The 144,179-nt window shown below is 36.8% G+C and overlaps 1 protein-coding gene across 1 annotated transcript; it reads left to right on the top strand.

Moving 5' to 3' along the window:
• Positions 1 to 7,534: 7,534 nt before the first annotated feature.
• Positions 7,535 to 94,445, top strand: Rab2a (RAB2A, member RAS oncogene family). The gene is made up of 8 exons (XM_027932824.3): positions 7,535 to 7,855; positions 38,803 to 38,874; positions 49,507 to 49,574; positions 60,169 to 60,251; positions 60,663 to 60,755; positions 69,411 to 69,522; positions 91,063 to 91,131; positions 93,119 to 94,445. Exons 1-8 carry the CDS (start codon positions 7,810 to 7,812, stop codon positions 93,212 to 93,214), a joined length of 639 nt encoding a protein of 212 aa, XP_027788625.1. The 5' UTR covers positions 7,535 to 7,809; the 3' UTR covers positions 93,215 to 94,445.
• Positions 94,446 to 144,179: the final 49,734 nt, after the last annotated feature.

Consider the following 144,179-nt stretch of genomic DNA (forward strand, 5'->3'; position numbering starts at 1 on the left):
AGAAATTCCTTCAAGTGAGATTTCCTTAAAGAGAGGTAGAAGATCAGTAATGATTCCTGGCACAAACCAGACCTAAACTTGATTTTTAAATGTGAGTCCTTAAATATAATTTCACTTTTTAAAGAACATACTTATTCTTTTAATAACGACTTTTTTTGTTGTTACTTTGAGATGAGGTCTCATAATACTATGCAGGCTGCTCTTGAATTCCTGAGCACAAGTGATCTCCCGCCTTAGCTTGCAAAAAACACTTACTTTGAAAAAATAAGTTTGGAAAAATATACTCCTGTTTTCTTTAGGTTAGAAGCAAGAATACATTCCAATTCTCATTCCAATTCCAAATTTTCCATACCAAAGGATTTCTACCAGTCAACACAAGACATAGAACACATTAAAGATAAATGGAGGGTTAGGGGTGTAGCTCAGTGGAATAATACATGCTTACTAGGACCCTAGGTTCAATTTCCAACACACACACACACACACACACATAACTGGAGAGTAGGGTTTGAAATACTTGCAAGGTCTGGTCTCTGTTGCCAAAAACAAATCAACAATTCAGATTATAAATATTACTGATGTTATATGGTTCTATAGTAGTCAGCCTTTTAATACACTTGGATACATGTGTAGAGAATCTTCGTTATGGTTTGGATTTGAGGTGTCTCCTGATAGATCATGTGAGAGGCAATGCAGGAATTCAGAATTGAAATGATTAGATTATGAGAGTGGTGACCTAATCAGTGGATTAATCATTTGATGAATTAATAATTTGCATGGATTACTGGGTGGTAACTGCACGCAGGTGGTGGGATATGGCTGGAGAAAGTAGGTCACTGGCAGGGTTGGGGGAGAGGTGGCATGCCCTTGGGGATTATATTTTGTCCCTGGCTCCTCAATCTCTTGCTCTGCTTCCTGGCTGCCATGAGCTGAGCAGCTTTCCTCCTGGATGCCCTTTCACCATGATGTTCTGCATCATCCTGGGCCTAGAGCAATAGAGTTGGTTAACTATGGACTGAACCTCTGAAAACATAAGCCTAAATAAACTTTCCCCCAAGTTGTTCTTTATAGGCATTTTAGTCAAAGCAACAAACAAACAAACAAACAACAACAACAAAAAACTAGCACAATCATACACCTACAGTTTAGTACATAGATTTCTCCTAGTAATAAAGTACTTTTCAGAGTGTCTTCAAATTTCTCTCCAGTATTTATATTATGTAAACAACCAGAATTATTATCTTTATTGAACAGATAATGAAAAATTTGGAGAAGAATTTCTCAAGGTCACCTAGTGACGTGGAAAAGACATTAATTTAGGCTTCCTGGAATCCAATGTTGGGCCTTTCTCCAGAGCACTTCTCAATTGAAAATACAAGGCAAATCTTAAGGACTTATCAAAAAATAATTAACACTATTCCAGTTCTTAACTCACTTTAAAGTTTTTAAATAAGATATTCATTCAAAATATTTATATAGCTGTATTTTAAAGCACTATTTTATAAAGTGAACTTTAAAAAAAATTTTTTAGTTGTCAATGGACTTTTACTTATATGTGGTGCTGAGAATCGAACCCAGTGCTTCACACATGCTAGGCAAGCACTTTACCACTAAGCTACAATCACAGCCCAAATGAGCTTATTTTTATCCAGTATTAATTAGTCCTCTGATACACATATCTATGTTGGTCCCTTCTTTACTATGGTCAACTCACTGATAAAGAGAGTATCCTACATATTAAAGAAAGATTCTTCTCTCATCTGCACATACTCATTGGTTAAGTAAGTATTGGGGAATTGAACCCAGGCCTCACATGTATCAGGCAAGTGCTATCCCACTGGACTATGTCTCTAGTCCTTTTATTTTTTATGGTTTCTTATTATTATTGTTTTTTGTACTGGAGATTGAACTCAGGGGCACTCAACCACTGAGCCACGTTCCCAAACCTATATTGTATTTTATTTAGAGACAGAGTCTTACTGAGTTGCTTAGAACCTCACCATTGCTGAGGCTGGCTTTGAACTCACAATCCTCCTGCCTCAGCCTCCTCAACTGGGGGATTACAGGTGTGTGTCACTGCGCCCAGCTACTCCTTTTATTTTATTTTGATATAGGGTCAAACTAAGTTGCCTAGGCTAGTCTGGAACTTATGATCCTTCTGCCTCAACCTCCCAAGTAAACTGGGATTATAGGTATGCACCACTGTGCCTGAAAGAAAGTGAGTTTGATAGCATTAATTTTTGATTGTTCAAGTAAATTTTTGAAGGAAGAGCAGAATAGAATAGAAGGGGCAGATATAGGTCTTGAAAAGAGAAGTCAAAACAGGGACCACTAAGAATGTTGCTCAATTACAATAAAAATGGTGGGTCAGGCAGAGGAGAAAAACAAAGGGCAATGAAGAGTACTGATGCATTTGAAAGGACCTGTTAAAGCAATAACTATAAAAGTTTAAAAACTATAAAAACTGAGCCTTGAAGGCTCAGCTCAATTGACTCTCCCTTTGTAAAATCTACTCTCATTTCCCAGAACAAAATCCCTCTCTCTAAAATAATATAGTACTTCTGCTGTAGCCTTCATCAGGCCAAAGCTTCTCATGACTTAGCAGAAAGGGACTCTCATCTCCTGTAAGACCGGTCAATGTTGGGGTCATTTAACTCCTACAGTTCTTATTGACTAGTTGGAATAGAGGAAAAGGAATGAGTGAAGGCAAGGGACAATGACTTCAGTGTTTGTTATCTACTGTGTGTCTGATGTTGTGCTAAACACACAATATATATAATCTCATGGGAAAACTAAGCCTTGGAGAATTCAGTAATTTATCCAAGATCACTCAACAGATAAGGTGAAAATCAGGATTTGATTCTAATTCTTCTTCCAAAATTTTGTACTGAGCTTAATAAGTGTTTGCTGGAAAAACAGTCTGTCATGGTATTTAGAAATGACTGAAAGAAGGCATTTCACAGTAGTTCTTAATTATTTCTAGGTCATGATTCTCTGATGATTCTCTCCCATAAAATTGCACATATGCAAATACATACATCATTTTGCAAACCATTTTAGAAGGGCTGGCTACAAAACCATGGAAGCCAAGGTAAGAAATTCAAAATTGCAGTCTTCCAAATCTTTCTACTACCTCAACCCTCCCTTCTCTTTTTCACAATCTGAGAGTAATCAAACACAGAGGAAGTGAAAACATGCAAGTTTAGTTGGGAGCAGAAAATGTTCAATTATAATATAGTATTATACTTTGAAATGTCACAGAGAACACTGAAAACTATAGTCTTAACAATCTTTAAATTTCACAGTATAACCTTCTGACCATATGACCGAAGACTGAGATGAGATTATTGGAATTAACACACAGTGAAAATAGCTCAAAATCAAATAGAACGAAAAATTCTGAGTATACTACCATTTAAGAAAAAAGGAGTTTTCTGGGGATATAGTTTGGTTGGTTGAGTGCTTGTACCACACGCACAAGACCTTGGGTTCAAACTCTAGCACTAAAAAATTTAAAAAACCTGTGTGTGGGGGGGAGTATTTATGTCACTTTATTGAGGGAATTTTTCTGGAAAATGAGTTTGGATTTTATGGGCTAAATAAAATGTTTTAAATGATATTTATGTGGTTTTATTTATATCTTGTATTGTTTCTAAGATTTAAAAATGTTTATATGGTGAGAGAAAATATCACAAAATATCATGACCTACCTGTGGGGGAAAAGAGACTTAAAATATAGCCAGAAATGAAGCTTATTTTAAAACATGAATTTACAAAATGTTTAGATCCTTCCTCCCTCAAAGCTTTATGTTGTTGGTTTTTGTTTTTGTTTTTGTGGTCCGGGGGATCAAAGGAAGGACCGTACACATGCTAGGGAAGTGCTTTATCACCGAGCTACACCCCCTAGCCCATCCATTATCTTATTTGATACTAAACTGACTTTGTGAGGCAGTTATAATCCATATTTTCCAGGTAAGAAAACAGGTTAAGGGAAAAATTTGAAAATCAAGTCCTTACTCTTTTCATTCTTTGCAGCAAATGACTATTACAGTTCTTAAATACAAATACATAATGCATTTCAGTTCTATGTGGTAATAACATACATTTGATGCACTGACATTTTCATGAGGGAAGCATTATTACCTCCTTTACAGATGGCTTTAGATCTGGAGGTTGGATAGACAGAAAACTAAAGAACTTCAGACATGGAATAGCACTTTTAAGTAATAAACTTTAGCACCACATCGAAGTGCTTAGAGGTCAATGATTTGTCACAATCACCCAGTCAGTGGTAAGGCCAATGCCAGAAGCCAGGTTTCCTGAGTTCTTTTCTTTACATTGAATATCTATTTCTATGATATTTGTTATATACTGTGTTGGTTAACTTTTCTTTTTTCTTCTTCTTTTTTTTTTGTACCAGGGATTGAACCCAGGGGCGCTTAACCACCAAGCCACATCCCCAGTCCTTTTTTATATTTTATTAGAGACAGGTTCTCACTGAGTTGCTGAGGTTGGCTTTGAACTCATGATCTTCCTGCCTCAGCCTCCCGAGCTGCTGGGATTACAGAGAGGCATGCACAGCTGGTCGACTTTTCATCACTGTTATAAGTACCTGAGAAAAACAAATTAGGAAAGATTTATTTTGGCTCATGGTTTCTCAGGTTTCCAACCATGGTCATTTAGCTCCATTGCTTTGGGCCTGAGGTGAGGCAGAACATCTTGGTACAAGGACATGGTACAGCAAAGCTGTTCACTTCATAGTACCGGGAAGCAGAGAGAGGGGAAGGAGCCAATGAATAGATACAGTTCCGAAGGGCACATCCAAAGTGACCACTTCTTCCAACCATGCCCATCAGCCTCTAGTTTCTACCATCTTCCAGTCCATTCGGGACTGATGAAAGGATTAATATCAAAGGATTAATCCACTGATAAGAACAGAGTCTTCACAATCCAATCACTTCCCTGAAACGACACCTCTGAACATTGTTTCAGACCAAGTCTTCAACAGATGAATCTTTGAGGGAATACTTGATATCCAAATAATAATATATAATCTATTTTGACTTTCTTTCCCTTCACACTTTCCCTTGTGGCTACTAGGTAAAATTCCATATATGTATTAAGGAGGCAAGGCTAGATTAATGGCCTGGTATAAGGGACTTCTCCAGCAAGACATCTCTTTGAACAACAGGGGAATGTTCTTGGTTCTTAAAGATGGTAGGCTTACGTAACATCCTGGGAGTTGTCCTATTAAGCCTGTGGTGGTAAAGGCCATTCCTCTGAGAATAAGAACTTGGGTATTTTATCCATCATACAGGGAAAACCTGGGTGAAGCCACTCAAGAAAGGACAAAACAGCCTATGGAACCTGAAGTCTTGGACACAGACCTCCTCTGCTCCAATCTAAAGACAAGTGAACTTGATTATGCAATTTTAGGTTAACTTTTCATGTCAAATTCTTGTGTCCTGCCTGGCTATTTTGCAGTCTGAGGCAGAAGGAATTAAGTTGAGGCCAGCCTGGATACCTTAGGAAGACTCTGTCTCAAATTAAAAAAAAAAAAAAAAAAATTGAAAAAGGGTTGGAGATGCTACTCAGTGGTAGAACACTTGTTTGGCATACAGGAGGCCCTGGGTTCAATCCACAATCCCACAAATAAAAAAATACATATTACTATGTTCTATCACTAAATCTTTAGTCAATTTCCTTCCAAATATTCCAGAAAAACCTTGTGAGTTCACACTTGGCAAGCCATCCAACCATTCAGGAACCAACCACAGCCAGCCCAACACAGTGGTGTCAGTAGTAATCACTGAGATCAGTAAGGAGAGATCCCTAGTGGGAAAAGAGTATATTAGGCAACAAGAACCAGGGCCACTGAATCACAGTCACTTCTCTCCCATCAATGATTCTCTTTCCATTGCCAACAGCAAATGTTAGTAAATTAGCTTCTTTATGAAACTTCAGATGTTAGCAAATTAATTTCTTTAAGCAACTTGAAATTTCCTAAATGGATCCATGAATCTTTGTTCTTCACGCTCAAACTTTGGTTGCTTTCCCTAGACTTTTGTCCATTTGATAAACTCTTATTTAGCATTCATATTTCTGAATGAATGATTCATAATTCAAATACAATCTACTCTAGGTAATCTTTGCTGGTAACCTTTTTTGTCACCTAACCCAAACCTGCCTTCCCTCCAACCCTCCCAACCCTTTTCCCCATTTTGGCTGTGTTGGGGATCTAAGGGCCTTGGGCATGCTAGGCAATGGCTCTACCACTAAGCTACGCCCTTAGTCCCCAAACCTGGGCTTCTTAAAATGTGTGTCTTCAATTGCTATGCCTAGGAGTGCATGAAACAGTATGCATTGGTACATTAGTTGAATGAATGTCATTTTGCTTTTTCCTTTAACAGTTTTCAGTAGATAATTCACGAACCCTGCAAAAAGATTCAAACTGCACAAAAAATTCAGTGAAAAGTATAATTTCCTCCCCTTCTCATCTCTTCCCTTAGTCCCCATTTCCCCCCCAAATTTATTATGCACATATGGGTATTTAAGTGTATTCCTGTTATTCTTTTATACATGGTAAACAAAAATTGGGCTGAGATGCAGCTCAGGGTAAGAGTGCTTGCCTAGCTTTCCTGAGTAAAGAAGCCCTGGGTTCAATATTCAGCACTGCAAAACAAAAACACCCATATTCATATAAAATAACATATACGTTATATGCACATGTACATAAACTCTGTGTGTGTGTGTGTGTGTGTGTGTGTATGCTTTAAAATGTTAGGTGCTGCGGGGGTGGGGAGCTCCCCAGCACATGCAAGGCCCTGGGTTCAATCCTCAGCATCACATAAAAATAAATAAAATGAAGGTATTGTGTCCAAATACAACTAAAAAATAAATATTAAAAAAATGTTAGGCACGTCTTATATATTTATACACAAGAGTTGCTTTGTATTCACGGAAGATAAATCAGGTTTATTTTTAAAAATTGAGACAGTGTAGTATTTCATGGAAAGGATGTACAACTTACTTCCATCTCTGGTTTATAGTTTCCAATTTACAAAAAAACTACTTTCATTACTATTCTCAAGGCCCACAAACAGAAATATCATCGCCCCTCACCCCACTGTCAGTGGCTCCCACATTATCAAATATCTTTTCACCATCTCAGGGCAGGGTCCTGAACCCAACCGAACGTCACCCCTGCCTTCCCACAAAGTGCCCGCGCCTCACCGAAGGGCAGAAGGCTAGTCGCTCGCGCCCGGATTACGACGGAGCCGAACAACCCCCACCCCCTTCGCGGCTCCGGCCCGAGCGTCTCCCGGCCGCCGTAGTAGCCAGCTCAAACGTGCCAGAACAGGCGCCCGCCTCTCCCCGTTCAGGGTCGCAGGGGACCCGACGCAAGGGGCGCGGCTGGCTCGGCGCGGGGCGGGACTCCGGCGGGGCTAGGCGGGGCTCCGGCCGGCGGGGCTCCGGCCGGCGGGGCGCGGCCGGCGTGCAGAGCTCCTCCCCTTTCCTCCGGCGGCGCTGGCGGCTGCAGCACTTCCGGGTCGGCGCGGAGGCGGGGCGGAGGCACCGAGGCGGCTGTTATTGTTCGGCTGGGCTCAGCCGGGCGCTGTCTCACTCGGCTTTGCGGGTGTCAGTTTGTACCGCTTCCTCTCGGCCCCTCACTCCCAGCGGCTGACGGCCACGGCGGCGACAGCGGGCGGGGCCTGGCGTTTCGAGGCAGCGGCGCCGGGGTGAGGGGCGCGGAGGAGGAGCAGTAGCAGGAGGAGGAGCCGTGTGCCCTGGCACCGAGCGGCCGCGGCCATGGCGTACGCCTATCTCTTCAAGTACATCATCATCGGCGACACAGGTGAGGGCTTCGGGCGCGGCCCAGCAGCTGTCTGCGGCCCTTGGGCCGGGACCGAGGGGCAAACGGCGCCTTGCGGCGTCGCGGGCGCAGACTCCACCCGGCACCTCCCTCCCGGCCGCGCCGCTCCATTTCCGCAGTGCTGGAGCTGGTGACGTGGGCACTGGAGCGGCCGCGGCCTGGTCTGGCCAGGCCCGGTCCGCGGCCCCCGCCCGGCCAGCCCTGCAGCCGAAAGCCGCGGCGGCCGTTTGCGATGCCGGGTCGGGAGACTGTGTGACAGCAGTGCCGCCCGGCACCGAGCCGCCAGGGCCCGTCTCAAATCACTGCACTCCGTCTCTAGGGCCTCCTTTCTTGGGTCTCTTCGCGGCCCCAGAGAAATAGGGAGGCAAAAGAGAGCAGAAGGTGATGTGACCCTAGTCTTGATTTTTCTGATTAGTCCCACCTTCTCCGACATGCACGCACCCGCCCAGGCCTGAACAAGGCTTGCTCCCTTGGTGTAGAACAGCCAGCTGAATGGAGGAGAAACCCTTTTTTAAAAAAAAAAAAAATTATTATTTTTAATACCCTCAACTCCGAAGTCAATAAGTTACATCACGTGAATAGACGAGTGGGTAATCCCTTTCGGGGTCATTAAAGCACCGAAGAGTTCTGGCTACTTTTGCCACGTGTAAACTGGTTTTTTTTTTTTTTTTTTGACTTGATAGTAATGCAAGGCCAATCACTGCTCTGGGTGTGTGCGTATGTGTGTGTATGTTGGGGACGCTATTTCAGTCGTGTCAAGTCCTGGGTCATAACTGCTAATTTTCGGGTGACCTCATGTCCATTAGAAGCAGAAGAAAAGTCAATTATTTTCAATTAAAATAACATCCTAGTATATTTCACAAATATATCAGCAAACTTGTAAAATATTTTTAATACCTGCGATTATGGCATTACTTTGAATCTAATAATAAACATAAGACTGTTCAGGTGTTATAACTATTAATATACCAGAGTCTGATTTCAGTGGTTACTCTTGCACAACTTTGGACCCTTTGCACAACTTTGGAAATGTAAGCAGCAACTTGTAGTTGCGCTAATGATGTAGCAGGTTCTATAAGTAACTATGGAAGCATGTTGTTTGCTGCCTTAGAAGAAAGTTAATGTGCTTTTTTTCAGCATTTTTGGGTGGGAGGGTTGCATGTGAATGGAAACTGAAGGCTTTCTATGTAAAATCCTGGGTAAAAGCAGTGTTTTCAAAATGTTTGGTAACAAAATGGTGTGGTATATTTGGAAAGAAAGGAGGGTTCTAAAACCATTTAGATTATTTAAAAAAAAATGAGATTGGGAAGGTGTCAGATTAACTATAAGATGAGTAGGTTTGAGAAATGGAAGAGTAACAGATTATTTTAGCAGTAGCAAACAGGCAAGTTTAGACTTTGCAGATTACCTTTCAACTTTTTTTTTAATTTAATTTAATTTTTTGTGGTAGTGGTACTGGAGATCCAACTCAAAAGGACCTCCTCCATATGAGGCAAGTGCCCTACCACTCAACCACAGCCACAGCATTTCAGCTTTTTTTTATTGAGGACCTACTATGGGTAAATAAAGGATTGTGCAGGGAGAAGTGTGGCTATAATATTAACAAGTTGGTACTCCACCCTCATGAAATATGTACTTGTCCAAAAATTCCCTATGCAGTTCAAAGGGAAGGCATACCTTTCTCCGCATTGCTGCTGTTAGGCACTGAATATTGGATACTTGACTCTGTAAAGTAGCATTTTCTCCCCACTGTCATTCCACCAGTACAGTTCACTTGTCAGTTTAATCTTTCTGAAATGTGTCAGTTGTCAGGAGGCAACTTCTTTGTTCCCTCATGGTTTTTCAGTTTGAGCTTCAATAAATTCCATATTTTAGTTCCTATTTATTTTTCTAGCTTTCTTTCTCTGTGTTTCCCACCTTGCCAGTAGAGCCAGTGACTGGTTTCTGGGATTTTCCCCAGGCCCTGCTGCTCCCTCTTCTTGGAGTACCTTCTTGTCACAGATTTTTCTTGAGAAAATCTGTCAGTCCTCCTCAGTCTTATCCAGGTCTTCTGTAAGGCCTGCAGAGTCAGCATTTATTGAGCTCTTACTATATGCCAAGATTTTCCTGATGTCCGGACTGGAAGTGACTGCCACTTTTCTGCATTTTTATTTCTTGTTTTGTATCATTCTTCTGATGTTAATCCCAGTCTGTTTTGTTTTATGGGTAATTGTCTAGGCATCTCTATTTGATTATGTATTTTTTAAAATTTTTATTTCTTTTTCTTTTCTTTTTTTTAGTAGTCGTGTTTGAATAGCATGCCTTTATTTTATTTATTTCTGTATGGTGCTAAGGATCAAACCCAGTGCTTCACACATGCTAGGCAAGCACTCTGCCACTGAGGTATAGCTTCAGCCCTCGAATATGTACTTCTTGAGGGTAAAAAAGTGTTTTGTATGACTTTTGTTTCAGGGAAGAGCTAGTATTAAGTAGGCCTAATATATTTAATTAAATTAATAAAGAAGAAGCCAAAAAGTCCACTATATTCCTATTAGTATACATTAATAACTCTACAGAATTTTTTTAGTCGAGTCTACCACTTTCTTGCTTACTGACTTTGACCCAAATCCTTTACCATTTCCTTAATGCAAATTATACCCATAGTTGTAATGTGACCCTCCCCACCAAAAGATGACATTAAATCAATAGTTTGAATTCCATCTTGATTTTTTAAAAAGTCATAGTGTGAAAAACATGCAACTTAGAATGAAGGAAATCACTAATTTTCCTGTCTTTCACTTTCCCTAATCTTGAAAATAGTCATTCTTAGCTTTTCCTCCTCTTAGTCCTATGTGTTATGAAAGGATAAGTGCTTTGATTTCTCAAAAGAAAGAAATCATGCACATTTTTCCTTTTTAGGATTCCCTCTTTTAAGGAAGATGCTGTTAACACTTCTATATTATGATACTGTTGAATTGTTTTTTTACAGTAAGACCAAATGCAGCTAAATGTAGCTTTTATTTTCATAGGTAATGTCTTGTTTCTGAAAAATCATTTAGGAAAATATGTCATTTAAATCTAGATATAAAGTGGAAAGTGCAAGCCTGGCCTAATATTATAAGCAGATAATTATCAAGAGAAAAATTATAATAAACCCATAATTTGTTGCTCCTAAAATTCTGGCATCTGTCTACCATTTTAATCTCATCACTAACCAGGCACCTCAGCCAAGCACTCAGTCAGGAACCAGGTTGTATCCTTTTATCTGAAATGCCCCTTCTTGTCCCACCTGGGGGTGAAGGGGGGATATTATGTCAGAACCTTGTCACCTGGCCAATTCCTATTCAAACTGTTCTTTTTTATTATTATTATTATTAGTCAATGTTTTTTAAAGATAGAAGTTTCAAACTCCATTTCTTTTCCTTCTTTTTTTTTTTTTTTTTGGTAGTGCTGGGGATTGAACCCAAGGCCTTATGCATGCCAGACAAGCACTTTACCAACTGAGCTATATCCCCAGCCGCAGCAAACTTCATTTCTTTCTGTTGAATTATATTTTCTTTTTTTCTCTACTCCTTCTTCCTACTCCCACTTGCATTTTAAATAACCCTTTTGTTAGGACAGCTTTTGATTTTGTCTTAAATATAAAGGCATGCCTTTTAGTGAATTTTCTTTTCTTTTTTTTTAATAAATTTGCCTGCCATCAGGGGAGTTGCTGCAAGGCATAACTGCAGAGGTGATGTCTGAGCTGAAATTAGAATGATGTGTGTGAATTTGCCTTATGGGCAAGAGGGAATGTTTGTATCTCAGGGAAAGTACATGTTTGCAGCTCAAGAGAGTAACCTGGGTTAAAGATTTGGGTGCTTATCACAAAATGAAATCATTATTGTCTGAGAGTTCATGATCTGAACTATTGAAATTGGGAGGTTTTGTAGGGAAGCAAAAAAATCTCATAAAAAGCAAATAGTTATTAGCGAGCTTCCACTCACTGATAGTTAACCCCCAACTTTCTTCCCTGCATATTTCCATCCTCTTCCTTTAGCATCAGGACTTGTTGATTATAACATGATTCAAGTAGTTAAAGTGAAATTACATATCATACAAAAAAATGAAAACTGTTGTTTATTTGATGAAAATTATTTGGGAGATTTGGTATACAGGCAAAACCATTGACACACAGGAATCTGACAGAGTTGCCCTGCTAGAATGAAGTACCTTGTGGTCATTCATAGTGAATATTGACAGAGGAGAAAGTGTAATTGTGATGGGAGCATTATCAGGAAAGGAGATTAAGAAGGAGGAATCAAAAGAGAGAGAGAGACAGGACACAGTCATGGACTTCACAGAGGAGTCAGATCCCAGAAAAGCAGATAACCAATGTCAAATGCAGAAGCCAGGGATTGTTGGTTAAAATGTTAGGAAGGCAAGAGTGCTTTGCCACACTGTTAGATTTAAGAAGTGAATGAGAAGCCAGGCATAATGGTGCATGCCTGTAGCCCCAGTGGTTTGGGAAGCTGACGCAGACAGATCATGAGTTCAGAGCCAGCTTTGGCAACTTTGCAGGACCCTGTCTCAAAATAAAAAGGGGCTGGGGATGTGGCTCAGTGGTCACACACCCCTGAGTTCAAGCCCTGGTATCAAAAAAATGTGTGTGTGTGTGTGTGTGTGTGTGTAGAAGAAGAAGTAGATGAGAGAGAGAAAGCAAGTAATAAAAATGTAAGGTATAGTTTCATTTATGTTTTTTTAAAAACTGGATTTTTATTTATACCATGTAAATATGCAGAAAACATCTCATACACATTTAACAGTTACAGTGACTTCTGGGGAGGAGAATAGAATTGTATGTTTATACTGGGAAAGTTGGTATTGGTGAAATGGGGCTTTCTATATTGTGGGATTCCTCACAATTTTTTTTTTTTTTTTTTTGTTTAAGTTTTAAGCCATATCACATATGGTACTGGTACTTTTTTTTTTTTTTTTTTTTTTTTTTAATAAAGGGAGCATTGGGAAGTTAAAACTAGAACCATAGTATGAGCTATTTCATTGAATATGAAGTGTGAAAGGGAAGGAAGGAGTGAAATGTTTAGACAGATAATATCCATCTTCCTTGTCTAATGTTCATGTCCTTTTTGTCCCATTCCAGTCCCTCTTTACCATGAAATTAATCTTCTCTTGTATCTCTCCCAGTGTTCCCTCCCCTCCATGTTATCTCTAGATCTCCTCCTCTTAATAGTAGCCAGTAATTTTGCTGTTTTCTTTGAACAGACCCAAATTTTACCATCTCAGCTCTTTTCTCCTCTCCTGGCCCAGCTTTTTATTCTTTGCTCATCCTGTTTCTGCAAGGCTGTGTCCTTTGCTACAAAGATTACAGCCACATGTGAGCCTCCCTTGCCTGCTCCCTAACTTGTAGTTTTCTACATGAAACTTTTCGCATAATTTCATCAGTTCTGTTTATTTGCAAGTTTTAAAATACTCTATAGAGTTTAGCTGTTTTTCTCCGTGTGTAAGTAATAGATGTCTGGCAAAAAAAAAAAAAAGATTCCCTCTGCTACTGTACACAGGTAATTACCCTCTTTTAATTCCTGTGGTGTTTCTCAACTTTGGTCTTCTCAGATATTACATTTTAGTAGCTCTACAGTAAATACTAGCTATATTTTTTAAAATGTATTGTTTTTAGTAGGAGTACTACAACATTCCTCTATTGGTCAATCATAGTCCTTTTTTTGCCTATTTTTTCTAAAATGAATTCTTCTTTTCTTACTGTTAAACTTTCTCCTTTCAAACTTTTTCCTTTCTGGAATTTCATTTTAGTAATCCCTAAAGTATAACCATCACATTAGCTTTTCACAGTGTCTTGGTAGTATATTCTCATAAGGAATACTTCACACATTTTATAGTTCCTATTTCACGTTAAAGGCTTATTATCTTTTTTTTTTTTTTTTTAAATTAACCTTTATTGGGGCTGAGATTGTGGCTCAGTGGTAGAGCATTCACCTAGCACATGCGAGGCCCTGGGTTCGATCCTCAGCACCAAATAAAAATAAATATATAAAATAAAGGTATCATGTCCAACTATAACTAAAAAATAAATATTTAAAAAATGAAATAAATTAACCTTTATTTATCTCTTTTTGTTGTTGTTTTTTAATATTTATTTTTAATGTGGTGCTAAGGATTTATTTTTAATGTGGTGCAAGTGCAGTGGTAGCTCTGGAGTTGAGCTACAATTCGAGCTGAGGCTTGTTATCTTTTAACCCTTCTGTACATCTTTAAGATTACTATTTTACAGATGAAGAAACTGAGGATGTTTGGAACCAAGTATTTTTGGTAAGAAAAAATAGAACAAAGTGTGCCATGCCCTTGAATACAGGGTGGCTTCACTCTATTCCCCTTTTAGCTTCCCTCCTGCCACCTCTTAGTTTTTTATTTTCATAGCTGTGATGAAGCTTTAGGTTTCTTCAGTTCTCGTTTCAAAATGTTTTCAGGTATTGATGACAGTTACTGTGTTTATGGCCAAAACTGAGGAAGAGAGGAAGAAAAATGAATATTGATGGCTACATGTTGCAGCCAACTCCTTCAAGACAGGATAGTGTCTGGCACAGAGCTTGTGCTTCAGTGAATGATGAATTTGTGTGTTAGGTAGGCTCTGCTGAGAAGACTGCATTCTTTGACTAGTTTATTCCTACTTGTTTCTAAAAGGATTTAAGGGCATGTGTATAAAAATTTATAATTTTTTAAATGACAATGGTAGGAAAAGGTATGTTTTATAGTGCTACCATAACAAACTACCAGCAAATTAGGGGTTCAAACAATACAAATTTAACTTGGGATTGATTCTGTAGTTCAGAAATCCAGTATGTTTCACCAAGCTAAAATCAAGGTTTCAGCAAGGTTGGATTTCCTTTCTGGAGAGTTGTTACTCATTCAGATTGGCAGAATTTGATTCCATGTTGTTATAGAGCTGCCATTCATCTTTCCTTGCTAGCTATCATCTGATGGCTTTTGCATTTAGAGCTTATGGAAATATCTGCATTTTTTGGTCAGTGGCCCCCTTTTCCACCTTCAAAGGCAGCCACAGTGAGCCATATCTTTCTGTGTTGAATCCTTATGATTCGTCTTGGGTCATCTCAGCTCTCTAATCTAGGAAATGTTCTTCACTTTTAGGGACTTGTGATTAGATTGGGCTTACCTGGATAATCTCTCCGTCTCAAGCTCTAATTCTAATCACATCTGCAATTTTCACCTTATAGTGTAATGTTTTCATAGGTTCCAGTAATGCAGGTGTGGACATCTTTTGGAGGGCCTTATTCAGCCTACAATAGAGGCCAAAGAGCAAATGAGATAGTATGGTTAATCAAAAGGGACATTAATTACTACCTGAAGTGTATAATACAAAGTTGCACGCACCTCTTTGAAGTGGACACTATGTTTAATGCTAAGCAGTGCAAAGAGACAATCCTAATCATTTACCCTACTTACAGTCTCCATTTTTTAAAAGTATGTACGTGCATATACTTAACTCCTGATATTAGTTTTATAGGGCATATTCTCTGATGATGTAACTCATTAAATTTGAATAGTAATGTTAGTGAAGTCTCATACTTTTTACATGAGGAAAAGGAGACTAATAGTTTTATCATGCTGCTAGTAACTGACCAAGCTGGAATTTGAACTCATCTCTTTCTGACCCCAAAGTCCATGATCTCTTCCATATCATACATACTTCTTGATTCCCACAAATTTTATATCAGACCTCTTCCGGTGGCCTTCTAATTGTTTGGTCTGCTCAATTGCTATGGAGGTACATAGTCCGTAAATTCCCTTTACTTAGACAGATAAGACCTCTACTCATTCAAAACTGAGCAGAACTACCTTGTAAAAAACTAAGCTCTTTATCAGCTATGTGACATGGGCAACTTTCCTGCGTCTGGTGTCTTCATCTATAAAATAGGACTGAATAAATGAGATTAGATGTGTAATAGTGAGTTAAATAATAAATGGTTAATATTTCATATTTACTTTTTATCCTGCTTCCTTGAATGTTTCTGTAATTTCCCCATATGCATTTGAAAACCTAACCCAAATTTGACCAATGCTATAATGTCTGAATAATGCTGATCAAAGCAAAAATAATTTATTTTTCCTCTTTGTGTACTCTAATGTGTTGATCACACACGCACATGCACACACCCCTCTGCTTATCTTCCTCATTTGTGGCCTTCTGGTACTTGAAGGAGTCTGCTATCCTTGACTCTTCTGTTTCTTTTCTAGTTGATTCTGGTATTTTTTTATACCTGCCCTATTCCTTAGTATCTAGATGTTTTATGGAAGGCTATTTACATTAGTGAGATAGTTTATCAAGATTCATTTTATCCCAGGTTTATATATTTATAACAACTCTGCTTAGTTTAATGGATCTGACCATCTAAAGCCATAGTGATTTATAAAGATTGACAATTTTGTCCTAGGATCTATTTGTTGCAAGGAACAGAAACCCACTAGCTCAGAAAAGAAATGTAATAAGAATTTAAAGAAGGTTTATATGAATCCAAGAAAAACTGTGTGTTAGCTTCTGTCACTGTGACAAATACTAGAGAAAGTCAACTTAAAGGAAGAAAGATATATTTTGGCTTACATTTTCAGAGGTTTCTGTCCACGGTCATCCGATTACACTGTCTGGGCATGTGGTGACGCAGTACATCATGAAATCACGTGGAGGAGCAAAGCTTGCTTTTTTTACTGTGGCCTGGAAACAGAGAAGGAGAAAGCATGCGGGCAGAAGGGACCAGAAGTAAGATATACCCTTCCAGGGCAGCTCCCAGGGACCTACTTCCTTAAACTAGGCCCACCTCCTACAGTTTTCACCACCTCCCAGTAATCCATTCAATTATGAATCCATCAATGGGTTAATCAGTTGATGAGATCAGATCCCTCGTAATTCAGTCACTTCCCCCAGAGCCGCACCACTGAGGACCAGTCCTTCAGTACATGAGCCTTTCAGGGACAGTCGGAATCCAAACTGCAATACTGTGTAAACACATCTTAGGCATCTGAACACTCTGAAATCTTTGTTTTTCACTTATGGCTTCTCTCTCAATCCTTGATATAATTTAGAAATGTGTGTTTGAGGTTTTTTTAAATATATTTATGTTTTACCAATCTTTCCATTACTGAATGCTGACTTTATTTTACGTAGATCAGAGAATATAGACTGTAAGTATTGATCCTTCAGTTTTATTTTATTTTGTTTTGATTTGTGTGGCATGCTGGGAATTGAACTCATGCCTTCCAGCTTGCTAGGTAAGCACTCTATCACTGTGTTACATCCCCAACCAATTTGTTCAGTATTTAAAACTAATTTTGTAGCTGAGTATTTGGTCAGTTTTTGAACATGTTCTATATATGCTTCAAAAGTATATTGTTTGGTGACTTCAGGTTCATTAGATTAGCTAATACATGTCTATTAGGATAGCTGTTGGTATGGATCATATCTTCTATGTAGTCATTTGTCTCCTTTTTTTTTTTTTTTTTGAGTTTTGGGGAGAGATGGTAAAATTCTCCATTAAATCACTTGGCCTTTGTGCTGAGATCAAATATAAAAATCCAGTTGGGTGTGGTGGCACATGCCTATAATTTCAGCAGCTCAGGAGGTTGAGGCAAGAGGATTGCAAGTTCAAAGTCAGCCTCAGCAAAAGCAAGGCAGTAAGCAACTCAGTGAGATCCTGTCTCTAAATAAAATACAAAATAGGGCTGGGGATGTGGCTTGGTGGTTAGTTCAATCCCTGTACCTCCCCCCACCAAAAAAAAAACAAAAAAGTCTAAAAATCCATTCTGAAAGAGTATTTCTTGTAGTTCTATCAGATTGGTCCCCTCCCATGAATTTGGGGGCTAATTTATAAGGTAGGTATAGAATCTGCAAACCCTCCATCTTATTCAATTATTCCTTTGTCATTGTTTCCCTCAACTTTTACTTAATGTGATATTAATTTTGAATATTATCTGAATGTGGTGTGTGCTTCTTTTTCTTACTTTTTTGATTAATTTTAGAAAATAAACATTACTGCTATAGTTGAGACCACTTATATACTCTTCACCTCTCTTTCCTACAGGTAATCTCCTGAATTTAATGTTTATTATTCCTGTGTAAGTTTTCCGATAGTTGCTATATATATGTGTGTGTCTGTAACAATATATAGTATCTTTTGTATTTTTTTTCCGAATCCATATTAACAGGATATTACTTTACTTTCTCTGAAACTTTTCTGTTCAGCAGTATTTTGAGAGTTTATGTATTAATGCAGTTTGCTCTGTTTCATTGATATTAATTGCTTGATTGGTTTAATTACCACCACCCCCAGTACTGGGGATTGAACCCAGGTTTTGGCATGCCAATTAAGCACTCTACCACTGAGTTATATCTCCAGCTATGATTGGTTTAATTTTAATTTTGTTCTGTTTGCTATATCACAGTTTTCCCTATCCCTTTACTTATAGTACTTTAGGGTAGTTTGCTTTTGTTATAAAAGAAAATACTACGTAGATTCTTCTTGTGCTGCCTTTTTGAGATGTGTGTTATAGTTCTAGAAATATACCTTACATTGGAATTGTGAGTAGAAGATATGTACATCTTCAGCTTTACCAACTGATCTGTCTTTCCAAAGTACTTATCAGTTGACTTTCATTCTATGTCATTTTTGTTTTGTTTTGTTTTTAGAGCCTATGGCTTTCTTTGTAACTCATTGTTTTTTTTTTTTTTTTTTAAATTCAGTCTGAGGTTCTGTGTTGTAAAGGGAGAATTTAATGCTAATATTATAGTAATTATTAAATATAGATTTATTTCTACTATCAGGTACCACCCTGGTTCAGTCAGATGAGTAGGGATCAAGGCATAGATCACAGGTATGCCCACTCACCATGGGCTTTTGATTAGAGATAGGTGTATGTCCCACACAAGAAGCAATATGGTAGTCACATTTCCCATGATGTATAATGTCACCTCTTCTAAGACATAGTAGAAAATAATCTAATGGATTTTGGAATCAAACAATTAATTCCTAAGTTTTCTGTTCGAAAATTGGTATAGTACCTGTCCAGTGTACCCCTATCACCAAAACACAAGGTCCCATTTCCCCCACTAACTTTGTAGCTGTCTTTGAAATTCAAATGACAATTATTGGTTTTCGTCATTTATTTATGGTTGATATGTCAATGTAAGTAGTTTATTCATGGTTGCTCTGCTGCCCCCAGTATTATTAAAATTGATAGATGACTCTCCCTTTTACATTTATCCATTCTTAGCAATAACTGCTATGCATCTAAAAGTCAAATAATATATTATTCTAAGTCCTCTATGGTTATTTTAGCTTAGATAGCACTCTTATAAATTTTCCAATAGTCTAGTATTTGTAATTAGAGCATTTTGATTAGTGTGGTAGTTCTGCTGCTTGCTTATTTCTTTGGTCAAGTTCAAATCTCTTCATCTTTAGTGTTGCCATCTAGAAAAGCCAATAGTGCTACCTGGCTTATCTACTTTACAGGATTTTTGTGAGCTTGAATGTAAATAATATGTACAGTTGCCTTATAAGCTGCAAAGTGCTGTATTAATAATATCTTAGAGATAATTTTTTTCTGTTGAACTTCCTAAAATTAAGTTAGGAGGGTGAGTCTTGCCTATGGAAAAAGCTGTTCTGTTGACTTTAAACCATAATTGCTTGATTTGAAGGAAATAGGATTATGTGGAAACTACAAAATGGCAGCTCTTTGATGCCGATGTCCTCATGAACGACTTAAGATTTAAAAGACTGTCAAAATGGAGGTACTATTTTTTTTTGTTACTAGTCTTCAAGAATGATATGACCAGTAGTCATCTTCTACGTTGATTTCTTCTATGCCCACTCTTGTTGTTTTTGTGATACCACTTCATTGATTTCTCTTAATTTTGGAGAGAGTCAGCTTTGTAGATTACAGAAGTTTTGGGTATAAATGAACCTATTGATCATTGCTTTTTTATTTTTGATGGTATTGGGAATTGAGCTACATCCCCAGCTCTTTTTTATTTTGTTTTGACACTGGGTCTCACTAAGTAGCCAAGGCTGACCTTAAACTTGTGAACATCCTGCCTCAGTATCCTGAGTAGCTGAGACTACAGGTGTGCATTATTGATCCTGACTGATCAGTGCTTATCTTTTTGGATAAAGCTTTATTTAGTGTTAAGAGTATACATGACCCCCAGCCCCCCCCCCCAAAAAAAAAGAGTATACATGTCCCAGATCACTTGTGCTCAAAACGTAACTTGATACAAAAATTAATAAACAGCAAAATGAGTTACCCATTACAAATTGAAACAGTAGTCATATGCCTGTTGAGTTGATTTACTGTTCCTACAAGTAAAGGTATTTGCTAACATTTTTTTTTTTTTTTCAGGATAATCTTTGTCATTAGGTATAGAAATTCTATTGGTTTCATAGCTCAATATGCTTTTTTTAATATTTATTTTTTAGTCATAGGTGAACACCGTACCTTATGGTGCTGAGAATCAAATCCATGCATGCCAGGCGAGCACTCTACCTCTGAGCCAAAACCCCAGCCCCTGAATGGACTTTTAACTGATTGAAAAACTGTATCCATAAAGGGCTGTCCAAGTACCTAAGCTTGAGGGTACATGCTCCTACATGGTTATGGTTTGTTTGGTTTTTGTTTTTTTACATTTAACATTGGCAACATTTTAGATAAAATTCATAATGGTTGAAAAAGCTAGTGTGTAATGTGAATTATAACAATCTAAAATGACCTTGGTAACTAGAGTGATTGGCTATACTTAGTAAAATGAAATTAAATAAAAATTAAGTTAAAGCCCTGTATTTACTTTAAAAGTAGCTACTATATCCAAGCAAGATTGAAATCTCCTGGTTAGATAATAGCACATGTTTAAAAACTTTTAAGTTTTATGTGACTTGATTTGTATGATTCAGACTAGTAGTAAAGCCAATAAATGAATAAATGTGATGCTAGGTCAATAAAAGTATAATGTACCAATAAGGCAGATAATAGTTCTGCTCTGTCAGACCTGATTGCAAGTCAGTTATGGAAAACCTCATTTTGGAGACTTCTATAAACTCGAGTCTGTGCTTAGGAAACCAAGGATATTGTGACACCTCTACCAATTATAATGTTTTGTTCTGTTTTTGTGGTTCTAGGGATTGGATCCAGGGGTACTCTACCATTTAGCTACCTCTCCGGACTTACTTTTTTTTTTATCATTAATTTTGTCACAGGGTCTTGCTAAGTTGTTCACATTGGCCTCAAACTTGTGACCCTCTTGCATCCTGCCTCACACTCCCATATAGCTGGGATTGCAGGAATGTACTGCCATACCTGGTTCAACCATGACATTTTAGGAACATAAGAATCACTGAAACACTTTAAGAGAGAATTATAATGACTTTTAATATTGGGTGACTGTCATAGAAGAGGACTTAGACTTCTTGGCTTTTCTTGAGCAGAACCAAGACCATTAGTAGAAGATAAATGGATATGGGCTCTATATGAAATGGAAAGAGTTTGTTAAATGGTAAGTTGGTTTCTACTGGAGCTGTTCAGGCAGGGGTTTGGCAGTCATGCCCAAATGGCAGAAACTTGAGGTTGGCTTTTTTTTCCTTTTAAAAGTAATTTAAGATACTTTGGTAGGTAGCAGTCCTTGTGTTAGAGTTATTGAAATGAACAAGACTATCTTACCTTAAAGGGGAGACCAATTTGCTACAGTAATTACAAACAAATATAATGGGCATATGTGCAAAGTACTTACGGGAACATGGAGAGGATTTTTTTTTCTAACTGGAGTGAATGACTCATAACAGACTTAGATTTTCAGTAAAAACACTGAGAGAGCACCTTTTGTATGCTGAATACTATTGTGTGGCATGGATGTATGTGTGTTCTCAAAGTAATCCTAATAGTTGTTAAATCCAATTTATAAATGAAACATTGAGACTTGCTATACCTTGTTTTATAATTCCCCACCTAATAGTCCTGTAGAATTAGTTTGTGTTCTTGCCTCTCTGTGTATTAGTTATGTGAGAAATGAACTGAGCTCTTCACAGTTATTTTATTACCAGGAATGTTACACAAAGTATGGTGGTATTTTTGTCAGAGTATAAGAAAGTTAGGGGGACATGGATATAAAACTAAAGAAATCTTGGGACAGTACTGTGAAGAGTATTGTGTAACATAGGTTAAGGGGTTGGTTTTGTCCTCCATACAACTTCAAAGAGGAGTCTTATTCACCATTTTCTAATTGGGGTACATTTATACCCTTTACTAAGACTTTGTACAGCAATTAATGAGCCTCTTTTACCATTTAAACTTCTCCCCCTACCCTTCCTCCTCCACCTTTTCTCTTATCCTTTCTGGCTTTTAGTTTCTTTTATTGATAAATTTCCAGGCAAAATTAAGAAGTCATGTTGGATTTAAGTGTGAATATGTGAATTTTCACCCCTCATTTTATTAAAAAGTAACTATGTTTTTGAGTAAAAAAGGGAAATTAAAATATACTTGATAGTGCATTAGTTTACTTTTGGACTTCCTTGTAATTTTCTTAGCAGACCAGTAATTAATAATATAACCATTTAGGGTCATATAGAAGTGTTGCTGGCTATTTAAATAACAGAGGTGGTTGGATGGGGTCAACAAAATTATTGTTTGCATAGTGTTGGTGTTAAAATAGGGGGTTTTGTTTCATTTTTTGAGATATTGGAGATTGAACCCAGAGGTGCTTTACTACTAAGCTACATCCCCTGCCTTTTATATTTTGTTTTGAGACAGGTCTTGCTTAGTTGTTGAAGTTGACCTTGAATTTGTGATCCTCCTACCTCAGCCTCCCAAGTACAAAAATAGGTCTTTGAAAAACTTGCATCTTTCAAAGGTCCCTCTTTGTACTTTACATATGTAAGCACAGTAAACAGTAGTTTATGTATCCTTCCAGAAACTTTCTATGCATCTGTAAGCCTGAGAGAATATTATATATACAGACATGCATGCTTCTGTCTGTCTGAGCCAGTCCCACCAATAGATACAATTAGTACCTTTTCACACCTTTATTTTTTTCACTTTAGGATAAGTCTTGGGTATCCTTCCATATCACCACATATAAATCTAACTAATAGCTGAATTGTAATTAATTTAATCTGTTCCTGACTCTGTTAGTCTGGATCTGTGGTAGCCAAACCAATTCTGGTTAACTTAAACAGAAGATTTTTTTTTGAAGATTGACTGGTTTACAAAATTGGTAGAAAGGCAATAGAATTAAACTTGAAAATGGGCAAAACCAAGGAAGACAAGACATAGTCACATTCCTAGTGTCGTCATATCCTGCTTAAGATGATGCTTGGTGTATCCTGCTGAACTCTATTGGACTCTCTCTACTATAGCCACCATGAATTATCTCATGATTGACTGATATTGCAACATTCCCTCCTCAAGATTCCAAGTTCTGAACAGGAGTATCTGATTGGCTAAAATTAAATGTCTCTGCCCTAGCTGCCAGGGAACTCAAAGAAAAGTACTTGGGTGCTAGATTGCCAGAAACAACAAATGTCCACCTACACCTGTTGAAGAATATTGTTATAAAGGGTACTATGAGCATTCTTCTACATTTGTGTGAGAAGTCAAATTTCCAGTTGGTATTTACATTTCCTTTTGATAGACACTGCCAGATAACCTTCCATTAAGAATATAGATTTAAGGGGCTGGGGTTGTGGCTTAGAGGTAGAGCGCCCACCTACCATGCGTGAGGCACTAGGTTCGATCCTCAACACCACATAAAAATAAAATGAAGATATTCTGTCCACCTATAACTAAAATATAAATATTTAAAAAAGAATATAGATTTAAGAAGAATTTTAATTTTAGCTTGGCATGTACTTAAATTCAACAGTCTAACCTCAGCATTGATTATGTGTATAACTGATGGATTACTCTGTTAATTTAGCAGTTTCATTTTATAGTTTCATTGTTATTGTTAACATCACTCCTTTGACTTTTATTAATCTGTCAATTGCATAAAATAGTTCTTATTGCTTACAGCCTTTAATTTTAATACAGACCATTCATATCATAACATACAACTTAAAGATCATGTATAATAGATTTATCACATAATTATTTATTTTATACTTTTACATCTAAATTCCTTCATTCCTTAGCATCATGAAAAAGTATTCTCTCCAAACTACTATAGTGAAATGTATTTCTAGGATGCTATAGTTCTTACAGTGTTTGTCTCTGAAAGGTTTGGAAAAGTGATGAAATTAAAATATGCTAAGATACCTGACTTATTTAGATGACCTAACCAGAACATTATTATTTGGGATAAAGTCAACATCATGGAAATATTCTTTTTATAAACCTTCCTTCATTAAATTTTTGCCCTGTAATTTCTCTTTGAATATTCTTTTTTTTTTCCTTTTAGTATTGCTACTGTCACCTGGAAAGTGAGCTGTGACTTTTTTTTAAAATTAGAAATATTGATTGCAAATAATAATATGTATTTTAGAAATAACAAATTTAGTTATAATCCACTAAATTGATTTCATGACTTAACTGGTTATGTTTACTATTTTAAAAACATGCTGGAGGACCTCAGTGATCCTGACAAACTGATATTCTCAAATTTTGAGAGAGGTCCAGTGGTATAACGGAAAAATATGATTTAGAATTTAAAAGGTCGAGTCTGAATTTTAACTCTACCTTTTTTATTTATATTAAATTGTCAACAAATTGTTCAATTAGCTTTTTTTCTTTGATTGCTTGTCTTTGTAAACATTAATGAAAAGAGAATAGAAATACTTTAGATTTCTCACAGTTGATTTATTTTACCATGTATATATCATGGATGAGATTTTTCATTGAATATGAATTCGATTATTGCCAGATTTGTTTTCTGTAAGCCATAGAATAAGGTATATTTTACATTGCAACCCAGAGTTCAGATATGTGTACAAAGTTAAATATATATATTTATACTATAAATAAATATAAGTATATATTTATATTTCTAAATAGTACTTCTAACCTTGTGGGGTAAAGTCAAATACTTGCATTTTGTCATAGTCCTTTTTAAGTACTAGTTATAATCTACTAAGTTGATTTCATGACTTAACTGGTTACCTGTTAACTGTTTTAAAAACATGCTGAAGGACCTCACTGATTCCAACAAACTGACATTCTCAGATTTTGAGAGGTAGATGTAGTTCAGTTTCTTTGTCCTGATTCTACTATTAAAAATAGTGGGAGACAACCCCATGAGTTGGGAGGAACAAAAAGAACAGGGATGCTATTTTGGCCATATTTTGTTATCTTACTTTCTCTTAGCTTCAATATCTCTAGAAGTTACTCTCTGAGAAAATTAGTAAATGATCCTTTTTATTTTCTAATTGTTAAAGATTTACGTTATTAAACTTTGTGTTTATACAAATATTGCACTTAAAGATAAACCAGGTCTTCCAACAACTCTACTTCAACTTTACAAACTAAAATTGACTTTTCTTTTTTTTAAATATTTTTATTAGTTGTTGATGGATCTTTATTTATTTATATGTGGTGCCGAGAATCGAACTCAGTGCCTCACACATGCTAGGCAAGAGCTCTACGACTGAGCCACAACCCCAGCCACTAAAATTGACTTTTCTTATTGATAGATGTATTAATTATACCAGATTTAACAGAGTCAAACTAGAAGACAGTAACTACCCAGAATTTTGAACATGCAAGCTTAATATAAAGAATCTATTAATATAAATCTATTAATATAATTAATATAAAGGGATTAGAGTAATGGGTAGAATTGGCTAAAGGTTGGAGAGAACTCTAAAGAATATAGTAATAACAGATGGTGGAGGGACTGGCTACTATCTCTGAGACAGGCATAGCATGGAAGAAAGGAATCCAGGCATCCAGACTTCATTGAGGGGGCATGGCTGTGTCCACTAGGTGGCACAGAAGTTTACTGAGGGACTGAGATGGGCTCAGATGAGCTTCCACCTGCATTCTAGGGGAAATGGTGCTGTGCCTGGAAACTCCAGCAGAGGCAGCTGAGGGAGTGATGGGGACAATTGGCCATAGAGAGGTGCCAAGTGCTGCTGCCTTCTGCTGGATCTCAATTGGCCTCCTTCAAGGGATGTTCCAATCTCACTAGCAAGATAGTGAGAATGGATTTGGATCTCTGAAGCAGTCAATTGAGAAATGGCACACTGATATACTCACGAGAACTAACCTCGTCAAATGAAAATTACACTTAAAGGACAGATGATATCAGAGATGCAATTCTAATTTAGCACAGTCATATTTTCTTTCTATAGCATATTATTCAACCTGAAAGATCTATTGAATCAAATGTTTTTTGAGAAGTTGATTTTTTTTTTTTTTTTAATGTAGACTAGAGCTGGGTGTGGTGGCACATGCCTGTTATCGCAGTGGCTTAGGAGACTGAGGCAGGAGGATCATAAGTTCAAAGTGATCCTCTGCAACTAAATGAGTCCCTAAGCAACTTAGTGAGACCCTAACTCAAAATAAAAATGGGATGGGGATGTGGCTTAATGGTTGAGTGCCCTTGTGTTCAGTCCTGGTACACATACTCATATATATATATACATACACTAGAATTGTTATATAGAAAAGAAAAGTCTAGATTTTGTGGTATCTTTGGTGAACATGAGCTACATTACTTTAATATTCACTGACTATTTGCTTTCTAAGCCAGTCATCTTTACAAAGTAGTTTTTTAACTATGGAAAAAATGAAATGTCACTGTTGCTAAGGAAGGAAGCTAGGTGTATAAACTGACAATAAAAGTACATGTGTAAGTGCTTAATGAAGTATGAATAGAGTGATATGACTTTAGTAGATAAAGTGTTAGTCTACATACAAAAAATGCAGGCTTGTTATCACTTTATTCTTTTTATGCTCGCTCTCATTTCTCACAATAGTTGACAAATAAGGTAGGTGATTTGTTTACCATTCTACACACAAATGGGGCCTAGAGAGCTGAAACAGCTTTTTCTGTCAATGGTCATACACGTGATTCAAATCTATCCATTAAATATTTGTCATCTCTTAAGTTGGTGGTATACTTTGAAGTACAGAAGGTAAAACCAAATGTAAAACACGGACTAGATACTCCGGTGAAGGATTTTTGGGAAGTTAAGATATGTCCTTATCCTTAAGGATTAAAATCTGACAGTGCTGATAGAATATGAAAAGGGTTCTAAGTGAGGAACTGGAGAAAAAAACCAAAACCTTGCCATTTCATGTGGTTGGGAATGCCTTTCCTCCTTAGAAAGCTATAGAGTAAGATGGCATTTGAGTTAGTTCTTGGAAAATGGATAGGATATGGGAATGTGGCTCAATGGTAGAGTGTGCAACAAGCTCAAGACACTAGGTTCGATCCTTAGCACCAAAAATCAAAAACAAAAGTAAAAAATGAGACAGAGAAGAGAAAAACAGAGAGTAAACAAGTACAGATGGTTAAAAAATAAAATAGGAAAAAACAGACACTGGTCAGACAGTTATTGGAAATAAGGCTGGAAAGATGAATCCACTAAACATGTTGTAGGTATATGTTGTTATAGGTTAAGGTAGAGTTTGAATTTCATTCTTTAGATGGTATAATGCATTGACTAGAATTATGCTTAATGATTGGCATACATTCTGAGTAATGTATCACTAGGCAATGTTATGTGGACATTGTAAAGTACTTCACAAACCTAGATGGTACAGCCAGTTGCTCCTAGGGTGCAAACCTGTAGGAAGTTCTAACACAATGCTAAGCATTTTATGTCACTAAACATATCTAACCAGAAAAAGTGCAGTAAAAGTATGATATAAAAAAATAAATGGTACTTGTAGGACTGGGTGTGGTCTAGGTAAGTGGTGAGTAAATGTAAACGCTTAGGACATTACATTATTGTACACTTTATAAACACTCTACATTTCGTCTATCAATCTACAAATAAATATAGATTTGTTAAAAAAATCTTCAATGATATATTAATCTTAGCTTACTGTTTTACTTTATAAACTTTAATTTCTTAAACCCTTTAAACTTTTTTGGTAACAACACTTGTCTTAAAACACCAAAACATTGTACAGCTGTGTAGAAAATATTTTTCTTTATCCTTACTCCATAAGCTTTCTTCTATATAAATGTAAGACATTATATTTGTTAAAATATAAGACACATGCATATATATCAGTCTATGCTTTCACATGGTCTGAATTGTTAGTATTTCTATCTTTCACCTCTACCTCTTGTCCCACTGGGAGTTCTTTAGGGGCAATAACAGCCATAGAGCAGTCATATCCTTTGATTAAAAATTATTTCTTCTGAAATTCTTTCTGAAGGGCCTGTCTAAGGCTATTTTACATTAGCTTTTTTAAAAATAAATAGAACAAGTTTACTCTAAAATAGTGATTAAAAAGTATAGCAAATACATAAACTAGTAACATAACTGTTGAATGTTATGTACTATACATTGAAGTTTGTTTATACCATCATTATCACAAATCACATTAAGTGATTGATTCATTGCACTGTGCCATTTTTTTATGGTAGCTGTGGTGTTATGACAGCTACAGTGTCACAATAGGAATTTTTTTAACTGTTATAATTTTATGGGACCATCATCCTATATGCAGTCCGTCACTGATTGACACATCATTATATGGTACATGACTGTATATTCATATTGTAATATAGCAGCAGAGATAGATATTGACAGTAACCCATCCTTTCTCATATATTCCTCATCTACAGTCAAATGTAAGATAGATTAGAAAGATGGAGTATAGTTATGATAGTGGACAAGATGAGAGGTAGTTATGGTAGTGAAAATGAAAACCAGGATACAGGTAAGAATTGGAATTAACACTGAAGGATGTTATAGAGTGTGAAAAAGAATTAAAGATAAAGGTAAATTGTTTTAATCAGCTTTTTTGCTGCTGTGACTAAAAGATCTGACCAGAACAATTGTAGAGGAGGAAAAGTTTATTTAGGATCTCACAGATTCAGAGGTTTCGATCTATAGACAGCCATAGAGTACTTCACAAATCTAGATGGTGACAGCTGGCTCTGTTCTTCAGGGCTCGAAGTGAGACAGAACATCATGGCAGAGTGTAGCAGAGGAATGCAGCTCACAGAGCAAGAGATACTTGCCAGATACAAAATATATACCCCAAAGGGACTCCCCCAACATTCACCTCCTCCAGCCATACTCTCCCCATCAAGGGATTAATTTACTGATTGGGTTAAGGCTCTCATAACCCAGTCATTTCTCCTCTGAACCTTGCATTGTCTCACACATGAGCTTTTGGAGGACACCTCAAATCCAAACCATAACAGTAATTTTTAGATACTTTTCTAAAGAGTATAAACCTCAAATACAGGCTTTTTTCATTTATTTTTTAATAAAATAATGCATACACATCATAATGAAACAGTATGAAAGGACTGAAGATTAGATATGGAGATAAAACATGACATCATAACAAAGAACAATAAGTCAGGAGAAATACAAAGGTTAAAACTTTGAGGAAATCAACTCCCCAAGTGTAGGCTGCACATGGTAACTTCATTCCAAAGAGTATTGCATGGGATGGGGGTTGTTCCTTATAGTAGAGAAACTTGATATACTACCTCAGCCAAGTGATGAAGGTAAACTTCAGTGATCAGTCAGTTGATGTCTGTACCCTTGTATGATGTGATAAAATGGCACTCTATTCCTGTGGTCTTCCTCCCAAACACCCACAACCCCATGAATAAAAAAATAAAACAAATGCCAGCACAGGATTATGCTACAGAATACAAAGGAGTACTCTTTAAAACTGTCATAGTCATCAAGGACAAGGAAAGTCTAAGAAACTGCACATGTAAGAGGAACCTAAGGAAACATGACAACCAAATATAATATGGTATCCTGGGTAGGATTTTGAAGATAAAAGCTAAGGAAAAGAAAATTGGAACTTTGAATAATTAAAGGCAAAACAATTCCATAGAGTATAGGAGATGAAACAAGCTATCAGGTCTTCTCCCATGATTGTATTTCCATTGTGGATTCTCAGTAAAGAGTTGCTGAATACATAGTGTTCTTGCAGCTGTGTATAAACCTACTTTTTAGGTCAGTTTTCTCCTTCAGGGAGGCCTGATTATTCATATGTTGGACAGGGTACAGGTCTAGATTTAAATTCCTAGAGTCCTTGCCATACCCAGAGTGAGCAAGTAATCACAGAAAAGTGTCAGTGTTGCTTCTTCTCCAGCTTTGACAGTAAATATTATGTTTTATCACTGAAACCAGACAATTAGTTATTTTCTATACTCAGCCAGAAAAATCTTCATATTTACAAATTAGAAGAACACCTAACTCATTTTGTGAAAGGGAGTATATATTATTGGAAGTTTCCTAGTGAATATAGCAGTTGAGTTACATATTAAAGAGGAGTAGCCATTAGCTAAGTGGACAACTCCTCTCTGGGTATTGGAGAAAAAACATTAAATATGTGCAAAGGCCCATTGTATAAGAAATATTAGTATAAGGGAACATGGATTTTTCAACTGAGGTTATCTGCTTTACTTTGATCACATCCAGAAAAGTGTTTTAATATTGGGGGTATTTTAATACTATAAAGAAAGAGAAATAGTAGATGATATGCATCAGGGAGAGGAGGGTCAGTTTTCCATATCATCTTATTTCCTTTTTTTTTTTTTTTTTTTTTTTTTTTTAAAGATAGAGTGAGAGAGGGAGGGAGAGAGAGAGAGAGAGAGAGAGAGAATTTTTTTTTAATATTTATTTTTTAGTTTTCGGCGGACACAACATCTTTGTTTGTATGTGGTGCTGAGGATCGAACCCGGGCCACACGCATGCCAGGCGAGCGCGCTACCGCTTGAGCCACATCCCCAGCCCCTTATTTCCTTTTTTAATTGATTCTGTAGCAGCTCATCCAGCCTTATCAGCATACTTGTTTCTATACTTTCAAGTTCCTAGGGGAAAGAGTCTTAGATTCTTCAAGCTACCTTTCCCTTCACATTGGAAAGTGTCTTGGGAGTTTTCTTTATTTAGTTCCTAAAACATAATACACATACATATTCTGGGTTTGTTTTTGCTTCGTACGTGGCAGGAGAGAGGGTACTAAGGTCAAACCCAGGGTCTTGCACATGCCGGACAAGTATAGTTACATCCCCAGCCCATCACATTCAATATCTTTTGAATAACTATCTTTTCCCTTCCCTTCCAGCTTTCACTGACAGGTTTCTCAAGTAAATAAAGGCTCCGTATCCCTGTTTCCTTTTCCTTCCATCACTCACTATTTTTTGTATTTGTGTCATGTTACTGATTGTAGAAGGAATTATTATGGACAGAATCATCAGGACTGGAACACCAACAGTGTAAAAGTTTTTAAGGAGACAGAAGTAAATGTAAGATGACTATTAGTGTATTGGTTTCCTAGGGATATTGAAACAAATTATCACAAATCTAGTGTTAACATTACAATTTGTTCTCTTACTATGCTGGAATCCAAAAGTCTGAAATTAGGTCACCAGGGCTTGCTCTCTCTGAAGACTCCAGGGAGAATCCTTTCCAGCTTCCAGTGGTTTCAGAGGTCCTTGTTGGGCAGCATAACTCTAATGTACGTCTCTTTCTTCACATGGCTTTCTTCCATATCTCCATCTCTTTACTCTAAGGATTCCTGTCATTGTTAGGCTCCACTTAAATCCAGGATAAGTTTATCCTGAGATCCTTAATTATTTTTGCAAATATTCTTTTTTTCAGATAAGATCACATTACAGATTCTGGGGTTAAGATTTTGACATATCTCTTCTGGGAGCATATTATTCAACTGACTACAATCAGCCATCAGAGCAGTAGATAGTTAAAATAAATGAAGGCAAGTGCTCATTTAAAAGTGTGAGGATGATATTATGTTCAACTAACAGCATGAAGTCAAATCTGATGTTGTTCTTTTTAAAAGGAAAGCAGGAGTTATGGATATTCAATTAAATTTTAAAAATATATACTTAAAATTTTTTGACACTGGGTCAGGTGAGTTTGGTTAGAGATTTTGCTTTTTTTAGCTATGTTCAGCTTGAATTCTCACTTTAATATTTATTAAATTTTTAAATTTTCAAACTACTTTCACATTTTATCATTTGAACCTTACATTCTTTGATATAGAAATTCTGTTATCTTTTTCTTGGTTTATAGGTGTGGTAATGGAGCTGAGTTTCTATAACTAATTTGACTGAGGTCACAGGTTATGAAATAATCTAAATAGGTTTAAGCCCTGACATAGCAACTATAAAGTCTGTCTTTGTAACCTATCATGCTGAGTGTGTTAATTTTCTATTTTCAAAGGTTAGACTTTGTTTTTTCATGTTTCTCTCTTTAATATTAGCACAAAGAAGAATAAATTTGTTTGCAAAATAAACTCTAATATTTAAATTATATTTACCACATCTCTTTATTATCTGTGTTTTAAGTTTTCTCAATTCTTTGGTATGAATTTAAAACTGAGAGTTCTTCAGTGGATTATTGTAAATCCCTGAGATAGGTTGTTCCTTCACAGTATTTTTGTTTCCCTTCCCTCCTCTCTTTTTTTCTTCCTTCCCTCTTTTATCAGGATGAATGGTGTATAAATTTTTTCTTAAGCAGTTAGCAATTAGCCCTCATACTTTTCACATATTTTACATGAAAGCTGTTTGGCTTCAGTTTGTAGAAATAAGGCCATCACTTTGACTTTTAGGAATCTTGAAATTGATGGAAGTTATTTTAGGACAAGGAAAATAAATTTTATTAGAATACTTAGCATTTACTCCAGTGTTCTTGTGGGGAAGGATTTGTTGCCTAAAAAATCACTGGTGAGCTTACTGCTTAGATCTTTGGATCCCACCAAAGACCGACTAAATCTCTGGAGTGGGCTTTAGGAATCTGGATTTTTAATATGCACTGCATATAATTGTTAGACACTCACTTGATATTTAGGTACTCAGCCAACTCTCTGTGGAGAGACAGCGACTGAATAAAAGGAAATAAAAGGAAAAGTAAAGGTGACTTCATGGTAGAAACTTTAACCTCCCACTGTTATTAGCTTATTAATTGAAGAGAGGAAATGACATCCATGATACCCACACAAGACCTTAAAACTTGTTTTTTACACAACTGGGGTTTTTTATGTAAATTTTTTTATTTGTATATGACGGCAGAATGCATTATAGTTCTTAATACATTTATAGAACACAATTTTTCATATCTCTGGTGTATACATAGTATATTCACACCAATTCGTGTCTTCATACATGTACTTTGGATAGTAATGATCATCACATTCCACCATCATTAATTACCCCATGCCCCCTCCCTTCCCCTCCAACTCCTCTATCCTATCTAGAGTTCGTCTATTCCTCCCATGCTCCCGCTCCCTATCCCATTAAACAAATATTTTATGAATACTTGCAGAAGGGATCATTCTGGGTACTTTGGAGGATGAAAAATAAGATACAGATCTTGCCTTCAAGAAGCTTTGTTTATAAATTAGATAAAAACAGGCTTTTGGATATGCTTGGTGTCACACACAACTGTAATCCCAGCTACTTAGAATGGAAGCCTGAGGCAGGAGGATCACAAGTTTGAGGCCAACCTTAGCCAGGGAAGTTAGTGTGTTTTAAGTATGGGAAACTTGAGCATATGTATTCTGAGGAAAAGATATGTATGTATTCTGAGGAAAGGATTTGATAAAGAGGTAAATAATAAAGATGCAAGAAAATGTTGATAGATTTTACAAACTGGCAGAAAGGGATGAAATCTAGTTTTGAATAGTAAAGGGATACATCTGAAGGATGTACGGAAAGGATAGATTACCTGGGCATCTAGAGAAAGCTTGGGGTAAAGAAGTGAAAAGTTAAAAAAAAAAAATCCATGTTGGATTTTTCTTTTTCATTTAAATGGGATAATAATACAAGTAAATTTTTAGGTAGTTCTTTCTACGTGTTCTAAGTGCTGCATATGTTAACTGATTTAATTCTTAGAACTTTGTGATATATTGTTCTTAATCTCCTTTTAAGAATGATACAGGGGCTGGGATTGTAGCTCAGTGGTAGAGCACTCGTGGCCTCCATGTTAGTTACTGGGTTTGATCCTCAGCTCCACATAAATAAATAAAATAAAGGTATTCTGTCCATTTTTACAACTAAATGTATTTAAAAAAAAAAAAAAGAATGATACAGTCAGTAAATGGATGGAACTGGAGAATATCATGCTATGTGAAATAAGTCAGTCCCCAAAAACCAAAGGCTGATTGTTCTCTTGTTCTGTAATCCAAAAACAAGGGAGAGTTAAGAGAGGGAGAATAGGAGTTCACTGAATTAGACAAAGGAAAATGAAGGGAAGGGAGAGAGGAGAGCAATAGGAAGGACAAAGACTTAATCCAACATAACTTTTCTATCCCTGTATTTGAATACAGGACCAGGGTAACTCCTCATCATGTAAAACTACAAGAATAGGATCCTAGGGGCTGGGGATGTGGCTCAAGCGGTAGCGCGCTCGCCTGGCATGCGTGCGGCCCGGGTTCGATCTTCAGCACCACATACAAACAAAGATGTTGTGTCAGCCGAGAACTAAAAAATAAATATTAAAAAATTCTCTCTCTCTCTCTCCCCCACTCTTTCTTTAAAAAAAAAAAAAAAAAGGATAGGATCCTAATTAGAATAAGTTATGCTCCATGTATGCATAATATGCCAAAATACATTCTACTATTGTGTATATCTAAAAATAAAAATTAAATTAAATTTTTAAAAAAAGAAGAAGAATGATACAACCGGTCAGCAGTGGTGTATTCCTATAACCCCAGCACCTTAGGAACCTGAGGCAGGAGGATTACAACTTCAAGGTCAGCCTCAGTAACTTAGCAGGACTCCCTCAAAATAAAAAATAAAAGGATCTGGGAATATAGTTCAGTAGTAAAGCCCTCCTGGGTTCAATCCCCAGTACCAAAAAGAAAAAGAAGCACAACAAAGGCCTACTAGTTTATCCAAGGTCACCCAGGTAGTGCTTCTTAACTAGTACTGTACTGATGGTTCCATCAGAATCTCTGGAGGGATGAGTCCTGAGCATCAGTTTGAGGTTTTTCTGGTGAAGACTCAGAACTAGAAAGTGATTTGCAATGGGAACTACTTCACATGAATTGCTAGGGGAAGGCATCTATGATGGTGAAAAGCCAATCGTGGAAATCTGTCTGCAGGGAGAGGGTGTACAAAAGCCTTGAATGTTCTGGGTATAGAACGTGATATGAGCCAACACTCCCATCACATGCCAAATTTAGTCTTAATCAGAGATCCAAGCATAAATATTTTTTAAAAGGAAGAAAAAGAAAACTAGGATAGTTGCTTTTTCTTTAATTTTTCATTCTGTGTAGAAAAAATGACTAGCAGAAATGCAAAAATAACCATTTAAAAGAGATTACTAGGGCTGGAGATGAAGCTAAGTGGTTGAGTATTTGTTTAGCATATGCAGACCCTACATTCCCAGCATTAGAAAAATGAATGAATGAGTGACAAAAGGAATTCTTTCTGGGAGGTTTTTGTAAAGATTTAAATCCAGACTTTTTCTTCAATTTAAAAAGAAAGAGTTTTGAAATTTGTCAACCTTAACTGAAAACATTTTGTTCTCTTCTTGATTCTGTATGCCTTGCCTTTTTGCCAATTCTTCTCATCCTTTAATTTTTTTATGCTGACAAGTCTTAAATTTTTGTCTGTATCCTGAACACCCTTCCTGAAATGAAGATTCGTAACCAGTTGTCTACTCACATTTGCACTTGGATGTCTAATTGATTATAGCACTGAGAATTAAGATGAGAGAAGGGTATTCATAAAGATATTTCAGAGAGAATCCATGAGATAGATTGGTGAACCTTTTGAGGGAGATAATGAAGAGGAGGAATTAAGATGATTCTGCATTTCCTGTTAGTATGATACATTAGCACCCAATTCTGGAAATTAGGAAATATGGAGAACTTGCATTTTGTTCTGTTGTCTTGGATAAGTTGAACCTAGTATTGGTTGGGAAGAACCAGTAGAAAGGATGGTAGGGAAAAGAATGAATTAGGTTTGGAAAGTGTGTGTTTCAGGCCTGAAGGAATTAAAGTGGAAATGTTCTGTAATAAGTTGGAAATAACTGGAATAACATTAAGATGGTGGCAGTAGAGCTGAGGTTGTGGCTCAGTGGTAGAGCACTTGCCTAGCATATGTGAGGTTCAATTCTCAGCACCCCATATAAACAAATAAATAAAGGCCCATTGACAGCTAAAAAAATATTTTTAAAAAAGATGGTGGCAGTGGAGATGGATTTAATTTATAAAAGTAGATTGAGGCTTCAGGACTAGATTGTTCCTCTTAGTCTAAAAAGGGTGGGGTAGAGTGAGAGGTGTAAACAAAGGTGAAGTATAGAAAACCCTCAGTATTTAATACAAGATTGCATAAAAGAAGAGAATTAGTTGTTACAGAATAAAGACATTCAAGGAGATAATTATAGCCTAACAAAGCCAGAGGAGCTCATTCTCAAGGAGGCTTTAGATTGATAAATTTCATAGATTTGGTTATGGGTACAAGTAGTAGATCCTATTTATGGGTCAGATGTGTTGAAGACTAAGAAAAAATGCTGGCTATTTGACTTAGCAATTTGGAAGGGCATTGGTGAGTGTGACCATACACCCCTGTTTGTTAACAAGTTTACACAGAAATAATAAATACTGAATAAAGTAAGCTATCTCTGTAACCAACCCTATTAAATAGTCTATAGATTTGTAAATAAGAACATTTGAGAATCACTATAATGACACTGTATAAATATTCTCTATATTGAAAAATAAATGATTGTCTAAGGAAGGAATATGGAGTCTTGAAAGTGTAGAAGCAACGAATATTTTCTATATTTAACCGGCACTTAGAGTAAAAGTGGACTTATTAGAGTGGTATGTATTTTATTGTAAAGTAGGAAAAGTTTTTCAGAAAGGTTTTTCTGTCACTTGAGGTCCCTCCATAAAACCTGTGATTTCTAAGTACAATTTTTTATACCATATGGAAAAATTAAGATTATTTCCTATAGTCGTAGATTTTATGCATAGAACAAATTCCTTTTGTATACTTGGTAACAGTCTTTTAACTTAGAAAAATTGGTCTTCAATCCTGTACCTGAAGACTATTGAAAAGAGTTAAAAATCAGATAAAATGATGAGTTTGACTTTGGACTTTTTGTAATATAAGAAAGAGAAGACAACTCTCTCAAACAAGGTCACATGTTTGAAAATTCCAATATTTTTTCAGTTAACTAGAATACTAAAATATTCATAAAACTTAACAGTCATAATTTACAGAAGGTGTCTTTGATTTGTTGCTGGATATTTTGGCAATCTTAATAGTGTTTGACATTAAAAGCAGTCATTGAGCAAAATTATGAAATGCCTTCACTGTACCATAGGGTAAAGGCAACAAATGACAAGATATTCTCAGTCCCTTTTCTCATTGAATTCATAATCTAGAAGAAGTTGAACAGTCTAGTTTAAGTGACACTTCTTCAGAAATACCTTCTCGATCTATTTAGTTTAAGTCTTTTTCACTACTCTTCCTAATGTCACCTTATTCTTTCTTTCAAGTTGCAATCATTATAATTATTTCAGATTATAATTCATCTATATATTTGGGCATATATTTGGGTTCATTCTGTGTAATTGCTCCACCTGTGCTAGACTGTTAATTCCATATGTAGGAATTATGTCAGTTTTCTTCACTACTATATCTTCAAGTCCCTAATTCAGTGCATACTAAGCATTCAATAAAGACTTTGAATGATGACTGCCTTTTGTGTTTGGTAGAAGTGCAGGATGCTGTGACAGGCTTAGTCTAGTGTGAGGATGAGGAAATGTTTCTTAAAGAATCTGAAAATAGGACTGGGGCTGGGGCTCAACAGTAGGGCACTTGCCTGGCATATGTGAGGCCCTGGGTTAGATTCTCAGCACCTCATATAAATAAATAAAGGTCTATCAACAACTAAAAACTTACTTTAAAAATATTTTTTAAAAAAAGAATCAAAGTAAGTAGGAAGAAGATGTGAGTTCAATATCTAATTTTTTTAAAGGACAAGTGGGATGAATATAGAAAATTTTAATTTGAATTTGGGAATGTAGAAGTTATTCATAACCTTAATGAAGGTGTAGTGGAATGAAGGAATGCAATTCAGATTACAATTGGTCATGAAATGAATTAGCAAGAAATCAGAACAAACACATTTTCTTAGAAAAGTAGTTCTCAAATACTTACTGCTGGCTTGTTTGTTTAGGCATATGATAAACTAATATAAGAAAATGGTGTACTTTAAATATTTTCACTGATGCACACATACACAAAAAAGTAAATGAAAACTCTACTGAGTGGTACTGTGGTAGAGGCTACTAGGAGGGGCTTGTTGTCTTCTGGAAGTTCAGCTACCATATCTTTCTTTCATATTGAAATGTTGAATAAGTTAAAAAAGCTGAAAAGGGCCAGGCATGGTGGCCCACGCCTGTAATCCCAGCAGCTCAGGAAGCGGAGACAGGAGGATCAGTTCAAAGCCAGCCTCAAGAAAAGTGAGGCACTAAGCAACTCAGTGAGACCCTATCTCTAAATAAAATAAATAGGGCTAGGGATGTGGCTCAGTGGTTGAATGTCCCTGGGTTCAACCCCTGATACACACACACACACACACACACACCCACACCAAAAAAAAAAAAAAAAGAAAAGAAAGAGCAAAAATGGTATTTGAGAAATAATGGCAGATTGTTTACTGCATCCAGAAACCCTTGCTACCACTTTCTATGTGCTTTTGTAAAGTGTTTCTCAATTTCTGTGAATTTTGTCTGTTAACTATTTTTTTAATTTCCAGGTGTTGGTAAATCATGCTTATTGCTACAGTTCACAGACAAGAGGTTTCAGCCGGTGCATGACCTCACTATTGGTAAGTTTTATAAAAGAGATAAGCATTAAAAGTTTAAAATAGTTTAATATGTAAGAGGATCCATTCTATTAGTGATGATTCCAAAAGCAGTGAAAAACTAGATTTCTTTCTTTTTTTTTTTTTTTGGTACCAGGAATTGAACCCAGGAGTACTTAACCACTGAGTGGCATCCCCAGGTCTTTTCATGTTTTATTTAGAGACAAGAGTCTCCTTAAATTGCTTAGGGCCTGACTAAGTTGCTGAGTTTGGCTTTGAACTTGAGATCCTCCTGCCGTGGCCTCCCAAGTTGCTGGGATTACAGACATGTGCCACTGCTCCCAGCTAAAACTAGGTTTCTTGTGCAGTTTACTTTCCATCACTTTTTTAGAAATATGAGAAGTAAAAATCAGTATTACCCAACTTTGTACAAACAATGCAGAAGACATTGATTTCAGTTGTATTTAATAATTAAACAATTGAGGGACAACATAGCATCATGGTAGGAGTAGAAACTGTGAATCCATTTGCTGGATTGCCACTGTTTGGTTAAACCTCTTCACTGCTCCATTTCTTACTTTGTCTTTCAGAACAGTGAAAAATCATAGCCATATCAATCCCACAAAGTTATTGTGAGCATTAAGTAAATAATAAGTATAAAGCATTGGAACAGTGCCTGGCTACATGGTGAATACTGTAGACTTGCCTATAATTGTTAGCCAAGAGAAACTGCCATCAAGCAATTATGACTAGTAAATGAAATCATTACTAGTAAGAAACAGTTAGTAAATATTATCTGTTATTATTTAAAATAGTGATACTATTCATTTTTATTAATATACAATGCTATAAAAGGGGTGAAATCCTCAAAATTTTAGGTTATCATACCATTTTAGGATTCTTATTTGTTCGAAAGAATATGCTGAAAACCAAGGAATCTAGCTAACTGACTATTCTACAGCTATAGCCCATTTAACTACTAGGAATTAGTTAAATATGAAGAAAAAGTGTTAATTGGGAATCTAGTTACTCATTAATAACTGATTGCTTAGTGAATCTTCAGTCACTGCTCATTTTCTATGAATTTTAAGTTACCATTTATAGCGTATTAATTTTCATGTCCTACACATTTTCAAAATACCAAAGATAGAACTTATTGATCAGTGTTATGGTTTGGATATGAGATGTCCCTCAAAAGCTCACGCATGAGACAATGCAAGAAAGTTCAGAGGAGAAGATTGGGTTGTGAAAGTCTTAATCCAGTCAGCAAATTAATCTTTTGATAGGGATTAACTGAGTGTTAATTGAAGTGGTAGGATGTGTTTGGAGGAGGTAGGCTTTGGGAGTCCTGGCTTTGGAGTATATATTTGTATCTGGGAAGTGGAGAACTCTCTTTCTGCTTCCTGATCAAAATGCGAGCTGCTTCCCTCTGCCACACTCTTCTGCCGTGATGTTCTGCTTCACCTCGAGCCCCAAGGAATGGAGCCCACCTTCTGTGGACTAAGACCTCTGAAACCTTGAGCCCTCAAGTAAATTTTTCCTCCTCTACAGTTGTTCTGACCAGGTCTTCTAGTCACAGCAGTGAAATAGCTGACTAAAATAATCAGATTATTAGATCAGTGAATAGTTTCAACCAAGTCATATGCAGTTGGTAGATACATTGATATTTTTACTAGCAACTCCTGTTAATAAGAATATTATCCATAATCTATATTAAATTTGATATTTTCCAAGTATATACAATGATGATGGGTAAAATAGGTAGTACTATTTAATACTGGCCTTATGATTTTGTTAGCTTTTGTGAGCTTATTTTTGTATAGGATCTATTCTTTGTTCAATAGGTTTTAAACATTGGTAGCTAATTTTAGGAACGCCCCAGTCCTAAGACAATTAATCAGATTTTTTTGTTGTTATTGTTTTTTAAAATTAGAACACTAAATAAATGTGTTCTTTCTTTTCATTGAATCTTACACATAAGTTTCTAAGCTGTTTTGGCACACCCGATGGAGAGAATGGATCTGAGCATGCTGTCAGAAATTGGCGTAGGCTATACTTGTAAGAGAGATGAGGGAGCAGATCAAAGAAAGTTGTTTGGAAAACTGTAACTCATGTAACTGCCAGCTGGCTTCACTCTAGATTTACTGATGGCAGACACTGGGAAGTAGTAGGCTAAAAGAAAAGAGAAGCCAAGGATCTTTTTCTACTTTTCTCTCAGCCTAGGTTGACTATATGTTCTCCATTAACTTGATCTCTAGCCCCTCCCTGCTTGGCAAGCCCTCAGGTAGTCAGTCTGGCTCCTGCACTTTGATAACCCTAATTTCTCCCTGCATCCTCTCAGCCTAGGGACAGTAGCAGCTTCTTGTTAGGGCAGGAATCAGTGGGTTTATTCCCTTTCTCTTTGGGGTGTTTTTTGTTTGTTTGTTTGTTTGTTTGTTTTTGCTCTTCCTTTACTATAACCAACCCCTACATTAAATTCTCTCAGTATTTAAATACTTAAGTGTGGTTGCTGTTTTTCTGGTTGGACCCTGACCTATATACTTTTCGCCACCTCTCTAACTCTTCAAATTATTTGTAAATATTAGTATCCACCTAACTCAGCTAAAGCCAAAAGGAGAATTTATTATTTTTAATATTTAAATGTCCTACAGAAACGAAGGAGGGAAGCAGCCTAGAACCAGAGTTTATAGCTCTTAAAGAGGAGACATAAGAAATTTTGTCTTTTTCACATTCTTCTGTTATTTTCTCATGCCTGCTTCATTTTTCTTTCTTCCTATTAACCAATGTGTTTGGTTTCCCAGTCTCCATGGTGGGAAAGAGTTATCAGTAGCTTTGAAGTTCATATCCCATTCAGGAGAGCACAGATTGTTTTAAACTCATTTCCAAGTTCCCTGTGGAAGAGAGTTCATTGCTTCAATTGGTTCCTTGTTTTGTCATCTCTGGCCTAGGGTCCACAGTCACTTTGTACAACCTGGTTACCAAATTGGTAGTAATGAGTACAAGTTTGGATGAATAGTCATAACTAACACTGTAATTCCATGATATCTAGCTATCCTAGCTAGTCATCGTGTCCTTAACTTCTGTCTACTGTAATGATCAATTCTGTACTTAAAAGCCTCATACCTAAGCTCTTGATTCTTCTGCCTTCTCACTCTCTCTCCTACTTAATACATAAAAAATAGTAAGTCCAATCAAACCTTAGTTGCTAGCTCTTCCCCGTTTTCTTAGTACATGCCATTGACATGTCTGCTTATTGAAGTTTTTTGTTTGTTTGTTTGTTTTTCTAGTGCTAGGGATTGAACCCAGGACCATGTGCATGTGAGGCAAGCATTCTACCAACGGAGTTATATCCCCAGCTCTTGAAGTTTTTTTCTAAGCAAATTTACATATGCCAAACTATAGTCCCCATTTATAGGAAATGAGACTAGTATATCCATGCTTGTGAGGAATTATTGTTGATTGGAAAGGAAGAAATATAAAAAATGCTGGAAAATAGCTAAATTAGAGTAATTGTGTAGGCTCTGAGTTTCAGCATGAGCCCAACACCAATTTGAGTGGTAAATAGTGGTGTCCATAGTAGGTCATGCTTTAGAACTTCTTTGTTTATGATCAGAATCATTCCTCCTCCAAAGACAAAGTAAATCTTACAGGGGATGGATATAGGTAGTCCTATCTTTTACTTGGTATATGTGTAGGGAAACTACATCCAGTGGACTTTTCATGAAGTAGATCATATTTTTTCTTAGAAACTGTTAGAGGTCACGGTACAGCTGGCTCTAGCAAGAATATTATTTTAAAAATGTTAGACACCATCAACACCTCTTTTAAACTAGAATTTTATTTCAGGTCCTATAAAGTGAATGTAAAGTGACTCAGAATTTAAGATGTTTCAGGGCTGGGGTTGTAGCTCAGTAGTAGAGTGCTTGCCTAGCATGTGAGAATATTTGAGGTAGTGATACTTTCTTTAAAATCCATAAATTTCTGTGAAGCAAACAACTATAATAGAGTTTGCAATTCATTGTTGATGTTGATAATTATGCTTTTCCCACTGAAGACTGTTTTATAAAGTCAAGGCTGACCGTTCTTCTCAGTCTGTCTTTCTGCCATTACAGCTTATGTAGTTACATATAGTAAACTCAGTGTATTCAGTTACAGTCAGTCAGTCAGTCAGTCAAGCTGAATGCGGGCCAGCAGAAGCAGTGAGTATTGTTAATTACTGTTTCTGCTTGTACACATACCCTCCTTAATATTTTTGGAAACCTCTGTCATGGCAATTTTTATTTTTTCAGACATAAAAATATCAGGTCATTAGTACATAATTTCAAAAGGAATGTAGGAATGTTTGCTAAGATAGGCATAAACAGTATCTTGACTGCTGCATACTTGCCTTTGCCTGAGAAATAGATGATGAAAAATTTAAGGTTACGTCATGACAAAGAAAGTGTTAAATGATGGAAAAGAGGAGATAAAAGATCATGAAATACTGTAAAATACTCTTTATTCTTTCACTATCTCGGTGAGAATCATAAGATATAAATCAAAGAAGTTTACAAATAACTTCATGTACACAATAACATTGAAAGTCCAGACTAGAGCTCTGAACCAGCTGCATCAATATCATATGGGAGCTTGTTTAAAACTCTGCTGAGGGTTTGGGGACATAGTTCAGCAATGGGGCACTTGCCTAGCACACAGTCCCTAGGACCCACCCACACCTCTCAAGAAAGCAAAAACCAAATAAGCAAAGTTAAAAGAATCTGCTGAATCATAATCCACGTTTTAACAGGATCTCTAAGTGATTCATATGAACATTAAAGTTTGAGAAGCACTGAAGCAATGACTTCACTACTAATCATGCAGCTAGAAAAACATTCTATATCATCTGCCTTATACCCACATATGATCACACACCCACACATATCCTGACCTCTTTGTTCCTTTTTCTTCCTCTCTTCCAGTGAATTATTTTTTATTTTTATTTTTTTGGTACCACGGATTGAGCCCAGGGGTGCTTACTCACTACACCGTATCCCTAACCCTTTTTAAATTTTATTTAGATATAGGGTCTCATTTAATTGCATAGGGTCTCACGAAGTTGCAGAGGCTGGGTTTGAACTTTAGATCCTCCTGCCTCAGCCTCCCAAGCTGCTGGGATTGTAGGCGTGTGCCACTGTGCCTGGCTTCCTCCAATGATTTGCTTTTATACTACCTTAGCCATATACTCTCATAGTCACAATTAAGACATTGTCATTACCAATATTAGGAACCATTTCAGAATTTCATTTCAGTACTCTGGTTATCTGACTTTCTCTCTTCTGATTATCTGACATTCTTCCAGCTCGCTCTCTTTAGTTCCTAAAGCTGACATTTTTTAATTCCATAAATCTGTAATCTGTTGATCCTACCATCTTTTCACTCTAACCCCTCTTCTTACTTCCCAGCTTATCAAACTTTAATCCTAACCACTATGTCATTAAAATAATATCGGCCTATCTCTCAATCCTCTTGCTTGTTTTCTGTGGCTATAGGTTTACTCCAACTTCTATTTCATGTCTGTATGATACAACTGTATATGACTGGGAAAAAAACTGATGACCATGCTAACTAGTCTCAATTTAATGTCTTGGACACTAACTTCAAGTGAGCCTTAGTATTGCCTGACAACTGCACTTTATTTCTAATCCATTCTCTCTCTGCTTTCCTGTAGAAATATATTGAATCTTCTTGCTCTTTAAACATGTAGCACCTTTCTTGTTTTTACTCTTAGTTGTTAATCTTGGTTTCTGTTTCACTCAGAAAGTTAGAGATAGGTTGGAAGAACTTTTTCACAGGTTCCAATCACCATGTCAACCATTTACTGTCATTGAGCCAATAAAGTCAGCCTTCCCCCTGCTACTGTGGAAGAATTCTTAAGCTCTGTTCTTTTTTCTCCAGACATTCTTAATTTTTTCCTTTTTGATGGTTATTTTGTAGGATTCTATTTTCTTTTCCAGCTTTCAATTTTCTTCTTTCATTTTAGCAAAATTCCTCAGAAAGAATAATCCCCATTTTCTGTCTTCAATTTCTCTGCACCCATTTCTTCAACATCTCCTCTCTTAGATGTCTGGTAAGCCTCTTAGACTTGATTTGTCCCAAATTGCTCTTCCTACCCATGTACTAAAGTACCCATATCTCTCCACTCTTGCCTCTATTACAGCTTTAATGTTTGTGAATCATAAAGGCAACAAATGTTTATTTTTTCAGTTTTTTTTATTTTTTAGTGCAGCTGATCATTTTTTTTGTATGTTTAAGAACAATTTCTTTGTACTGTCTTTGAATTATCTGTTATATTTTTGTCACTTTTACTATTAGCCTTTTTATCCTTCGTTAAATTTTTTAGCTAATATTTATATCTTTAAGTTGTATTTTTATAATTTTTGACAAAATCTCTAGAATAATTTCAAGTTCAGGACATCTATAATATTTTTTTCATAGTAATTTTAATTCCTTTAGTGTTTTTACCATTAAATATGGTATTTGCTGTTTTGTTTTCCATAGGAAACAAAGGACATTACTTTTTATATCAAGCTTTTCTTTGTTTCTAGAATTAGGAAAAATCAAGCCATCTTTCCAGAAGCCTACATTTTGAACCTCCACAATGTCTAAATAATAATGAGGCCTAGGGGCCAATATATTTCCATGCCAGTCTGACAAAAGCTGGGACTGCCTGTTTGCTTGATATCACTTCTCTCTGATTTGGCATTATCACCTTGTACCCCAGCATCCTGGAGGTTTGGGCCTTGACATTACAAGGAGGCCCACGTGATCATGTCTAGCCTCACCTGGAGAAAGAAGCCACATTCTACCTCTGCACATCTCTAACCTTCACAGTTACTTGGCTCTGACAGGTCCCCTTTCTCATCAAAGCTGTCATTCATTATTAAGTGGGATGTAATTTTAGAAATTCTGTTGTATAATATGAAATAATAATAACAATAACTCATGTTCTGCATACTTACTGTGTGTTGGACACTGTTCTGTTTGCTATATAGTAACCTTTTTAACCTGGACAGAAAAAAATTCATGAGGTTGGTATCGTGAATACCTTTTTACAGGTAAGGAAACTAAGAGGCAGAAAGGGTTTAATAACTTTCCCATGATCATTCAACTAGTAGGTATCGATTATGAGTAATTATCAGTAAATGGTCTAATTATTGTATAAGGATGATAATGATTTAGAGACAATGAGAAAAAGTATTTTACTTAAGAGCATTTTGTTCTAGAAAGTTGGATCCTATAACCTATTTTAAAAAATAAGCCGCACTCCCTGACAATGTCATGTAAATGAGGTCTTGACTTTGACTCAACAGATAATTTCTCTGTCAGCCAAATTGGCTATTAATTGAAAATGGAAAAGAGTCTCAGTGGCATACAGGTAATAGTTTAGCTCATAAAAAAGATAAAGAAATCTTTCTAAATGGGATTCTCAAGCATGTATACCTTTAAATGGGGGGAAAAGACACATTTTTTAACAATCCAGTTAAGAAATAAGGTTTTTGCTTTTTATATTTGTTTCTGAGACTTTGAGCATACATTAGATTTTAGTATTTTCTTTTGCCACATAGAATGTAAGGGTGAGACCTATACAGGACCCAGTTTGAGAAGGTAAGTGGGAATGGGTTATGTTTCTGATGCTGAAACCAAAGCCTGTTTCTGTTGCATTCAATAGGAAAACAAAAGTCATGGTTTCAGTAATTAATGCTTGTGTTTTGTAGTTTCCTACCACCACTTGGTATCTTATGCCTAAATAATATAGTAGCCTTTTATCTGGTCTCTGCGTCTTGTTATTTTTGTTTCCTTCTTTGTCCTCATCCTATTGAGAAATGAAATTAAAATATCAGTCATATTATGACACTTCCCTGCTTTAGAGATATTCTTGATTTTCATATGACAAGTTTAGAGGCAAAATCTTTGTTTAAAGACTTAAAGCTTCACCAACCTCTATCTACCTACTTTGAATAAAGAGAGAAATATACCTAGGCTTAGTATAAGGGAATATATCAGAATGTCTGAAGTTGCATGTAGATTCTACAGGAAGGTGGAGATTTGGAATTAGGAATGGCAGTAACAAAGCCTCTCAAAGGCCAGGAAGTAGAAGCTGCAACATCAGTCCTGCCGCAGGAGCAGTCTTGTTAGCCTTTCCTCTGCTGAAATGGAATAGTCACCAATCAGTCTTATTATTTTTATCCCTGTCCTCCAGATGTCAGTTCCACAGAGGTAGCATCTGCTTGCCCCTGTTGCCTTGCATGCATACCCTTGGTATCAGGAGCATTTGTGTGTTTGTTTCTAATTCATAATTGTTTTTTGGTCAAATCTGACATTGTATATTGAATTGGAAAAGTCTTAAATCCCAGTGAATAATGTAGTTGTTTTTTGGTTATGGTTGAAAGCCAGCTTACTCATACAGTGGGGAAAAAAATATAATTTCTTTCTAATCTGTGAATACAAACATAGCTTTATGAAAAAGCTTCCACTATGTCAAATATCTTGTTGATATGTAGAATTTAGTGCTTTAGTACGTTCCTTTTAAATACGGGCTATTTTAAAAAACATGTATGCCATAATTAGCCCCCTATTTCTTCCCTTAAGTACTTTAATTTTCATGTCATTTGACGGGGTGATTTTGTGGATGTCACTTCCTGGTGGCACAGAACTTGGGTTGAGAGGATTTTACACACATACATACACAAACACACACTCTCTCTCTCTCTCTCTCTTTTATATATATATATACACATGTGTGTGTGTGTATTGAACTATGCATGTACATGTATAAATGGTTTTCTGGCATAATTTTGTACTTTTTTATTTTTAATACTAGTATATCATGATTCCTAAGTCCCTTTTTTCTAGGTTTCCTATATTTCCAAGCTCAAAAAACATGAATGTCACCATTATTTTCTTGGTATTATCTATGCCCCTATGATGGAATAAGTATTAAAATATAGAGTGAAAACCCACATTAAGTTATATCATGGAAGGACCAATTAACTTTCTATCTCACCCTCCGAATCACAGTTGAAGGAGTCATAGATGATACTGAAATGAATTTCTGACACAGGCAGTATGCTCTTCCATGGTAAACTAGAAGCTATTTTTCAGCCAGAATAACCGACATCTGGTTTCTGGAGACCATGTGTGTCTTCTCACCTTTGACTCTGATCTAAATACCGATAGAATATATTTCAGGAACTGATGATTTGATGTAAGTGATAGAGAACTCTCAGAGTTGTCTTCCCATTTGTTTGCTATTATAAAATTATCCCCTCTTTTTCTCCTGCTTTGATATTTTCCAGAGATATAATAATATTTGAATATTTTCCAAAGAGATGATAAATACAAATAAAAAAGGCAAAGGAGTGAACTTGTAAACAGAAATTTTGTATTCCCTTTTACCTATAGGTCTACTTCCTGAATTTGCCTATAATTATAGTAATTGAAAAATGTATGCAGAAAGTTCATTTCAGGGCTGACATTGTGACTCAGTGGTAGAGCACCTACCTAGCATGTGTGAGGCTCTGGGTTTGATTTTCAGCACCACATATAAATAAATAAAGAAAAGGTCCATCAACAACTAAAAAATAAAGAAAGTTCATTTCAGCATTCATTAGTGTAAACAAGGAAACAACCTAAATTTGTAGTAATAGAGCGTCAATTTAGTAATTCATCTATATACCAAGGAATATTGTGCAGATAGCAAAAATAATGGTGTAGTTCGTTTTTATTGACTTTAGGAATGATTGTGATAGGGAATAAAGTCTCTGTGATAGGGAATTAAGTGTATTACTTAATGGAAAGCAAGTTGCAGAGAATAGCATTGAAATGCACACAATATATGTAAACGTGTGTACTAATTCTGCATGTGTATGTACTCATGAAGAAGTGTCTAGAAATATGTTTAAATAGTGACTTTTATCCACTAGTGCACAGATTTGGAGGGGTTTTTTTCCCCTCCTAGTTGATTACCCATTCTGGGAATCAAGATTATGTTGAAATTTATCTCTGTTCTTTTTAGAATGATGTTTTTACACAATGTTAATGTACTTCTTAAGAAATTTTAATATTTAGTATACATTACTCAAATATGGCTCTTGAATTGCTCCTCCCACTACCCCTTACAAGGGATTAATAAGCCCACAGGTACTTTACCAGTGAGATATATCTCCAGCCCTTATTATTTTTTTTTAATTTTTGAGAACAGGGTCTTGTTAAGTTGCTTAGAGCCTCACTAAATTGCTGGGACTGGCTTTGAACTTCAGATCCTGCTGTCTTCCCCTCCAGAGTTACTGGGATTACAGACATGCACCACCACACTCAGCTTGAATCATTTCTTGTTTTTGTTACTGAGTCTTTGAAACATGAAGGCCACAGTTGGTTTCTTGATATTGACTATGTCAGACTTCACTATCTTCATATTTTAATTGCCTTTAGCTTATGTCTTACCAGCACCTCTGTCTTGGTCTATATATTTTCCAAGGATAGCAGATTTTTTGTTAAAAGTTTATCTGTATGTCACAGCATAGCATGTCCTGGAAATTAGAATTCATCATTTTAATCTCTGAATGCAAAATATATTTCAACTAGTTTATTTAACAAATCATTTTCTGTTTTGTTTAGGTGTAGAGTTTGGTGCTCGGATGATAACAATTGATGGAAAACAGATAAAACTTCAGATATGGGATACGGTAAGTATTTTAAAAGTACATTGTATGACCTTAATAAAGTTGTTTTATAAAAGTACATTGTATGCTTGTTTTGTTTTAATGTTACTTTTTGCTTGTTATAGTTTTTTAGATACTAAAATTCTATAGCCATAAAGCAAAATATGATTAAAAAAAAAACTGGTTTCTCCTATGCAGTGATTTTGCAGCTTGGTCTGCAGGTGTTGGGTATTGGTGAGCATATCTGAGTGAATGCTAAATGAAGTGAAGCCTAAATGAAAGTGCTCTAGAAACCATACTTTTAAGAGAAATAATTAGCATGTCAGAAATATACATATGTAGTAAAATAAAATATCAATTGTGTAGGGTACCTTATCCTGACAACTTATTAATTTATTTTATTTGACTTAGTTCCAACCACTTGAAGCCATTTTGTCCTAATGCAATAACTAATTCTGTCATTTATCACTGTTCATTGAGCACCTAGCATATGCCATGCTGTATAGATTTTAGTGGTGGTTTCTTATCTAAACTACTGAATACAGAAAATAATTTGAGTGGCTGTTTTCTCTATTCACCGATCTTAGATTCTTAAAAATGAAGTTACTATATAATTCAGTTAATGTCCTAAGATAGCAGTTTTCAAACTTTTTGGTTTCAGCCTCTGATTCATTTTAAAATAACAATAATAAACTTGTTACCTGTTAGGATAATCACTACAACTTTTATGGAAGTTACATCAACTACACACACATAAGACTGACTTGTCATGGATAGATAATAGCTATTGAAGGAAGGAATCACGAGAATATCTAGTCTTGGTCAGGATTCTCAAAACTAAGCAAGTTGCTGGAAGCTGTTTGGGGTCCTAGGTTTCCTGATACATGCTGTATATCCCACAGTTGGCCCTTAAGTGGTAAACCCTGTGTCTCCGTCCTGCTCTAAGAGTTATGCATTAGACTCGGGGATCTTGTACTTTCTGACCTCTTCTTCATTGAAGATTCATACTTTTACTATTTTTTTTTTTTTTTTTTTTTTATTCAATCTTTGTAGGGGCTTTTCTAGAACACTGTGGGGCCCAGCTAATTTTTTTTTTTTTTTTTTTTTTTTAATTTTTTATTGTTGGCTGTTCAAAACATTACATAGTTCTTGATATATCATATTTCACAATTTGATTCAAGTGGGTTATGAGCTCCCATTTTTACCCCATATACAGATTGCAGAATCACATCAGTTACACATCCATTGATTTACATATTGCCATACTAGTGTCTGTTGTATTCTGCTGTCTTTCCTATCCTCTACTATCCCCCCTCCCCTCCCCTCCCCTCCCCTCCCCTCCCCTCTTCTCTCTCTGCCCCCTTTACTGACATTCGTTTGTCCCCCTTGTATTATTTTTCCCCTTCCCCTCACTTCCTCTTGTATGTACTTTTGTATACCTCTGAGGGTCTCCTTCCATTTCCATGCATTTTCCCTTCTCTCTCCCTTTCCCTCCCACCTCTCATCCCTGTTTAATGTTAATCTTCTTCTCATGCTCTTCGACCCTACTCTGTTCTTAGCTACTCTCCTTATATCAAAGAAGACATTTGACATTTGTTTTTTAGGGATTGGCTAGCTTCACTTAGCATAATCTGCTCTAATGCCATCCATTTCCCTGTAAATTCTATGATTTTGTCATTTTTTAATGCAGAGTAATACTCCATTGTGTATAAATGCCACATTTTTTTTATCCATTCATCCATTGAAGGGCATCTAGGTTGGTTCCACAGTCTAGCTATTGTGAATTGTGCTGCTATGAACATCGATGTAGCAGTGTCCCTGTAGCATGCTCTTTTTAGGTCTTTAGGGAATAGACCGAGAAGGGGAATAGCTGGGTCAAATGGTGGCTCCATTCCCAGCTTTCCAAGAAATCTCCATACTGCTTTCCAAATTGGCTGCACCAATTTGCAGTCCCACCAGCAATGTACAAGTGTACCCTTTTCCCCACATCCTCGCCAGCACTTGTTGTTGTTTGACTTCATAATGGCTGCCAATCTAACTGGAGTGAGATGGTATCTTAGGGTGGTTTTGATTTGCATTTCTCTGACTGCTAGAGATGGTGAGCATTTTTTCATGTACTTGTTGATTGACTGTATGTCCTCCTCTGAGAAGTGTCTGTTCAGGTCCTTGGCCCATTTGTTGATTGGGTTGTTTGTTCTCTTATTGTCTAATTTTTTGAGCTCTTTGTATACTCTGGATATTAGGGCTCTATCTGAAGTGTGAGGAGTAAAGATTTGTTCCCAGGATGTAGGCTCTCTATTTACCTCTCTTATTGTATCTTTTGCTGAGAAAAAACTTTTTAGTTTGAGTAAGTCCCATTTGTTGATTCTAGTTATTAACTTTTGTGCTATGGGTGTCCTATTGAGGAATTTGGAGCCCGACCCCACCGACTGTAGATCGTAGCCAACTTTTTCTTCTATCAGACGGCGCGTCTCTGATTTGATATCAAGCTCCTTGATCCATTTTGAATTAACTTTTGTGCATGGCGAGAGAAAGGGATTCAGTTTCATTTTGTTGCATATGGATTTCCAGTTTTCCCAGCACCATTTGTTGAAGATGCTATCCTTCCTCCATTGCATGCTTTTAGACCCTTTATCAAATATAAGATAGTTGTAGTTTTGTGGATTGGTTTCTGTGTCCTCTATTCTGTACCATTGGTCCACCCGCCTGTTTTGGTACCAGTACCATGCTGTTTTTGTTACTATTGCTCTGTAATATAGTTTGAAGTCTGGTATCGCTATACCGCCTGATTCACACTTCCTGCTTAGCATTGTTTTTGCTATTCTGGGTCTTTTATTTTTCCATATGAATTTCATGATTGCTTTCTCTATTTCTACAAGAAATGCCGTTGGGATTTTGATTGGCATTGCATTAAACCTATAGAGAACTTTTGGTAATATCGCCATTTTGATGATGTTAGTTCTGCCTATCCATGAACAGGGTATATTTTTCCATCTTCTAAGATCTTCTTCTATTTCTCTCTTTAGGGTTCTGTAGTTTTCATTGTATAAGTCTTTCACCTCTTTTGTTAGGTTGATTCCCAAGTATTTTATTTTTTTTGAAGATATTGTGAATGGAGTGGTTGTCCTCATTTCCATTTCAGAGGATTTGTCGCTGATATACAGGAATGCCTTTGATTTATGCGTGTTGATTTTATATCCTGCCACTTTGCTGAATTCATTTATTAGCTCTAATAGTTTCTTTGTAGACCCTTTTGGGTCTGCTAGGTATAGCCATGCTAGCGAAGAGAAGAAGAGAGAGAACTCAAATCACTAACATACGGGATGAAAGAGGCAATATCACAACAGACACTTCAGAAATACAGAAGATAATCAAAAATTATTTTGAATCCTTATACTCCAATAAATTAGAAGATAGTGAAGGCATAGATAAATTTCTTAAGTCATATGATCTGCCCAGATTGAGTCAGGAGGATATAGACAACCTAAACAGACCAATATCAATTGAGGAAATAGAAGAAACCATCAAAGGACTACCAACTAAGAAAAGCCCAGGACCGGATGGGTATACAGCAGAGTTTTACAAAACCTTTAAAGAGGAACTAATACCAATACTTTTCAAGCTACTTCGGGAAATAGAAAAAGAGGGAGAACTTCCAAATTCATTCTACGAGGCCAACATCACCCTGATACCTAAACCAGACAAAGACACTTCAAAGAAAGAAAACTACAGACCAATATCTCTAATGAACCTAGATGCAAAAATCCTCAATAAAATTCTGGCCACTCGGATACAAAGGCACATCAAAAAAATTGTGCACCATGATCAAGTAGGATTCATCCCTGGGATGCAAGGCTGGTTCAATATAAGGAAATCAATAAATGTTATTCACCACATCAATAGACTTAAAAATAAGAACCATATGATCATCTCGATAGATGCGGAAAAAGCATTCGACAAAGTACAGCATCCCTTTATGTTCAAAACTCTAGAAAAACTAGGGATAACAGGAACATACCTCAATATTGTAAAAGCAATCTATGCTAAGCCTCAGGCTAGCATCATTCTGAATGGAGAAAAATTGAAGGCATTCCCTCTAAAATCTGGAACAAGACAGGGATGCCCTCTCTCACCACTTCTGTTCAACATAGTTCTCGAAACACTGGCCAGAGCAATTAGACAGACGAAAGAAATTAAAGGCATCAAAATAGGAAAAGAAGAACTTAAATTATCACTTTTACTATTTCTTAGGAGTTTCCTCCTAAGCATATAGCATCTCAAAACATTTTTTATTTACATTCTCTAAAGCTACTTAATTTCAAAATTGCATGGAAAAGAGAACATAAAATGAGTCGTTTTCTTTCTGAAAGGTATGAAATTATGATCACCAATCAAAAGGAAGTTTCTTTTTTCAGAACTGATTCATACAAATGAAATTGCTTTCTTATAACATTGTGTAGCACACATTCATGGTAGTAAGTCTGAACCAGGTTATTTGCTACCCTAATAAACACATTTTTCATATGTTAAATACATAAATACTTGCTTTGCTTGAAATGCCTCTTTTCAGACTTTTTCTATTTAAAGCTAGCTCAGCTGTCAACTCTTTCTGAAGCTTTTCTGATCCCCATGAGAATAACTTATTCTTCCCAAAATATTTTATGCATATTTTATTAAAGTTCTGATCCCATTGTCATCTTATGTTTTTGTTCACATATTATCATCAGAATAAGCATTGTGAGAGAAGGGACCAACTCTATCTAGTTCAATTTTGCATCTTTTGTTCTTAACTCAGTCACTGATAACAGTGTTTAGTAAATTTTACTGAATTAAGTACAGAATTAAGTGAAGTACATAGCTTCAAAAAGGAAAGGCTAATATAATATTAACCTTTAAACAAAACCACTTGTTGTCTGTAGTTTATTCTACTTCATTTCACTGTTCTTTTGTACTTACAGTGTTCCCTTAATTCTTGTTTTGAGAAATTTGACTCAAGGAGTCATTCCCAGTTGTCTTTTATAGGTTTAATTTATCATCCTTCTTTTGATAGGAGCTTTTAAAATTTTTTTCTTTCAGCTTATGAATAGATTTTCTTGCATTACAGATCTTTCAGAAGAAATCTAGAATAGTTGCTAATGCAATTATGAGAGGAACATAAAAGAAAAAACTCATTTTGCCTGGGGTGGGGGCAGAAGACTAGCTTTCTTCTTTGTTTAAAAGAGAAAGACTTGAGTACTTTTGAAGAAATCATCAGCACCCTAAAAAAGAAATTCAGGGATCCTAGAATGCAAAGGACAGGACTTTAATAACCAGTGACCTGTTCTAGATTTTAAGGACTGTTTAAAAAAAAAAAAGTTAACTTTTTTGAAAGTGGTTTCTTATAGATTGTTCTCTTAACTTTCATTGGTTTTCTTTTATACCTTACTTCCAAAACTCTGCCACAAATGTAATCATGATTAAGGTTGGTTTCACATTTAGTTTATATCTTAGTGAAACAGGGTTTCCCAATACCAAGTTTAGCAGTGTTTCTATGCATTTGTATAGATTATTGCATTTTTAGTTGTGAGAGTCATGTCTGTTCTAACTGAGGACACTTTGAAAATCATCCCAGAGTTCTCTTGGCAATATTAGCTGAGTGTTATGTATTAATTCATCCTCACCCCATGGCCAATTCATATATTAGGATGTTTGTCATTTATTGTATATCCATTTTCACTTCCCCCCAAAATTGTGATCACGCGTTTTCCTTGCAAAATTTTCACATTCGCCATCTTTTGTTTGTTTTCTTTTTTTAACCTCCCCCCACTTTTTTTTTTTTTTTTTTCAAATTGTAAAAATAGCTGCCAGCAGATAACTCCTTGGAGGCCTGAGGCCATCAGTCAGTTTCACAGCTGGAAGCAATGATAGTCTTATCAGTCCAGTGCCTCCTCCTTTTTGCCCTCTGATGAGTGACTTTTTTTTTTTTTTATTTTTAATCAAAAGCCAAAGCCAAATATGTCTATTTCAGGATAAGTCAATGAAGAAACATAAGTTGAACCTACTTCCTGTTCATTGATTGGTGGATGAAGGAAAAAATGAAGTCTGTTCTGCCTATTAAACCCTAGCCAGACTTGATTCCCCCATTTTACTCTTATTCATCTTTTGTCTTTTATCACTTTTGCCTTCCCAGTATATCCAAATAAATCTCCCCCATCAAAATTTGTAGTATGGGTTTTTTAGTTAAGTAGTATCTAGAACATGTATCTGTTCAATTTCCCTATAAATATATATTTTAGATTTACAAATATTTTTCCCATCAAATATGTATTGGAGTATTGACAATTATGTAGAAACTTGTATGCCAAAATTCCTTGTTAATGAATCAAAGCTTTTCTTTGTTGTGTGTTTTTGTTATTCTTTTGAAAATCATGTCAGTTTATTCTTTTGACTTCTTATTTTAAAATGGAATAATATTTTGTTTTAATCTATCAGTAAGGATGGATATCCAGAATGCAGTAGGGCCAAGGGAAGGCACGTGGAACTCTAGGCTGGGAAACAGTCCAGTCCTACTTCACTTTCTGCCTATCATCGCTGCTCCCTTCACACTCCCACTCCACCCCATCTCCATTGAGAAGTTTAGAGATCCTACTGTTTTACCTCCTTTACAGTTGTTCAACCTTTTCTACTCTAGTGATTACCTCTCACCTGTGGCCTTCAGTTTCTCTTATATGGCAGTATTTCAAAAATCTACAGTGGAGATTGATTATATCCTCTCCCTGGCCCCCCTCAAGTAAATATTCTCAATATTTAAAAGCAGTTAACTTGTGTTATTTTTTCTAGATATTTCCAACCTCAGGACCTGATTTAGTCCCCTTAGTAGGTTTAAAATAAAATAGCCTAGGTTGGTTTTCTTACCATCCTTGCTGTGAACATAGGAATACTAAAAATCAGTTTGATTCTTAACTCTAATGGTCATCCAAAACAGAAGTCTTGTTCATGCATATAGATTTCAAAATTTTTCACCTCAGTGAAATCAATTCCCTGATTATTGGTCTAAATTTTAAAATTGAGTCTATTTAGTGAAGTTCCTGAAATATAATGCTTAGTCAGTGGACAACTTATTTGGCTATTTATATTTTTTTCTTTCTGGTTCTTATCTAGTCTACATAACTGGAGTTTTTAGATAAATGACTAACAATGAAAGTAAGAGAAACTTTCACAAATCTTAATTTTTTAACTTTATCGGTTCTTTGGGATCAATCAAGATAACATATTTCAGTGCCGACTGTAAATATACTTCATACTCTGATTTAGGCTCTCAAGGAGAACTAAAAGAAAATTGCATTTGAGTGATGTATTCATTTTGTCTAATCAGTGGTATTAAGATCACATGAGAGTGCTTTTGGAGTTTTTGAGAAAAGGGTAATTGTGGACTATTATAGACAAACTTCCTAACTTTGTGAAAAGTCCTCTAAGGAAATAGAAATTGGATAGGTGGAAGGAAGAGAAAAGCAGTTTTTGAGGCAGGGAGTTAGGAAAGACAGCAAAGCAAGAATATTCAGACTATAGGCAAAATCTCTGGAGGATGAAAATGTATGATCAAGACATTTACTCAGAAAAAAATGCTTTAGAGACAAGTGAAATGAGATTGTTGAGTTTACAGCTTTAACTCAAGTTACTTAAGAGATTTTTGAGCAATAGCATAATGTGTAAAGTCATGTTTTTGTGGAGGTATAGTTGCCAGCCTGTTACTACAAAATTTGAAATCAACAGAAAGAGCTAGTCACATGGGAACACCAGTTTGGGGGAATCTTTATATGGTATTGGAAGTAGTTTTTTAAAGGGCTCAGAGGAGCAAGTTTGTTTGATTTAGCAATATTTAAATGGAAAATGAAGGTCTGTAAGACTCCTTTTGCACAAATGTTTCATGACTCTGCTTTTAATGCTAAGCATCACTAAATGAGTATGCCCATTATCTCTTGAAGCAGACTTGATCTGCTCAACTTTTGTGTATATCTGGGTATATTGTTGGTTTTTATTTTAAGAAGTCAGACAGCCTTGTTGTAAGCTGAGAGAACCACATGGTCCATTCAGGCTACCCATAGCTCAGGTTTATTTGTTTTTTGGTGCTATTCACTTAGTCATTCCTGTTTTCATTAAATGCATTTTTCTTTTGTATCCTGAGCTTCCATCAGAAATTTATTATTCTTAACCAATATTTTATAGTTAAAGAGGATCAAACATAACACCTGTGTTTCCTGAATTAACATTTTTCACAATGTAAGTCAATCAGAGTTTAGACAGGTATGAAAGTACTTTTCAAAAATTAGATTATTTCACTCCAATATCAAAATAGTTAACATCAGACTAGCTTTATGCAGTTAGTTTGTATAATAGTTTATTTACAGTTAGAGAAACTATAATAAAACACTTTATTGGACCAGTTTTATTTCAAGGCTGTCAATTCCCTTACCATAAACCAGGATATATAATGGTCAGGTCTCAAAAATTAGGAAACTATTTTTAACATAGATCTTCATTTACTACAGAATAATTATGCATTTTAAGAGGCATACTTAAATTTATAGTCTTTGAAATGTGTGGGTTTTTATTTGCTTGAAGTTTTGTCTGATTTTGTATTAATAGGCAAATTCCAGATTCAGTGGCCTTAGTATAAAGTGATGTGTTGTATAAGTTATTTCCATATTGGACATATTTTTTTGTTCTCTGAAGAACAATTCAGGAAGAACAGGAATGTTTTATAAAAGTTTGCTTTTCTCCTTTTCCTAAGTTTATTTTCCCTTTTACTGTTTTACAGTATCTTATCTGAAGTGTAAACATTGAAGGTTTGAAGTCTTTTAGTAGTGCTTTTCTACCAGTGCATTCATATAATTCACCCCACAGAATTTTCCAAGGATGTTGTTTTAAAGGATTTTTACCTTCACTTGATGGATGGTTAGCCTTGAGAAATATAAGATATCTAAACATGATTTTTATATTGAACTTGTAAAATACACCCATTTTGCATTGTTTGCCACAGAATCCTTTCTTGGTCTATATGATTCATAATAAAATAAATCTTTTAAATATCTAGTTCTTAGTTTTCCCATTAAAGAAGGAATTCTCCTAATATTTCCATTTTGAACTTGGATTTGAAGACTTTTTTGAAAGATAATACTCATTAAATGTACATACATAAAAATTAATTTTATGTTCCTGAACGGTACCATATGGTTTTTTAACCTGTGTAGAATGAGTTGGTTATTTTTGCACCTTTTTTTTTTCCTCATTCACTAGCATAAGATCTGATTGTAAGTGCTAGAATTGGTTACCAAGAGAGGATCTAATTGTTAATTTCTACACAGAAGAAGTTATTTTCATTGAATGTTAGCATGTCTTTTTATTTAGGTAAGATGGAGTACTGACCCATTTTTTGCAGTTGACTAGGAAATTAGGATTTATTCTTTCATTTATCAGACTCTCTCTGAGTGCCAGCTGTATGCTATCCCCAGTGATGGGCATTGAGGGTAGAGGCATGGGAGGGAAGGAATATAGTTGGAGAGCCCACAAGAGCAAGGTATTACAGAGTAGTAAGTGTTAGAACCGGCAGATTATGAGCTTGTCTCTGTGCATTATAATGGTGGGAAGGCTTTAGATATAACTTGGAATGTCAGAACTCAACATGTGAAACAGTATTTTCCAACTGCAGATTTTAAGACAAAAATTGTTAAAACTGGCTTGTTTACTTAATTTAAATGCTTATTTTTCCTTAAAGGTAGAATGATTAAAATTTTAAGAAGCACTTTTAATAAGAACTCTCAGTTTAAACTCAGGCAATAATCCTATCCCTTTTTATCCTTTCTTACAAAGCAGAATGCTAGTACCATGAGTTAGAGAAATTACCTAATTTTGTTTAATCTCTGGTGTGTGTTTCACAAGTGGATATAAAGATGACTTTACATCCTATTGCCTTTTGACAAGCATTGTATATCAAATGCAGAGAAAATTGATTAAGTGTGGAGGAAAAAATTAAATAAATTAAATTCAGAACCATTTTCTGTTTTTCATAATAAAATGATTGCTCAAAGAATTCCATCTTATGACTGTTGAAAGCTCACTGCAGTTTATGATATAACTGATAAAATCTGCATCCTTGGCCTTCCAACAACCTTTACACGAGCAGATGGTGGGCGTAAAGATGTCATTCATCATTTATTTACAATGGGCTTTATTTATTCTAGTGTCAACAGCTGCCCCAGGGAGTGGGTTATTGAATTCAAATGTGAGGCTCTGGGTTATTTGCTTCCTTTCAAATTTGTCTTCAGAGCTTAGTTGCTAGGAGTCCATTCTGTGCTCTAATAATGATTCATGTATTGTGAAACCATTCAGTAAATTGGGTTGTCAGGGATTGCCAAAATAGGTTAGGGGTCTTTTTTCGGGTGGCAAAACCTAGGGTTGCAGGAATCCTGTATGTGCATCCTAGTGACTTGAGCAATAGTGATATTGACTTTTTTCCAGAAACTGGTGAGGATTTTCTCTCTCTTTTTATGCACCTCTTCCCATATTTTCTGTATGAGTGACATGAAAATGCAGAAGACAGAGTTTTAAAGGAAACTTCCAATTTTTTCTTTTTTCACAGGCAGGGCAGGAGTCTTTTCGTTCCATCACAAGGTCGTATTACAGAGGTGCAGCAGGGGCTTTACTAGTGTATGATATTACAAGGTGAGTACTTGTCAGTTGTTCAGTTCAGTGGTCAGTGCAGAGATTATTTCTAAACAAGTATGGTTGCACTAATAAAACTAGCTTTGTCTTTATGCCCTGGCTTACCATGAAAACTATTTATCTTGAATCAAATTTAAATTTACTACAGAACTCTGCAGCAGAATTCTTTTTCTTACTTAAATAAGTGCCCTGAGTTATCAACTTGGTAAGATTATTTATTTGTTGGAATTTTCTAAGTGTGGTTACATTTAATTTCTAAACTGAAATATAATCACTGAACTCTAAACTCAAATTTTGTACTTGCAAACTGTTTCTCATTATATAAGTGGGATATGGCAAAAAATGGTTATCATTGTGCACCACTAAGAAAAAATACTTTGAAAATGTAATCAAATTATCATTTATGTTTAGGAGAGATACATTCAACCACTTGACAACCTGGTTAGAAGATGCCCGCCAGCATTCCAATTCCAACATGGTCATTATGCTTATTGGAAATAAAAGGTAAAAGGATTAAATTAGAGGTTACTTTGCATTAATGATGGACACTGTAGATTACTGTTTGTGTGACTCCTTTTCTTGTACATTTGCCTACATGTAAGTATATGGCTTTTTAAATTTAAAAATTTTGGAAATTGTAAGGTAGTTCTTTTGGCTTTTAAAATACAAATAAGTAGCTCTTTTGAAAATTATCATTAATCTGAAGGAGTTTTATCTGGTTACTAATTTAAAATAAAACCCAATGATTTATTGGAAGGACAGGTGACTATTAAGTATTGTCTAAATTGTTTCAGAAAAAGATTTCCCTTTTCATGACTTAATGTGCATTATAGGAATTAATACAATGTAGAGATTAATCAGGTATCTTTCTAAAGTTCTAAAACTCTTAATATTGTTAAGAAAGTATTACATTAGTACATTTTAAGCTTACTTCCTTAACTTTATATTAGTGTCATTAATTTTTTTAAGTCTTGTTTTACTTAGAGCATTATCTGCAGTAAACACGTTTGCATATTAGGCTTAAAATGTTAATACATGAGAAAACATAGTTGCTTGGCCTAAGTTTCTAAACTTCCAAGAGTATGGAAAAGTTTTTACTAATTTTAGTACATAATTATGTGATAACAAAATTAATGTTTTTAGAATGCTAACACAGTTCATGGATTCCTTGGGTTTATAAATAAAATAGATATTGTTAAAAGAAAATATTAGAAAGAAAATCATGACTCTCATGATAATGAACATGTCAAAGTTTTTTTTATCTCATTGTTAATTGAGAAAGCAATAAGACTTTACAACTAGTTCAAGAGAGAACTCTTTACTGCACATTTATAGTCAAATAAGGAATGCTGAAATTTATCTAAAGATGAATGCAAAAATGTGAGGGGGAAAAAAACTTACAAAGTGACAATTGTATTCCACAGGGCACAGTCTGCATTTCTCTGGATAGTGATTATTTTTATTGTTACCAGTTTTCCACAAGTTAACTCTACAATCTTTTAAAATGTATGTGATACAGTTAATACAATAATTAGAGGAAGATTATAACATTGAATTCATATGAGAGGAAAAAGTATCAATCAACAATCTAAACTTCTACCTTAAGAAACTAGAAAGATAAGAGCAGTTAAACTCAAGGTAAGCAAAGAAAGGGATGATAAAAAGAAAACTAATGAAACTAAAAGCTAGTTCTTAAGAAAATAAATAAAATAGATTCTAATCAGGAAAAAAGACATATCACCAGTATCAGGAATGAAAGGATGACATCTCTATAGTCTTCCAGGTTCTAAAAGGAAAAGAAAATATATTAATATGGTGAACAGACTTAAGTAAATGGAGTGTAGTATACCATATTTGTAAATTAGAAAACTAAATTTCTTTTCTTAGGGGATTGAACTTATAGGGATTTTACTCCTGAGGTATATCATCAGAGCCTTTTTATTTTTTATTTTTTATTCTGAGAGAAGGTCTCACCAAATTGCTTAGGGCCTTGGTAAGTTGCTGAGGCTGACCTCAAACTTGGTGATCCTCTTGCCTCAGCTTCCCAAGCTATTATTACAATCATATGCCACCACGCCCAGCTTAGAAAACTAAATATTTTTAAGATATAAATTCTTCTCAAGTTTGTCTGAAGATGAACTGAACTTCCAGTCAAAGTCCTTCACACTTTTTTTTTTTTTTAGTTTTAATGTCTTTTTTATTTTTATGTGGTGCTAAGGATCGAACCCAGTACCTCACATGTGCTAGATGAGCACTCTACCACTGAGCCACAACCTCAGCCTCCCTACACAGTTTTTTGAGGGGAGCTAGATATTGACAAGCTGAGTTTAAAATGTATGCAAAATTGCAAAAGCCATAAGCTAGCCAAAACAGTTTTGACAATGAGGAACAAAATTGGAGAATTCACCAGTTTCCATAATACTGATTTCAAGATTTATTATAAAGCTACTATAAACTACTTTAGTCTGCTAATGGCATATGTTAATTAGCTTTTCTAAGAAAAGTAAAATAAAAGGAGGAAAGTTGTATTTATTTTGGATTACAGTTTCAGAGTTTTCAGTCCATGGTCACTTGCCTTCATTGCTTCTGAGCTTTTGTCAAGGCCATATATTATGGTAGAAGCATATGGCAGAGGAAAGTGCTCATCTCATGGAAGCTGGAAAACAAGAAAGGAGGGATCAGGGTCCTATTATCCCCTTCAAGGGCACACCCCCAATGAGTTAACTTACTTCCAACTATGCCCCACCTCCTAAAGATTCCACCACCTAATAGCACCATCAGCTGGCTAGTAGGCATTCACATAAGTTTTTGGGGGACATTTAAGTTCCAAAATAGAATAGTCAGAATAGATTAGTGGAACAGTATAAGGAGTTCTGAAGAGTAAATCAATATATATGTGGCAAATTAATTTATTGACAAAAGTGCTAATTCAGGGAAGGGAAAGGGTAATTTTTTCATTAATTGTGCTCAAACAGGTTAATAGTCAATTACAAAAAAATGAACCCAACCCTTTCCTTAAAATGTATGTGAAATTGCATAAGCTATAAGCTAGCTAAAACAGCTTTGAGAAAGAGAAACAAAATTAATTAAGTAGATCACAGTACTAAGTGTAAGAGCTAAAACTATTTTGAAATTTCTAAAATAAGACAAAATCTTAATGACCCTAGTTTGGGCATAGATTTCTTAATGGGACCAAAAAAAAAAAAGAAAGAAACATGAGCTATAAAAGGGAAAAAAGGCAATAAATTACACTTCAACAAAATTAAACATTTGCTCTCCAAAAAATAGTTACAAAAATGAAACTGAGGGTAGTAGCATACTTGTGTAGTCCCAGCTATTTGGGAGCCTGAGACAGGAAGATCACAAGTTCAAGGCTAACCTTGGCAATTTAGTGGGACACTGTCCTAAAATAAAAAGGGTTAGAGATGTAGCTCAATGGTAGAGTTCTATCCCCTGTAACTCAAAAAAGGCGGGGGGGTGGAGGAGAAGGTTACAAAAATGAAAAGGCAGACTATAGACTGGGAGAAAGTATTTGCAAAACATGTATCTCACAAGGTTTTTTTTTTTTTTTAATTTTTTTTAGTTGTAGATAGACACAATATCTTTATTTTATTTATTTTTATGTGGTACCTCACATGTGGAAGGTGAGTGCTCTACCACTGAGCCACAACCCCTAAGTATTTTTATCTAGAATATATGAAGAATATTTTATCTAGAATACATACAGAATATTCTAAATATTCTGTATGTATTCTAGATAAAATATTCTTCATGTGAGAATATAAGAATATTATCACAGTTCACTAATCAGATAATCCAGCTTTGTAAAATAAGTAAAAGATGTGAATTGGCACTTTAGTAAAGATATACTGCTAATTAAGAACAAAAATCACATAGTCATCTCAGTAGATGCAGAGAAAGTCTTCAACATAATAGAGCGGCCATTCATGATAAAAACACTGTAAAGGGTAGGGGCTGTAGCTCAGTGGCTGAGCGCTCACCTCACATGCGTGAGGCACTGGGTTCGGTCCTCAGCACCACATACAAAAATAAATAAATATAACAAAGATATTGTGTCCATCTACAACTATAAAAGAAATTAAGAAAAAACTAGAGATATAAAGAAATTACTTTAACATCATAAAGGCTATATACAATGAACCCAAAGGTGACATAATGAAAAGAGAGAAAAAATGAAAGTATTTTCTTTAAAATTCAAAAACCAGACAAGATGTTTACTCTCATCACTCTGATATAATACTAAAAATTCTAGCCAGAGCAATTAGGCAAGAAAAAGAAATAAAAAGGATAAAAAATAGAAAAGAAGTAGTAAAATTATCTGTTTGGTAGATATGATTCTATACTTCGAAGATCCAGAAAGCTTTACTAGGATACTGCACGAACTAATAGACTAAGTCAGTAAAGTAGCATGTTACAAAATCAACATAGAAAATCAGTAGTTTTCCTATATACCAATAATGAATCTGCTGAGAAAGAAATCAGAAAAATAATCCCATTCACAGTAACCTCAAAAAATAATAATTATAATAGGACTAAATCTAGCCAGTGAGGTGAAAGACCTCTACAATGAAAACTATAAAATATTGTCAAGAGAAATCGAATACTAGAAGATAGAAAGACCTCTCATATTTGTGGATCAGCAGAACTAACATTCTTAAAATGACCATTCATCAAAAGCAACATACAGATTCAGTGCAATTCCCATCAAAATACCAATGACATTCTTCACAGAACTAGAAAAAACAGTCCTAAAATTCACTTAGAAGAATAAAATGTACAGAATAACCAAAGCAGTTCTAAGCCAAAAAAATAAAATGCTGGAGGAACCATAATACCCAGTTTCAAATTGTACTACAGAGTTACAGTAACAAAAACTGTGTGGTACTGGCATAAAAACAGATACATAGACTAGTGAAACAAAACAGAAGACAGAGAGACAAATCCACACATCTACAGTCATCTGATCCTTGACAGAGGCACCAAAAACACTGTTGGAGAAAAGACTGCCTTATTAATAAATGGTTCTGAGAAAACTGGTTATATAGAAGAAGGAAACTGGATCTCTTTTCTCTCAGCCTGAACATAGTCAACTCAAAATAAATCAGAGACCTTGGAATTAGACCAAAGAGTTTGCAAATCCTAGAAGAAAATAGAGCCAACATTTACCATATAGGCATAGGCAATGGCTTCCTTGGTAGGACTCCTAAAGCTCAGGAAATAATGCCAAGAATTGATAAATGGGATTGCATCTAATTAAAAAGCTTCTGCATGACAAAGAAAAAATTTAAGTCTTAGTGAAGAACAAACCTACAGAATGAGATAAATCTTTGCTAGCTACTTTTCTGACACAGGATGAATACCTAAAGTATATAAAGTACTCAAAAAATTTGCCATCAAAAAACAATCCAATGAACAAATAGGCAAATGAACTAAACAGACACTTCTCAAAGAAATACAAATGGCCAACAAATATATGAAAAAATATGCAACATACTTAGCAATTAGGGAAATGCAAATCAAAACTACACTGGGATTTCATCTCACTCCAGTTAGAATGGTAGCCATCAAGAGTACAATTAGTTGGACAAGGCTCAGGAGGCTGAAGCAAGAGGATTGAAGGTTGAAAGCCAGCTTCAGCAACTTAGGAAGGCCTTAAGCAACTCAGCCAGACCCTGTCTCTTCATACAATATAAAAAGGACTGGCTGGGGATGTGTGGTTCAGTGGTTAAGTACCCTTAGTTTCAATCCTTGTTACCAAAAAAAAAAAAAAAAAATCAGAATACACCTGAGTTTTTCCAATGACTCTAATTTTAATATATGGTATTCTTTTGTATGCCAAACTGGAGTCTTGTCCTTTGTATATGTGGTAATGTTGATTTCATAACTATACTTAAAACATATTTGCTATGATTAAAATTCAAAATAATTTTTTAAAGATACAAAGAATAATAAATGCTGAAGAGGATGTAAGGGAAAGAAACACTTTTGTACTGTTGGTAGGATTATATGGAATTCAATAAGGACATTCTTCAGAAGAACAGAAATGAAACCACTGTATAACCCAGCTATGCCACTCCTCAGTATTTATCCTAAAGAATTAAAGTCACCATACTATAGCCATGTGTGCATACCCATGTCTGTAGAAGCACAATTCACAGTAGCCAAATATTGGACCAGCCTAGGGGTGTCTCAGTGGATGAATGGATAAACAAAATGAGGTATATGTATATAATGTAGTATTATTAAATCATAAAGAAGAACAAAATTGTCGTTTGCAGGAAAATGGACAGAACTTGAGTATTATGTTAAGTGTAATAAACCAAACTCTGAAAGCCAAGAATAATGTGTTTTCTCTCATGTGGAAGCTTGAGAGGAAAAATGAAAAAGAGAGGTTGGGGGGTCTCTTGAAAATCAGAAGGCAATCAGTAGAGGAAAGGGACCAGGTGGACGAGGAGAGGGAAAGGGGCAATACCGGGGGAGGGTGTTGACCAAATTATATTGTCATATCATGTACATGTACTCACACGTAACAACAAATCCCACTATTAAATATAATTATAATGCACCAATAAAAATATGGGGGAAAAAGTAGCTACTGCCGATGGGAATCTAAAATGAATGCCCACATTTTTAGAGTCTCATTGGAAATTAAACATAAAGCCAGGTGTGCTGGTGCATACATGTAATTCTAGCTGCTTGGGAGGCTGAGACCAGAAGATCATAAGCTTGGAACCAGCCTGGATAATTTAATGAGGTCCTGTTTCAAAATAAATTTTAAAAGGCTGGGTATGTAGTTCATTGGGTTCTTGTTTATAACATGCACAAGGTCCTGGGCTCAGTCCCCAGTACCACCAAAAAAAAACTGAGGGAAAGTAATTAAATATATCCACTGCCTAGCCATTGTAATCCTAGATGTTTACCCAGCATAAACTTATTTTCCCATGTCCCCCCTATATAAGGAATTGTACATACATTTGTAGTAGCTTTATTTGTAGTATCCCAAAACTAGGAAAAACCCAAATGTCAATGAATAACTGTATAAATAAATTGTGTTACAGCATTATAATGGACTACAACTCAACAATAAAGAGGAACGAACTGTTGATATATGCAGCAAAGTGGATAAATATTAAACAGTTATGCTGAATGGAGAACAGATACTATAGGACTACATTATAGAAAATGCAGGCTTAGTCTGTGGTGGCAGAAAGCAGATGATTAGTTGCCTAAGATATGGGGGAGGAAAGGATTATGACAGTGGATGTAAGGAACTTGGGGGGCTGATGGCTTTACAGGTACATGTGTCAAAACTCAACGTATAAAATAATAAGAGAATATTTGAAGAATAAAAATTTTTCACTTTTATCTTGCCAGTTTTTTCCCTGTGCCTTGGAATAAACTGGTGGCTTTAAATTTGGTTGATGATCACAAGGACCTTATAATTCAATGTGTAAAGAAAAAATGTAGTATATACACAAGAAATGTTTCTGATGACTGTAGATGACTGACCCTTCTTTAAGTGATAGTATAATAAATGGGAAAGAACAATAGAAATAAATGGGGTGATTATTATTGGTTGGGGTGAATTGGGATAGACATCAGAACAAGGAATAAGCAATTTTTGAAGTAAATGCATTAAGCAATAGGGAGCCAGTGAAGGGATTTGAGAAGGGCAGTGACCTAGTCAGAGTGACAGATGACACAAATTTGCTAACTGTGGCATTATAAATTGGTTATACAAGAAGTAGGAAATAGTTTTAAAAGATTAAAGTTTTTAATAGTAAAAGGAAAAAAGAGCATAAGACTTAAAAAATGACTTAAGAAAGATAGACACATAAGTAATAGAAAACAACTTAGGTGAGATTTATAGGGAATGCAAAGTCAAAGACAGCAGTTTGATTTTATGCCTGGGCAACTGAGGACATGACCACTGTTTTGGAAAGCAGCTTGTTACTACATAATGTTCAAGTACAATGGCTTTTGGGTTTTTGTTTTTTTTAAGAAAATATGTTGTCTATCACAACCTAGTACATAAATTGAATATGCAATTATCGTGTTTAACAAACATTCCATGAAACAATGGGTTATATACACTGATATTTTCTATTATGTTTCTTTTTTTTAAGGAATTCTGACTATGACCTACTGAAGTGATTTTACAATTCAGTGAGTCATATTACTGTTTGAAAAATACTTCCCTGGTAAGGCTTTGGCGCATGTACATGTACACACACATACATACACAATTTTTTTACACATGTGTGTATGTGTGTGTACATGTTCATTGTAATAATGAAAAATTTAAAATAATCATGTCTACTGGAAATAAAAATAAGTTGTGTGTTCATTTAGTAGAATATAGTACAACAGTAAAAAATTTGAAAACTAGATCTACCTATATTATATGTATAAATTTGAGAAATGTAATGTTAATTAGAATTAAGTTGTAGAACAGTAGCTACATCTGGATTTTTGTAAACATGCGGAAAGTACTTAGTGTTTATGATTATAAACATGAATATAAATATAAAAATGTACATGAGAATGAAAACACCAAATTCAAAACAGTAGTTTCTTTTTAAGTAAGAAGGAAGACAGTGGTTCCAGGGATGCACAGGCACATGGGAGATGATTCAGCTATATTTGTTGGTTTTATATCTTAAAAACTGAAGTAAATCCAACAGAAAAGTGTGTCAAGGCTATATAGAATTTCATGGGTGTTATATCCTAAAGTAAAAATAAATATTGTATAATAGTAAAGCTTATAAACTTTTACAGTAGAATATACTCATAAGAGAAGGTCTAACCCCCCCCCGCCTTGCCCAATACAATTTTAGTATGATAAAAATGAGTAGCATACTTTCATCCAGAATTTCTGGCTTATACTTTGTTTCTTCATACCCTCCCCACAATATTTTTGCTTTTAGAAGAAACTGATAATTAAACCTACTGAGATTTATAACCTAATTAATGTTTCCTTAGGACTATGGATTTTACTAAACAATTTTTCTGTAGCTTCAAGGAATTGGGTAGACAGTGTCTTTTTATCACATTTGTAGAAACTCATCTGTATACTTTGCACAGGTGTCTTTCCTTGTACCATGTTTAGTAACATGACCCTTTCTGTCCCATGTTTAGTGATTTAGAATCTAGAAGAGAAGTAAAAAAAGAAGAAGGTGAAGCTTTTGCACGAGAACATGGACTTATCTTCATGGAAACTTCTGCTAAGACTGCTTCCAATGTAGAAGAGGTAAATAAAAGGCCCTTTTAAATATCCATCATCTTTTCACATAATAGAAATGTTTCGTATACCTTAACATTTATTTCTTGGTGTTTATTCCCTCAGTTTATTAGTCTCTAATAGTCCTTCAAAATCATCAAGTAGAAAAGTTTCTTCTTTTGAAATGCCTTCTAACATTCATCTTCCAACAGACTCTTAAATTATATTCTTGAGTCTTATTAAAAGAAAAAAGAGGCTAAGAATATGAGTAACTTACTCAAAATAGTGCTTAATTTCCTCCTGGATAACAGCGTGTAAAAGCAGCTGCAAAAGGAAGACAATTGAAAAAGTCTCATCATTCCAAGGATAGCAGAGGACAGGAGCCTAATAATCAACAGCTAGCACTGTGTCTTAACATAGTAAGCAGTCAGTAAATATTTATTTACAGTAATACTTGCAGCTTTTCCAATTAACCCTTGAACCCAGATTTATTGATGTATTTGTGGTGTGTAGAATCAAACCTTACACGTTAGGCAAATGCTCCACCACTGAGCTACATCCCCAGCCCCCCAGAAATTAAGTACAGTAATTCTGCATCACTGGTATGTACACTGAAGCTCTTAGATAAAATATTATTCTTATGTATAATTGATAAGATGTCCTCTGTTATTGACAATAATTATGACATTTCACTTCATACAGCGCACCCAGTGAAAAATCCGTTTTACTCTTGTCCAACTTCAAACAGACAAAACTACCTGTTTTAGAGAGGTGCTCTTTTGTTAGATATATTACATTTGAAACCATAAAGGAGCCAATGTGGAAGGAGGAGAGGCATTCAATATATCTGAAACATACCCTAATTTATTAATTATTAATAATGTGTATCTTAGGGATTTTTTTTTCTTTCTTTTTGGTACTGGAAGTTGAACCCAGGGACACTTAACCACTGAGCCACATCGCTAGCCCTTTTTTATATTTTATTTAGCGACAGGGACTCACTGAGTTGTTTAGGGCCTTGATAATTTGCTGAGGCTGGCATTGAACTTGAGATCCTCCTGCCTCGGCCTTCCAAGCTGCTGGCATTACAGGCATGCACCACCATGCTGGCCATCTTATTGATTTTTAAGAACCATAAATACAACATTGCTCCATTTTAACGACAACAACAAAATACTATGAAGTCAAATAATAAGGCATCAACTAATGGAAAATAATTTTAGATTACTAATTCTGTCTCTAATGCCTTTGTGTTCATTTATTTAACAAATAACAGTACATTTTTATTTATAATCAGTAAATTACTGTTTTCCCTTTTGCTAAACATTTAAATGAAATATATTCCATGGCTATTTTGGCAGCACTTACTACAAAAGTTCTGTATTTGTGGTTAATAAAATACATGTTTATATTTGGGTGGGAATTTGCCTTACTCATGAGTGAACATCATTTTACTTTGTGAAAATTAATTTACCTCTCAAAAGCCAATGACTTTAAGAAGTAATTTGACATGATTTTATTTTTATAAAATCCATAGGTAAACATTTACAAATGTTATCATCCGTGCAGTTTTATCTAAAAGATAAAACAAAAATACTTTATCTGATAAAGTATTTTAAGAAGACAGAGAGGACTGTTCTGTGCTCTAAAAAAGGGTAGAATCAACCTTAAATTTCTTAATCTGATTTAGGAATTGATGAAAGGTCAAAATAATAGCCAAAAGATATCTGCTTCTGGGAATATGGAGTATATTTATTTTTTTCTTATTTCTCCTGGTAAGAGTATCTATTTAAAACTCTGGATATCATATATAAAACCAATACAGGAATATTCTAAAAGATGAGTAGAAAAAGGCAGACCTTTGTACTTGAATCACACAACATTGATTTTCCTTGGTTTTTGTTTTTATCTCATACTTCAGAATAGGTGCTAGAAAAACTGACAAGCTAGAATGACCAATGGGGACAGGGCAAAAAAAGCCTTACTATGGCTAAAGGATCAGGAAAGTAAAATATTGGTAAGGTAGAGAGCTTCTAGAAAATAACTATTCTAATGTAAATTGAGGGAAAAAAATTGAGGCACCATATCCATTATTGTTAGATTGTAAGGAGGTTTTCCCACTGTCAAACGGCAGTAATGGGGTAGCACCACCACCAGTACTTTTCTGTTCAAGTGGTATCAAAGGAAACCAAAAAGAGCACAGATTTAATTATGATGCAGAGTCTCATAACAGTATGCAACAGAGGTTTCAGGGGAAAACTTCTTGGATACCTAGAACCAGGAAGATCTCAAATAGAAAAAAAAAAAAAAACAGACTCCAATAGTGAGATGACAAAGATGTCAAAATTATCTAATGATTTTAAAGTAGCCATCATGAAAATGCCTCAGCAAACAATTGGAACATGCTAGAACAAATGAAAAGTAGTTTTAGCCAACAAATAGAAAGTTTCAGCCAAAGAAATATAAGAAGCAGTTTATGGTGCAGACATGGCCAAGTTTGAGGACCACATACACAACCAGTCTGGAAAATGGCACCGAAATAGCATTAAAAAGCCCTAATTACAAAGATGTGTATCTCTTAAGGAGGTAAACCCGAAAATTGTGAAAAACATGCGTTTTTCCAAGAAGCACAAGAAGAAGGGCCTGAAGATGATGCAGGCAAACAACACCAAGACCACAAGTGCATATACTGAGCCTGGAAAGGTCTTCATAAAGCCCAAGGAGCTTAAGTCTGGAATCTCCCAAAGGGTGTCACCTACAAGCTTAATCAGCTTGCCTACATCACCCACCCCAAGGTTGGGAAAAATACTCATGCATCCATTGCCAAGGGTCTCAGCAGTGTTCAGGCTCCCAGCAGTGTTCAGGCTCCCACAAAGGCCTCATAGTAAAGGCCAATTTAAGAACAAAAGCACTGGTGTGACTTCTGGGCTATTATCTGCATGGAGCTGGTGTCCTCCTACTATGCTTTTTGTATAAATAAACCTTAGGCAAGGTTGCCTCTCCTCCTCAGAAAAAAGAAATATAAAAAGAACCAAATAGAAATTTTAGAACTAACAAATATATGATTAAAATTAAAAAAAAAAAAAAAAAGAGCAAAAGGGGGCTCAGTGGATGAACCCCGTGGCAGAAGGGAAGGGACAGAGGAAAAAAGTAGTAACTAGATGATAACACATTAGAAGCTACTCATTCTAAACTGCAGAGACGGACTGGAGGTGTGGCTCAGAGGTAGAGTGTTGGCCTAGCATGTGCAACCTGGGTTTAATCCCCAACACCACAAAAAATAAGGAATAAGGGCTGGAGTTGTAGCTTAGCGGTAGAGCACTCGCCTAGCATGTGCAAGCCCTGGGTTTGATTCTCAGCACCACATAAAAATAAGTAAACAAAATAAAGTTATTGTGTCCAACTACAACTAAAAAATAATTAAAAAAAAAAATAAGGAATAAATAAACAAGGGTCCTAAACTTCAAAGACAAAAATGACTGGGGGAAAGGAGTACCTCAGGGACTTTGGGGATTATAACAAACATTTTTGTGATGTGTCATCAGTCCTGGAAGGATAGGAGAAAGAGAATAACTCTAAAACTTCTAAGATTTAGCAAAAAGAATTAAACACCTACACATTCAAGGAGCAAAGCCAACCCCAAACTAAACATTTTTTAATAGCAGATCTGCCATAAAAAAATGGCTAAAGGAAATTCTCTAGTGGAAATGAAATATGAAAGATATCTTAGAACACTGTAATGAAAGAAAGAACACAGTAAACAAAAATATAGACTAGTATGATAGACTTTTTTCTTCTTTTGAGTCGTGGTTACCAACATAGATGAGAATATTATAAATTATAGAGGTTAAAGGATGGTAAGATTTCTATATTTCATTTGATTTGGTAAAAAGATACTGGTAAACTTTAGTAAGTTATATATCTAGTGCAATAGCTACATTGAGCTACTACTTAAAAAGTTATCCAGAGTTATACACTAAAAAACAATAGATAAATCAGTTTGGAACTCAAGTGTTTAACCCAAAGGAAAATTGGGGATAGAGGGGAATAAAGTAACAGATTTAAGCCTTAACATGTCTGTAATTAAATGTGAGGTAAGTGATCTAAATCCACCAATCAAAAGACAGAGATTGAGAGAGGATTAAACAACAAGACTCAGTAATAAGATATCTATAAGAAACTCATTTCAAATATAACAGTAAGGTAGGTTAACAATAAAATAATGTAAAATATATACAAATATCAATTAAAAGAAAGTAGAAACAACTATATTAATATCAGAAAAAGTATATTTTAGAGGAAAAAGAAAATTACCAAAGACAGAATAGGATATTCCATAATGACAAAAGAGTCAGTTCAACAGGAAGACCTAAAAATTCTAAATGTATGCACCAGACACAAACTCTAAGACATGGAAAGCGAAAACTGATAAAATGCAGAAAAACAGACAAGTCCACAATTATGGTGGGAGACTTTATTTAATCTTTTAGGTGCCTCCACAGAACATGTATGAAAGTAGACCACACCCTGGGCAATAAAGTAAATCTCAATATTTGAAAATAATGAAGTCAGAGAGAGTGTATTCTTTAATTACAATGGGATTAAAAAAGAAATCAATAACAGATACCTGAAAAGTCTATAAATGCTCAGAAATTAAATACACTTCTGTATGTCAAAGATAAAGTCTCAAAGAAAATACAAAATCTCCTACCAAAATCTCAGTAATATTTTTGTAGATGTAGGCAATATTATAATAAAATACATATGGAAAGGCAGAAGGACTACAGTAGCTAAAACAGCCTGAAAAAAGAATTAAATGAGATGAGTCAAGCTACACTTTGAACACTTTGAACTAAATGAAAGTGAAAATTATAACATGCAAGGCTTGTTGAATATTCAAAAATTAATCAGTGTAGCCCACCACTTAATAGGGCAAAAGAAGAAAAACCAAATGGTCATAGCAATTGATATAGAAAAAGCATTTGACAAATTTCAGCACCTATACATTTTTAAAACTCACAAAAATGAAAATTAAGGAGGACTTCCTCAGCTGCTTAAAAAGCGCGCGCGCGCGCACACACACACACACACACACACACACACACACACACACATCACGAACTAATGTTATACCTAATGACAAAGGCTGTATACTTTGCCCATTTAAATCAAGAACAAGGCAGGTGTGTCTGCTGTTGCTGTTACTCAACATATTGATGGAAATCTGAAGCAGTGCAGTAATGCAAGAAAAGGAAACAAAAAGCTTAGAAAAGGAAAAACAAGACTGTATTTGTGGATGATGTGATTGTCTCAGAAGAAAATCTCAAGGAACTCACAAGGGAAAAAAACCTCCCTGAACTAATAAGGCAGTTCAACAAGGTTGCAGGATATAAGATACATGTATAAAAAATCAATTATATTTCTGTATGCTAGGAATGAACACATGGACATTAAAATACTATTTCCAGTTGGGCAAAAATAAAATTAAATACTAGGTCTAAATCTAAAAGTGATATTTACAGGTCGTATATGCCAGAAACTACAAAATACTAATGAAGGAAGTAAAAGAAGAGCTAAATAGAGAGATATACTGTGCTGAATGTTTGGAATACTCAGTCTTACAAAGATGACACTTCTACCAAACTGATATAAAGATTTAACATTATTCCTATCAAAAATCTCAGTAATATTTTTTGTAGATGTAGGCAATATTATACATATGGAAAGGCAGAAGGACTAGAGTAGCTAAACAGCCTAAAAAAAGAAGAATTAAATGAGTCAAGCTATTTCAAGTTTTACATAGCTATAGTCACCAAGTATAGTGTGATATTGGTGAAGGGATTGACATACATATCGATGGAACAGAGTAAATAATCCAGAAATCCATTCCCAAATATACACAAATAATTTTAACAGTTTCAAAAGCAATTCAGTGGAAGAACATAGCCCTTTTTATTATTATTATTATTATTGTTGTTGTTATTATTATTATTTTGTAGTTGTAGAAGAACAGCATGCCTTTATTTTGTTTATTTTTATGTGATGCTAAGGCTTAAACCCAGTGCCTCACCCATGCCAGGCAAGAGCTCTGCCACTGAGCTACAGCCCAATCTAGAACTTAGCCTTTTTAATAAGTGGTGCTCTATCAATTAGAAGTCCATAGGGGAAAGAAAAAAAAAAAAGAACCTCAAGCCAATTCTCCCGATTATACAAAAACTAACTCAAAATGGATCATGAACTTCAATGTAAAACATTAAGGCAACTATTGGGTCCCCTCTCATCCTATGAGAGCTCTATTTTTTTTTTTCCAATTTGAATAAATCCTACCCTTTTATACTCAAAAAACATTGAACGTTCAACCTTTTAGGGAAAAAGAAATACAAAATCCTTGGGACTTGGACCTAGGCATACATATCACCAAAAGAATGTTTCACAAAACAAAAAAATAATAAATTAGCCTTCAAAATTTTGTGCTCTGTGAAAGACTGTTGTATAGATAAAAGACAAATCTACAGACTGAGATAATATATTTGCAAGTCAGATCCAACAAATAATTAGTAGATAGAATATGAAAATCCTTAGCTGGGTGTGGTGGCACATCCCTATAGTCCTGTTACTCCAGAAACTGAGGTGAGAGGATCACTTGAGCCTAGCAGTCCAGGGCCAACCTAGGCAATATAATGAGACCCCATCTCACAGTAAAATAAACTCTCAAAAAGAAATAGTGAAAAACAGAAACAATTCACTAGAAAATGAACAAAAGACATGGGCAGACTTATTTTTTATTTGTTTTTTGGTTTTGGTTTTTGTTTTAGTTATACATGACAATAGAATGTTTTTTGACATATTATACATAGATGACATATAACTTCCCATTCTTGTGGTTGTCCATGATGCAGAGTTACTCTTTTCGTGTATTTATATATGAACATAAGAAGGTTACATCTGATTCATTCTACTGTCTTTCCCATTCCATCTCCGCTTCCTTCTCCTCATTCCCCACTGTCTGATCTGGTGAACTCTACTCCTCTCTCCCCTGATGCCCTCCCATGTATTGTGAATCAGCATATACATATCAGGATATTTTTGGCTTTTGGTTTTTTGGGATTGGCTCATTTCTCGTAGCATGATAGTCCCCAATTCCATCCATGTACCAGCAAATGCCATAATTTCATTTTTCTTTATGGCTAATATTCCATTGTGCATATGTACTACATTTTCTTCATACATTCATCTGTTGAAGGGTACCTAGGTTGATTCCATAGCTTAGTTATTGTGAATTGAACTGCTATGAACATCTATGTGGCTGCATCACTATAATATGGTGATTTTAAGTCCTTTGGGTATATGCCAAGGAGTGGGATAACTGAGTCAAATGGTTGTACCATTCCATTTTCTGAGGAATCTCCATGCTGCTTTCCATAGTGGTTGTATCAATTTGCAGTCCCACCAGCAATATATGAGTCTGCCTTTTCCCCCTGCCTCCTCACCAACATTTATTGTTACTTATATTCTTGAAAATTGCCATTTAGGGGCAGACACTTCATCAAAGAGCATATACAAATGGCAGTAAGCACTTGAAAAGGTATTCAGCATCACTAACTATTAAGGAAAATGCAAATTAAAACTTCAATGAGGGCTGGGTGAATAGCTCAGTGATAATGCACTTGTCTAGTATGTGTGAGGACCTGGGTTTGACCCAGGACTGGAAAAAAGAATAAAGGAAAAAAAAAAACTTCTACTACATACCTATTAGTATAGTTTTATATTAAAAAAAAAAAAAAGGTGACGGCACCAACAAATGCTGTTGAAGGTGTGGAGAAAGAAGATCACCATATACCACTCGTGGGAATGTAAAATATACAGCCACTCTGGAATTCCAAACAATTTGAAAGTGTCTTTAAACATTGAACATGCAACTACCATATGACCTAACAGTTGCAGCCCTGGGCACTTGTTCTTTAGAGATGAAGACTTATGATTAAGTTATAATCGTAAAAGCCCCAAACTAGGAAAAACTAGAGAAATTGAGTTGAAGACCATTTCAGTGACTGAATGGTTGGATAGAGTATGATACTCCACACCATGAAATAACATAAAATGAGAAACTGCTATCATGCAACAACCAATCTCCAGAGAACTAAGCTCACTGAATAAAGTCATTTCCCCAATGTTGTATACTGTGTGATTTCATATAAATAACTTTCTTGAAATGACAAAATTAGAGATATGGAGAACTGATTAGTCACTGCCAGGTTTAAGGAGGGTATTGAGTGGGAGGGGTGTGGGTGAGGCATAAAAAGACAAACGTGAAGGATTGTGGCGATAGGAGTGATTTGTATCCTTTTCAGAAATTTGGTTTTAATGTAATGTACTATAGTTTTCTAAGTTGTAGCTTCTGGGGATAATTAGATAAAGGTCACATGAGATCTCTCCATACATGGGTGTATCACTCCATACACCCATATATGAACCTAGAGTTACCTCAAAATAAAAATATACATACAGCTTAAATTTAATCCTTGATAACCATTTAAAATTTAAAAATATAAAAATTCAGAACGAAGAAGCCTCAACACAACCACAGTAAAATATTAATTTGGAAATATGGAATGGTTATAAAGATCAAATTAGATGTTTGTGAATTTATAAAGAGTACAACATTTATTTTTCAAATAATTTGTGTTAAATATCACTCTCTGACTAGTCTGTCACATTTCTACACAAAGCAAATATTTATTCAACCAGGTCCCTTCATGCCAAATGATAAGTATTTACCATATGCCTAAAAAAATAAGAGTTAATATTTTTGTCAGATTTTGAGCACAGTATCAGTAAAGAACATCTTTATGACGATATGCTCTTATGCATTAGCATATTTTTCTTTATTCCCCATATTAAAGCATTTTTGCAGGCTTATAGTAAAGTTGATGAAGCTACTGTTTTAAGTCAGTTAATCCATGTCACCATGTTAAAGGGGTGGGGGGTTGTAAACCCCATATATGCATTATCTCAGAATCCTTTTTTAAAAATTAAATTATTTAGGTGTTGGGGTTGTGGCTCAAGTAGTACAGTGCTCACCTAGCACATGTGAGGCACTAGGTTTGATCCTCAGCACCACATTAAAAAAATAAATAAAGATATGATAAAAGTAAAATAAAATAAATTATTTAAAGATAATGGTGTTAGTTAATTAACAGACCATCTGATTATGGCTTAATTTTAGAAATTTAAGGATATGTGATTTTTTTTAATTAGATTAAATCTAGATGGTACAGTGATGATGTTTCAAACCTGGACCTGTTTCCTTTTGCTGTTATGCTATAGTATTTATTTTTAATCAAGATTCAGTTATTGCAATACAAGTAGAAACCATGAAGTTTAACTTGTATATCTTTTAAAAAAAATTTTTTTGTAGTTGAAGATAGTGTGTGTGCCTTTATTTTATTTATTTTTTCTGTAAGGGATTAGATTATTTGCAGTATAAGATAACACCATTGTTTTAGCATTAACTATGTTGTTGCTGCAAATGGGTTTACAATTAATCTATATAGACTCACTGTTTACTATTAATCAGCTTAATGATTTCATTTGTGCAGGATCTGTCAAAGGGAAGAAGGAGCCAAGTGGTGTTAGAGAGACATGCACATATTGTTTCCCACAACAAAGAATTATCTGGTCCAAAATATCAATAGTATTGAGGTTGGAAAGTACTGAATAAGAATAATAAAATGTTAAATTCAAGAAAGTGAAAACACCAACAAAACAGCACAATATATGAATCCTCTTTATTCACTGAGTGATAGGAAAGACTGATGATACACAGCCTAACGGGAGAATTCCATATCTCCTCAGACATATTATTGCTTCAGAGCTCATGATCTTCATCTGTGGATTCTTGATGCCCAGCATATAATTATATAACCAAGTTTCAACCATCTTAAAAATAAAAAACCTGTCACTCCATTTCTCCTGGACATGTTTGTTCCCTTTCAGTTTCCATTAAGAGCTATCTCTATTTCCCATTTTTCTTAACACCTCATTTCATTGTCTGTCTTCCTTCACCATGGACAAGTCTTCCTGGGCCTTCTAATTGCCACACCTAACAAATGCTTTTATGTTCTTTCTTTAAATAGTGTCTTGGGAATGATTGATAATTTTGACTGTTCTTTTATGTATAAAAACAACTTCCTTAGCTATATATACCATTTTCATATGCTTCTCTAGAATTCTCCAGACTCCACTACAGATTCTTCTTTTTGAGGTGAGATACCACCTAAATCCATGACTTCAGATATCCCTTTAGGCTGTGTATTCAGGTCCACACTGACAGCTGCTGCCTAGATCTCTCTGCATGAGTATTCTTCAGACCCTTGCAGTTTTAACACATTCAGATTTAAAGTGAAAGCCCTTCTCTAGTCCATAAATCTTCTGTGCTTTATATGTTCCCTTTTCTTTATCCTTTCATATGGATTTATTTGATACTGCTTTCTACCTGTTACCTTATTGTTTCTACCTGTTAAATATTGCCCTCTATCATAATTGTCTCCTAATTGGGCTTCCTGTCTTCATTCTTCAGTCTCTACACTAATATCTATGCGACCTTTCTATAAATGAAAATCGAATGCCACTTTCCAATTTTATTAAAACCACACAGTGGTTCCCCACAGCTTCAGCATCAGACTCCTTGGGTTGTCAAATAAGGCCTGTTGATTGCCAGACCCCAACAGTGTGCTTTCCATATTAAACTAGAACTAATCAGCTCTGTAGTACCTCTCCCCCTCCTCTATAAAAAATGTTCTCTGAAACTGAAATTCCCTTCCTTTCTACCTGATCCTTCAAGGATGTGGTCAAATCTGATACCTTCTTTGGAGTGTCTTCAGTGACCTCTTTCCCGTTTCCCTTTCACTATCAAGTATCACACACATAAGCACATGAATTGGTAGGCTCTTTTTTCTATGCTCATTCCTCTGTCACCATAGGCATGAATTAAATCTATTTTTCATATCAGCCTTAAGGGCAGAGTTCCATGAACATACAGACTTGTTTCATTTCCACGCCCCCAAAACCTAATGCATTGGCTCCCCTGTGTAGTAGATAGCAGAAGTTTGTGTGACTAATATTATTTATTTATTTCAACTTTGCTTCTCTTCTTTCAGTCTTCAATTGGTTATACTTTGGTCCCACTTCTTATGTGTAGTGGAAGTCTGTCCCTAACATTTCTGTCCTCAGCATTCTACAGCATGAGAGTTTGGAAATCCAGATGAACAGATTGGTTCCTCCTTTGAACATTGCTTCCTTCAGTAGCTACCTGTGGTCTTTGTGGTTTGAAAGGGCTTTTTTAGACGCAGGAATGTTTGTCATAAAGATTATGGAAAGCTAGGGAAAGCACCCTTTTCCAAAAGCCTTTGCCACCTTTTTGAAGATTATTAAAAAAAAAAAAAAACAAACCTAGAGTGATGTATTTACTTCTGTAATTCCTTCCCTGTTTTTCTTTGCATTTTCTCTCTAACTTGAAAGCTTTTTTTCCGAGTTGTGTGTTACCAAAACTTATTATATTTCCTCTATGACCTCTGAAGGTATAATACAGATGATTGAGGTATAAACAATTAGGAAACTTGATTTTTGTCAAACAGTTTTGTCAAGTATTCTTCTCAATCTTTTAGCCATTTGATTGGGGGTCTTTTTTCCCTTATTAATCAAATTTTTCCTAAAATTAAGATTGGAATTTTTTTGACATGATATTTTTGAGACAAAAATTATAAGAAATTGATGAAGGAATGTTTTCCCTAACCTGCTGTAGTCTTTGCTAAACATCATGACACAGATATAGTAATTAAAAATGTAACAAGTGCTTACACTGTTGGTGGGAATGTAAATTATTAAAATGAATCAGTAACTCCTGGAGGCTGAAGCAGGGGGATCACAAGTTCAAGAACAGCCTCAGTAAATCAGCAAGGCTCTAAACAACTTAGCAAGACCCTGTCTCAAAAGTGGAAAGATGAGGGAGTGTAGTAAAGTGCCACTGAGTACAATCCCCAGTACAAAAAAAAGAGAGAGAGAGTACGAAGGTTCCTCAAGAATTAAAATAGACTACCTTATGATCTGAGAGTCTCTTTCCTGGGTATATATACAAAGGAAATGAAGTCAGTATGTTGAAGACAATCTTCATTCTGGTGTTTATTGCTGCATTCTTCATAGTAGCCAGGATAATGGAAGCAGCCTAAGTGTCCATCATCTGATGAATGAATAAAGAAAATGTAGTACATATATGTAATGAAATACTATTTAGCCATTAAAAAGCTTGAAATCCTACCATTTGCAACAACATGGATGAAACTAGAGATCACTATGTTAAATGAAGTAAGCCAGACATGATCTTACTGATCTGGAATATGAGAAGTTTGATCTCATAAAAGTTAAGAATAGAATGGTGGTTATCAGAGGTTGGGGAGAGTTAGATAGGAGTAAGAAGTTCTGGTGTGCTACTACCCATTAGGGTAACTATAGATAAATATATTTTAGAAAATTAGAAAGGACTTTGAATGTTCTCCCCATAAAGATATGATAAATGTTTAAGGAGATATATTTAACCTGATTTAAACATTGTACAGTGTAAACATTATCAAAAACACCATATGGTACTCCATAAATTATGTGTCGTTTTTACATTTTATGTATCAGTTAAAGTAATTTAAGTTTTAAAAACTCAAGTAGCTTTAAAGTTCATTGTAATAGAAATTAAAAATAAATAAATAAAAATATGAAAAGTCAGGGCTAGACCTTGCTGGCTTAGCTGCTAAAGTACCAAAGATCCTGAAAAATGATAGCTGAAAATATAGCCAGCTAACCCTAAGACAGATGGCACTAACCTGCCAAGCTACCTAAACTGACAGGATAGATGAATTTCCTTGTCTGGAGAGAACACATGACTTAATGAGACATTACTAACTAGAAAGAAGACTAATTTCAAGGTCTCTTGCTTGTGCTTATGTTCTGTAGTAGTACTTGGAAATCTCCAGACTTAATATGCATTGAGAAGTCATCTTGCTTGTTTGGAGCTTTGTTGTAAGTGGTGAATTAGGTATTTTTAATAGCTGAAATGTGAGTATAAATAAGCCTTTATTGCCCTCTTAACCCTATTCTTATTGTCGAAGCCAACAGGACTTCACACCAGAAATCTGATCTGGTTTTATCAGGCTTCCACCATCCCTTGAATATAACTTAGTTTAATATTTACAACTCTCTTTCACATATTATAAGACTTTGCTGACTAGCTTCAGCTTCTCCTTCTCTAAACTGGCCACCACCCTTGGGAACTTCTTAGATGATCTAAACACTAACTCTTGAGAAGTGGATCACTTTCTGTACTTCTAAACCAAGCTAGCTAACATATCCATATTGTATATCCCCTTATTTTTCACATATACCTATACTATTTATTCATATGTAAGCATGCAATTATATAGATTGCCAACTGCCAACACTTTCCCAAATGTAGATGACATAAGCATTAAAATTTCATCTAAAATTTTTCATTTCCTCCTAAAAGCCTAATTTTCTTCCTTTTTAATATACCTCAATTCATGGTATACTCTTCCATCTCAAGTCACTTAAACCAAAAACAGAGTCGTAAGCACCTTGCCATTTTTAACCTGTCATTTACTGAGTCCTGTGTATTTCTTCATGGTAGATATTAAATTTGATCTTTGCTTCCATTCTTATGGCCACCATCTTAATACATCAAACTTTGTTTCTTATACTCCTCATTGGTCTCCATATTGCTAGTCTTGCCTTTTACAATTCATCCTCCAAACTATCCTGTTTCTGTCCCTCACCTGCTTTTTACCTTTTCAGGATTCTTTGGTACCTTTAGGGCCACCTCTAAAATCAGCTCACATGCCAGCCTGTCCCCACCTTCTAACAGAATTGAGCTTAAAAATCTCAATTTTTCCTCTCCTCAGTTTTCCTAGTAAGTGAGTAGAAGCTTGCTTATCCTGCAGGTCTTCATTCACAGGGCTTTCCTTCTCAGAAATGGTCATGACTCTACTTCTCTAAGCAAATGGAGGTTTTCTTTTTATTCCAATTTTAGACTTGCATATATCCTGCTTTTTCACACCCTTGTGGTAATGCACATATTTACCTGAATAAATACACATATTTACCTATTATCCCCAGTGCCTGGTCCAAATCAAAAACTGGGCAAATGTTTACTGAATGAAAGAACTCCGTTACTAAGGAATTAAACATCTTTGTTGTCTCTGACAGAAAGTAGCAACAGGAAATTCTTAAATACTATAATCCCCAGTCCTTTCTAATCTAATAATTCCATATTCTTCCCCCAACCTCTTTATTCCTCTGCTAAGATTTTTTTAAGGGAGGTGGAGTTTACTGTGGATTTAACCTTGGGCCTTGCACATGCTAAACACACACTCTACCACTAAGCTATCTCTCTGCCCCCATGCTAAAGTTCACCAAGACCACCTCTATTTCTTTTTAATAAGTAGTCACCGGTGGTGTTAATTTTTGTAAAAGGTGGAAGGAGACAGAAACACAAATAATCACAAATTATGTATACTTCCAAAAATAGTCCTAGAAATCCAAAATAATTTCCAGCTAGGTTTTTGAAGGATGTGGAAAGTATGCTTTTTATGTTCAATTTAAACTGACATAAATAAAAATTTCTTTGTCTTGTATTAAAGGTGATACTAATAAAGAAAAGATAAATGTGATAAAAAGAATATTAGATTCTAATTCTGCTTCTGCTATAATGGTATGTGATCTCAGGCATTTCACTTCTTTTTCTGCAGCTCAGTCTTGTCTGTTTAATGAGAGTCATTATAGATCAGTATGTTTAACTGTGGCCCTCTTTCAGTGAAACACGAGAAAACTATATGAAATAAGCAAAAACAAAACAACTGTACATTGGAATTGGGGATACTGTGGAGAATGAGGGGGAAAGGAGGAAGAGCTTCTCTCTCTGCTGGGCTATCCCTCCTCCCTTCCTCATCCCCAAAGGGTAACCCCAGTAAAATTAGTTTGAAGTATGATTTGAAAGCCATTTTAATTGAATGGTGTGTGAGTTTTCTTCCATTGAAGCTAAAGCAAGTAGAATCAGAACATTTTAAAGTCATGGAATTTTAAATGCTTTAAGCTCCCTAGTATTATATTTTCTCTAATCTTCACAGGGCTTTCCAATTTTTACATAATACTTAGGTCTTTTCACAGTATACCTTATTTTTTAGGGCTCACTCTATACGTGATGCGTTGCTAGGTCATTTCTTTAAAGCTTAGTTTTATTTAATCAAGACATTCGACTTGACTAAGGAGCGTTGATCACTTTTCTCTTCTTTACTGTACAGTGTTTGTGGGACATATTTACATTTAGCACTGTACTTTCTTCTTCTGTTGCTCCTATGTGTTATAGCACCCAAACATTCATGATGAGAACTGACATACATTGAGTACTAACTACATTTCAAGCACTATTGTCAGTACTTTACATTAATCCAACAATTCAATGAAGTAGCACCATTAGCATCCTTATTTTATAGGAAAGTGAAGTAGTAGGTCTCAAGCAATGCAAGCTAATAAGAGGTAACACTGGAGTTGAATCTAGAGAATCTGGTTTTAGAGCCCTGCCCTTAGCCATTCTGCTGGTTTTATAGGCATAATTTTATTCCATGACCACAGGTTTTCTTGAAAGAAAAATTAATTTTCAGTATTTGCATACCTAATTTGAATTTTTTTGCAAAATAATGAAAAGCTATGTAAAACACTTAGTATAGTGACTAACCCCTAATAAATACTTTTTAAAATATTGGTTAGTATTAATTTAGGTAAATGGACACCTTTAACTGATTTTATACAGCATTTCAGTTGCATCATGTTTCCTAATTTAAAAACTAAAGAGTAACTTAGAAGATACCTTGCTCTCAAGCGTATGTTCAGATATTTAAATAAAATTGTCCAAGGTAGGGCTAGGGTTGTGGCCCAGTGGTAAAGCGCTTGCCTAACATGTGTGAGGCACTGTGTTCAATTCTCAGCACTGCATATAAATGAATAAATTAAATAAAAATCCATCAGCAACTAAAAAAATGTTTTAATTGTCCAAAATACTTAGATATCATAATTTTTATCTTGCCACCAGGTGGCAGCATGCTGCATAAGGAAATAAGGGAACTTAAAATTTATTTTCCATGTATTTCCCTAAAAACTGGCTAAACCTTAATAAAAACAGTGTTGTGTTTCCCTTGCCCTCTGTTCCCTCTAGTCAGTACTGAAGACCCACTCAACAAGCCATGTGTGGTGTACAGTGAGATCTGCCTCAGCCCTGTCCTACATTATTCCTCTATCAGTTAATGCAGAAAGTTTCTTTTCCCTTTTGTTGTTGTTGTTATTGTTTCTGGTACTGGGTATTGAATCCAGGAGTGTTTAACCACTGAGAAACATCCCCCGTCCCTTTATTTTTTATTTTGAGAAAGGGTCTCACTAAGTTCCTGAGGCTGGCCTCAAACTTGCTATATCTTCTGCTGAGATTACAGACATGTGCCATTGCACCTGGCTTTTTCCTCTGTCTTTAACTGAGAGTTGAGCCATTGTGCCTAGATTCTCCCAACTAACTGTAATAGTAACAGAACTACATTCTCCTTATCCTTCTATAGGTTCCTTAATACCTAATAAAGTTCTGAACATGGGGTAACAACTTAATAGGTTCCCTTCAGTAAATGTCATCGAGACCTAAGACATACATTAGTATATATATTAGCTGATTGTGTATTTGGATTATAGCACATATAGAGGTTTTTGTGGTTATATTTATTTAGGTTTGTACTATTAAAATCCCTGAAAATTTTCCTTAAGTTTAGGTATTATCGGTACCATTCAGATAACTGTGTCCAAGAGTCGAATGGTGAGTGTCTGAGGTGGAAAGCAAGAGAATTAATGACTAATGAAGAAAATGATGGTAAAGGACTGACCATGGCAATTAATCAAAGTGTGGTGAAGGGGAAGACCTGGTAGTAAAATAAATAGAGAGGCTTCAGATCCTGGAATGGCACACTCAGTGCCTGGGAAGCAAGATAATCACTAACCTTAGTTGGCTGCAAGAAAATCTGTTTATACTTCATAATTGTGGTGCTGCCTAGACATTGCTTGTTTCATGGTGCTAATAATGAAGTCATTTAACATCAGTTTCTGGGCAGATTTTTTTTTTTTTTTTTGCTATACTGAAACCTATAAGTTTTGCCTATTGCTTTCTCCCTAGTAACATCTTTAAAAAGTTGCCCCCCCAAGAGATATGTACATAAGGAAAAAGAAACCAACATTTTATGGAAACCCACTGTGCCCTGTAGATATGTCCTTGCTAAAGAAAATTGAGTTTAATAAAGGTCTTTTAAGTACCCATTTCATTTTGGGAATTATGCTAGAGATTCAAAGATACATTATGTTTAATATCTATAGATAAAGTAATTCTAAGGGAACAGCCCAGCCATTCAAATTAAATTAATTCTGTGAAGAATGTTAGTAGTGCCCTAAAATATTTTACCAAGCAATACTTAAAATGTATTATATTATATCCATAAAGAATACAGTGATCTGCATGGATTACAAACATCTATACCTGGAAAAATATGGAGATTGATACTGAATAGAGTAAAATGATCATTTTTAATACCAGGTAGATGTTTTATCATTATATAGATGTATATTTCGCACCCTTATTGAAATGTTTTACACTTAAATGGGTAGATTTTATCTGTGATAACCAAGGCAGTCATCTTAAAAGCTTTGTTTTATCTGTAATAAGCCTTAATAGTATTTGGTTACTGCTCATTGTATTTGGAAACTCAGCAATTTCAGTCCACCACCACACATTTTAAAAACAAATGTACTAATATCTACATTTGTCATGTTGAGTTTCACATACTAAGGACTCATTAAAATTAGTCATTAATCAGTTAATAATATACATTAAATGTTAACTTCTTGTCATGAAGTATATAAAACAATCTATTTGTATGGTATTTTCTGTGATATACCTAGAGAGGTAGAAAATATATTAGTGTCTTTAATTGTAATCAAAAAGTTGTATGACAGAATAAATGTAGCATCCAAACACTATTCCATTGATAACAGATATTGTTGTGAAAAAAAATAACCATTTGTTATAATTCAGTTAAAAGAAATTAATACATCTTAAGCCTGTGTGGTACAATTTTGCTTTTAAAAGTGTTTAATAAAGTATTAAATGCTATTTAGGCAATAAAATTATTAATGATTTAGAATATTTTACATAGCATAGATTTCTTTCTTTAATGTTTTTAAAAAATATTTTGTCTTAGTTGTAGTTGGACACAATACCTTTATTTTATTTTTATGTGGTGCTGAGAATTGAACTCAGAACCCTGCACGCGCTAGGTGAGCCCTCTACCATTGAGCCACAACCCTAGCCCCTAGCATAGCTTTCTTAAGCCAGTATTTTAAGTGATTAATCAACAGATTGGCAAAAGGCAGTTTATTTACATAAATTGGCACACCTCAAAATGACTTTTGTAATATTAAATTGCTTGTTTATTTGACATTATAACTCATTTTAGGGGACCTTGTAGTTCTGCCTAGTGATACAGTGAAATGTACATATGTGGATACTCCCTAAGGAATCCCAACTCTGTGAATTTATGTATCTGTTGACTTCAGTGTTTAGTTAGCCCAGTTTCTAACAGCAGCACAGTCATTGACGTGTTATTGAATATAAAGTTAAATTTTTCCTTATTTATAGAGAGAACTTCAGTTTTGAAGAATGTGAATCAATTCATAGTTGGCTGAAAGCCAGTTTCTCCTTCACCTTAACTGCAGCACACACATGAAAATCGTACCGCGTCCTAAGTGCCTTGTGAATCTGCAGTGATTAATTCTTCTCATTATTTTCCTGCAAATTCTCATGACCCTCTGTGATGATTCGATCTGCCACATAGAGTTTATGCATATTCATATCTCTGTGCTCCTGCCACAGTCTTTCGAGTCTCCTTTACTGACTGGTGTGTGCTTGGTGCAGTAATTGAGCTGCAGTAGATTGATTACTCTGGGGAGCTGTAAGGCCTTTAAAGGTGAAAACACATCAGTCCTGTTAATTAGGAAACAAAAGCTCTGATCCCAAGTTCAGCAGTCAAATGTTTCCAGTGTACAAAAGATGAAATGTAGGATTTATTCCCCTCCATGAACTTTGTTTACTTTTTAAAATTTGAATTAGGTTCATATCAGTGGTACAAGAGAATGACTTTCTTTTATGAATGTTCATGTAATGCTAATTGAAGAAGACCTTATTTATAATGTTGATTAGTACTCTTATTTGTCGTCTCTCAGATCTTATACTTTAGAATCTGTCAGAGTTTATATACATATTTATATTCTGTAACATTGGTAATATTTGGATAAAATACCTTAATTTTTACATAAATATGGAATGCTTATGAATTAATTTTAATATTGTGGACTTCATTTGGTCTGCAGTATTTTAACTAATTTTCAGCTTAATACAGTAAGTACAGTTATTCAACATGGTATAGGATTTCAGCTGCCTTATGTGTCTTTATCATAAGTATCCTGATCCTTTCCCTCTTAAAACTATATAGTAAGTAATATATGGCCACAAGGGCCCTGTGTGGAACAGTGTCCTCCAAAAGTAAGCTAGTTTCAACATGGAGGATCATGCAGGTTATCTGCATAATTGACATACGTTGTTCTCACATGCACTCTTTGCAAATTATGATATTCTCACCACCACTTGTGGTCATAATTTTTTCTTTTGAGATATAATTTGTATGCCATAAAATTAACACTTTGAAAGTGTGGGTTTTTAAGATACCATCTCACTCCAGTTAGATTGGCAGCCATTATGAAGTCAAACAACAACAAGTGCTGGCGAGGATGTGGGGAAAAGGGTACACTTGTACATTGCTGGTGGGACTGCAAATTGGTGCAGCCAATTTGGAAAGCAGTATGGAGATTTCTTGGAAAGCTGGGAATGGAGCCACCATTTGACCCAGCTATTCCCCTTCTCGGTCTATTCCCTAAAGACCTAAAAAGAGCATGCTACAGGGACACTGCTACATCGATGTTCATAGCAGCACAATTCACAATAGCTAGACTGTGGAACCAACCTAGATGCCCTTCAATGGATGAATGGATAAAAAAAATGTGGCATTTATACACTATGGAGTATTACTCTGCATTAAAAAATGACAAAATCATAGAATTTACAGGGAAATGGATGGCATTAGAGCAGATTATGCTAAGTGAAGCTAGCCAATCCCTAAAAAACAAATGTCAAATGTCTTCTTTGATATAAGGAGAGTAGCTAAGAACAGAGTAGGGTCGAAGAGCATGAGAAGAAGATTAACATTAAACAGGGATGAGAGGTGGGAGGGAAAGGGAGAGAGAAGGGAAAATGCATGGAAATGGAAGGAGACCCTCAGAGTTATACAAAAGTGCATACAAGAGGAAGTGAGGGGAAGGGGAAAAATAATACAAGGGGGACAAACGAATGTCAGTAAAGGGGGCAGAGAGAGAAGAGGGGAGGGGAGGGGAGGGGAGGGGAGGGGAGGGGGGATAGTAGAGGATAGGAAAGACAGCAGAATACAACAGACACTAGTATGGCAATATGTAAATCAATGGATGTGTAACTGATGTGATTCTGCAATCTGTATATGGGGTAAAAATGGGAGCTCATAACCCACTTGAATCAAATTGTGAAATATGATATATCAAGAACTATGTAATGTTTTGAACAGCCAACAATAAAAAATTAAAAAAAAAAAAATAAAGATGAATGTTATAAAGTAAAAAAAAAAAAAAAAGAAAGTGTGGGTTTTAGTTTACTCCCAAAATTATGCTATCATTACCACAATCTAATTCTAGAACATTTTCATCACCAAAAAAAAAAACCACATACTCATTACCAGTCACTCCCCACTTCCTAGCCCCTAGTAACCAATACTCTACTTTCAGACTGTGTAGATTTGCCTATTTTGGAAGTTTCACATAAATAGAGTTGTATTATATGTGGCATTTTGTATCTGCCTTCTTTCATGTAGCATGTTTTCAACATTCATCCACCTTGTAACATGAGTCAGTACTTCGATCCCTTTTATGGCCAGTAATGTTCCATTATATCAGTAGCCTGCATTTTTGTTTTTATTCATTGATGGGTGCAAATTTTCCTACACCCTTGCTTTGCTCTTTATTTTAGGAGGCCAGCTTTCAGTCTTCACCATTTAGTATATTAGCTGTGGTTTTTCTTGGGTGCTGTTTATTGGATGGAGGAAGTTCCTTTCTATTCCTAATTTGTTGAATTTTTTATCATGAAGGTTGTTGGTTTTTTTCAAATGCTGTTTCTGCATCTATTGAGATGATCATGTGATTATTTTTGTGTCCTTTATTCTGTTAATAGGATGGATTACATCAGTTAATTTTCATAAATCTAATTCTGTGATATTGTCTAGAGCTTTTATATAATGTTATTTTACTTTTGTGATTTTAATAATATGACACAATTTCTTTATATTTCAGGCATTTATTAATACAGCAAAAGAAATTTATGAAAAAATCCAAGAAGGCGTCTTTGACATTAATAACGAGGTACATGCGTATAAATATCACTGGTTAATATTAATTTAGAATTTTTTGACTTTTACTTAGTATTTTGATTCATGGTTTTATATTTGTTTTAATTCCTAAAATGATAACCCTAACTGAATACCTGATATATATAGTACAATAGTTAAATGTTTATGTTCTAGTAGAGCATCACTTTATCTATGTAAATGGATTAAGGTAAGTGGCCCTATCCACTTACTGCAAGCAATGCAAAATAATATAAATCCCCCAAAGAGCAAAGAAAATCCACTTTTATCCACATGTCCATATGGTGTCATCTGCTTTGGGAAATAATATTCTGGTGTGTGAATGCATGTACTATGTTCCTAATGCAAGATGCTGTCTCTCTTTTCTGTTATAAAAGAAGAAAATTATTTTCAATTTGGAAATTACAGTATAGCAGAGTACGTTTTCAGAAGACTAAATTGATATATATAAGTGGCAATTACCAGGGTTTTTTTTTTAATTATTTTTAAATTTTGAGCCCATTTTGATCAGTGTGATTAGGATGAAATGTAAAGCTTTGAAGCATGTAATTCAGAATGTTCACTAATTATCATTTTTACTTAGATCCACACTCTGTGCTTTTTCTTACTTATTTTTAAGTATTCATGTGAATAGGGCATGTTATTTGATTATGTAAATATTTGTGCCTATGTGAAGACTTCTAGCTTCCAAAAGGAAAAGCCCAGTTCTTCCCCAATTTGTAACTAGAAAAGCATTGTTAGGAAGCTATTGCATATGGGTCTCTTGGTCTGTACATGGATGATACACTCTATTATTTGCCTCAGTAGCCTCTGCTAAATGCAACAGCAATTTGCCTGAGGTTTCCAAAAAGTACTTGCTTTCTCATTTCTTTTTATTTGGAATAATAGAGTTTCTAAATCTTATCTTCTAGACCTGTATGGCAGTACTTCTTGAGTTAATTTAAAGGTGACACCATTCACAGACTAATGCCCTATAAATTGAACAGTAATTGGGCCTCTATTTAAAAGGGCACGTTCATTGTTTCTGTCTGATTTCATATAGTAGCTGACTGCTTTACTGTGCCTTATGCAGCTTTGATTGTAATGTGCTGTCAGAAGCCAACAGGCCGTGCTATTTATTTGGCCTAATGCCAAGTCTGACTCCTTGATTCCTCAAGAAGTTGCTACCAGCCCAGAGGGGGCAAAACCAATGAGCCATAGGGCATGCTTTTTATTAAAGAGGAGTCAAAAGAGCGAAAAGAAACCACATCAGCTGCTGTCAATACTGAGCTAGTGCCAGAAACCCCAAGGCTACTACTGTTGCAGAACAACTGCCAAGCACTATAAATCTGAGATTTACTGTGACGTAAAGTTTCCTTAAGAGCTTAATTTCTGAAGCTACTGTATTACTTTTCTCAAAGTGTTGTATTTTTAGGTAAAATCCACTTGAGGGAGTGAGGGTTAAGACATAAGTGTGAGTTTGATGAATGAAAGAACTACTCTGTGTGTGGGTTCTTGGCAACCTGCCATGTCTTTGGGGATCATAGAAATTATTGATGACACAGAACACTCATATGCCCTTAGCCTGTACAGCTGATTCAACATGGAACAGAAATGCTGTCTAGAGAAAAGATTTTACGTCGTGTTAGAACAGCAGGGGCTTTGGATATTTTTGTTCTTTAAAGATTCCTTGCAATAATTATTTTAAACAATTTCTCCATTATGAGAATTATCTGAAAAGCAGCATTATCTGATTTCTGTTAACCCAGTACCTAGTATGATAAAGAATTATTTTCAGAAATATTTTCCCAGTGCTATCTTTTAAAAAAATGGAACATCTCCTGAGAGATACTATTTTGATTGTTGCTAAAATCTGCTTTTTCAAAGTTGTTTGGTAAATGGTATCATTAAGACTTAAATGAGTTTTTTTAAAAATCTAATTAAACTCTACTGTCGGATCGGATCTTCTTATACATTTATTATTCTGTTCTCTTTTATTTCAGGCAAATGGCATTAAAATTGGCCCTCAGCATGCTGCTACTAACGCAACACACGCAGGCAATCAGGGAGGACAGCAGGCTGGGGGAGGCTGCTGTTGAGTCTGTTTTTACTGTCTAGCTGCCCAAATGGGGCTACTCACTTACTCTTTTCACCCTCTCTCCTCCTGCTCAGCTGAGACATGAAACTATTTGAAATGGCTTTATGTCACAGAAGACTTTAATCCTTCAAATTCTTGTATAACTTTGAATAAATGGTTCATGTTCACTTAAAAAGACAGATTTTGGAGATTGTATTCATATCTATTTGCATTTGATTTCTAGGTCAATTGATGTGATTATTTTTGTTAAATGTTGTCTTGTGCCCTTAACTACAAACTGAATTGTATTAAACACTACAAAGTCATCTTGAGTATTTTAAATTGGTTTGTGTAGTTAGGTTTCCCAACACCTGTGGTTACCTAATGTTTAATATTATAGAACTGTCCTCAGAAAGTTTGTCAATTTTCAAGACTGTAAGGAAAAACAGAAGGACTCTTTTAATTCTGTATTTATCATTTACTTTCTGTATATATAGTTTAATAACTTGCTTGGGTGTAATTTGCCAAGCTTGAATTCTTTAATGCATTTGCATAAATTCTATACTGTTTAGAGCTTAAAGCTACAGAAGCATTGTTAGGAATTGCTTGGACACTGAATTTTAAACTTTTTGACATTGTTAACAAGCATGTTCATCTTTTCTTGTCACTAGTCCAAGAAAAATATGCTTAATGTATATTACTAAAGGCTATGTATGTGTTAATCTGTTTTAATGCCAAAAGTTTGCTATTTGTCCACAATTTCTTTAAGATCTCTTCAGAAAAGGATTTGTTTGCCTTAATGAATACTGTTGGGTAAAAACACAATATAATGAGTGGAAAGGACAGAAGCACGAAATCCCTACATCTAAGTGACTCCAAGAAGAATGAGTATCCACATTTAGATGGCACATTATGAGAACTTTAATCTTTCCTTAAACACAATAATGTTTTCTTTTTCTTTTATTCACATGATTTCTAAGTATATTTTTCACACAGGACAGTTTTTCAACCTTGATGTACAGTGACTGTGTAAAATTTTTCTTTCAGTGGCAACCTGTAATCTTTAAACTATGGTAAGCATCTTGTCTGTTTTGAAGGGGATATGACAATAAATCTACCAGATGGAAAATCCTGTTAAAAGTAGAAAAGCTTTAGTAATTTACTCTGTGGTAGTTTTATCCTTTTTTTCTTTTTCTCCCTTGGTCTATAATGAAATTGTTATAGCAGTGCAAAATAAAATCCTATGTATAAAAGTGTTCCTTTATTTTTATTATGACCACATCTTTTTTTAGTGTATTTTTTTGGTCCATTTACAATTTGTACATGTATTTAACCATGTTTTTGAAAAAGGTCAGAATGTTTAACACCGTATTTTAAAATTTTACTGAAATATAATACTCTCCCTCTGTTGAAATCTTTGTTGATGATGTAAACTAGTACTTTATTCAATTAGCAAGAAAGAACATTTATGCCTGTACGAAGGCACAAAGAAGTTGTAAGTGTGAAAGTCACAACCATTTCCAATTCACTCACTGACTTCCACTTTCTGCAGGTCTTTCCTGAAGATCAGCAACACTGTGTCAAAGCTTTGGCATTGCTCTTGTGGGAAATCACCAACACTGTCATAGTTTTGTTTTATCACACTTCTTGGAGGGCAGAGAGGAGGGTGAGATGAAATCTAGTTTCATGAGTATTTTTGTTATGAAATTTTTTTTTTTCCCTCAACGTGGTCATAACAAAGTCACTGATCTCACTAATCACTCTTTAGTGATATATAGAAAAGGCTAAGAAGAGGCCATGTTCTCCTTTTTATCAAGAAAACAATGATTCTTTAGAAATTTTAAAACTCATGTTAACTTTTCCAGGAGTTTAATGCTGTTTTTTTGTTTGTTTTGTTTTTACTCTCTCCCTCTTTTCTAATTCAAGTGTAATAAGAGAAATTAATTGTTAAAACAAACAACAACAAAACAGCACATGTGTTTTAATGCCTTAACAAAAGATGGAGCCCCTCAAATACAACTCCTGTCACAGCAACCATATGTGCCCTGGTCTGGGACAGTGGGGACAACTGGTGAACTGCTTCTATGTAGCTCATTACTGCCTTCTCTACAGAGCGCATCTACTACCGAGGATATGTGTTATGAATCCTTTGTTAATTGACAAAGCAATGTTACTGTCATTATTTTCATTCCTTCCTCATTTCATTATCCCAGCCACAAGTAATGTAATATTGTTGTCTGTGATTGAATTTTTCATACTATAATTGATTCTTTAATTGATCAGTGATCTATTTTATAGCATCTGTGGACATATAGCTAGAAAATCAGTCACAGAAAAATTATATATAACTTTTAATGTCATACTATGTAACATTTCAAAATTATAGTCTTCATAAAGACATTGTTATCCTTTGTCTTCTAAATTTAAGCTGAATTGAGAGCCATTTTTTGAACATGTCATATAATTTGATAAATAATTTAAGCAATACCCGGGAACTGAACTGGATCTTTCATACTTAGTTTGTTTTTAAGAATATTCTAAAATAGGCTGTTAATGCATGCCTGTAATTCCAGCTACTCAGCAGGCTGAGACAGGAGGATCATGAGTTCAGGACCAGTCTGAGCAATTTAGAAATTTATCTTAAAATAAAAAATAAAAGGGGCTAGAAATGTAGCTTAATGGTAGAGTGCTTGCCTAGCATACTTGAGGCCCTAGGTTCAATCCCCAGTACCACAAATAAAATAGCCTGTTAACAGGAAAACATTTCCTATTTGCTAATGATCAAAGGGCAAGGAGATAAATGGTATCAAAATGTGTCTGATAACTCAGGAAAAAAATGATTTATGTCTGGCTTTGGAACTCAGTAAATAGTTACTCCCTAATAATGAAGCTGTCTCAATTTCCTTCTGAGGTTGACTGTGGAATTCAACTATATGAATGAATATATATATATATATATATATATATATATATATATATAATCCCTATTTCACAACAAAGAATTGGCTACACTGATAAAGTACTGACTGCCTGTGTTTCTTAGAACTTGGTTTTCAAATTAAAATAGAGCCAGGCGAAGTGGCACACCCCTGTAATCCCAACATCTCAGGAGGCTGAAGCAGGAGAATTTCTAATTCAAAGCCTCAGCAACAGCGAGGCACTGTCTCTAAATAAAACTCAGTGAGACCCTGTCTCTAAATAAAAAATAGGGCTGGGGATGTGGCTCACTGGTTGAGTGCCCAGAGTTCAATCCCCTGTGTCCCCTACCAAAAAAAAATTAAAATAGAGCCCACCCTATAGTAGATCTTCTCATATGCCATTGATTCAAATCAAATAGGAAACTTTAAAGTGCCAGTGTATGTATGAGTACTAATGAGGCTTATTTGTTTATTCTTAGAGTGCTGAGGAGCAAACCAAGTGTCTTGAGTATACTAAATGTGCATTGTCCCTGAGCTACATCCCTAGCCCTGAGTCCATTTGTTTTACAAAAGCATAAGGTTTGCTCTTAGATATTGAAGGACAAATGATCAAAAATATGATAGGAAAATGGAAAAAAAAATGTGCAGACAATACACAAAAGAGAAAATATCCCTAAAATGTATTTTAAAAATTCACAAAAAAAACCTAAAACATGAGCTCATGGATGTAAATTTTCTTCGGTATACTAACCTTTGTACTCTATATGTATCCCATAGCATTATGTTCTAAATGTTAGATATACCCAATATAATTGTTTTTTAGAAATTCAAACATAAGAAAAAATGCAAATTTAAACTGAGATGTCATTCCTCACCTGTGAGACAGGATGTAAAAGTGACATTGCTACATTCTGTTGGTGAGGCACCCTTGTGTTGGTGGAAGTGCAAATTGAAACTACCCTTCTGAAAGGGAATTTGGCAGTATTTAATGAAATTACTTGTATACTGGCTGCTGACCCAGCAATCCTACTTCTAGAGCTCTACCCTGATGACACAACACAGAAAGCTCACATGAACAAGGACACTCTTGGCAACATTAGTAGTAATTGTAAAATATCAATTTGAAAATTGCCCAAATGTCTACACATAGGAGAGTGATTGGATGAACAAGGTACCCTCACACAATAGAATTGTGCAGAGCTGGAGGAAAAAAAGTTTGAGGATGTTGGGCATGATGGTACATGCCTATAATCCCAGTGGCTTGGGAGGCTGAAGCAGGAGGATTGTGAGTTCAAAGCCAGCCTCAGCAACTTAGGTGCTAAGCAACTCGGTGAGACCCTATCTCTAAAATTTTATTAAAAGGGGCTGTGGCTGTGGCTCAGTGGTCAAAGTGCCCCTGAATTCAATCCCCAGTACGGGTCAGGTGCAGGGAGCAAGGGGAGGGAAGCTTAAGGAAGAAGATCTCTATGAATTGATGTCTTAATTTCCAGGATATATTGTTTAAGTGAGAAAAGCCAAGTGCAAAAGCATTTACAGTTTATAATAAGGCAGTTTAAGCAAATAAACACGTATTTACTCGTCTGTGCAAAAGAAACAGAATAAGCCAGAAGCTAGCTAGCAAAAGAGGGATGGATATGGTGGAAAGCATTGGGAATGGGGTGGTTGGGATAAGGGGAGATTGACACTAAACTATAACCATGTTTCACATGCCCCAAATGAAATTAAAATCAGGAACTCAAAATGAAATTCAAAGTAATTCATGAATCTAATTACAAATACAGAATATTAATTACCACACTGTAGAGAAGAAAGCCAACATGTAACTCTGGAAAATGGTGTAGCCACTGTATGATATAAGCCTAAATACAAAATGAACTATACACAAATAATTATACTCCAGTAAGGTGTTATGAATTGGTAATTCTAAAACTGCCTTAAGTGTATACCAAGATTGAGCAAAAAAGTTAGGGATACAATATGGATGAAAGCATATGTTATGGAGAATTGAATTTCTTATTGCAAATAAGAAATGTTTGAACCAGGCGTGGTGGTACACACTTGTAATCCCAGTGACTGGGGAGTCTGAGGCAGGAGGATCACAAGTTTGAAGCTAGCCTTAACAACTTAGTGAGACCCTGTCTCAAAAAATTAAAAGGGCTGGTGGTAAAGTTCAGTGGGTTCAATCCTCAGTACTAGTAAAAAAGAGTTGGGAAAGAATTCCTGTGATGTCAGATTGGAACTGGAGATACTAGAAGTTTAAGGAGTTTATTGTATGTGCAAATACATAAATTTAAAAATATGCGTATACATACATGTTTTTCCCAGCTTTGTCTATAGAGAGGGTCTATAAGCAAAGACATCCTAGTAGCAATGAGCACACCTACTGCTCAGATACCGATTTCGAATTAGAGTCTCTAATGAATAGAACTCTGGCTTCTTGGAGAAGTGGTGATTCCTGGGCTGGGCCAGGGAAATTAGAAAATGAGTTTGGAACATCTTGTGATGCCAAGGAAAAGTAAGGAAGGTTTTGCAAAATGATTGGAGAGAGAAGAGATAAAGGGCACTCTGAGTCTTCTTGTGGCTTCTTATGAGCAACTCTGAAACAATTTAAACTCACGGTAGCAATGGACTGTAAACCATGGCAGGAAACAAATACCCATGAGTTTATATTGATCCATATGATGAGAAGGTAAATGAAGGGGATCAAGCTGCTTTTCCTTACATTAGAACACCAATTAGTAGTGCATTCCTGTAATCCCAGTGGCTCAGGAGGCTGAGGCAGGAGGATCCCAAGTTCCAAGCCAGCCTCAGCAACTTAGCCAAGACCCTGTCTCAAAATATAAATAAATCAAAAGGGCTGGGGATGTGGCTCAGAATAAGTTATTCACCCCTGAGTTGAATCTCCAATTACCAAAAGGAATGCTAATTAGTAAAGATAGATGACATGATGTAAACCAAATCACCAAGCAACACTATCCTGAAAGGCAGGAATCAGCGCTAAAATTAGTAATCATGACAAGAAACAATATGTGCACAGTCTCGGAATATTTTCACTCCAGGTGAGGTGGGATAGGATAAATAAGGATAGGTAGAAAGCAGACCAATAGAGAAAGGGGAAAAAAACTAAACCAAAGAAGCTCCAGGAACACTCACCTTTGCTCCTCATACTTCTTTTCCTCTAGACGTAACTTCCTAAATTCTTTAAAATCCCATGACTCTTAGGGCATTGTGAATCTAGATGATTAATGCCTACTTACATTGCTAACAAAACATTTTTTTCAGACTAAATAAAGCCAAGATAAAATGGAGACTTGTAATACAAGTCTTGGTTGTATTGCAAACATATCAACTAGATGATGTTCACCTAGAGATCCTGAAAGAACCAGACCACTGTGACCCACCGTATGCACCATGATTAAGAAAACAGCTCACCAGACTGATTCACTTCCCACATACTTCCCATGTTCATTATTTACAAAGTTTCCTTTAAAAAAGCCAAAGACCCCAAAAGTGCATCTCACTCTCTAGCACACACTCCTCCTGCCTTTGAATGCGTGCTCCACTGTATTGGTTGCTGTCCTGAGTAAATCTCCTTTGCTTTGCTAAATAAATCTGTTTGTGCTTCTCTTGACATATCTTGAAATTCCTTTCAGCAGCATAAGTCAAGAACCTGAGATGAGGTTCCCTGCTCCCTTCTGGGGGACCTCCGCAGGCCCTATCAGGTGACAAAGGTACTGTTTCAAAAGGAAAAATGCTAACGTGGTGTAAAAACTGGCAGACCATCTTCATCAAGAGATCAGTAACACGTGAGGGCAGCAAGTACCTCCCGATGGTTTGCCCAGGAAGAGCACGATTCTGTGATATTGCCTGCAATGAACCCAGTCATGAGGTGACCTCAGGCAAACCCAATTGAGCAACATTGAACAAAGTAGCCAGTGCTCTTCGTACATATCAAGGTAGAAAAGAAATGTGGAACTGTCACAGGAGGAGATAAGGAGACATATGATAACTAAGTGCAATGTAGGATCTTCCCATGGGAACTTTGAACTGATCAATAAAATTCAATTTTGCCCAAAGGAAAAAGGAATTGTGCAGTTATTTCTGTATGTAAATTAGTACAAACTTAATATTTAAATCTTTTTCAATGAAAATTCTTTCCCTGTACTCCTTTTGTGCCTTTAAAAAAAAATTTCCAACAGCTTCAAACTTCTACTATAGTGATCTGTGTGCACTGCATTGATTCTATAAAAGGAAAACATTCATTTTAAATCCCAGCACCTAATGCTTTCACATAGTAGGTAGATTTTGTTGTTGTTGTTTTTAATTGTCTATGGACCTCTATTTTATGTATTTATACGTGGTGCCTCACACATGTCGGGCAAGCGCTCTACCACTGAGCTACAAATTCAGCCCCACATAGTAGGTTTTGTCTCTGTTGAATTTAATTATTTTTAGTATGAATTAGCATCTTGAATTCTTTGGAGACCAACCTTTCACATCTCTCCAATTCTGTAGTTTTTCATCCAGATGAGCAGGAAACCTGTGGTAAACATAGAAGCAGCCTTGGGCATTTGACAACAAAGGAGAGAAAAGTAGAGGAACCCAAAGCGCACAGATCAGCCGCTTCCCATGCAAATTAGAATTCATCCTTTATTGTCCAGTAGGGACCCCTCCACCCCCGCCAAAGATGTTATAGGAAGAGGTATCCTGGGACTGGGGATGTAGCTTGGTGGTAGTCCTTACTTAGCATGGCCCTGGGTTTAATCCTCAGGACTAAAAAAAAGAAAAAAGAAAGAAAAGTTTGATTCCGTAAGGAATTTTTTTTTTAAAATACCTTTCTCTCCAGCTCAATGCTAATTAGAAAGCTAAACAAATGAACATGAGCAAGCAGCAGTTAACTATGGAGGACAACTTGGCCATGGAGTTGACCTTCCAGGTGTCACAGTCTCCCCACCCCACCTCACCCCAACTTGGAGCAGCCAGTGCAGATCCATCATCACAGGGCCACCTGTGTCATGCTGGTTCATAGGTCCTACTGAACCAACCCGGTCTCAAGCTCCCTTAAGCAGACAGACAGACCATTCCATTAGGTACTCATGCTGCCGGTCCCCGTAAAAGAAAAACTTGGTGGGAAATCTTTGAAACCAGTGAACCAGGTGCTGCATGCCTACATTTGCAGCTATATAGAAGGCTGAGGCAGGCAGATCACAAATTCAAGACCAGCATGGGCAACTTGGCAAGACCCTGCCTCAAAACAAAAAATAAAAAGGATTTGGAAAGTACTCAGAGGTAGAGCAGCCCTGGGTACAATCCCCCGTATCAAAATGGGAAAAAAGGAAAGAAAGAGAAAAGGTAGAAAGAAAGGAAAATTTTCAAGTAAAAAATTCTTCAAGTAGGGCTGGGGTTGTGGCTCAGTGGCAGAGTGCTTGCCTAGCATGTGTGAGGCTCTGGGTTTGATTCTCAACACCGCATATCAATAAATAAAGATTCATTGACAACTAAAATAATTTTTTTTAATTCTTCAACTAGATCCTAGTTGGGGTCGGTGGGGTTTCTTGGAGACTATGACACCTGGAAGGCCAACTCCTATGGCCAAGTTATTCTACCTGGATCCCCAATTTGAAGAACAAATAAATACTGAGCACCTCAAATAAGAAAAGATTTTAGAAATGCCTAAGAGTGCCAGCACAAGAAACTCGACAACTATTTTTATTCATAAATTCAAAACATTAAAGTCAGAATTTCTATTCAAAACAAGATGATGGAATATATATATTTAAAAAACAAGGGTTGGAGATATAGCTTAGTGGTAAAAGAAGTAGGTTTCAAAATATGTATATTTTTAAATTCTCACTAACAAATGAGTAATGGACTTGAATTGTCACGTCACAAAAAGGGAAATCCAAATCGCCAATACATGAATCAGGTGTTCAACCTCAATAGTAATCAGGGAAATGTACATTCAATGACACAGCATCTGCGGGTTGGCAAAAAAGTAAAAGTGTGACAATATCAAGTGGAGGAATGTTGGCAAGGTTGTGAAGCAACAGAAATCCTCACCCACTACTAGAAGAACAAATAGTTGTAACCACTAGTTAGTAATTCCCGGCCTTGGGACATGCTCTAGAGAAACTTGTTCACACACGCATCAGGATACTGCTACCAGAATATTCACTGTCATATGTATCATAATGTGTTTCCATATGGGATGACACACAGCAATGAAATGAACTGCCCCACTCAGCAATATGGAGGAATTCTGCAAACAGTGAAAAGATAACATGGAAAAGAAGACAGACAATATCATTTCATTAACCCTAAATAAGGAAATGATTATCACAGAAGTCAGGAGACTGGTTACCCCTAGCAGGTAGGCATTTTGTTTTGGAAGGGCATACAGAAGGCTTCTCTGGTACTAGCAATGGTGTTTCTTGACCTGAATAGGGGTTACATGGATTTTTGCTTTATATTGCTTTAAATTATGCCTATGTGTTTTATGAACATTTTTCTTTTTTTGTACTGGGGATTGAACCCAGGGACACCTTACCACTGAGCCACATGTCAGCCCCTTTTTAAATTATTTGTTTGAGACAGGGTCTCACTAAGTTGCTGAGACCAGCCTTGAACTTGTAATTTTTCTGCCTCAACTTCTCAAGTCACTGGGAACGTGAGCATGCACAACCACCCCAGCTAAGATTTTATCTCCATTTGACAAAAATACTGACTTGTGAGTTGCCCCCAAACTGAAAGACAGGGAAGTTGGTCTCATCCCCCTTTTTTTGAATTGAATTGTGTTCACCACCTCCTGCCAAAATCTATGTTGAAATCCTACTTCTTTTTTTTTTTTTTCTTCTGAGTACCTCAGAATTTGACCATAGAAATAGAAATAGGACTGGGAGTGGTGATGCACACCTATAATCCTAGTGGCTCAGGAGGCTGAGACGGGAGGATTGTGAGTTCAAAGGTAGCCTCAGCAAAAGCAAGGCACTAAGCAACTCAGTGAGACCCTGTCTCTAAATAAGATACAAAATAGGGCTGGGGATGTGGCTCAGTTCAATCCCCAGTACAAAGAAAGAAAGAAAGAGAAAGAGAGAGAGAGGGAGGGAGGGAGGGAGGGAAAGAAGGAAGGAAGGAAAAGAAAAAGAAATGGGATCACTAAAGATACTGTTAAGAGGAGGTCATACAGAATGAAGTAGGTAAGTCCCAGACCAAAGTGACTGATGTCCTTATAAGAAGATAATTAAGTGAAAACACAGAGACACAGGAGACGCCACATGAGACCAAGGCCAGGCTAATGTTCCCCATCTACAAGACAAGGAGTACTGAAGATCACTGACCACGAGGAGAAGCTAGAATGAGACAAGAAATGGTTTTCCTTAAGGTTTCAGAGGGAAAATGACCCCCTAACATCTTGACCTCTGGTTAGTGACCTCCAGAAGGATAAAAAAAATAAATTTCTGTTGTTTTCGGCCACACTGTTGTACTTAGTTATGGCAGGTGTAGCAAAGTCATACACCCCTTAGGCTCCACGAACAAAGCCATTTTTCTGATGGACTTTCTAGGCACCTTCCATGAAGTGCCATGTCAAAGCCAATGGTTTATAGTTCAGTAATAGCTGCTTCGCTGCTTGGTGTATGTAGAGCTTGTTCTGACGGAAGCAAAATTAATCTCTAGGGATATTATTTTTACATCTTCCTGCCTCATCAGAATTCAATTTACATACCAAGATGTCACTCCAATTATTAGCACATAAGAGATTTCATGAAAATCATAGTTACAACCCTTAGGACTTTTGTGATACAACATTAGAGACAGTTTTTGATGTTACTTGTGGCTGGAATTCAGTTTAAGTTAGAAGCAGGTGTCAGATGCACATGAACGTGATTTTAGGATGGTGATGATGACGATAATGAAAATGGGGAAATGATACCAATTCTAGAAATGATTTCAATCCTGTGGTGGAAATAAGTGAGTGACGACAAAGGACAGGGAGGCGTAAGCTGACTCAGAGGGGTGGTGCTTTGTGTTTGAGTACTAACCAGGTAGAGGCATTGCTCACCAGAGTGGAGATGACTAGCCAGAGGGCGATGCAATCACTCAGAGAAGGCCACTGCAGTCTTACATTTGACAATTAATTTGGCATTAAAATAGTCACATTAGAGTCCCCCGAAGGTAATGCTACTGCAGATGTCTCACATTTACGGAGGTGTGGTGAATGACCACAAGGCCAGGCTTGCTGTGTCTTTGCATGAGTGTGTGTGGATGAGTAGGGAGCTACACAGGTTTGCATCCTTCATTTTCTCTCTTTCCCTCCAGCATGTGGTGATTTATGTTAAAGCACTTGATATTCAACATCCTCTGCAATTAGTATAATAAAAGCATTTATTAAGGATCGTGATCATAGATGTCAGGGGCTGTATTAAAAAACTTATCTATTCCTAGGATATGCCCTGTGAAAATTTACAATCTAAGAGTAGCGTGAGTTGCTTTTGGAAGGACCGGCCCATGCCAGTTGGGTGAGGTAGACAGGTGACGTGCACTGGAAGGTGAAAACACAGACGTTATTATGCAATGTAGGGCTGCGTGTACATTTTCTAGAACTTCCAAAGTACCACACATTGGGTGGCCTAAATGGGGAAATTTATTATCTCGTAGTTCTGGAGGCTGGAAATCCAAGATTAAGATTTTGATAAGACTGGTTCCTTCTAAATCCTCTTTCCTTGGCCTGTAGATGGCCACCTTGTCTATTATCTCTTCACATCATCATCCCCTTATGTAGGTCTCAGTATCCAAATCTTCCCTGACTCCAGGACACCAGTCATATGGGACTAGGGCTCACCCTAATGACCCTATTTGAATTTGATTATGCTCCCAAAACTCTGTCTCCATCTGTTTGGCTAAGATCAAGTGTAGAACCCTGTCCGAAGGTAATCACAATCTCAGGGCTTAAGCAAATTTTTTGTGGGTGGGTGCAATTTAGCCCATAGCAAATGTGGTTATGGGTTGTGGATTTTATAGCAAAAGAAAGGGAAACGCTGAGCTCTTTAATCAGCCCAATATATCTTTATAATAAAGTTAGGATCTGGGGAACATCTGATGACATGAGCAAGGTAGGTGTATAGATTTCTAAGGAACACTTCCTGAATGTTCCTTAGTTTCACCTAGTGAGACTAGAGAAAGCATGTGGAATAAACCCCCTTCCTAATTTTGCATATCTCACTATCTGATCAAGACTCATTAAATAACCTGGGTCCTTTGCCACTGGATCCTCGGAGATTCCACCAGTGGCCTACGGGTGTCTCCTCTGGATTCCCTGATCTGAGAGCCACAAGTCATATGTCAGGCAGCATCACCCACGTGCTCAATGAAATTCCTGAAAGCACTGCATGTGCTGTAGTACCGAGGGTTCCTAATTCTTCCTGCCTCCCACGCCTTTCTCAACCTGAATTCTGCTTTCTTTCTTTCTTTTTCAAACGGAGGTGAAATTCACATAACTTGAAATTAACTATTTAAAAGTGACAACCCATGGCATGAGTACACTCACAATGCATGCAGCCACCACCTCTGTCTAGTTTGAAATTTCTTTCTTTACCCTCATAGGAGAGCTCAGTCCCTCACTTATTCTGCTCTACCCCTTCCACCCAGTTCCTAACCACCACTGTGTGTTCTCTCTTTGTGGATCGAATTGTTCTGAATGTTTCATATAACTGGACTCATGAGATGTGGGATCTTTTGTGTCTGGCTTCTTTCATTTCTTTTTTTTTTATTTAACACATAATTATACATATTTATGGGATACAATGTGAGATTTCAATACATGTGTACAACATGTAACCATCAGATCAGAGAAATTGGTGGCTTCTTCACTTCAAATGTTTTCAAGGTTCACCCAAATTGTGGCCTTTATGAGGACTTCAGTCCTTCTTGTGGCTGAATAACAGTCCATTTTATGGACAAACCACAACTTGCTTATCCATCCACGAGAGAATGGATTTGGTTGGATTCATGCACGGAGGTGGATCTATCTCATTAGCCAATGGTACTTACCACTAACCTAGTTCCCATTTTTTCTAAATTTAAATAACAAAAATGTTCCTTTAATATTTTATTTAAAATTAATTAAAGTAATATATGCACATACTTTTTCAAGAGGTGGATAGTATTGTGTGGCTTATAATAAAAAATAATTTTAAAAACCCAGCAGCACCTCTTGCCCCATCCCTCCCCACCTCATGATTCACTTCCCAGAGCTCTCAGTCCTGTTTCTTGCCTCCTTCTTTCCCAGTTTCTGTAACACCTGGTCCAATGCCAACGACCCTAAGACTCAACTTCTAGCTTCAGAGCAAGAAGTGACAGGTGGGACCCCTGGCTGTGTAGGGACATTGAAGGCCAGTCCCATGCTTCAGTTCACCTTCCCAGACTTCCCAAACAGCACTCCACTCTGCTAAAGTCATTACTGCTGGTGTTTCTCACACACTGCTATCTCCTATTCTCTTTGCCCTTATGTATTCGCACACTTCATTCCTTTGATGGTGTTTATTGAGGTCTTAGAAAGGAGATAAATACATGTGTTCAATTCACTTTGTTTAACTGGAAATCCAGAAAAGTCATTTTTAATAATAACCCCGTCTTTCTTTTAACTTATTAAAATGCAATATTTTGTTGCAAAAAAAAAAAAAAAACAACCAAACAAACAAAAGGAGAGAGATTTAAAATCACTCTCCAAGTTGGGGTTCCTCACAAAGTTGACACTGAGATGATTTGGGTGCAAGTGATTCTGGAGGAGAGAGAATCTCAGGAAGTACCGTGGGGTAGGGGATGAGAAAGAGGAGAAAGAGGAAATCTAAGGAAGGTGCTTTTACTATGATAAGAGTTACTGCCATAGCTACCTATGCTGATTCCACTGGGGACCATGAGATACCCTGGAATGACATGCCCCAGAGCATGGGCACCTGGAACTCTGGTCTACTCTGTATACTGGTCAGAGATGCCCTTGAGCAGAGTGACCAGGAAACCACTGGTCTCATAAAGAAACTTTAGGTGGTGTCAGCATTTCTTCAAGGCTCATAATCCTATCACCCAGAGAAAATGGCTTCATATCTTGCTATACTATCATCTGTCAGTACTGGGGACTGGCTCCAGGCCCCCACAGATGTCAAGATAATTTGTAGATGCTCAAGTCTTTACATAAAATTGTGTCATATGTACATATAACCTATTTGTAGCCTCCTGTATACTTTAACTATCTCTAGGTTACTCATAATACCTGATACAATGTAAATGTTACATAAATTTAGTTGTTATACTTTATTGTTTAGGGAATAATGACAAGAAAAATCTGTAAACATTTAGTACAGACACAATTTAATTTTTTTGTTTGTTTGTTTTGCAGTGCTGAGGATTAAACCTAGGACTTCATAAATGCTATGAAAGCACTCTACTAAGGAACCTCATCTCCAGCCTTTTAAAAATATTTTTGATTCACAGTTAGTAGATTGACTCCAAAGATGTGGAACCCACAGATATAGAGAGCCAACTATTTCCTTCTGGTTTCTTTCTGTGATTTTTGCATATATATATATATATATATATATATATATATATATATATATATATACTTTTACCCAAATGAGAGGACATCTGAGCATCATTTTTTATTTATTATATTGTAAAATCTACTAACATTGTTACATAATCCCCTTAGTTGTAAGACTGTGGAGTTGAGTCAAGGTTCTGGTTCAAACACCAGTTCTACCACTTATTAGCAAGAGATTGAACACCTCATCAGAATCCTCAGCTACAGAATGGAAGAAATAATTACCCTACCATGTAAGGATATTAGGAGGGTGAAGCGTGTTATTACAAATCAAATTCTTAGAAAACTGCTTGGCACAGTAAGTGCTGAATAAATGCTAGCTCTCTGTTATTTTGTAATTTTGATGGCTGTACAGTATTTCATTTTGTGAGTGTGCCATATTTTAATCATTCCTTTCTATAGACTACATATGATTTAGGCAAAATAACCAATGCTCAGTTAACATGCTCTTTAAACACATCAACAATTATTTCTTAGAAATATTTCCATTCTTAGAGATACAATATAAAGAACTCAAAAAAACTGAACACCAAAAAAAAAAAAATCAATTAGTGGGCAAAGGAACTGAACAGACACTTCACAGAAGAAATATGGTTGGTCAACAAATATATAAAAAAGTGTCCAACATCTCTAGCAATTAGAGATTCCATCTCACTCCAGTCAGAATGGCAATTATTAAGGATACAGGTAACAAAATGTTGATGAGGATGTGGAGAGAAAATTACACTCATACGTTTCTAGTTGGACTACAAATTGGTGCAACCACTCTGAAAAGCAGTATGGAGATTCCTCAGAAAACTTGGAATGGAACCACCATTTGACCCAGTTATCTCATTCCTCGGCATATACCCAGAGGATTTAAAATCAGCATTCTACAATGATGCAACCCATCAATGTTTATAGCAGCTCAATTCACAATAGCTAAGCTATGGAACCAAACTAGACCCTTCACCAGATGGATGTGTACAGAAAATATGGTATATATACACAATGGAATATCACTCAGCCTAAAGAAGAATGAAATTATGGCATGTGCCAGTACATGGATGAATCTAGAGACTATCATGCTAAGTGAAATGAGCCAATCCCAAAAAACCAAAGGCCAAATGTTCTCTCTGATATGTGGTTGCTAACACACAAAAAAGGAAAGGGAGAATAGAAGTTCATTGGATTAGACAAAGGAGAATGAAGGGAGGGGAAAAGGGATGGGAATAGAAAGACAGTGGAATAAATTGGATGTAACTCCACATCATGTACAACCACAGGAATGGAAGTTATACTCCATGTACATATAATATGTCAAAATACATTCTACTGTCAGTATAACTAAAAAGAACAAATTAAAAAAAGAAAAAGAAATGGAGCTCCAGCCTCATCAAGTATAGACATTGTTAAAAATTTTAAGTCTAATTTCCCTTCAGAAATGTGCCAAAATATAGTCCAATCAGACCTTGAGAGAGTTCTATTTCCCACTTCTGTTAGCTACAGTGGGGGTTTTATTTGAAAAACATGTATTTGGCAACTTAATGGGCCCCCAAACTTGAAAGGTCCATCTTTTGTTTCAATATTATTTAAAAAGCAGTTCATCCTTTCTTCACTACATTTAAATGTTTTAATTTCAGACTATTTCTAGGCATATTTAGACATGTTTGTGAAATTTTATATTTCTAAGCTACCATCACCTCTTGAGACCCTCAAAATTCTACTGGAATTTCTAAAAAAATATTAAATATTTAATTTAAATATATAATTTAAATTATATAATTTAATATATATATATATATATATATATAATTTAATTTTGGGAAAAGTTTTACTGTTGTAACATTAAATGTTCTCATCCAGGAACATGATATGCCTATCTATGCAGCAAGAACTTTGAAAAACTATTTAGAGATAATGACATTCATTCCAGAAACACTTCTGAGATTTTGTGGATTGGTTGGTTGCTTCTGTGTGTGTGTGTGTTTGCATGTGTGTGCATATTTGTGTGTGGTGCTGGGAACTGAATCCAGGGCCTCATGCATGCTAGGTAAGTGCTCTACCCCTGAGCTACCTCCCCAGTCCTTTTATATTTTTTATTTAGAGTCAGGGTCTCACTAAGTTGCCCAGCCTGGCCTTGAACTTTCAATCCTCCTGCATCAGCCTCCTGAGAAACTGGGATTACAGGTGTGTGCCACCACACCCTGTGAACACTTCTGTTTTGAGGAACTCTCTTCAGTTTTCATAATCTAAAATTAGTTTTGATTCTAGCGTTTCATATTCAGTGCATTTGAGGGAGGAAATGTATGCCTTGTTTACTTTTTGTTTGACTAAATCTAAGGCATTGTATAATTTCTGCAAACTTTCATTTTTGTCAGTTCTTACTGATTTTTATTTTTCAATTGCTTGTTTTCTCTTCTCTATATCTCTTAGTTCATTACTCTAAAAATAGCCTTGCTCTTATTTAACTATGTCATCCAAAAAATAAACAGCAAGTATTCAATTCAGCATGCCTTTGATTCAATTCAATATAAATGAAATTCAGCAAATACTGAGCATTTTCCAGGTAAGTACAGTAAATCATACTAATGTGCTATTTGATAATATGTGATATTCTTTCATATTCAGAATCAAAGCTTTGTAAAAGAATGACTGTCAGAGTCACTGTGGCTTAAGAAGCAAGTTTCCCACACTGAAATCCCCCCGACAGGCCAGCTCTTGTTGACTTCTTTTAACCTTGTCCTCCAGACAAATTGCACTTGATTGATTCAATGGTGTGTTCTCATGGCTCCTGAGATGCTGTGAAGATGTGTCCTTTGTGTAGGCTGCTCCACAACACACCCAGGCAGGTGCCTGCACCCTTCCTTCTACCTGTTTAGGTACTTCCACCCCCCTCAGTCATTCGTCCTTCTGAGTGAGATTTCCTGTCCCCCTCTCTTCTAAGGGTTTCTAGCTGTGCCCATGGTCTGTTTACTATACCATCATCTGAAACAAACAAACAAAAAATTGGAAATAATTGAAGCCTACAAATAAGGACTTTTGAAAATAAATTTTTAATTGGTTCTGCAACTGACTAGCTATGTGATCTTGAACAAGTTACTGAACCACTTTGTACATCAGTTTTCTTAATAAAGTGGTGATTCTTGTAGTTCCTATTCAATGGGGGTAGCTAGATGATTAAAGGGGGGTTAATACTTATAATGCATTAGAAGAGTAACTTCTCCACTGTAAGCAGTGTATGTCTGAATTAAGTAGAAACAGTAAAAAAAGGGATAAATGATCTCATGATCTCTTGGTCAATGCGGGCTGTTATATCAAAAATGTATCTTTTGGGGGAGGTACCAGCGATTGAACTCAGGGGCACTCAACCACTGAGCCATATCCCCAGCCCTAGTTTGTATTTTTTTTAGAGACAGGGTCTCACTGAGATGCTTAGCACCTCCCTTTTGCTGAGGCTGGCTTTGAACTCATGATCCTCCTGCTTCAGCCTCAAAAGCTGCTGGGATTACAGGTGTGCATCACCATGGCTGGTCAAAAATACATCTTAACAACAGACATTTCTTACATTCTGGGGACTGGGAAGTCAAAAATCAAGGTACCAATTGACTTGGTGTCTGGATATGGCTGCTTTCTCATCTGATTTTCATGGAGCCAAGAAAGAGATCTCTCATCTCCTTTTCTTCCAATAAGGACACCAGTCCCTTATTTGAGACTCCATCCTCAAGACCTCACCTAAGCCTGAATATACCAAAGGCCCCACCTTCTAGAACCATCCCATCGTGGGGAAGGGTTTCAACATATGGATTTTGTGGGCAGAGGGCCGTTAAAGTAAACGTGAGTGCAAGGGGTCTATGGGAACCCTCTGTGTTGAGAATATTTTCAACACAATTTTGTTATAAACTAAAAACTTTAAAAACTAAAGTCTAGTTTTAAAAACAAAAAGCTTCCTAAATTGTGAAGGAACTTAACAGTTTTAGTTTTGTATTACAGTGTCAAATATGGATTGTCAAACTGGCTAATTCATATCAAGAAAAAAATGCACATGACAAAATATTTTAAGACAAAATATGCTGCATTCAAAATTTGCACCAAGGGAAAAATATCCTGGAAGAAAAATGTAAAGATTCAAAGTATTATCACATGATCTTACTTTGATTTATCTATAGGAGTTGAAAACTTAGTCCACACAGAAGCTTGCACACAAATATCTGTTTTGACTATATCATAATTGACAAAACTTAGAATCAAACGAACATCTTCCAGTGGTGAATGGATAAACAAACTGTGGTACATCCATACTGTAGGATATTATTTAGCAATAAAAGAAATGAGCCAGCAATCACAAAAGACATGGAGGAACCTTAAATGTGTATTGCTAAGTGAAACAAGACGGTCTAAAAGGCTCCACACTGTGTGACTCTAACTATAGGATATTCTAGAAAAGACAAAACTATCAAGATCAAAAAATCAATGGTTACCAAGGGTTTAGGGGAGAAAGGAAAGGACCAACAGGTGGAGCACAGTGGATTTTTTAGGGCAGTGAAACTATTCTGTATGGTACTAAAATTGGGAAAAATGTTATTTATGCATTTGTCAAAACCCATAGATGGGAAGCTGGGGATGTAGCTCAGTGGTAGAGCCTTTTCCTGGCATGTATGGAGCCCTGGGTTCAATCCAAGCACTACAAAAACAAGAAAACCCCACAGAACTATAACACCAAGTGTGAACCCTAAAATCAACCATTAACTTGAGTTGATAAGAATATATCGATATGTACTTATCATTTATAACAAATTATCACACTAATACAAGATATCCCCTATTATTGTAGGGTACGAGGTAAAGAAGGTAGGATATGGAAACTTTTCTATAAACCTGAAACTACTAAAAATAATAAAGTCTATCAATTTAAGAAATAATTTAAAAATAGTCTATTTTGGGGGTGTACCGGGGATTGAACTCAGGGGCACTCAACCACTGAGCCACATCCCCAGCTCTTTGTTGACTTTTATTTAGAGACAGTGTCTCAATGAGTTGTTTAGCACCTCGCAGTTGTTGAGCCTTTGAACTGGCTTTGAACTCCTACCTCAGGAGGGTTACAGGCATGCGCCACTACGCCTGGGAGTAGTCTACTTTTTTAAGTGAAAAATTGAGGCTTATGCTTACCAACAGGTCTCTTGATAGGTGAGGCATGCGCATAGCTTCAGAAATTTATTGCAGCTCAATTGCTACTTTGGTTCAGAGGCACACCCAGATGCTTGAAAGATGGCAAGGAAAGATGGGAATTGTTTCAGTTTCTTTGCATAAAGAGAAACCCCATAAAAATATTAAATCAGGCTAGGGGGTGTAGCTAGTGGTAAAACACTTACCTAACATGTGTGAAGTCCTAAATTCAAGCCCCAGCACCACACACACACACACACTTAAAAATGACTCAACTTTCTTTTGGGGGTGGGTACTGGGGACTGAAGCCCCTGGGGGGCTTATGTACTTATCATTTATAACTTTATCACTGAGCTACATCCCCAGTCCTTTTTATTTTTATTTAGAGACAAGGTCTCACTAAGTTGCTTAGGGCCTTGCAAATTTGCTGAGGCTGACCTGGAATTTGCAATTCTCCTGCCTCAGCCACCTGAGTTGCTGGGAATATAGGTATGCGCTACCATACCTGGCTGTCAGCTTCTTAATAATTATCACCTTTTGCATTTTTACTCATGTCTGGACCAATTCTCTTTTCGAACTGTTTCTGGAATACTGTTCAGACTCCACCTCCATCATCTCTGACCAGTCCTGAACCAGTCAGGTAGGCTGTTCTCAACTCATGCACATCTTTGTATCCCAAGTGCTTAAAGCAAACTCAGTTAAGTCTTGGTTCACTGAAGTGTCTTCTTTCAGCTTGTGAGATTCTCCAGTTTGCTTAGCTGCCCTTTCAAGAAGGTCACCCAGGTTCAGATTTGGCCCTCACAGAATGTCAACTCCAGAGGGCAGGCTATGGGATTTTTGGTTTTGTTCTCCTGCACCTGAAACAATATCTCATTCATAGATGAAGCATAAAAAAGACACTTAGTAAATGAATAAATGGATGAACAAAGAAAGAAAAATATTTACATAAGTTTTTCCAACTGTATTTTTTAAATTTTTTTTTCCAAGTTTTTTTTCCCCCAGACTGAGGATGTGGCTTAGTGGTAGACTGCTTGCTACCATATGTGAGGCCCCAGGTTCAATCCCCAGTACTGAAAGAAAAAAGTTACTTTTTTCCTAAAATTATGTCCTTCTACTTTTTAAAAATAGCTTTTTTCTAATAATAGTGATTGCCTTAGTGGGAAGGATATTTATTTACTTACTTCACTGTCATCCTTTGTACATTTTGGTATTAGCTATTCAACAAGGAATAAATAAAAATTAAAAATAAAATTTAAATAAAGTGATTCAATTATTTTATGGCATTTTTTAAATGTCTATAGCAAAATAAAAGCTAGAAGTTCTCAATCCTCTGTTAATTCCCTAAATTTATTGAATTTAGGGGTATTTCAACCAATAGCAAAATTTCCAAGTCCCAAAGCTCTGAATAGAGTACCTCACACATATTTGGCACACAAATATTTGATGAAAGAATGAACCACCTAATTAGTATGAAGGGCCTAGGGACTTCGAAACAATAAAAGCATCCCTCACACTGGGTGTGGTGGCACACACCTACAATCCCAGTGGCTTGGGAGGCTGAGGCAAGAGGATCTTGAGCACAAAGCCAGCCTCAGCAGCTTAGTGAGGCCTAAGCAACTTAGTGAGGCCCTGTCTCTAAATAAAATACAAAAAAAAGGGTAGGAATGTGGCTTAGTGGTTAAGTGCCCCTGAGTTCAATCCCTGGTCCAAAAAAAAAAAAGTGTCCCTCACAACATTGTTGAGGGCTCTTGTCATTTGTCATGGTATTCTAACCTCTCAATTGTTTTGCACTGCAACTGGGCTCCCCTTGCTATAATCTTTTCTCTGGCCCACCCCCAGCATTGGGGATAGAACTTGGGGACATTCTACCCCTGAATTTTATCCCCTTCCCTTTTTTTATTTTTTGTTTTGAGGCAAGGTCTCACTAAATTGCCCAGATTAGACTTAAACTTGGAATGCTCCTAAAGCAGCCTCCAGAGTGGCTGGGATTACAGACATGCACCCACATGAGGCTATTATGATCTCGTCTCATACTTCACCTGTTGGCCTGGGTGCACACTTGGGGAGCACTTGGGCAGGTGTGGGTACAGACAGGAGAGGGTTGGAGAAACCTCCCCCACATCCTGGTGCCCATGGTGGTGAGTTACAAGTGGAGCTGTGTCTCCCTGGGTCAGTCTCTCAGGACTTATTCCAAACAGGTTCTAGGGCACAGAAACTGAACGGAAGTGGCTTTCCCCTGGAGTCATGAAGAGAGGGAGGGATTGTCCTAAGATGCAAGGGTTCTCTATGCTTCTGTGTCCTCCCCTTCTTTCCAACCTGGACCTCCTGGAGACCAGAAGTCGGGTATTTCTCTCCTCTGGGTCCCCAGATCTCACATGAGGCACAGCAGAGACAAAATCTTGGGAGAATTTTGTATGAACAAGTACATTTGAGTTTTCACTAGTTTACTCATTTTTTCCAGAATTGGTCCAAACAAATGAGGGTTTACTATAAGGACATGAATGGGATTTTGTTATGGATTGAATTGTGTCCTCCAAAAAGATTTGTTGAAGTCCCAGTCCCAAGTACCTCAGAATGTTACCTTACATGGAAACAAGGGCCTTACAAGTGAGATCACATAGCAGGTGGGGGGATGGGTATTCAGTGCTACTGACTTCCCCTGAAGAAGACATCATGTGAAGAGGGACACAGTAAAAAATTATGTGACGATGGAGGCAGAGACTGAAGTACCATCCTCACCAAGGATGGCCAGGAACCACAGTAGCTAAAACAAAGACAGCATCTCAGAGGGATCCACACTCTGTCTGTAACTGGATTTCAAATTCTAGCCTGCAGAACTGTGAGAGAACTAATTTCTCTGGTTGTGAGTCTCCGTGTCTGTGGTATTTCATTATGGCAACTCTAGAAACTAACACAGATCCAAAATGGAACACTGACTGCATGATAATCTCCCATCCCAATTTTTTGTGTTTACTCTGAAGGTGATAATAAATGTCAACTACACATATGGATGAAGTGGGTAAGGTACATGCTCCCACTCCCACCCTCCCAATCTTTCCACTGGAAACCTGCTAAAATGGCATACATGATATACAAGGGGATTCCCACTGCACCAGCTGTGGGGACCTCTGCTTGATCTTCAGTTTGGAGTCCAGGCTTCTCACACGGTGACGTGCATACCAGCCACAATCCTTGGTGCATACCAATCACCCCCGTTAAGATATAGATTCAACATGTATGAATATGTAATAATGAATAACACTATTATATATAATTATAATGCAATGCACCAATTAAACAAAAGAATGGGGAAAAAATAGATTTGGATTCAGAGAATCCAGGTGCAGCCTGAGACTCCAGTCATGTGCAACTGTGGACATACCTGTCACAGAAAGTCTTTTAGTTAATGCCACATCTAGTCCTGGGAAAACAGTGGGCTAATATAGAGGTGAATCTAGAGAAAGGACAAAGATTTCCTAGCAGAGTGTGGTGGTGCATGCCTGTAATCCCAGTGGCTGGGGAGGCTGAGGCAGGAAGATCACAAATTTGAAAGCAACCCCAGCAATTTAGCAAGGTCTTCAGCAACTTAGTGAAACCCTGTCTCAAGTAAAAAGTAAATTAAAAAAAAAACTGGAGATATAGCTCAGTAGTAAAGCACCCCTGGGTTCAATTTCTAGTTAAAAAAAAAAAAAAGATTTCCCAAGCATAGTATGAATCAGGGGATAGAATACTGTTATCTTTAACAGTGGGAAAGAGGACCATGTCCCTTCACCAGGATTATTTATTACTTTTATTGGGAGAAAGAACAAGGATTTCCCAGCAGTTTACTGATGAAGAAGTGGTTAAAATACCCTACACTACACAAAATTATAAGGATTTTGTTGTTAGTTCCACAGTTAATTATCTGCTCTGATCTCTCTCTGGGATTTTCACCCCCTGTACTGGAGATTGAACCCAGGGGCACTTCACCACTGAGCTATATCCTTAGTCATTTCTATTTCATTTTGAGACAGAGTTTCACTAAATTGCTGAGTCTGGCCTGGTACTTGGACTCCTCCTGACTCTGCCTCCCAAGTTGTTGTTGGGTTGCTCTAAGATTTTAAAGCTCTTACTAAACCTAGATGATTTAGACACTCTGAACACTTAAGTATACTTCAATAAATTGAATGCTGCGGCGCACATGTTTAATCCCATCAATTCAGGAGACCAAGGAAGGAGGATCAAAAGTTCAAGGCCTGCCTCAGCAACTTTGCAAGACTCTGTCTCAAAATCAAGGGGCTGGGATATAACTATTGGGAGCACACCCCTGGGTCCAATCCCCAGTGTCACTGTTTTAGTTAGTGTTTGCATCACTGTGACCAATACACCTAACAAGCAAAATTAGAGGAGGAAAAGTTTATTTAGGCGCACAGTTTCAGAGGTTCAGTCCATGGACAGTCAGCTTCATAACTCTGGGCCCAAAGTGAGGTAGAACATCATGCCAAAAAGGTGTAGCAGAGGAAAGTACCTCAGGATCCACCAACAAGAAAGCATAGATAGTTTTCTGCTCACCAGAAACAAAATAGAAACCCCCAAAACAAACCCCCAGGGACCTACTTACTTCAGCCACACCCTACCTGTCTACAGTTACTACCTAATTAAACCATATCAGTGGATTAATCCACTGATTAGGTTACAGCATTCATCATCTAATCTTTTCACCTCTAAAAAGTCTTGCATTCCGTCTTTTTTTAAAATTTTTTATTGTTGGTTGTTCAAAACATTACATAGTTCTTGATATATCATATTTCACACTTTGATTCAAGTAGGTTATGAACTCCCATATTTACCCCATATACAGATTACAGAATCACATCAGTTACACATCCATTGATTTACATGTTGCCATACTAGTGTCTGTTGTATTCTGCTGCCTTTCCTATCCTCTACTATCCCCCCTCCCCTCCCCTCCCCTCCCCTCTTCTCTCTCTACCCCCTCTACTGTCATTCATTTCTCCCCCTTGTATTATTTTCCCCTTTCCCCTCACTTCCTCTTGTATGTAATTTTGTATAACCCCGAGGGTCTCCTTCCATTTCCATGCAATTTCTCTTCTCTCTCCCTTTCCCTCCCACCTCTCATCCCTGTTTAATGTTAATCTTCTTCTCATGCTCTTCGTCCCTACTCTGTTCTTAGTTACTCTCCTTATATCAAAGAAGACATTTGGCATTTGTTTTTTAGGGATTGGCTAGCTTCACTTAGCATAATCTGCTCTAATGCCATCCATTTCCCTGCAAATTCTATGATTTTGTCATTTTTTAATGCAGAGTAATATTCCATTGTGTATAAATGCCACATTTTTTTTATCCATTCGTATATTGAAGGGCATCTAGGTTGGTTCCACAGTCTTGCTATTGTGAATTGTGCTGCTATGAACATCGATGTAGCAGTGTCCCTGTAGCATGCTCTTTTTAGGTCTTTAGGGAATAGACCGAGAAGGGGAATAGCTGGGTCAAATGGTGGTTCCATTCCCAGCTTTCCAAGAAATCTCCATACTGCTTTCCAAATTGGCTGCACCAATTTGCAGTCCCACCAGCAATGTACAAGTGTACCCTTTTCCCCACATCCTTGCCAGCACTTGTTGTTGTTTGACTTCATAATGGCTGCCAATCTTACTGGAGTGAGATGGTATCTTAGGGTGGTTTTGATTTGCATTTCTCTGACTGCTAGAGATGGTGAGCATTTTTTCATGTACTTATTGATTGATTGTATGTCCTCCTCTGAGAAGTGTCTGTTCAGGTCCTTGGCCCATTTGTTGATTGGGTTGTTTGTTATCTTATTGTCTAATTTTTTGAGTTCTTTGTATACTCTGGATATTAGGGCTCTATCTGAAGTGTGAGGAGTAAAGATTTGTTCCCAGGGTGTAGGCTCCCTATTTACCTCTCTTATTGTTTCTTTTGCTGAGAAAAAAAACTTTTTAGTTTGAGTAAGTCCCATTTGTTGATTCTAGTTATTAACTCTTGTGCTATGGGTGTCCTATTGAGGAATTTGGAGCCTGACCCCACAGTATGTAGATCGTAGCCAACTTTTTCTTCTATCAGACGCAGAGTCTCTGATTTGATATCAAGATCCTTGATCCATTTTGAGTTAACTTTTGTGCATGGCGAGAGAAAGGGATTCAGTTTCATTTTGTTGCATATGGATTTCCAGTTTTCCCAGCACCATTTGTTGAAGATTCTATCCTTCCTCCATTGCATGCTTTTAGCCCCTTTATCAAACACAAGATAGTTGTAGTTTTGTGGATTGGTTTCTGTGTCCTCTATTCTGTACCATTGGTCCACCCGCCTGTTTTGGTACCAGTACCATGCTGTTTTTGTTACTATTGCTCTGTAGTATAGTTTGAAGTCTGGTATCGCTATACCGCCTGATTCACACCTCCTGCTTAGCATTGTTTTTGCTATTCTGGGTCTTTTATTTTTCCATATGAATTTCATGATTGCTTTCTCTATTTCTACAAGAAATGCCATTGGGATTTTGATTGGCATTGCATTAAACCTATAGAGAACTTTTGGTAATATCGCCATTTTGATGATGTTAGTTCTGCCTATCCATGAACAGGGTATATTTTTCCATCTTCTAAGATCTTCTATTTCTCTCTTTAGGGTTCTGTAGTTTTCATTGTATAAATCTTTCACCTCTTTTGTTAGGTTGATTCCCAAGTATTTTATTTTTTTTGAAGATATTGTGAATGGAGTGGTTGTCCTCATTTCCATTTCAGAGGATTTGTCGCTGATATACAGGAATGCCTTTGATTTATGCGTGTTGATTTTATATCCTGCCACTTTGCTGAATTCATTTATTAGCTCTAATAGTTTCTTTGTAGACCCTTTTGGGTCTGCTAGGTATAGAATCATGTCACCTGCAAATAGTGATAATTTAAGTTCTTCTTTTCCTATTTTGATGCCTTTAATTTCTTTCGTCTGTCTAATTGCTCTGGCCAGTGTTTCGAGAACTATGTTGAACAGAAGTGGTGAGAGAGGGCATCCCTGTCTGGTTCCAGATTTTAGAGGGAATGCCTTCAATTTTTCTCCATTCAGAATGACGCTAGCCTGAGGCTTAGCATAGATTGCTTTTACAATATTGAGTTATGTTCCTGTTATCCCTAGTTTTTCTAGAGTTTTGAACATAAAGGGATGCTGTACTTTGTCGAATGCTTTTTCCACATCTATCGAGATGATCATATGGTTCTTATTTTTAAGTCTATTGATGTGGTGAATAACATTTATTGATTTCCGTATATTGAACCAGCCTTGCATCCCAGGGATGAATTCTACTTGATCATGGTGCACAATTTTTTTGATATGTTTTGTATCCGATTCGCCAGAATTTTATTGAGGATTTTTGCATCTAGGTTCATTAGAGATATTGGTCTGTAGTTTTCTTTCTTTGAAGTGTCTTTGTCTGGTTTAGGAATCAGGGTGATGTTGGCCTCGTAGAATGAATTTGGAAGTTCTCCCTCTTTTTCTATTTCCTGAAATAGCTTGAAAAGTATTGGTATTAGTTCCTCTTTAAAGGTTTTGTAAAACTCTGCTGTATACCCATCCGGTCCTGGGCTTTTCTTAGTTGGTAGTGTTTTGATGGTTTCTTCTATTTCCTCAATTGATATTGGTCTGTTTAGGTTGTCTATATACTCCTGACTCAATCTGGGCAGATCATATGACTTAAGAAATTTATCGATGCCTTCACTATCTTCTAATTTATTGGAGTATAAGGATTCAAAATAATTTCTGATTATCTTCTGTATTTCTGAAGTGTCTGTTGTGATACTGCCTTTTTCATCCCGTGTGCTAGTAATTTGAGTTCTCTCTCTTCTTCTCTTCGTTAGCATGGCTAAGGATCTGTCGATTTTATTTATTTTTTCAAAGAACCAACTTTTAGTTTTGTCAATTTTTTCAATTGTTTCTTTTGTTTCGATTTCATTAATTTCAGCTCTGATTTTAATTATTTCTTGCCTTCTACTTCTTTTGCTGTTGTTTTGCTCTTCTTTTTCTAGGATTTTGAGATGAAGTATGAGATCATTTATTTGTTGGTTTTTGTTTTTTTAAGGAAAGAACTCCAAGCAATGAATTTTCCTCTTAGAACTACTTTCAATGTGTCCCATAGATTCCTATATGTTGTGTCTATGTTTTCATTTATCTCTAAGAGTTTTTTAATTTCCTCCTTGATGTCTTCTATAACCCATTGATCATTCAGTAACCTATTGTTCATTCTCCAAGTGATGCATGATTTTTCCTTCCTTCTTTTATCATTGATTTTCAGTTTCATTCCATTATGATCAGATAAGATGCATGGTATTATCTCTACTCCTTTATATTGTCTAAGAGTTGCCCTGTGACATAATATATGATCTATTTTTGAGAAGGATCCATGTGCAGCTGAGAAAAAAAGTGTAACTGCTTGATGTTGGGTGGTAAATTCTATATATGTCAATTAAGTCTAGGTTATTAATTGTGTTATTGAGTTCTATAGTTTCCTTATTCAACTTTTGTTTGGAAGATCTGTCCAGTGGTGAGAGAGGTGTGTTGAAGTCTCCCATGATTATTGTATGGTGGTCTATTAGACTCTTGAACTTGAGAAGAGTTTGTTTGATGAACATAGCTGCACCATTGTTTGGGGCATATATATTTATGATTGTTATGTCTTGTTGGTGTATGGTTCCCTTGAGCAGCATGTAGTGTCCCTCTTTATCCCTTTTGATTAACTTTGGCTTGAAATCTATTTTATTTGATATGAGTATGGACACTCCTGCTTGTTTCCGAAGCCCATATGAGTGATATGATTTTTCCCAACCTTTCACCTTCAGTCTATGTATGTCTTTTCAAATCAAATGCGTCACCTGTAGGCAGCATATTGTTGGGTCTTGTTTTGTGATCCATTCTACTAGCCTGTGTCTCTTAATTGGTGAGTTTAAGCCATTAACTTTTAGGGTTCTTATTGAGATATGGGTTGTTCTTCCAGCCATATTTGTTTATTTATGTTACTAAACATGGTTTGTTTTCCTCTTTGATTATTTTCCCCCCTTTACTGTCCTACCTCCCACTGTTGGTTTTCATTGTTATTTTCCATTTCCTCTTCCTGTAATATTTTGCCAAGGATGTTTTGAAGAGATGGTTTTCTAGCTGCAAATTCTTTTAACTTTTGTTTATCGTGGAAGGTTTTAATTTCATCTTCCATCCTGAAGCTTAGTTTCGCTGGATATACAATTCTTGGTTGGAACCCATTTTTTTTCAGTGTTTGAAATATGTTATTCCAGGATCTTCTAGCTTTCAGAGTCTGTGTTGAAAGATCAGCTGTTAACCTGATTGGTTTACGCCTAAATGTAATCTGCTTCCTTTCTCTTGTAGCTTTTAAAATTCTCTCCTTATTCTGTATGTTGGGCATCTTCATTATAATGTGTCTAGGTGTGGATCTCTTATGATTTTGCACATTCGGTGTCCTGTAGGCTTCTAGGATTTGGGATTCTGTCCCATTCTTCAAGTCTGGGAAGTTTTCTCTTATTATTTCATTGAATAGATTGCTCATTCCTTTGATTTGGATCTCTATACCTTCCTGTATCCCAATGACACTTTTTTTTTATTTTTTATTGTTGGCTGTTCAAAACATTACATAGTTCTTGATATATCATATTTCACACTTTGACTCAAGTGGGTTATGAGCTCCCATTTTTACCCCATATACAGATTGCAGAATCACATCAGTTACACATCCATTGATTTACATATTGCCTTACTAGTGTCTGTTGTGTTCTGCTGCCTTTCCTATCCTCTACTATCCCCCCTCCCCTCCCCTCTCCTCCCCTCTTCTCTCTCTGCCCCCTCTACTGTCATTCATTTCTCCCCCTTGTATTATTTTTCCCTTTCCCCTCACTTCCTCTTGTATGTAATTTTGTATAACCCCGAGGGTCTCCTTCCATTTCCATGCAATTTCCCTTCTCTCTCCTTTTCCCTCCCACCTCTCATCCCTGTTTAATGTTAATCTTTTTCTCATGCTCTTCGACCCTACTCTGTTCTTAGTTACTCTCCTTATATCAAAGAAGACATTTGGCATTTGTTTTTTAGGGATTGGCTAGCTTCACTTAGCATAATCTGCTCAAATGCCATCCATTTCCCTGTAAATTCTATGATTTTGTCATTTTTTAATGCAGAGTAATACTCCATTGTGTATAAATGCCACATTTTTTTTATCCATTCATCCATTGAAGGGCATCTAGGTTGGTTCCACAGTCTTGCTATTGTGAATTGTGCTGCTATGAACATCGATGTAGCAGTGTCCCTGTAGCATGCTCTTTTTAGGTCTTTAGGGAATAGACTGAGAAGGGGGATAGCTGGGTCAAATGGTGGCTCCATTCCCAGCTTTCCAAGAAATCTCCATACTGCTTTCCAAATTGGCTGCACCAATTTGCAGTCCCACCAGCAATGTACAAGTGTACCCTTTTCCCCACATCCTCGCCAGTACTTGTTGTTGTTTGACTTCATAATGGCTGCCAATCTAACTGGAGTGAGATGGTATCTTAGGGTGGTTTTGATTTGCATTTCTCTGACTGCTAGAGATGGTGAGCATTTTTTCATGTACTTGTTGATTGATTGTATGTCCTCCTCTGAGAAGTGTCTGTTCAGGTCCTTGGCCCATTTGTTGATTGGGTTGTTTGTTCTCTTATTGTCTAATTTTATGAGTTCTTTGTATACTCTGGATATTAGGGCTATATCTGAAGTGTGAGGAGTAAAGATTTGTTCCCAGGATGTAGGCTCTCTATTTACCTCTCTTATTGTTTCTTTTGCTGAGAAAAAACTTTTTAGTTTGAGTAAGTCCCATTTGTTGATTCTAGTTATTAACTTTTGTGCTATGGGTGTCCTATTGAGGAATTTGGAGCCCGACCCCACAGTATGTAGATCGTAGCCAACTTTTTCTTCTATCAGACGGCGTGTCTCTGATTTGATATCAAGATCCTTGATCCATTTTGAGTTAACTTTTGTGCATGGCGAGAGAAAGGGATTCAGTTTCATTTTCTTGCATATGGATTTCCAGTTTTCCCAACACCAATTGTTGAAGATGCTATCCTTCCTCCATTGCATGCTTTTAGCCCCTTTATCAAATATAAGGTAGTTGTAGTTTTGTGGATTGGTTTCTGTGTCCTCTATTCTGTACCATTGGTCCACCCGCCTGTTTTGGTACCAGTACCATGCTGTTTTTGTTACTATTACTCTGTAGTATAGTTTGAAGTCTGGTATCGCTATACCGCCTGATTCACACTTCCTGCTTAGCATTGTTTTTGCTATTCTGGGTCTTTTATTTTTCCATATGAATTCCATGATTGCTTTCTCTATTTCTACAAGAAATGCCGTTGTGATTTTGATTGGCATTGCATTAAACCTATAGAGAACTTTTGGTAATATCGCCATTTTGATGATGTTAGTTCTGCCTATCCATGAACAGGGTATATTTTTCCATCTTCTAAGATCTTCTTCTATTTCTCTCTTTAGGGTTCTGTAGTTTTCATTGTATAAGTCTTTCACCTCTTTTGTTAGGTTGATTCCCAAGTATTTTATTTTTGTTGAAGATATTGTGAATGGAGTGGTTGTCCTCATTTCCATTTCAGAGGATTTGTCGCTGATATACATGAATGCCTTTGATTTATGTGTGTTGATTTTATATCCTGCCACTTTGCTGAATTCATTTATTAGCTCTAATAGTTTCTTTGTAGACCCTTTTGGGTCTGCTAGGTATAGAATCATGTCACCTGCAAATAGTGATAATTTAAGTTCTTCTTTTCCTATTTTGATGCCTTTAATTTCTTTCGTCTGTCTAATTGCTCTCGCCAGTGTTTCGAGAACTATGTTGAACAGAAGTGGAGAGAGAGGGCATCCCTATCTTGTTCCAGATTTTAGAGGGAATGCCTTCAATTTTTCTCCATTCAGAATGATGCTAGCCTGAGGCTTAGCATAGATTGCTTTTACAGTATTGAGTTATGTTCCTGTTATCCCTAGTTTTTCTAGAGTTTTGAACATAAAGGGATGCTGTACTTTGTCGAATGCTTTTTCCGCATCTATCGAGATGATCATATGGTTCTTATTTTTAAGTCTATTGATGTGGTGAATAACATTTATTGATTTCCGTATATTGAACCAGCCTTGCATCCCAGGGATGAATCCTACTTGATCATGGTGCACAATTTTTTTGATATGTTTTTGTATCCAATTCACCAGAATTTTATTGAGGATTTTTGCATCTAGGTTCATTAGAGATATTGGTCTGTAGTTTTCTTTCTTTGAAGTGTCTTTGTCTGGTTTAGGAATCAGGGTGATTTTGGCCTCGTAGAATGAATTTGGAAGTTCTCCCTCTTTTTCTATTTCCTGAAGTAGCTTGAAAAGTATTGTTATTAGTTCTTCTTTAAAGGTTTTGTAAAACTCTGCTGTATACCCATCCGGTCCTGGGCTTTTCTTAGTTGGTAGTCTTTTGATGGTTTCTTCTATTTCCTCAATTGATATTGGTCTGTTTAGGTTGTCTATATCCTCCTGACTCAATCTGGGCAGATCATATGACTTAAGAAATTTATTGATGCCTTCACTATCTTCTAATTTATTGGAGTATAAGGATTCAAAATAGTTTTTGATTATCTTCTGTATTTCTGAAGTGTCTGTTGTGATATTGCCTTTTTCATCCCGTATGCTAGTAATTTGAGTTCTCTCTCTTCTTCTCTTCGCTAGCATGGCTAAGGGTCTGTCAATTTTGTTTATTTTTTCAAAGAACCAACTTTTAGTTTTGTCAATTTTTTCAATTGTTTCCTTTGTTTCGATTTCATTAATTTCAGCTCTGATTTTAATTATTTCTTGCCTTCTACTTCTTTTGCTGTTGTTTTGCTCTTCTTTTTCTAGGGTTTTGAGATGAAGTATGAGATCATTTATTTGTTGGTTTTTTCTTTTTTTAAGGAATGAACTCCAAGCAATGAATTTTCCTCTTAGAACTGCTTTCAACGTGTCCCATAGATTCGGATATGTTGTGTCTGTGTTTTCATTAATCTCTAAGAATTTTTTAATTTCCTCCTTGATGTCTTCTATAACCCATTGATCATTCAGTAACCTATTGTTCATTCTCCAAGTGATGTATTCTTTTTCCTTCCTTCTTTTATCATTGATTTTCAGTTCCATTCCATTATGATCAGATAGGATGCATGGTATTATCTCTACTCCTTTATATTGTCTAAGAGTTGCCCTGTGACATAATATATGATCTATTTTTGAGAAGGATCCATGTGCTGCTGAGAAAAAAGTGTAACTGCTTGATGTTGGGTGGTATATTCTATATATGTCAATTAAGTCTAGGTTATTAATTGTGTTATTGAGTTCTATAGATTCCTTATTCAACTTTTGTTTGGAAGATCTGTCCAGTGGCGAGAGAGGTGTGTTGAAGTCTCCCATGATTATTGTATGGTGGTCTATTAGACTCTTGAACTTGAGAAGAGTTTGTTTGATGAACATAGCTGCACCATTGTTTGGGGCATATATATTTATGATTGTTATGTCTTGTTGGTGTATGGTTCCCTTAAGCAGTATGTAGTGTCCCTCTTTATCCCTTTTGATTAACTTTGGCTTGAAATCTATTTTATTTGATATGAGTATGGACACTCCTGCTTGTTTCCGAAGTCCATATGAGTGATATGATTTTTCACAACCTTTCACCTTCAGCCTATGTATGTCTTTTCCTATCAAATGCGTCTCCTGTAGGCAGCATATTGTTGGGTCTTGTTTTGTGATCCATTCTACTAGCCTGTGTCTCTTGATTGGTGAGTTTAAGCCATTAACATTTAGGGTTTTTATTGAGATATGGGTTGTTCTTCTAGCCATATTTGTTTATTTATGTTACTAAACATGGTTTGTTTTCCTCTTTGATTATTTTCCCCCCTTTACTGTCCTACCTCCCACTGTTGGTTTTCATTGTTATTTTCCATTTCCTCTTCCTGTAATGTTTTGCCGAGGATGTTTTGAAGAGATGGTTTTCTAGCTGCAAATTCTTTTAACTTTTGTTTATCGTGGAAGGTTTTAATTTCGTCTTCCATCCTGAAGCTTAATTTCGCTGGAAACACAATTCTTGGTTGGAACCCATTTTCTTTCAGTGTTTGAAATATGTTATTTCAGGATCTTCTAGCTTTCAGAGTCTGTGTTGAAAGATCAGCTGTTATCCTGATTGGCTTACCCCTAAATGTGATCTGCTTCCTTTCTCTTGTAGCTTTTAAAATTCTCTCCTTATTCTGTATGTTGGGCATCTTCATTATAATGTGTCTAGGTGTGGGTCTCTTATGATTTTGCACATTCGGCGTCCTGTAGGCTTCTAGGATTTGGGATTCTGTCTCATTCTTCAAGTCTGGGAAGTTTTCTCGTATTATTTCATTGAATAGATTGCTCATTCCTTTGGTTTGAAACTCTGTCCCTTCCTGTATCCCAATGACTCTTAAATTTGTTCTCTTGATGTTATCCCATATTTCTTGGATGTTCTGCTTATGGTTTCTTAACAGTCTTGCTGAGCTGTCTATGTTCTTTTCAAGTTGAAATACTTTATCTTCATTGTCTGATGTTCTATCTTCTAAGTGTTCTACTCTGCTGGTAGTATTCTCAATTGAGTTTTTAAGTTGGTTTATTGCTTCCTGCATTTCTAGGATTTCTGTTTGTTTGTTTTTTATAACCTCTATCTCCCTGTATAGTTGATCTTTTGCTTCTTGGATTTGTTTATGTAATTCATTGTTGAAGTGATCTTTCATTGTCTGATTTTGCTGTCTGATGTCTTCCTTGAGACTCCAGATCATCTGAAGCATGTATATCCTGAATTCTTTATCTGACATTCCATCTGCTGCAGCTATTACCTCTTCTAACGTTGAGTTGACCTGCATTGCCTGTGGTCCTTTCTTTCCTTGTCTCTTCATACTGTTCGCGTTCCTTTCTACTTGGTGAAACTGTTGTGCTATTGAATTTTCCCCCTATATATTTATATTGGTCTTGTATAGTTGCAAAGTCTCCCTCGCAGGCGCGGGCGGCGGCTCTGCCCCTCCTCCAATTGGGGCAATGTGCCTACCACGCCGGCAGGCCGCTGGGCCTGCTCTGCCGGTCGGTAGCAGGTCCACCTACCTTGCAGGCGCGGGTGGCGGCTCTGTCCCTCTGCGGGCCGCTAGGCTTGTTCTGTCGGTGGTCGCAGTTCTGCCTACTTTGCAGGAGCAGGCAGCGGCACTCCCCCTCTGCAGGCCTCTGGGGCTGTTCTGCCTGTGGGTCGCAGGTCCGCCTATCTTGCAGGTGCGGAGGGGGGGGGCGGCTCTACCCTTCTTCAGGCCACTGGGCCTGTTCTGTCAGTTGCAGGTCTGGCCTGTTCTGATGGTGGTCACAGTTCCGTCTACCTTGCAGGCGCGGGGGGAGGGGGCGGCTCTACCTCTCAGCAGGCCGCTGCTCCTCTTCTGCCGGTGGGTCGCAGGCCCGCCTACCTTGCAGGAGTGATTGGAAGCTCTGTCCTGCCGCTGGCCACTGGGCCTTTTCTGTCGGTGGTCACAGTTCTGCCTAGCTGGCAGGCGCGGGGGGTGGGGGGGCGGCTCTGCCCCTCAGCAGGCCACTGGGCCTGCTCTGTGGGTGGTCACAGTTCCCTCTACCTTGCTGGCGCAGGGGGAGGGGGCGGCTCTGCCTCTCAGAAGGCCGCTGCTCCTCTTCTCCCAATGACTCTTAAGTTTGGTCTCTTTATGTTATCCCATATTTCTTGGATGTTCTGCTCATGGTTTCTTAAGAGTCTTGCTGGGCTGTCTATGTTCTTTTCAAGTTGAAATACTTTGTCTTCATTGTCTGATGTTCTATCTTCTAAGTGTTCTACTCTGCTAGTAGTATTCTCAATTGAGTTTTTAAGTTGGTTTATTGCTTCCTGCATTTCTAGGATTTCTGTTTGTTTGTTGTTTTATAACCTCTATCTCCCTGTATAGTTGATCTTTTGCTTCCTGGATTTGTTTATGTAATTCATTGTCGAAGTGATCTTTCATTGTCTGATTTTGCTGTCTAATGTCTTCCTTGAGACTCCAGATCATCTGAAGCATGTATATCCTGAATTCTTTATCTGACATTCCATCTGCTGTAGCTATTACCTGTTCTAAAGTTGAGTTGACCTGCATTGCTTGTGGTCCTTTCTTTCCTTGTCTTTTCATACTGCTCGCGTTTCTTTCTGCTTGGTGAAACTGTTGTGTTTTTGAAATTTTCCCCCTATATATTTATATTGCTCTTGTATAGTTGAAAGGTCTCCCTTGCAGGGGCGGGCAGCGGCTGTGCTCCTCCTCCAATTGGGGTGATCTGTCTACCACGCTGACGGGCCAGTGGGCCTGTTCAATTGGGGTGACGTGTGTACCACGCCGGCAGGCCACTGAGCCTGATCCGCCGGTCGGTTGCAGGTCTGCCTACCTTGCAGGCGTGGGCAGCGGCTCTGCTCTGCCCCTCCTACCACACCCGCGGACCGCTGGGCCTGTCCCACTGGTCGGTCGCACGTCTGCCTACCTTGTGGGCGCGGGTGGCGGCTCTGCTCTGCCCCTACTCCAACTGGGGTGACGTGACTACCGCGCCGGCGGGCCGCTGGGCCTCTCCCGGGCACGGGCGGCGGCTCTGCTCTGCCCCTCTGGCTTGATGACAAAGTGAGAGAGACTCAGGTGTTTGTGACTCACTTTCTTTACCAGGAGACCAACTGTTTCTGTCGCCGCTGGTATCGATGAAGTTTTCTCCTCCGCCGCTTTCTGATGACACCAGATCTCTTCCATGTTGTTATCCCATGCAAATGGCAGCATTTCGTTCCCTTTGCCGGGTGACCAAAGCAACGGGTGAGTCCTGACCGGCCCTCACAAGCCCCGTCTCAATCCTGTTGCCACTGCCTATGAAGGCTCGGTTGGTATTTACCTCCACAGTATTCAGCAGGACCCGGACCGAGAAGCAGTTTCCGCGGGTTCTTTAGCCCTGGGCCAGAGCAGTTCCAGGAGCCGGAATTCAGCCGCTCCGGGCTCGGTGTATGTTCTGATAGGAGCAGGCTCCAAGAAACAGTTTCCGCAGGTTCTTTAGTATTGAGCCTGAGTAATCTGTCTGTGAGACGCAGGTGAATGGCAGCCTGAAATTACCTGTTCTATGGCTGAATGAGCTGCGATCAGTCGAAAACAGGGATGGTGACGTCAGCTCTCCAAGATGGTGGCCGCTGGCTTCCTCTGTGGTCTGACCGGTGTGGAGAACCGAATTGGACTGCTTCCTTCTCCCGTCTCAAACCCAGAATTCAGTACTGAGCACGGTGATTGCACAGCTGGCAGAAGCCCGCAGAATCTGCAGCGCTGTATCTTTGCGTTGCTATCTCGTCGTTTCCCAGCGCGCGCCGCAGACTCTAGCCGCGGGGCGATTTGCTGAATAAGCAGCGTGACCCTTCGTGCGGACAAATCTCTCGCATTTGAGCCCCCGTAGCTGATCCTCGTGCCATGGAAATCCTTCCTCTAGGTTTTGGAGCACCCCAATTTTGCTGGAAATTCCTAACAAGATAGCTTTTAGCCGTTCTAACTCGTCATTCTCCCGCACAGTGACGCGGTACACGGGGCTGATGCACTCCCTTCGCCGCCATCTTCCATAATTGCATTCTGTCTTACACGTGAGCTTTTAATAGGACACTTCAGATCTAAACCATAACAACCACAAAAAATAAATGCTATAATAATAATATTAAAATTAAATAATATTTTTAAAGAAAGCCCAACTTTTTCATTTGTCAAACATCTAATTATTAAAGCACACAAAAAAATTTATTTTTGAAACATTTTAACCATCTTATTAGAGATGATGGTGGGGTGGAGTAAAATACAAACCAATGTTGCTTTTTTATATTTAATATCTGACAATGTGAAAAATGGATTTCATCTGATTTACAGCAGCCCTGAGAATAGATACATCAGATGCAGCAGCTCTTGCTGCTTCTAGGATACAGCATTCAGGTAACATAACCTTCCATCTACATCACCACAAGAAGTAACAGACACTGACATGGCTCCACACACTGGGAGTGTCTTTAAAAGGGTCCTATAGTCCCCTCTGCGCTGACAACTCACCCCACACCCACACAAGTCATTGACTGCATATCTGTGAATAAAACATTTTTATTTCTACCACATGATTTGACACTAAAAATTATTAAAAAGAACTTAAAACCAAAGCCATGACCAAAAAAAAAGCCAATGTGTTGTGTATGTATCATTTTATTCTTGGGACTAGTTTTATTATTTTTGGAACTGTTACAAGACTTCTGTTAAACATGTTGAATGTTAAGAGGAAACAGACTCTTGGCAAATGTGGAAAGCCAATTACAGAAAACGCCCTGCTAGAGCTAGAGAGACATGAGGGAGGGACTGGGGGAAGCCGGTCCACCTCCCCTACCCCTACTTCCCAAAACACTGACAGTAGAATCACTGAGTAGAAAAATTCTACCATTCCTCCTTGTCTTTATTTTTCTATTTATAGAAAAAACAGTAAAACGATACTTCTCAACAAAATCTTATTATTATACAGTAGAGGACAGCATGGAATTACTTTTTTTCCCTCCTTTTTGGGGTACTGAAGAGTGGGTCCTTGGCCTCAAACAATGCTAGGCAAGTGCTCTACCACTGAGCTACATCTCCAGCCCCGGAGTTTCTTGCCCAAAGGTAAGTCTGATATAGGGAGAAGTAATATTTCCAAAATAAATATATCAGACAATGATTATTTGATATACCAGAAAGAAAAATCCTTATCACTAATATAAAAATAAAAATAGCTGGGTGTGGTGGTGCATACATACAATCCCAGCAGCTTTGGAGACTGAGGCAAGAGGATCACAAGTTCAAAGCCAGCCTCAGCAAAAGCAAGGCATTAAGCAACTCAGTGAGACCCTGTCTCTAAATAAAATACAAAATAGGGATGGGGATGTGGCTCAGTGGTAAGTGCCCCTGAGTTTAATCCCCAGTACAAGGGGTGGGGAGAAGAAAAAGAAGAAAGAAAATTACATTTTAAAATGCTTGAATTATAAATACTAATTTATTGAACTTTTAGAAGCATATCTACTTATTGAGTGTGGTAAAAGCATACTGTCATGTCACTTATTAAGGGATTGGAATAGAAGAAACTTTAATTTTCTACTGATTGATTTTTGTAAAACTAGAAAGTGGATCTAGAAAAAGAATCACAGAAGAAGCAAATCTGATTTATCTTTCAGCTATTCCTTCATGATGTTCTCCCATGAATGGGGCTCAGTACCAAAAATGTACATACATGTTAAGACAGGATTTCTGGCCTCAAGAAACTTCCCACTTTATCTAATTTTTCTTATTTATTTATAGAGTTATTTATTCATTTTGATACTGGGAATTGAACCCAGGACACTTTCTCACTAAGCTACATCCCCAGACCATTTTTTATTTTTGAGACAGGGTCTCACTAAAATGCTGATTTTACTGGCCTGCCTGGTTGGAACTTTTAGTTTTACAGTGCGAAGTGCAATCAAATACAATATGGTAAAAGCAGAAAAGAGAACAAAATAATAACAATAACAAAATACAGTAACAGAGGTAACCCATGTGAAAGGTGCATTAGGAAGTCTACATGGAGCGTTCTTGTTAGAAAGAGCCACATACATGAGGTTCAGAGTGTGTTGGGGGATTCAAGGGAGCCACATGATGTATTAGGTAATGGGGTGCCAAAGGGAAAGCCTGCATATTAATTTGGAGATATAGGCAGGAGACAGACCATGATAGATATCTGATCTGAGCACTATCTGAAGAGGAAAGAAAAGGTACGATCATTGTAAAAGATTTTTAAAATGTAAATTTTTAAAAGGCAAGTTACCCCAGGACCATGAACAATAAAGAGCCATCCCCACCGTTAGTTTGAGGGGCTAAAGACAAGATAGTATAATTGGTTGTGGGCTAGATCTAAGGGGGACTGGACAACATGTTGAGCACCAAGAAATATTTGTTAAGTATTGATACTTGGTAAGTAAAGCTATGTGACTGTGATTTTATTTTAAATATTTTTATACATTTGTAAGATGTTTGATTGTCACCAACTTACTGTGGTTTGACTTACGATTTTTTTTTTTTTTTTTTTTTTTTTTTTTTTGGTACTGGGGGATTGAACCCAAGGGTGCTTAACCACTGAGCCACATCCCAGCCCCATGTTTATTTTTTATTAGACATAGGGTCTTGCTGATTTGCGAAGTGTCCCACTAGGTTACTGAGACCTGCTTTGAACTCTGGATTCTCTTGCCCCAGCTTCCGGGCCTCAGGGATTATTGACTTACATTTTTTTTGACTTGACAGGGTGAAGATGTATTCCTATAAACAGTCTGTTTTTCAGTTTCACTACAATATTCAATCAATTGCATGAGATTTTTAACACTTTATTGTAAAACAGGCTTTGTGTTAGATGATTTTTCCCAACTGTAGGCTGATGTAAGTTTCCTGAGCACGTTCAAGGAAGTCTACGCTAAGAATAGATTAGGTGTATTCAAAGCAAATTCAACTTAACAATATTTTCATCTTACCACAGGGTTATAGGGACATGACCCCATCATGAGTCGAAGACTATCTGTAACTATATATCAAATGGAAAAAGCTTAATTTGGGGGGGATTTTTTTGTTTTTGTTTTTTTGAGACACAACCATTAGCTAATGAGACCAGGTGGTTATATTTGGGCCTGCCACTTGGGGCACGTGGGGAGCTTAAACACTGAGCACAGCCATGCCAATCACTTAGTAGCAGTGTGACTTGGTGGATCAGGCTTGGCAGCTGCTGTCCTTTGCTCCACGCTGCATCAGGGGATTCCCTGCCAGTGTTTCAAGGGAGATGGAGAACCATTTGCTGGCCAAGAAGAGAGAGGTAAGTGCTAGCTATGGGTGTAAGGGGAGGGGAGAGGGGTGGAGACACTCCTTTTATTTCTTTCAGGTCCCAGAACATCAAATCTTGTTAAGACAGGATTTCTGGCCTCAAGAAACTTCCCACTTTATCTTATTTTTCATATTTATTTATAGAGTTATTTATTCATTTTGATACTGGGAATTGAACCTGATCCTTAATCCCAAAAGTTAAACAGACTTAGCCAACTTGATTTCCAGTGATATTGAGCATCGGAAATCACATGGATTGAGTTGCTAATGATTCCCTTCAGAATAATTTTATTTCTAACTTTTTAACTCTCCTTATACCCTGTGAACATGCAACAATTTGATTGATTTGAAAATGACTATTCTCTTTTTCTTCATCTTTCTCAGAGCTACAGATGGGCAGTATAATAGACACACACTATGGGAAAATACCTTAAAAGATGGAGGGAAGCATCGGGGGCAGCGGCTTGTTAGCCTTGATGGTCACTAGGGGTATGCCACTTAGCCAGAGGTATAAACTGAAGAAAGGAAGAAACAGGAACGTCTCAAAGCGCAATTCTTTTTCTCAGCTTATGCTACTGTACTCCCCAAATTCCTGTCTTGAATCCTTTATCCTCCTTCCTTCTCCATCTGCTGAAGGACTGGATGACTCATAAGCACTCATCCAACAACTGAATGATGGAAGGAGGAAGTCATATCCTCTTCTGGGACTGACTCTTTAGGATAGGTCACAAGCATGGCCAGTAGGTACAGGGATTCTATGAAGCAGCACATCCAAAAGAAGATAAAAGAAAGGAAAAGGAAACAGGTAGACAGAGGGTGAGAAGACTTACCATATGCCACTTTTGTGCCAAAGATTTGTGTGCAAGAGGACAGGGCAATGCCAATTTGAAGGGGTATTTTTATTAAAAATTATAGGGATGCCAGATGTAGTGGTACACTCAGGAGACTGAAGCAGGAGGACTGCAAGTTTGGAACCAGCCTCAGCAACTCAGCAGTCAGGAACTTAGTGAGACCCTGTCTCAAATACAAAGAACTGGGAACATAGCTCAGTGGTAGAGTCCTTGCCTAGGATGTATATAACTCTGGGTTCAATAACCAGTATTGGGAAGGGGAAAAAAAAAATATATATATATATAGCTTTAAAAAATATTTAACTAAATTCAAAAGGGTTGGGGATGTAGCTTAGTGGCAAAGCGCCTCTGAGTTCAATCCCCAGTACCAATAAATAAACAAATATTAGCGAAGCTTTGAAAAATAGAGATTATAATTTTATGTTCACACTGTCATCTAAAACATAAATAAATGAAAGAGCTAACACCAAAAATGCTTAAATAAGTAAATTGTCCAAAAGTTCCAATCAAAAATGTATTAACTGGTTGGTTGTATGGCTCAATGTTAAATTACATGCTAAGTAAGTGCTAGGCCCTAAGTTTAGCCACAGCACCAAAAAGAAAAAGAAAAAAAAAAATCTCTAAATTGAAAAATAAACCTCATACCTATAGGAATAAGACTGGATAGTGTTATTAAAAATACATATCGGGGCTGGGAATATGGCTCAAGTGGTAACGCACTCGCCTGGCATGCATGGGGTGCTGGGTTCAATCCTCAGAACCACATAAAAATAAAATAAAGATGTTGTGTCCACCAAAAACTGAAAAATAAATATTAAAAAATTCTTTCTTCTCTCTCTCTTTAAAAAAAAATATCCACATGTTTCTGAGCAGTCAGTATCTGTTATAGTTTAGATATTTGTCCCCCAAAAGCTCAGGTGTGAGACAATGCAAGAAAGCTTAGAGATGAAATGATTGGGTTTTGAGAGCCTAAACCTAATCCACGCATTAATCCACTGATAGGGATTAACTGGGTGGTAACTGCAGGCAAGTAGAGTGTGGCTGAAGGAGGTGGGTCATTGGAGGCATGCCTTTGGGTGTATATTTTGTCAGTGGTGAGGGGAGTCCCTCCCTACCCTCATTGGTTGTCTATGGTCTGAGACCTCTGAAACCATGAGCCTTCAAATAAACTTTTCCTCCTTTAATTGTTCTTGTCAGGTCTTTTGGTCACAGAAGTGAAAAACTGACTAAAACAGTATCTTAAGCCAGAATCACAACTCTATGTCCACCAACTTAAGGCCTTGGCAAGTCACCTGTCTCTAGAGTTGCAGTTTTCACATCTTTAAGATGGGGTAATAATTATACCTGACTCCTAGAATTTTTGTGAAGATTAAACAAGACATTTGGAAGAACACTGAGCATAATCCAAGTGTTCCATAAACAGTATTTTGTATATAGATTTATTTATAGTTATATATGAATACCAAAGCAAAAATTATTTTTTTTTAAATTTTTTTATTCTTGGTTGTTCAAAACATTACATAGTTCTTGATATATCATATTTCACACTTTGATCCAAAGCAAAAATTCTAAGAGAAAGACTTGCTAGAAATCTCATACTTACTCTGCAAGGTATTGTTATAGTGTGCATCACATTATCTGATGCTTGTGTTTATTATAAACATCTTACTTTTATTTCACTCAGTTTAACCTTTAAATTTTAATCATTTATTCAATAACTTAAAAATAAAATCAATTTAATCATAAAAAATTAATACTTTAAATGCTAGAAATTTAAATAAAATTAAATTTGCCTCACTTACACAACTATTTACGTTTCAATTCCAGGGAGATCTATAATATTTATGTCAATGATTTCTGCTTTTTAATTCCTATATTGTGATTGGTGAGGGCAAAGAGCCTGCAAAAACTGTCATTTGAGGAAGCTGTGATAATGTTTTACATCTTTCCTTGCATTTCTTCCCTTTCCCATACCTTAAAAAAGAGAGAGAGAGAGAGAGATCACACTGGTATAAATTTGAGGAAAGTCTGTAAGAAAATTTATTTAACACTAAATCTGGTTTAGTGGAAATCCCTCTAATAAGAAATGAGGTCATGTCTCTTGCAATGAATCATGTCATTACATTTATTTTCTTTTCTGGATGCCTTTCTTCCTTCATTTGTCATTTCCAAGTCTTTACTCTTGTTGATTATTCAATTAAATGAAATCACTGAGGTTTTTTTTGAAGGCATAAAACTGAAGCTAATACAATAATGGTTTCCTATCCAGTTTTTAAAAAGCAAATATCAAGTTTGTTTTATTCCAAGTTCTCCACTTTCTATTTGTGCTTTGATTTCATGTGCATCTTCTCTCCTTTACCAGGGCTTTCTACTCCTCTTTCTCCCCCTCCCCGCCCCCCCCTTTTTTAGTACTGGGGAATGAACCCAAGGTCCCTTTACCACTGAACCACATCCCCAGTCCTTTTTATTTTTTTTTATTTGTTCTAATCAGTTATACATGACAGCAGAATGCTCTTCGATTCATTGTACACAAATGGAGCACAATTTTTCACTTCTCTGGCTGTACATGAATAGAGGCACACCATTCATGCAATCATACCTGTACCTAGGGTAATGATGTCAGTCTCATTCCAACATCTGTCCTACACCCATGCTCCCTTCTGTCCCCACTCTTTGCCCAATCCAAAGTTCCTCCACTTATCCCATTCCCCCCACCATTATGGATTAGCACGCACTTATCAGAGAAAACATTTGGCCTTTGGTTTTTTGGGATTGGCTTACTTCACTTAGCATGGTATTCTCCAACTCCATTCATTTCAGTCCTTTTTTATTTTGAGACAGGGTCTGGCCAAGTTGCTGAGGCTGTCCTCAAACTTGTAATCCTCCAAATTCTCCTGTCTCAGCCTCCAGAATCGCTGTAATTAGAGTTGTGTGAGTTAAAAAAGCCTGGTGTGAGCTTTGATGCTGAAAACAAAAGAGAAAAAATTTATTCTGTATTATAATGTTCCCCTACCTAGAAAACTTTAGGATGAAAGAAAATCCTCTGCCCCACTAGTTTGATTGATCTTCACACATTTCTTTACTGTTTTAATTTTCCTTTACTCCAAAATTACACTCCAAAACATTTTATACAACTACACTTAAATAACTCCCATATATTTTCAAAAATAATTTGAGAACTGCAATCACCTCAAGGGCTCTTTAAAGCATCTCTCCCTTCCAAGACCTTGAGATATGATCCAATACATAGGATATATTACTATTTCAATCCTAGAATTAGAATGAGTATCTTAACAGTGGAAACAAACTTGGAAAGCTATTTAGCCTAGAGTCTTCATTTTACACATGTGGAAACTAAGACCCTGAAAGGCTGTGATGGATACAGACATAATTTTTTAATATGTAGTTACTTTTGCCCAAATTTTACAAAAGACAGATGGATTATCCGTAGGTTCTAATTAAAGGACTCTTGGAGATGAAGCTAAGCCGTTTTTCTAAGCTGGTCCTTATCAATTCCCTTAATATCATTCATTTTAATTTAAAGGAAACCTTTCTGTCAATAATTTTATTTCCTTGAAGACGATTTTGTTTGTAAATAGCACTTTATACTGTTCTTCAAATCTGTGATCTCCAAAAAGTTAACATCCCACTAGGATGTTCCAATCATCGAAAGGACCCCGGGCCGAAGGACGGGACCGCGCAGGCCCCGCGCCCGACACCCGTTTAGATCCGGGGAAGGGCGACTGCAGGGACAGAGGCGGCCGCGACCAGACAATGTCCTGCATTCACCAAGGCCTCGGCCAATCAGAGGCCGGCACCTCCCGGCCCCGCGCGGCGCCACCGGCCACGGCCTGGCCGAGGAGAGCTTGGCCTTCGGCGGCCATCTGCGGCCATCCCGGACAGGGGCGCCACGCGGGGAGGGCTTGGGCGGCGGGCGCCACGGCGTCCCCTCGGGGCAGGGGTCGCGCACCGAGGGCAGGACACATTGCCCCCTCCAGCTTGAACTCGGCGCTGTCCCTTTAAGACTATCCTCCTCCCGGGGCCGAGCAGAGCGTTGGCGGCCTCGCCGCAGGGGGCCGCGACATCCGGGCTACCAGGCTAGGGACAGCGATGGCCCTACGGTCAGCGCCTAGCGCCCGCGAAACACCCGGCTCGCCGCGGTTGAAGGGGCGCCTCCAGCCTAAAGAGGCCCTTCAGGGCACACGAGTCCCCAGCGTGGGGCTGGCCAGCTGCCGTCACCACCCACCCCGGTTTCGCGGACGCTTAGGCCCGGTGGCCAGAACCGGCACGCGGGTCACGGACCTCAACCCGCGGCGCTGCGCAGCGCGCGCCCGCTTCAGGGCCGCCCCTCCTCCTGCGCGTGCCCAGGGGGCGGGACGCCGTGGAGACAGCCAATCAGCAAAGGGCATCCAGGGACCGCCCCTAAAGTCCTCGCGGGGGGCGGTGCGGGAGGGAGAACTTCGTGGGGGGCAAAGCGGCAGGAGGCCGGTGGGAGAAGCCGGATCGCTGTGGAGTTGTGCAGTTAGGCGCACAGCCGGCCAGCTCCGACTCGGAAGCTGTGGGAGAGTGAAAGGGACGTGAACCGCGGGGAGGGTGACTGGCCGCGCGTGAGAACCCGCGCGGGCGAGCGGGCGGAGGCGGGAGTCGCCGGGAGCAGGTGGTGCGGCCGGAGGGGGCGGGGAGAGGGCGAGAAGTGGGGGGCGCTGGCACGTCCTGGAGATAGGAAAACCGGGAGTGGATGTGCTGAGTTAATAAGCGAACCGCCAGAAGCTGTCAAAGCTTATTTATGCAGGACAAAGAATTTAGAGAAGTTGTGTGAAGTAAGATTTTCCTCCTTTCAGTGTTTTTTTTTTTTTTAAATGGCTGCATATTTTTAATAAGATATTTATTAAAGTTGAAAGTTGGTCACTTAATATTTTATAATAAGAGTTAGGAGAACGGAACAAAGGGCGTTTAAAAAACAAATTTCTGTAATCCACAGATATTTATACGAAATGATGTTTCCAGACATTTAGGTACATTGAGTTAATTTGTAGGTACCATAGCGGGTGTACTGGCTGGAAGATTACTGTCTACCCCTCTTCCAAAATCTCATTTCCTCCACCTGCAGAATAAAAGCCATGAAATCCCCTACCTATCCCACAGCGCATTTTGAGACTCCGTGTATATTTAAAGAAAATATAAGCACTGCCCCGCTGTATGTGATCCCAGGGGAGCTATCTGACAGCCCCCCCCCCCCACACACACACCTTTTCCTCTGTGCATGCTCGGGGTGGTCTCGTCCATTTCCAGAGAGTCATCTTGCTTCAGCACCTCTGTCCTGAAGTCCAGGCATATTTAACTTGGATGCCACAGAAATTTCAAAATCTACGCGTTCTAAACGGAGTTCCGCACCTTCTCTCCAAACCTGGCGTTTTTCCCATCTCAGCAATGGCATCACTATAGCCCGGTCATCAGCCCCCCTCCCATCTCTTTAAGCCCACAGATCCGTTTTATGTTCGCACTTCTTGTCTGGTTGTCGCTCCTGCCAAGCTCTGACTACCCTAGTGCTAGCCACCTGTCTCCCACCTGGATTACCACAGTTACCTGTTCATTGCTCTCTCCGCCTCCACATTTCCCCTCCCCCATCCCGACGGTGCAACTAGATAGATGCCTTATTTAATTTTAATCCATCGTGTTGCATTAGTTTCAGATCTTTTAAGGGCTCCCTTTTGCTCTCAGGAAAAGACCTTTCTCTTAAGGCCCCTCTAATGCTGTTTCCGCTTTCGTCTTTGACTGTGTCTTTTACCTTGGCCACTCCTCCCTCCCGTCCCCGTGTTCCAGTCAACCTGAACTGCTTTCAGTTCTCTCTTCGTGAGAGTTCTCAAGCTGCTACCACTTCCCAGTCGCCTTAACCGATGTGCTGGCTCCCTTTCTTTCCCGAACCTCCTTCCCCACACTGAGGGTTTGTGCGCCCAAAGCAACCCCCTCTACTGTGCACCCATATGTCTGTACCGCGGTGGCCTGTGGTCCTGCCTGGTGGCTATGTCCCATGCCAGCCTGTGGGGCAGGACCTGCATCGAGCTCACCATTGTTACCATTCCTAGGATGGTCCTGGCAATACTTGATGGGAAACCAGCAACCCTTGTAGAATAATAGTGATGGAGACCAAATATAAGGAGTAGCCTTAGACATCTGATAGATACATTTTATTAATGTTGTTTTGTTTTTGTTTTGAATGTCTCCTCTCTTAGTTACAAGTTTCTTTGTGTGGTTTTTTTTTTTTTTTTTTAAGATACAAGTTTTAAATTAATTTGAAGTGTTTGTCACAATCAAGTGTTAATTTCTTAGCATTAATAGCATATGTTTTGTGAAATGAAATTCTGGAACGGTTGCTGACTGTTCAATGCACATAGGCAGAAATCTACATTTTAAGCTTGTACTCTGGAACTTTAACACTGAGTTGAAACCAATGCCCCAATAATGACTGAAGAAAGGAGTGGAAGAGAACAGTGCTAAACTGAGAATTCTGGTTCCTTGTTGATTATATTCATTTTATAGACAATATGTTAAGAAATTGCCCTGGCTCTGGGGGATTGGGGGGCTCCCTCTCTCTCCCTCCCCCCCCCCCCATTTAAATCTTGGTACTCTTAGTATTTTTCCTTTGTTTATATGAGATGTCACTGTAACCAGTTGAAATTCTCATTTTTCTGTGCTCACTCCCAGCTAGCCATGCTAACATATGTACCTTTCGATCTCTAATATTTTTAAACTTGGCCCTGCTATACACTTTTCAATAAAGTTAAACAAGTATTCTTTGTTAAGCAATGTAATATTTAGAAGGGAGGATAGGGGAATAAATCTTAACTACTGCAAATTGTTTCCCTTCAGCCTTACTCTGAAGGAGATCCTTGTTTGTTTCCTCAGGGCTGTACAACTAGTTTGTAGATTTTGTTACACTTTGGTGGGAGGGAGCAGAAATTAGTTTTTAAAAAAAAGAAGGGAGGAGCACAGAATAAATGAGATACAAAAATCAAGCAACAATGTACTTTGAGCTAGAAAAAGATAAATTAATTTGTTTCTATGCTTTTGTGCTACAATTAATATGATTTATATGTCCCCATTTGTTTAATGAAAACAATATTTAAAGCAGAAAAACTGTTCATTATGCTGTTCACTGTTTCTACAGAAAAATATTCCCTAAGTATGTATCTTATCTGTTTACAGGACATGCCAAGTGACTTATAAACAAACGATAAGACAAAAATAAATGCAGGAGAAATGGCTTCTCTTTTGGATGTAGGATTATATGATTTTGAGTTTAGAAAACGTTTTAGACATTCTAATTTGGTAAAAGTTCTACAAGTACAGTTTACTTACATTTTAGGTAACTGCATTTTCAACTCTTTAAAAACCTCTTTTAAAATGTTATTTCCTGGCAGGGGAGGTGGTGTATTGGTTAGAGTTACTGGCCACATTATATTTGTATGCATATATGAATACAACAAATCCTATCAATTATATGCAACTGTATTTTTAAAAAGTGGAAAGAAAAAAATGAAAAAAGAAAATGTTATTTCTAAACTTGACAGAATGGTTAAGGATTTTTAAAAGTGTTTGCAGTCAGACTTTTTAAAAGATACCTAATTTTAACAATGCAGGTACACTGGAAATACATTTTAGCTTTATTGAAATACACCATACCTTATTAGCTGACTACTTGAAAGAAATGTATATTTGAGATAAGGTCTAAGATGATGATTTTTAACAGAGATTTCAAGTTAATTGGGCATTGAAAATAATAGTAGAGCTATGCAGAGTAATAACTAGAGCATAAGAGAGTGGGAAGAAAGAGGGAAGTGGAACTAAAAGACTCAGGTATAAATCAGCTTTATACTTTCTACATGCTATGTCTGAGATGTAGTTTCCACATGTATAAATAGGGCAACTTTTGCAATCTCCACTGCCTCACAGTGCTGATATTAGCATCTAATGAAGACAACATATCTTGTAAACCTTAAAACTCTGGACAAATAGTTACTGATAGTGTTATATACATTCCCTTTTGGACTGGGAGACATTTGGTTTTCATGGAAACAATAAAAATTATGGGTGTGTGTCTATTTATATATATAGATAGTCATTGCATAATGATGTTTCAGTCAACAACATACCACATACACAATGGTGGCCCCATAAGATTATATTACAAGTGATGTTCTAGCCACCTTAGTTCATATGAGCACTCACTATGAAGTCTGAACACTGACAAACTCATCTAACAATGTATTTTTCAGAATGTATCAATCATCAAGTGATTTATGAATGTATATGTCACATTTAATACAAGCAGTATGAAAAATATTCAAAGGAGGAAATTAATTACTTTTTCACAAACTTCAGTTCTCTAAAGGGGACTCATGTGTTCTTGCATTTGCTTATGGATGATAACTGATACTAGAAACAATTCAGGTGTTCCGTAAAAAAAAAAAAATCATTGCAGTAATTTTTGTTACAAAATCTACAGTCTAGATTTTTGTTGTGCTTTAAGTATTGTACAAGAGCAAGGGAATATTTGTGTGGGGGGAGGAAACTAATTGAATAAACAAAAATAAAGCAAATATTAAATGAATATTTAATAAATATTTATTTGCTGCTATTGGCCCACAGTAAACTTAAAGGATAGATGTGTAGCAAAATGGCAATAAAAGTAATTCTTCTATTTTCCTTGACATCTTCCTACATGTTGGAAATATTTGGCCAGCAGTTAATTATCCTAAGAGGTTTGGCTGAGAACTTATGTGCAGAATGCTATGGTGTGCTCTGTATGGGTGGTAAAATAAATATAAGATTTTTTTCTCAAGGAATCTACTCTAAATTTGTGGAAAACAAAACCTAAGCCCTAACACATTTGTAAGTGATCTTTGATTCTTTGCAGTTGCTTTTTTTTTCCCTGTTGCTTCTCTTTGCAGCCTTCTGACAAACCCTACCAGCAAGCAGTAGAGAGAAGCTTACACCCAAGCCCATCATTCTTACCTTCTGGCATTCCACCATTACAGTCTCATTCTTTTGGATCCTTTAGTTTTCCATTTTCTAAAGTTGTCCCTTAAATGCAAATCTCTATAGGAAGGGTATAGAAGCTGACACCTAAATTCTTTTACCTGCTCAGCAGAGATTGTTATTACCCCATGCTGACAGCAAGAAAAGGACCAAGATGGAGCAAAGGTGGAGATGCAGAAAGCTCAATGAAGAAGTGAGGTGGCCTGAAGATGCTCTGATGCTCTCTCTTGGGAATAGTATCTCTAGCCCAGTTTCTGTGCCATGTGCCGCTATGGCATCATGCCGTAGGGCTTCTGCTGTCGGTGGATTGACAGCATAGTAAATAATGGTTAAGTTGTTGCCTTCCAGGGTCTGTTCCGCCAATCCTGCCCATATTCCTAGCCTGTGGTAGAGTTCAGGTGAATTCAGAACTAATTTGTTGGTAAATATGGGTATTAGAAGGAAAAGTAGCCTGAAAATCAGAAGACTTGAGTCCTCTGTGACCTCGAGTCATTCACACCTTCAACAGACT

This window comes from Marmota flaviventris, chromosome 15, assembly GCF_047511675.1.
Source record: "Marmota flaviventris isolate mMarFla1 chromosome 15, mMarFla1.hap1, whole genome shotgun sequence".
In the NCBI taxonomy this organism is placed as follows: Eukaryota; Metazoa; Chordata; class Mammalia; order Rodentia; family Sciuridae; genus Marmota; species Marmota flaviventris.

What these genes read in the sequence shown, in the direction of transcription:
- Rab2a (XM_027932824.3), top strand. Translation starts at nt 7,810, where the DNA reads ATGGCGTACGCCTATCTCTTCAAGTACATCATCATCGGCGACACAG. An exon ending in CATCATCATCGGCGACACAG is followed by an intron (nt 7,856 to 38,802) that starts GTGAGGGCTTCG and finishes TTTAATTTCCAG; the next exon opens with GTGTTGGTAAATCATGCTTA. An exon ending in CTAGTGTATGATATTACAAG is followed by an intron (nt 60,252 to 60,662) that starts GTGAGTACTTGT and finishes ATTTATGTTTAG; the next exon opens with GAGAGATACATTCAACCACT.